General features: G+C 44.1%; 1 pseudogene across 1 annotated transcript; it reads left to right on the forward strand.

Annotated features, from left to right (window-relative positions):
* The first annotated feature begins 611 nt into the window (after nt 1-611).
* Nucleotides 612-71,701, forward strand: LOC143434678 (elongation factor 2-like; annotated as a pseudogene). The gene is made up of 2 exons (XR_013104368.1): nt 612-867; nt 67,943-71,701. The product of XR_013104368.1 is annotated as an elongation factor 2-like (transcript).
* The last annotated feature ends 53,790 nt before the right edge of the window (nt 71,702-125,491 follow it).

Consider the following 125,491-nt stretch of genomic DNA (forward strand, 5'->3'; position numbering starts at 1 on the left):
TCTAGTCCCTTATTTTATTTTTACCTATATAATTTCTTTTTTGGGCAAAAAAACTGAATTACAAAGTTTAAAAACAAGTCTTGGTAGGATTTCCAGTTGTCTGATTAGGAGCAATGCTTCAGTCAACCTCATGCTTGCATGTACTTAATTTATTAATATACTTAGTTTATTTATTTTTTTATCCACAACTTGAACTTAGTAGAGTAGAACCCAATTTATAAGAACATTTTAACCTTCAATTTAGCTCCAGCTCAAAATGTTTCTCACTACCCCAGATATAATCAACCGGCAGCATTATATACCAAAGGATTAATTCATTTTAATATTGAATATATGAGTGGCAGTCTACTGTTTGCATTGAAGTAGAGCTCAACCCCTCTCTCATCCCTTGTGGTTAAGCTCCCCAAACAGTTTCTGTGTTCTTCATAGGTACAGCAACTGTGTTTGGCAACAGGGAAAGCCTTTGGAAGCAGGGTTTAAGTTCTCAGTTTACTTGGTGCCAGGCTTTCTCTTAGCTTGAGCTCTCATGTCTTCCTGGATGGGTTGCTAGGGATGCCCTTTGCCTTGGTTACTATCTGGATCAAAGCTTGTCAACAAGCCAGAAGTAATTACTAGTTGAAAAATCCACATTCTGACCAGGTGTATGTGTGGCTTGCCCTGTTCCCCCATAGCAGCTGGGACTAGGGCAGATGTATTTTAACTTGGTGATCTATATGTGCCTTCCTCTGGTCTTCTTCATTGAAATCAAGTTGTTGCTCTTCACAGCAAATGGATGAGTCTATAAGTCTGTTCCCTGGAGAAGGTGGAGAACCACTGTCCATGGGTGTGCTGGCTCACAATGGCTCCTCCAAATGAATGCTGTACCAGGTACTGACAATGCTCTTTCTTTTATGGCTTAGCTTATGGACCAGTTGAGAACTTGACAGTAGGAAGAAGAGAAGGAGGATGGAGGAGAGGAAGCCCAGATGGATTAGAGGTTCAAGTTGATAAGCAGATGTATAGCTCAGGATTGAGTGAGTAGCTGCTAGACATAGTCTCTGGGTTCTGTATTGTAAAATTGAAATTTTCGATTGCTAAGTTCTTCTTGACTCAAGAAATGACAAGGAAAAGGAACAACTGGGTGACAAATGAGTCAAGGTTCTGGGATGAGCAGGACTCCACACCAGGCAGGCTGTAAACAGGGGTGGTGTGCTTTCAGAAAGATTCTGACTCCCAGGAAGGAATTAGAATCCACTAAGACCTAGGAACTTGATAGCTGTACTAGCGCCTACTGGAGAGGTTGGCGGACAAGCCGATGTACATAGAGACCTCCCTAGGGTTCCGATCAACAGAACTAAGATGTATGCCTGTGGATAGCTTGGCTTGAATGTCTTCGTTCCCTCCAAATTCATGTGTTAGAGCTCTCCCAACCCCACCCTGCCCCTTGTCATTCTGCTAGAGGAGAACACAGAATTATACTCCTACTGTGTAAAAACTCATGAGAAACAACCATCTCCAGACTCCAGATCTGCAGGGTGCTGGACAGCTTGGACTTTCTACTTCTAGAGTTGAGAAAATGCATGTCTACTCTTTGTAAGTGACACAGTTCTCAGGCACCTTTACTACAGCCGTTGGAATGGACTGCCTTGCTGCTCAACTTGTCTGTCTTGCTCACTTTCCTAGTTGGAGGTTTATAAGAAAGCCTTCAATTCTGAGACCGGGGAGAGTGTGTCCTCCATGTGTCGTGCAGAGGCCATGAGGCCTGCTCTTCTCAGACAGGATCACAAGCCCCTTCTATGAATTCCCATGAGAGTCTGCCGGTTATGAATGTTGCTTGCTTTGAATTTTTGTCATCATCATCATCATGGTCATCTGTATCACAGTCATTACCATCTAATCATTGTTATGACCATCATCATTACAATAATCATTGCTATCATAGCTATGATAAGCATCAGCACCACCACTTGCATCTTCATCATCATCACCATCTGTATCTTCATCACCATCACCATTGTCATTTTCCGTTTTCAAAACACTTCACTTACTGCTATACACAATAAAAGCAGAAAAACAGCACAACAAATTTCCATATATTTTGACATCTGCTTTTATCAAAAGTCAATATTTTTTTTATTAGGCTTTATGAAAAAAATGAAACATCACAGATATAGTTAAAAAATTTTCATCTTCTTATTGTTTCACCTTCTATTTTTTTCGTTTATGACAACAAGCACACAATGACCCATCATTCTGAGGAGACAAGCTCCTGGGGTATACATTCCTAGTCAAAGTACCACCATACATTTTGCATCCTGGATTTTTAGAAGACAGTATTGATGTGTTGCCCTTCACCTCCAGTGGAGGTTCTGCCTGTGTTTGATGTGCTGAGGACAAAGGCATTGGTCTCCTCACTGAGCGCATTTGTATTTCTCTGGTTTTGTTATTTCCCCCTCTTTATGTAGCCTAATGACACTTGTTTGCTTCTACTTACCTCCTATAAAGAGCCCATGCTTTGGCATCTACAGATTTTGTAGTTATGAAGTGTAGAAATAGGAGCTACCTTGAGTCTCGTACACACGCATGTAAAGACCAACTCAGTTGCTTTAGAATTTCAGATGCAAAAGTGAGGACAGAAATGAAGGCATGAGATAAAGACATCAGTTAAATGAATGTCACCAGAACAGTTAGTATTTGATACTAGTGGAAAATATTCCACATAAAATCTTGCCAGAAAATCTCAGTTCCAATCTCTTGACACATGGATGTGGGATAAACACACACACACACACACACACACACTTACACACACATACACATACATACACACGTGTATACACATACACACATGCACACACACACACAGATGCAAACACACACATACTCAAATGTATCCCCCTTATGTATACAGCCATATTGTTTACTTGGGTCTTGGCTCCATGAAATCTCTTGGGAGACTGTTAAAGACTAGATGGAAAGTGTCCAACCTTTTTACATTGTGTCATGTTGTTATCTAGCAGTGTGGTTTTCAGTTTTCATAGCTAGCCTTCATGAAGGAAATCAGGTGCCTTCAGGTTGAACATACCTGGTAAAACAATAGAATTTTTAGCTCCTAAGAGATGGAAGGTTGTCTTTGTGATGGAAGCTGTCTCTTCCAGGCTCCTGGCCCTCCTAACCACCTGTTTCTTTGGTGGAAGGATATTGATGTTTCCATACAGATTTGGACCAAAAAAAGACTTGGTTTTATTCATTTTTCCCCTCCGAATGAGCGAAGCTTTTCAAAATGAACATACTGAACATCAAATTATCATCCCATTAAGTGTGTAAAATTATAGACAGCTGAGCCAAACATGCTACCCTCCCCTTTCCCTCTCCCCTAGATCCAGTCTTATACACTGCTACACATTCCAGATGATCAATTTGCTTAGCTGCGATGGTAATTTACCACCCCCCATGTTTTGCTTTGCAATGGTTTCTCAAATATCATTCTCAAAAGATTGGCTCTGCTGAAGGCACTCTGGCTAGGAGTCTTCCACCTGGGCTCTCATATGGGTCAGGATTTGGATGTCCAACAATTCAGAAAGGATCTCTCTCTCTCTCTCTCTCTCTCTCTCTCTCTCTCTCTCTCTCTCCACTATATATATATGTATATGTAATATGTACATATTATACATATATTTTATATATAATATATAAATATACAATATATGAGTATTATATATAAATTATATATATATAAATATATAAATGTATACATATATATTTATGTATTATTGCCGTCACTACACAATGGTGGTCTTATGGTCTCCTGTTGCTCTCCTACCACAACCTTTGCTATGTCTGTAAATCCTCATATCTGGTACCCCATTAGTTATTTAATGAATCAATTCAACATTTACTGACCACCCACAGTGTTGTGCCAAGTGCGGTGCATTAAAAAATGGTAAGAAGCAAAAAAAAAAAAAAAATGGTAAGAAGCAATCACTCTCCTCATGGAGCTTGTGGTATGGCAGGCAACAGATAATAGACACAGATGGGGAGAGCGATGGGCTGTAATAGAATGAGGGACAGGGTACCACCTTAGCTCCACATTCACCGGATAGCTTCTGAGGAGCAAACACAAGGAACCTTCCCAGCAAGTGCGTTCTTCATCCTTAAAGTCATCAGGCAAGGCTGTTTGAAAAAGTTCAGTGGAAGTTCAGTGGATTGCACGTAGGATGGGCAGAGTCTCCAGGAATTCCAGCCACCCTTCAGCTCCTTACCCACACAGTCCACTCCATTCAAACCACTCTCAATTCTTCAGAGCCTGCATTCACCTGCCCTCCTTCAGGGCAAGAGACTTCATCCTAGGATTGCTTCTTGGCAGCTGATTTGCTTTTCTTGTCACCATTACATACCCTAAGGATTCCTGGGCAATAGCCCACCCTAGTGAGCAGATGTCCTGGAGATCAACAAAAAGATGAGCTTTCATAAACCAATGCTGTTTCGATGAATTAATGATTTTATAGAATTCCTGATTTGATTCAGATAATCTTAGGAAGAAGGTTTCAAGAGGTAGATTTAGTTGTTTTGCTAGAAAGATGTAATAAAGTTAGAATCAAGAATAGAATGTGCCCACTCCTTATAATAGTAAATAAAGGCCACATAATAAAAAACACAATGGGCTTTCATAATTACACTAAAAAGAGAAATACTTTTGGGACAAGTTTGTGTTCAAGAAAAACCAATCAGGTCCAAGGTTGAAGCCACAGGTGTACACTATGATAAGGCAAGGCCATGTAAAAACTGTCGCCTTGAACTTAATGAGTTTACAGAATGAAACACCGCTTTCAACTTGTTATTGTTATCTTTCTGTTACTTCCCTTTTATGTAACATTTCAGCTATGAGGTAATTCTTTCTTACATAGAGAACTTTTTGTCTAAAAGCTATAAAGGGGCTGAAAGCAATAAAGAAAAACGCTATTTTCTGTTTCACCCAGTACGTGTGCTGTCTGTGTGAGTGACTTCTTCCCTTTCCTTTCTTTTCTCTCTGGTTCAGAAAGAGTTAATGAGCTATGAGCCTTTGAGGAGCTCCTGGCTGACTGGCCAGAGAAAGGAGAACTAGCAATAAATCCTTTTAATCAGTTCCTGGCTCCTAAACAGCACAGGTTAAATAGCTAGAAACTAGTGCTTAGTCAGGCACAAAAAGTTAAGTTTCCCCAGCACTTATTTAAGCACAAAGAGTTAAATTCCCCCAGTGCTTATTTAAGCACAAAGAGTTAGTTTCACCAGTGCTTATTTAAGCACAGAGTTAAAGAGAAGAGAAGCCAGTAGTTTTTAGCCACAGAATAAGCAAGAGAGTGTTAAGGTCCCAGAAGCCATCAGCTTCTAGCCCCCAGTATACTTAGTTACAAAGCTGGAGATCATCAGTCTTTTGGCTTTCATCTAACTTTGCATTCCACCTCTGTTCTGAACCCCAAAAGGCTAGGGCAGACCCCCACCAATGTGTATGTATTTCAGCATATGTGTATCATGGAGTGTGCATGTGGAGGTCAGAGTTCAATGTGCAGGAGTGGGTTTTTGCCTTCTACCATGTGACCTCCCAGAGACTGAACTCAGATTGCTTGGCTTGGAGCTATCTACTGAGCTATCCTCCCAGCCCAATAGGAACCATTTGATATAAGGTGAGAGAAGTCAGTTCTGATTTTTTCTGAATGTGTTCTTAACAGGATTCTCATCATGTGTATAATGGAAAATATTGGAAAAGCTTCATACTTTTTCTCATTGATTGGAGACAAGGAATGTGTGCGTTGCGAGAGTGGGGGGAAAATAAAAAAGCTTTGCTTTTGAATTATTTTCTTCTAGTGTAGAAATAAGCTGAACAATTTTATCTGGATTGGGGGAGAAAAAAGGAGGCCTTGCTTCCCAACGGAAACATGGGCTCAAAGATCTGTAGTGACAATTACGGTTTCAGGATTTTGCTCTGGGATTTATTGATCTTCTGACTTCTCACCTCATATCAAGAGCACAAGAGAAGAATCAGAGTCCCACTGCCTGCTTTGTGGGCACATCCCCATGGCCTCTAGGCTCCCCACCATTATCTTTTGGGGTTTGCATAGTCTCCCAGTATGACCTCATTAGAAACCTAGGAATCTTTGTCACCAGCCTGACTTACACAGTGTTAGCAGGAAGACCATTGTACCAACCAAACAGAGCCTTTTACCTGGTGTTCAGCTGAAGAGGCTGGACAATGAAGGCAGGATCCAGGTGGTTAATAGATGTGATTTTGAGTGTTGAGATCATAAGGTACAGTTCATCCCAATGGGGTTTGGCAGCCTTTGCTTCAATTTATGTTGTGACTATGGAGTTATAGCATTTGATATGTCTTCCGGAGATGTTAATTCCATTATGGAATGATGCTATGGTTTGCATCTTAAATGTCTCTGACTTTTATAATATAAGGCCTGGTTTCTAATGAGGTCATAGTGGGAGACTGTGCAAACCTCAAAAGATGATGATGGGGAGCCTAGGGGTCATGGGGATGTGCCCACAAAGCAGGCAGTGGGACCCTCAGATTCTTCTCTTGTGCTCTTGATATGAGGTGAGAAGTCAGAAGATCAATAAATCATAGACCCAAATCCTGAAACTGTGAGTGTAGGAAGGATTTTCTCTTTCTGAGTTCATCCTCTCAAGAGTCTACTACACTGACAGCACTAATGTATGTATGTGTATGGTTTTTAACCTAAGAGTTTTAGGATTCATAGGAAAAGTGAGAAAACAAAAATCTCAAAGGAGTGAAAACAAAGAACAGAGACAGAGCCCACATATTCAACACTCAAGCTCTGGGCTGTATCAGATGGTCACTGGAGACAGTAGGTGTGCCCAGTCCCTGCACCCAGAATCGTCTCCATTTGGGCCTTTGGTGATGTTACACCCGTAGGGAGTACTGGAGAGAATACCGAAGTGATCAAAATAAGATCACTACTTCAAGTCTATTGTTATTTATTTTTTTTTAAAATTTTTATTTACTTATTTACTTTTATGTGTATGGGTATCTTGCCTGTATGTATGTTGGGCACCGTCTGTGTATCTGGTGCTTTTGAAGGCCAGAAGAGGGCACTGGATCCCTTGGAACTGGAGTTACAGATGTTGTGAACCACCATGAGGGTGCTGGTAACTGAACCTGCATGCTCTGGAAGAGCAGCCCCATGGAGCCATCTCTCCAGCCCTTTGAATTAAAAAAAAAAATCACGTGACTGGCTTTATTGGCAATTATAGGTACAGCCAAGAGTTTGGAGTAGATGTTGTTGAGATGGTACCTGGGATTTGGGAGGCTCAATGGGTAGCAATGATGGCTATCATCCTGGTTTCTCATCACTGTAATGAGTGGTCTTGGAGAACTTATGAAGAAGAAATTTATTTCAGCGTACAGAGTGTCAGTCCATTGTCAGTGAGCTTCATGGTTTCTGGGCTGTGGTGAGGTAGTCAGGGAGCATGTGGATCAGGAGGCTGCTCACCTCATGGTGTCCAGGAAGCTGAGAGAAGGGAAAGAGGCCGAGGATGAGATCTTCCTTCATGGGCATGCCCATAGTTACCTACATCCTCCAGGTCAACCATACTTCCTGGCTTCTACTACCCTCGGATACTGCCATCAAATTATGAACCCATAAATGAATTAATCCACTGCTGAGGATCAAACCTCATGTCCAGTTTCTTTCCAAAAGTCCATCTTCTAACAATCAAAGCTTTAAAACACGACCCTTTTAAGGGACCATAAATATGAAGTAAAGTGTCTGTGAGTATGGCATGTGTATGAGGAGGCCGGAAGTTGATACTGGCTACTTACTCCATTGCTTCTCATCTTATATTTTGACATAGGGTCACTCACTGAAACTTGAGCTTGCCAACTTAGGCTAGGCTGGCTGGCCAGTGAAGCCATGAGATTGTCCTGTCTTCACCTCCTCAGTGATGGGGTTTCAGTCATTCAGCACCATGTCTGGCTCTTTATGTGGGTGCTGGAGATGCAAACTCAAGTTATCTTGCATGGGCAGAAAGCATTTCACTAACTGAGCCATTTCTCCAGTCCCTGATTCCTGTCTAGTGATAAGTCTAGTCCCAGACAAAATGCTATCCTGGGAGAAACTTGAGATATTGGCCCTGGAGCCTCAAAGTCTGTGAGTGAGTAACACAGTCATGCAAAGAACTGAGCATGCATGTCTTCTTTCAAAACCATGGTCAGGATTATTCATTTGTATATATATATACAAATATATATATATATAATGTATATATATTCATATATTCATGATATATATACATATATATATATATATATCTATCTGCAAGAGTTTGCAACTCTTGGCATGGCATGGTCTTAGGGGAGTCTTGAAAATCTGTTGTATTTTTAAAACAATATTTAAAATTTGGAGATGTTTTAATCGGCTTAGAAGTGATCTACTTTGGAAAAGGGGGACACAAGTCTGGAAACCACACCATCACCGGTCTTTAATAACTGATTACATTGCAGGCAGGAAAATGATTAGGCGGTGATGGCCAGAATGAATAACAACATTAAGTGGAATACAAAACAAATCCATATAGTTTTATTGGATTGCGAGTCAGAGACAGAGAGAAGTTGAAAATTTGTCTGAATCTGATTAGACAAATAAAACTTCAGACAAAGGAGTGATGGATGATGTGGTTGATTAACTTTGGTCCCTTTGGGAACTAAATGTCTTTAGAGAATGCATTATGGAATTTCAGAGCTGGAGGGAGTTCAGGCGTTTAATCCAGATGTTCATCTGTACAGATGACAAAAGGAAGGCTTGAAGGAATAAAGAATCTGACAAAGGTCTCTGCAGCTAATAAGAGACTGGGTTTCAACTTGAATTCAGAAGTGATTATTGGAAAGCTTGAGGCAACTTGATATATCACAATGTGCACCTCACTGACAGGTCTGCCCCAAATAAGTGATTAATAAATATTTATCAAGCTATAGGAACGCATGGTCTTGTGTTACCTGAGTTACTCTGTTGGGCATTGCAAGACAGGTGGTGAGGCAAGACCCGTGGAGGACACGTGATGTTTGGAGGGAGTATAGATAGGACCCAACAGACTGGGAGAGGAGCTTGAGGCTTTGGCTTGGTGAGGCTTCGCTTGCTGTGCAGCTTCTGGGTTTGGCATCTCTCTGCTCTTTGCTTTGCTGAGAGACAAGGCAAAGAATTCCTGGTGTCTCACATGGTCCATCCTGCTGACTTGTACTGATTCAGCTGAGGCCTGGCTGGTCCTGTTACATTGTGCCACCACTACTGCTATCCTGACACTATCAAACTGCACTGCTGGTGTATCTGTGAAGTGTTTGAGGCTGGATCGAGCTGCCGATGCTGGCCTGTGAATGGAACTTCCTATTTCCTGACAATGCAGGTGGGATCTGCTCCAAAGAACCATTTCTAAACAGGTCCACTTCCCCCGTATCCTTTCTTTTCCACTACCTCTGGTGGGTGGTGGGCTAGAAGGGAGGTTAAAGTGTTTAAGAAGCATCCTTAAAAGTAGGCTTAGAAAAAAATAAAAGTTGCACTTCTCAGAGAGGCAACAGGGAGAAAAGAGCTCGTTTACCTCACTCCTGTCATCTGGGCCCAGGTTACCTACCCAGAGGTGAGAGATACCACTTCCTTAGAGCCAGAAGCCGGAGAACTTGCAGTGATGTTTCTGGTCCTGAAGCCATTGTCTTAGGCCAGGGACCCACTGTTTTTCCTTAAATCTTTCTGGACACTGAGAACATAACTTTTCCTGTTGCTCACCTGACCACTGCTCTTTTCCCATTAGGTTGGGATGAGGCTCTCTACTGTCTCTGGAGCAAGCCTAAAATGTTATCATGTTTTCTTTCAATCTTCCAGTCCTAGAGATAATTAATATATGGTCTCTCCTTGGACATATGGGGAATAAATGTGGTTTAGTACATAAGGAGGCCTAACTCACATGACTGGCTCATTTCTCCTCTGTTTGGGAACTAATTGTATTCTCTTAAGTGACACATCCTAACAGGGAACTTGAGGAAGTAAGAGGCAGGTTGCTTTTCTGTTTCTAACACTTCATCACCTTCTGATAAAAATGGCTTATTTACAAAGAAGCTTCATGTCAGTTTTTTTTGTGGTTCACAAGGATTTGTTATCTTTGGAAGCTTCCTGAGCTTCCAGAAATGCATGTCGGATCCCAAAAGAGCTACAGTTTTCCAAAAATGTAACATCTTTTGCTATAATAGTCCAACAAAAAAATTCTGAGGGTTTGGTATCTGCTTGGAGATGAAGAGCTGGGTGAGGAACTGTTAGAAAACCATCTGTGGAGCTGGTGAACAGTAACTGGCAGGGGGTGGGGGGGAAGGATATATCCAGGGAAGGTGTGTGATGGTAACACAGCTCTCCAAAATTTGCTTTTCCTTGCCTTAGCTCTCCTGTGCCATCTCATTGAGTAATTCTAACAATATTAAGAATGAATTGAACTTCAGATACTGGACCAGGTGAGAGGTATTCACAATGGATTAATATCCTACCTTCCATTGTAGGCACAAATTGATTTCAGATCTAACTCAATCTCATTTTAAAGGTAAATGAATGAAGCTTTGTGAATACAGTTGACCATTTCATGACCTTGGAGTAGACAAAGATTTTCTTTTTAAGTGCTTCTTAAAAAGGACAAGTAATGAACAAAAGAAAATGATTATACTGCATTAAGATTAGGACAAGTGTTCATCAAAAGACATTAGAAAGAGAGAAAAATGGGAGAGAATCACTATCTATCTATCTATCTATCTAATATCTATCTTTCTTTCTATCTATCTTATATCTTTCTATCTTTCTTATATCTATCTTTTATCTTCTATCTATCTATCTATCTATCTATCTATCCATCTATTATCTTTTTTATCATCTATCATTCTATTTTCTATCCATCTATCTATCTAACATCATCATGTATCAATTTATCAACCATATTTCATCTATCTACCTATCTATAAAATCTATTTATATCTATCTACCTATCAATCATCTAGATTCTGTAAAGAACTCAAATCTACAGTACTTGGAGAAATCAAACACCTTGTAAAAGATAGAACTTCAACAGACGAATGAGCAAATGTCTTTAATAGAAACTTCAGAAAGAAGACACCTAAGAGGAAATAAGGAAGTAAGTGTGAATTAGCCAACTCAGCCAATCATTAGAGGAGGGCCAATTGATACTGCAGTGTGATTCTAGAACATGTGACCAAAATGACCGAATGGAGATGCACAGGAAATACTAATGGCTGGTAAAGAGCGCTACAACTGGTTCCCTCATGTGCTGTCCATGCATTTAATGTGGAAAACACTAAAGAACAAACTACTGGGCTGAACTCCAGCCAGGAAATGCTAAAATCTAACTCAGAAGCTTCAGTGTTAGGTGACTATAGACCCCAGCATGAAGTGTACGCCTGAGCCATTGTAATGAGTTCAATGAATAAAACTAGGGAAGGAGGGAGGAGGGATGGGCAGATCTTTTGAGACCTTTGGATGGTCTGTGTTGGAGAGACGGGGCAGCAGAAGGGAAACTCAAGTCGAAGTGGGGCCTTGGTAAGGGGGATGGATATGATGGAATGAGGAAGTCAGTGATAGGAGAGAGACAGGACTTAGCTTATGACATAAATTCCCAGATGAGAAGAGAATTTACCAAACATCTGAGTAAGTCAGTAGATGATCTACCTTCCCACTCAGGAGGAAATGAGAACGGATGTATATGATAGTTCATCTTGTTCTTAGGTAGATGGAGGGTGTTGAGACAGAGTCTCCCTATGTAGTTCAGGCTGGCCCTGAATTCGAGAGGCTTTGAAATGAGAGGTGTATAACACCATGTATGGCCAGGTGCTGGAGACCAGTTGAAATCTTCCCACGATTTGCCTAAGCTTGAGGAAGTGCAGCTTCCACAAGGAAGTGCAGCTTGTCTGCTCCTTATATCAGAACAGCAGAGTACAGGAACAAGATAAAACCACAGGACGTCCATCCATCTTCGGTATGAGAAGATATGAGACTTCAATATGAGAAGGACCACAAGGATGTCCCATCAGGATGTCTCCTCAGATGGCTGACTTTGATATGGACTGCTCTTCTTCCTCGTATTGTAACTCCCTCCCCATTTTCTTGTATAAGTTGAGAGTTGCTTTCACAGTAAATGAGACCTTGACGAGTATGTATTCCCTTGGTCTCGTCCTTTCTCTCGTCCATGTTCCTTTTCAGGTGAGATTCCCCTTGATACCCACGAATAACTAGAACCCGCGGGACGGGTTAGCCAGGCAATAGTTAATCTTGCTTGACAACCTGGTTGGACTGAGGAACACCCATAGCAGCAGAGTAGACCCCTGTATATCAGAAGTAAAGGAGCTTTGAAGGTAGTTGGCAGAAGGAATCTACTAACACGGCACTCTCTGCTTCCTGCTGCCAGGATGGGGCAGATCTGTCCTGCCTACTCCGCTACCATGAACTAAAGCCTCAATGATTGAGCCAAATTAAGTCTTTCCTTTCATGTTGACTAATGTCAACAACTTTATACCTTTATTTTTGTTTTTTGTTTTTTTTTTGTTGTTGTTGTTTTTTTTGTTTTTCGAGACAGGGTTTCTTTGTGTAGCCCTGGCTGTCCTGTAGACCAGACTGGCCTTGAACTCAGAAATCTGCCTGCCTCTGCCTCCCAAGTGCTGGGATTAAAGGTGTATGCCTCCACTGCCCAGCTATACCTTTATTTTTATTTATGGGTATTTTCCCTACATGTATGTCTGTGTACCACATGCATGTATAGTCCATGGAGGCCAGAACAGAATGCCATATGCCCCAGAATTGGAGTTTCAGATAGTTGTGAGCCATTATAGAGGTGCTCGGAATTGAACCTGGGGCCTCTGGAAGAGCAGTCTGGGTTTTTTTGTTTGTTTTTGTTTTTTTTATATTTTATTTAATTTTTTAATATTTTATTTAAATTTCAGATGCCATCCCCTTTCCCCATTTCCCCTCCCTAGAAAAGAAGTCAGTGTTCTTAACCACTGAACCATCTCTCTAGCCCTTTCCCTTATATTCTTGATGTCAGGCATTTCCCCACAGTGTTGACAAACAATGAAGATAGGTGTTAGTTGTATGCTGACAAGTTTTGAAGGAGTTTTCTGGGGGTGCAGCTAGATGATAGTTGTCTTACAAAATGATATGGCGAAAGGGGGGTAGGTTGGGCCCTGAAAGAAGTGAGAGGTGAGGCTTTGGACCCTCTACTATAGCAGAATAGGTGACAGAATTGAGAAACAGGCTTTTCAGGGCAGGGCATATTCTAGAATACGAGGAAGATGGGTGGCCTTTTGAAAATCTGCAGGCTAAGAAAACAATAATGTACATACTCTAAGGCTGTGCTATGTAGAATGAAGGCTTTCAGAAGAAAGAGAAGGATGAATTTAAGGGATCATCGCCTACTAGAATTTCCAAGAAGAAATCCACAACATGCTGACACGTAGCACTCCTGAAGGCATTATGACTTCTGAGAGCCGGTGATAGCACCCAGTTCAAAGTGGTAGGCAAAAAAAAAAAAAAAAAAGAAGAAGAAAAAAAAAGGGGGGGGTTTCTATGAGTGGGATCGGGTTGGAGAGTGAAGTTTCAGGAGGAACACTGCATTCTCTGAGCTCTCTCTGCCTCCAGTAGTATTTGGAGAGAGGGGGTGGGAGGAAGGAGGGAGGAAGGAAAGGAGGGGGAAAGTAGGGAGAGGGAGGGAGGGAGGGAGAGACGCAGGGGGCATATATATATATATATATATATGACTTGTATTATATATATTATATATATATGCAAGTCTGTGTGTATGTGCATGTATACACACATACATATGGCCGTATTTGTATTTTATAATATATATTATAACACACATAAATGCATTTATGACCTCCCTTGAATTCCCAACTCTCATAAATCTCCTAAATAGTGTACCTACTTCAGAGACAAAGGACACTGGAGTCTTAATTAGGCTAAGTGTTTTATGTGATGGTGGGGGGAGTTGGTGGGGTCAGGGCCTGTATTGAAAAATGTGGAGTGTATATCTGAACCTGTTTCTCTATGTCTTTTCAGCATGATATATTTCATGGGGAGTAGGTTCTTTTAACCTGCTGGCTCTTTTGAGCATGTGCTGCAGACACTTTAAAGTAGTTAAAATGGAAAATCAAGCCATCTGCCCACACTCTCCCCTTCTATAGATGTCTATCTCTGTGGAGAGACGTACTTGTCTGGGAGGAAGTGAAGGCATCAGTTCTCCCTGACCTGTATGAGCTTACTGACCAGGGGATGTAATAAATGGCACTCATGCTTGCTCTGCACTCTTTATCACTGTGGATTCACGGGGATACTGCTGTATTCTGGCATGCCAAGACAGTTCAGTCTGAACGAATCCCATGGGTGTTAGTGAAAGGGAAGGTTCTGCCGGACAGCCTCTCAAAATGGCGGCCTCTCAAAATGGTGTTGAAATCTTCTGCTCCGTGGACCTGACCTCTAGGTTCTGAATGTTTGGGGGAAGTCAGTTTATGAGCTGATGGAGCAGGGAAGTCTGCAGCCACACTCAAAGCCCAGCTCAACCCTCTTCCTGAATCGAGGAGGCCATTTTTTACCACTTAGAAAAACCTGCTCTTCTGAAAATTGTCCGGTGAACCCTTAATGAGTTCTCAGACAAGAATGAGGTAATCTTCACAATAATTTAAAGTATTTCAGAGGTCAAGGGGGAAGCTTATAGTTTCCTCTATCACAGACAGAATTGACTTTACAGTCAATCATTTAAGCAACAAACTACATATATTATGCATATTATCACGAAGAAATCTTTTTTTTTTTCCATACGCACGTTTCTTCTTGTAGGTGCTTTGGGTGTTCATCAGGATGGCAGGAAAGAGACCAGATGGCTTGTTGTTGGAAGCAGATCATTAATTTAGACATGCTCTTCCCCCTCCCTTCCTCCACTCTCTGTCTTTGGGTCTATCAGGAAAAATGGTAATTGACTATCTGGGGAAAAGGGGGAAGTTGACTCTTTTCGAATGGCTGACTGAATAAAAGACAAGGGCTCCTCCTCCCTCGGATGAGCAGATGTAGGCTTTGTTAGAGGTTCATATTGGAAATATTAGCTTTAGGGCAAAGTGGGATGGGTTACCTTGAATCGACAAGGGAATTTCTTAGATGGGGATTTGGATGTATTCTGTTGGTTTAACATGTCTCTCCAAGAAGGAGGCATAGGTAGACTGGGGATCTGAAAAATAAAATCAGAAAAAAAAAATTCTTCTTGGAAAAAAAAATATATATATTACAAATATAAAAGTATATGTTGACCAGGTCACATTGAGGTTTGCCGATTGTTAAGTTCTCAAAGGCGGAAGTAAAAGGCCTGTTTGAAGAGACAGTTCCTCAGCACCTCTCTGAGATGAAGTCTTTCTAAATAATGATATTTATAAAAGAAATTACTGGATGTGCTTTGGGTCCACCTACACAGTCGTAAGAAGGACGTGGAGTTTTCAGACTATCAAGACCAAAAGTGGATGTGCGGGGGTGGGGGGGGGTGACGTGCCACACACCACCATCCCATCCGTAGCTAACTTTGGAGGTTCAGGGTTTCTGTGACTGCCATCCTTCCAAATCCCTTTCATTTACAAAGGCTGTAAATAGTGTTTGTGAGGCAGGTGTGGTTCAACAGAGTCCAACAGAGTCTGGAGTGTGTCTGCAGGCATGAAAGTCAGAGCTGTTGAATGAAGTACCCTTTGGCAAAGCTTTTTTTTTTTTTTTTTTTTTTTTTTTTTTCTTTTTTTTTTTTTTTTTGGTAGAGCTAGACAGGAGAGGTCTTGGTTAACTGTGCTAACCACTTCCCAAATACTTTCTCTGCTTTAATCACAACTGGCAGGCAAGTGAAACAAATTTTGAGAAAACATGCAAGAAGCCAAACTCCCAGTTCGCCAAGGGAGTGTGACTATCATTTGGATAGTTAGAGAAATCAGTTGGTCGAAGGCGGTGCCCATTTTTGCCTACTGCCCAGTGAACCAGTCTCTCAAAAGATGAGTTTTATGAAGGGGAGTCTGTTTACGTGGTGACCACCACAAGGAAGTGAGAATCTCAAATCCACCCCTGTGAGAACACCATTTAGGGGCATTTATGAGACAGAGAAACAGTTGCCTGAGGTGAAGGAGAAGGACAAGGAGAAGGAGAAGCAGAAGCAGAAGCAGAAACGGGAACTAAAGTCACTGAGCCAGGTGTGATGATATACGCTTGCATCCCAACACTCTGGAGACTGAGGCAAGAGGATCTCAGCTATTTGAAGAATAGACAGGTCTACATAGAAAGTTTCTAGGTGACAAGGCCCTGTCTCAAAACAACCAAAAAGTAACTAGAGTTGTGATGGATGATCTGAGCACACAGAGATGTCATGGCTTTGCCTGGGATACAGGTTCAGAAAATGGCGGTTTATTGCATGGAGTGTGATTTTGGCTATCCAGCTCTGACCACTTCTCATCTGACACCTACTCAGAGCCAAGTGAAGGGCCAGCATATCAGCTAGTCTGAGGTGGACAAAAGTGTTTCTAAGTTTCTGAAAAACATGTAAAGGGATGGCTTCCACAGAGACCATGCATCAGCGTGTACACATGGTAAGTGTACTAGGAATATACTGCTTGCCTATGTGGCCTCTAAAACCAGTGATAACAACAAGCTTCTAAAGGCCAGTGAAACCCAGGGCTTCAAATGTGGTAGGAGAGCATTGCAGAAAAATACCTCAGCAAGTCCCTTGTTCCTTCCCACTCAGCTTTCGGTGAAGAAGGGCAGCCTGGAAAGGCTTCTCTCCATCTCTCAAGACCTTCCTCTGCTACCCCTTGATTGGTGTCCTTTTTGAACTGTGAGCCATCTGTGTGTGTAGGAGCCAACCTGTCATCTCAGGATGTCGGTGACAAGCCAAACTTCCCCTGCCTGCATCTGAAGATACTTCCGATGCAAAAGGTTCTGCCCACCCAAGTGTGGCTCTCCTCCCTCGACAATTCCATTTGCTCCTGGGTGGTGGGGGTGGGGATGACGATGATAATTTTTATGGGTTACAGCCTAGTCATGGCCACCTATCTAGTTCCCTATATTGAAATGAGGGTTTGTTTTTGTTTTTGTTTTTAAATCTTGGGGAGTCTCTGCCTATGCGGGAGCAGCCATATGTGTGAGTTTGAACAGGCAAGACTGGAACCACTCAGTCACATTTGTCTGATCCGAGGGCAGGCCTCTGCGTAGGTGGTGGCTGAGGGGGAACTATTTGCATTTCTGACCTGCTGCATGCCTTTGCTGAATGAAATTCATATAATTACTACACACCATGACTTCCTCTAGAGTTGTATCCGTTCTGGTTGGCTTTTTTTTTTTTCTTCTTCCTCCTCCACTTCATGAGTATCCAATTAATTAACAGTTGTCATGGTGACTGTTGCCATGGCAGCATAAAATTTTCCCAAAGAGCTTCTCATTCATATTCTAATGAAATAACATGTACAGAGCTGGGTGGTTGGAAAAAGCGGCGAGGATTCCAGAAGAAGGGAGAGGAAATGAAAGGCTGTTCTGCCCATTGTCCAGTGATGACTTTTAGCCTGCTTGTCTTTAGTGAGACTGGCTTTATTGCTCTTTATTAGTTTTCCTATAGAAATGCCCAGTAATTCCTAGGACTAACAATGTTATTGGGCAAAGCAGCTTTACCTTGACTTATTTTGTCCTAGGTCAGAAGGCGGGGAACATACTGATTTTTCTTTTATTGTTTGGTCTGTTGACCTTGCTGGTAGGCAGTGGGTTCTCTTAAGGCCAAATAAAGAAAGCAGACCAGCCATTGGCAGCTTCTACCTCTCAAAGATAGCATCAGTCACCTGTCCACATGTAATTCAGCAAGAGATCCAAGATTTCTTGGCTTCCCTTGAAACACTATCCCTGGATTGTGTGTTCCTGTTTAATGTTTGTTATGGTTTACATATTCCATGTTCCCCACAGGTTCACTGTTTGACTGCTTGGTCCCATCTGCTGGTGTTATTTTAGAGGATTTGGGGGAATTTTAAGAGATAGAACTTAGCTAGGAAAAGTAGGTTCCTGAAGACTAGGGGTTTTACGGAGTAGCTTGTTTCCTGGTCCTTCCTGTTCCTCTCTTGTTTCCCATCTGCTAAGCTGTAAGGATATCTGCTATCACATAGTCCCAGGCACATGGGGCTAAGTGACCAGAGACTAACCAACTGAAAACTCTGAGCCAAATAGAACTTTCTTCCATTAAGTTGTTTCTGTTGGGTGCTTGATCATGGTGGTGCAACAGCAACCAGTGCATTGATTCTCTCTGTTCCTCCAGGAAGGATGAGAAATTTCTAGAACCCTTCTAACCACAAACCATTTACCTTTGTAGCCCAGTACCCTCTTCTTATTCTAATACTTCAAATATTGGCCAAACCTGTGCCTTACAGTCTGTCCCGTTTACCTCTTATCTACAGGCCCAGTCGGCTGTTGCATTTCTGACTCAGTTTTACTGTAATCTAAAACTGGTTACTGCCTTCAATGCCTGAGCATTGAATGCTCTATAGAGGTGGCTTCAAACTCTAGTGTGCATGGAAACCACTCAGGGAACTTGTGAAGTATCTATCTGTCAGGTTCCTCTCAAAGCTGTGTTTCAGTACGTCTGGGGTCCAGACCAGCCTCCTGCTTCTCTGTCCAATACTCTGGGTTATTGTGACACAGACAATTCATAGGCTGTCCATCGTGAATGACACTGGCCATGTATGAGGCCCAGATTCTTAGCCTAGTAGACAAAGCCTACTGTATTCTGTTTCTTCAACTTTTCTCCTCACCACGATTCTCCTATTCCAGTTGCTTGGAGTCTTTAGCATATCATTTTTTTAAACTTAACTTTTATTCACTTGTGTTTATTTTGTGTGTGTGCATGCATGGGAGGAGACAGGAGCACAGTTGGCAGGGACAGTTCTCTCCATCCATCCTATGGGTCTCGGGGATTGACTTGGGTTCTGAGTTAGGCTTGCTGGCAAATACATTTGTCTGCCGAGCCATTTCTCCAGTCTCATTTGTTACTGTTGTTGTTTCTAACACATGCTACATGCAGGTCTAGCTCCAAGGCTCTGCTCAATGGCTCCCTTTGTTTGGGCAGCTTATGTCTCAGATCTGCTTAGAGTTCTCCTCGATCTACTGCTGTCTCCTTGTTTACCCCTACCTTCTGTGTAAGGATCTGCACTCGTTGTTGGTGCTGTTCCTTGAAGATTCAGGGTTGTTGTGTGAACTAAAAATTCATCCTTGCTCCTTTGGGAGCTAAGATGGCTGAATGTCTCTCAGATGTGGTTCTACATCTGCAAAAACACTGTGGTTAGTTAATATTATATTATCTATGACCTGAAACCGTTCACAAAGGGTGGGAACATTCTCTAGAGGCACATCACACACACACATGACACACACACACACACACACACACACACACACACACACACACGATGTTTGCAAGGTCCAATATAGCTTGAAGAGTCCGTTATTTGTATGAATTATTTTCTCAACAGATCAGCGTTAGGTGCAACTGTGTGGGTAGGAGGCATCCTCTGTCATCCACAGCTGCTCTTGATGGGCCCTCCCGTTTCTTCATCCTAAAGCACTGTTGCTAGGATACTACACATCTCTCTGCTTCCAATGGGTTCCAGTCAGGCTTAAGCTGTGTGGCCAACCCAGGGCCAGAGGGAGCCAGGACGCACACCTGCCTGCTGAGTCTGCTGCACCTTCAGCCTGGGCTGTCTCCCAGGGTATGAGAGGCTCTAGGCCAGTGCTGCAGCTGGGCCTGCCACCTTTCTGTCAGCCATAGCTGAGAGGGCCCCAGGCTGGGTGAGCAATCTTCCACCTCCCAGTATACTTTCTTACAGAGAAGAAATGTGCCTTTGGGACATTTCTAAGCCTCGTACACCTGCATTGCCCTATCTTTTGTGCCATCAACGAACTTTACTCAGGCTTTGAAGTCTTCCCATAGCCCGCAGCACATGCCTTCTATCAGGCAGACTCGGCTTGATGGGAATTTTGCTTTCATGACCCAGACAGACTCTTTTGTCGGCTTATTTATGTTGTCTCTCTTACTCCTTTTAGCTGCCTTAGGCTTTATGAAAATGATTTATATGGCAGGCTCAATCCTTCCTAAAGCCTTTCCTGTCTCCTAAAGACAATGTAGCAGCATGGGCTTAATAAGGCCACTGAGGGACCCAACCAGTCCCTGAGAGTCACTCTATTTTAATTCTCTGTGACATAATCCTATGTTGCAACCTTGGGCATCAAACACACCCAGCTCCTTTGTCGCTTCTGTCTTTCCTCTATTGTCTCCCAGCCTCTGGTAATCCAATCCCATCTCTACTTTTTACTTTATTTTTTTACTTAATCACTTTACATCTCTTCATTACACCCCCCCCCTTGATAACCCCCTCCCACAACCCTTTTCCTCATCCACTTCTCCTCTCCTCTCAGTGGGTGGGGGTCCCCTGGGTATCCCTCCCAACTCTGGCACTTCAAGTTTTTGAGAGGCTAGGCACATCCTTCCCACTGAGGCTAGACAAGGCAGCCCAGCTGGAAGAACAAATCCCCACATCTGTAATTTGATCCGGTCCACCAGGAACTGATCCCCCTACCATTGCGATCCTTAAGAGGAGGTAGACAGTTCTATTACTCAGTTTTTCTGTTTCTATAGCACTCACACTGACTTTGTCTGCTCTGTCCCACAGCCTCTCAAACTGGACAAGAGACAGGTCTCATTGCTTGTGTAAAAGTGTTTTCTAATTTAAGCAGTTCAGTGGCACAGCATTTCCTGATGGTAGCTGCCGGGAGCCAAACCCAGGAAATTACCTGCTGTTCTGGAAAACCTAGTCAATACAAGGTTAAGAAAGGAAAGTCCCAGGAACTTAAAGAACATCTGGCATTTCTTGGGACTGTCGTGGGCAGTGGGATGGTCTAGGGCAATAAGGATATGACAGTGGGATGGTCTTAGACAATGAGGATTCAATAATGGAATAGCCCTAAGCAATGACCCTCGCCTAAACTTCCCATTTTGCTGTGTCTTTATAACCTGCCCCCCAAATTGAAGTTTCAGAGCTTGATCAGAACCCCAGACTATCTCTCAGTCTTTGTGTCTCTTGTCCCTTCATTCTTTCGCCCCCTTGCCCAGGGTCTCGTCGAATCCCCCGAGGGCCGGGGCAGATAACAGCCTGTTTAGGGCCATTGTTAAGGGTCTCACCTTCACACTGCCGTCCTCTGTCTTAAAGACGGGACCCAAAGGGTTGTCTTCCGACATGTCTACCCTACTCTTCCCTTCCTCACTACTTCTTTCCATGGACAACAAATTTTGGAGCCATTTTTTGCATGGATTTAGTTTGTACTCTATTTTCTATACATACCCCTACTGCAAGAAATGCTAAGTCCGTACCCCCATAAAGTCCTTTTTGTTTTTCTTTTCCTGCCAGTCCATAGGTTATTGCAGAGGATGGTACCCACAGGTCTTCCTGTAACTCCTCCCTTAAGTAGTCACGTTTATCCTGGGTAGAAAGCTCAGCCTCGGTCACATGAAGAACACACAAACTGTATCTAAGAGTTGGTGAGCCTTCTGCTGTTTCAATATAGAAATGTGTATGTTATGTAATTTAAGTAAGGTTAGTTACCCATCTTCTTAATGCTCTCTCATTTCTTCATGGCCAGCCTGTTGATAGACAAAGTTTGTAACTGTTATCTCTAGTCATCCTTCTGGGATAGATTTGCCCAAGAGGTCCCTAGCAAGGCACAACCAGACCGCAGACTCCAGAGCCTGGGAAAAGGGTACTTGGCACTTCATTTTCAAGCGCTGAGGAGATAGCTGTGTGCGCAGAAGTGCTCACCGCAAGGCTGAGGAGCCAGGTACTGAGTCAGAGTACCCCTGTAAGAATCTGGGCATAGCCATGTGCCCATTACTGAGGAGGCAGAGATAGTCGGATCCCCGAGGTTTGCCGGATTCTGAACACCGCATGCAGGGCTCTTTCAAGAGGGAATGTCTGTCTGCCTCGTAGTTGCTTGCTAGAGTGAATACTTTGAAATCGGCCCAAGTCAAGGAGTTTGAACTAAGCCAGTTCTCATGGAGCTGTGTGGTTGTGACCTCCACCCTCAACGTTTATATCCACATCCAGGAAGTTATCTGCAAAGCAGATATGGTTTCAGAGGGGAATTTCAGTCTAATACCTGGTAATTAGCTCAAAAGATAATGTTTGGAGTGGATTCAACGGCACCAGGCAGCTGGTGCAGGGAGATGCTTCTTTGCCTAATTTTTCTAAGTGGTTTCTAGGTAACCTCACCTCCAGACCCCTTGTCAAACACAGCTGAGTCCTGAAAGGAGCCGAAGGAAGGCATGCAGTTAACCCCGTATGTTCTGTTTAGAGGAGCATTTGGGTGGTAGCCGAGACCAGGCTGGGATATGCCAGACGTTCTCTGATGATTCGCTTTCCCCGGGAATGTATATAATGTAGATTCATCTGTCTTGGAAGCATCCGAAGTCAGTGGGGCCACTAACAGTTGATGTCAAGCGCCATCAACACCCCGCCCCCTCACTTCCCAGCTCTGGCTGCAAAGCTACCAGCCCCATCCTTGGCTAGTCAGGCTAGTCCCTGGTTGGTGCTTTGTTTTGTTAGCGCCTTCTGGGGGAGGGGAGATGGGCAGCTCTTAGCTCACTGGTCCCAGGAAATCCTGGGGTGCTGAGGAGAGAGAAGTCCCGTGTCCCCCCCCCCCCCGTGCATGTGATGGGGCTCCATGGATCCTCACCTAGGTTGCCTGTCTCTCTCAGGCGCACCAGCTGTCAACCTAGTGACATAACCTGCTCAGGCGTGAGGGGAGGATGCCGTGAAAGATTCATCTCCTGGATGATTCATCATCCCTGCTTCCTGATTCACTTCCAGTCCCCCACCCCCAGCCTATCAGCAGGACTATCAAGGCGTGGGGTTCTGAAGACATGCAAGTCAGACTTATAATAATTGCAGAATTATTAAACCCCACGTCGTCAATTCTAATTAATGCTGCAAGCCACCTGGATATTTAGTGACTGGAAACAAAATCAATTTGAGTTCTGAAATGTAATTTACATACAGCTGGCGTGATCAATCAGTAACACACTGCAAGGTAGCCCACTTTTCTGTCACCTCGGGGTTAGAATTCCTATTTGCATTGTTATCTGGATATTTTGTAAATTCTGAAATTAACCCAGAGCTGTTGGTCTCTCCAGAAAGGGCATGACGGTAGAGAGAATGCTTGAAAACCTCAATTCCCACTGTAGCTTGGGCATGAAAAGAAAACATAATTTCTGTATTTTTGTTTATAACTGTTTCAGTTTAATTCATGATTGGCTGTACTCCACCCCACCCCCAGTGAAATGAAAAAAAAAAACAAAACAAAACAAAAAAAAACCCAAAACACCTAAATGTCTAATTTGGCTTGAGTTGAATGTTTGATTTGATCCTTTAAACAGAGCCTTCAAAGAAGGCTCAGACTTCTAGGGAAAAAAAATGCCTTGAATCTCAGATGGTCTCCTCTGCTTGTGTCTCTTTGTCAGTGACATCTGGTATATGGAGGCATCTTAGGCCAGGGAGTGGGGACTGTGGCTCTGGACCTCATGGTACAAGGGCTGTGGCCTCAGGCTGATCTTTCATTCCCTACCTCAGGAGTTGGGTTACTATCCTGGGCCCAGTAGCATTTTGCCTCTCTTGCCTGACTTCTGGATCTCTGTGGCCATGGTTGTTGGACACTGTCCCTGCTGGTCTGGACAGGTTCCAGATTTTCACTGTCAGTTCTAGGTGAGGAGATGGCTTAGAAAAGAGAAAGCCCAGGGTATCTGTCCATCTCTTCTTTCTGCTTTGCCAAGCTGATTAACCTGGCTCTGGGTTGGCATATGGCAGCCATCTTTTTCCAGAAGTCTCCAAAGGTAGCAGAGATAATGTCTTCCTGTACTTGGCTAGGCCTATTGCAAAACTCAGGGGTGGAGATGGAGGCATGCCTCAATGCCTCAATGCCTCAATGCCTCAATGCCTCAATGCCTTTCTTTCCTTGTAGTTTTCTCACAGTCAGCCAAGGTGGGGAGAGAGGAGACTTTCTTTCACTCCCTATATAATGGGCTGCTTTTTCCATGGGACCTTCCTGCTTCAGTGGAAGGGGCATGTTGTATGGTTTAAAAGTCTCTCAAAGATCACGTGTTGCTAGCCTAGGGCACTGTTGGAAGGGGGGAGGGACCTTTAAAAGGTGAAGTTGGGTGAGAGGAAGTTAGGTCACTGGAGAGATGCACTTGAGGGGACGCTGAGGAAACAGTCCCTTTCTCTCTCTCTTTTCTTGTGAGGGGAGCAGTCTACTCTAATGTGTGCTATGTGCCATGGTGTTCTGCTTCATGGCAGCTGGATGTTAATGAGACCAACTGACCACAGTCTGAGCCATCTGGACCTGTGAGCTAACACAAACTTTTGAGCTACTTAGCTTAGGCATTTTGTCAGAGTAGTTGAAAGCTGTCTAGCAGGGCATGTAGTCTGAGTGTCGGCAGGATTTTCATGTATTAGTGCTGTCTACTTTCAGTCCTGAGTGGCTCAGGGACGTGCTCTATTGTTAACTCCTATTCAAGCAATCTTTGATGGCTTAAAGGGAAGAAGAAGAAGAAGAAGAAGAAGAAGAAGAAGAAGAAGAAGAAGAAGAAGAAGAAGAAGAAGAAGAAGAAGAAAGAGGTCAAGAGAGTGCTTATTTTGGACAAAGTCTCACTGCATAGCCCAGGATGGCCATGAACTTGTATGCATCCTGCCTCAGCTTTCAGAGTATTGGAGTACAGCAGGTGCCACCATACCTAGCTAGAATTGTGACTCCAGGACAATTGCCTGGCTTCAAGGGTAATGTTTTGTGGCATATGTCCAGGTTTCTTTTTTCTTTTTTCTTTTTTTAAAAATTTGACATTATCATTGAATTACAGCCTTTTCCCCCTTCCCTCCCTTCAACCTTCCCATGTACGCCTCTCTGCTCTCCCTTAAATTCATGGCCTCCTTTCTCACTAATTGTTATCACCCGTATCTATATCTACATCTCTCTCTCTCTCTCTCTCTCTCTCTCTCTCTCTCTCTCTCTCTCTCTCCCTCTCCCTCTCCCTCTCCCTCTCCCTCTCTCTCTCTCTCTCTCTCTCTCTCTCTCTCACACACACACACACACACACACACACACACACACACCACTGATGTTTTCTAAGTGCTGTTGGTGAGTGCATTCTGTGAACTATAATACAGTCTACGATCTATCTGGACAGAGACTGTCATTCATGTGTGCCTCTCCTGAGTGTCTGAATATGTTGATGTCACCTTAGGTTGCGCAAGGCACCCAGAGATGTCTGTGTGCCTGAAAACAGCAGACTTTTTTAGAACGAATGCAAAAAAGAATGGCAGAAGTAATAATTAGTCTGTGATAGTTGAAAATTAGACTATGGTGCCAGTCAGCCCTGAAAAACATATGGACGGAACACAATACAAAAAATAGCCTGGAATGGGATGTATAGGATATTAAAGATATAGAAACTTTGAGGTTATATTTACAGATACAATACAACATTTATATAGTTCAAAGGTTACAGAAAGACAAGTGGGTTTAGCCAGTTTTAACTGGCTAATATAGGCATTCTGAGAAAATATGAAGAAAAGAAGGATTATCATTAAACTCAGCCAGAAAATTGTCTCTAAAAGTGACAATGTGGGCATCAGATTTGAAGACAAAGTGCTTACTCCTACACAGACAAAGAAGAATGGAGATGTCTGGAGGCTCTGCTGGGAGGGAAGCAGGGTTGGTGAGATAGGATGGCATTGCGAGTGTTGGCGTGGCATCATGAAAATGGCTTCCGTTGAGAAATCCAAGCTCCCTCTGAACCATCACAGATGGGCTGTGTGGCCCCAGTTAAAGGCCTTTACCTCATATGCTTCAAGTGCCTTCTCATTTGAATGGAGCCAGTGGAGATTCTCCCAGGCTCCTTGCAGGTGAAGCTGGCTCTAACTCAATGGTAAAAGGGACCTTGGTATAGACTGTGAGAGTGGGGGATGGGATGAAAATGGTACTGATGGGATCCCTCCATCCACTGATACGAGTCACCTGGAACCCAGGAGAGCAGTGGTCCAGGCATGAAATGATGTTGAGAGGCTGCTGTATATAGTTGGCTGAATAATGGCCTCCAAGTCACTATGAGTCCCAGTTCTTGGAACCCACGTTGAAGCTTAAAGGAAGAAACCAGAGCTTTTGTCAAAGTGGTTTGGGTTAAGAACTTTGAGGTGGTGAGATTATCCTAGATTAAATGAGTAGACCCCAATTGCCATCTCCACTGCAGATATGATGTGATCTACCAACTCATGCTTCTGCCATGCCTTCGCTGCCATGATGGTCTGTCTCTCTTCTTACACCATGCTCCAGAACAACCCTTTCCTTCCTGAAGCTACTTCTCTATGATATTTTGCTGAGCAGCATGAAAAGTAAGGGCTATAGAACTTCATCACTGTGAAAACGATGAGTTCAAAGACCTTGATGTTCATGGAGGTTCAGACCCTTGACGAGGCTCATGCTTTGCCCTGTGTACACTCACATGGCATCCCTGTGAGCTACAAAGTTTTGATTCAATTAAAAAAATAATAATTTACCTTGAAGTCACAGACACACAGTGGGTACAGAGTCATGGAATTAAAAGACTTACGAGCAAAATAACCTCACTCTCCTTCCTTCAAACTTCCAGCTCTACTCTTTAGACAATGCTTTCAGCTCTGCAGGTCTTAGTTTATCGTCGCCTGGTCCTGTGCTCATGGATAGAGTACCATGGCAGGACTTTATGGCCCAGATTTAGGTTAGATTTTCCTGCTTCAAATAATTGATTATAAAAATACCCTCGCAGGAGTTCCCAGCAGCTTGGATTTAGTTGACTCCAGGGGCAGTCAAGTTGACAGCCAAGATTCAACTGCATATTTTATCTTTTAAGTTGCTGCATAGCTTTCCCAGGGTGGCTGCAGCATCTTTTTTCTCCCCACCAACAATGCATGAGCGTTTCCGTTTCTTTCTGCATCTATTTTAAAGTACAGTGTGACATAACTGTGAACTTACCTTTGTTGGCATACCCTAGGCGGTGCTGCTCTGATTCTGAAAATAGCAGTTGAGCTGTCTGAACCATCCAAAAGCAGCAGGATCCTGCTGGCTAGCCTGGTCTGCCCCCACCCCACCCCACCCCCCACAGTGGTGTGGTACTGGGAGCCAGCCAAAAGACACCCCTGGGAGTTGCAGCCAATCCACAAGCTGGGAGGTCTTTGGATGACCCAGGTCCCTCCCGGGAGGCCTTTTTGTCTATAAGTCAGGGCCGAGGAAGTGATTTTAGATTTGAGCTACTTTTACCAGTGTGGATGCAAGGGGCTCTATTTATTTATTTATTTATTTATTTATCCAAGCTCAGAAATTACTATTAAAAGCCCCAGCTGCATGGAAGGCTGGAAGTGGCGACACAGAGAAAATTTTGTCTTCTGATTCCCCAAAACGGAGCCAGATGGAGGAGCCAAGCTGGGAATGTGGGTGGGGTTGGGTGGCTAGGATCAAAGCCAGAAAAGAGGTGGCTTCCCAAAGAAAACCCCATGCCAGTTGCTGAGGGGGGGATGGGTGCCTTCCATCAGAGCTATAGAAAGCTCAGCTATAGGTCAAACTATGGGCTTTGTGTCTAAATGTCTCAATCCAACCTTGCTTTCCACCTTATGGCCATTACCAGTAATGGCTGCTGGTCTCAACTTGATTGATGAGAAGTGCCTAAGGCATTTGTAAAGCACAACCCTGAAAGTATCTGTGGGGATGTTTCCAGAAATAGTTAGGTCTTGATAGTTCTACCTGATGAAAGGTTTACTCTGTAGTGGATTAAAATTCTATAGAATGTTAGGAGTTGGTAGAAATGTGAGAGGTAAAGTCTGATTGGAGGAAATACACCACTGGGGGCTTACACTTGATGGCTACTTCTTGTTCTTTCTTCCTATGATGCCATTCTGTGTCTTGTCTACCATGATGTCAGCCATTATGACACACCATCTTGGCCATAATGAACTGAGATCTTAGTCACCAGGAGGCAAACTAATTCTCTTTTACTTGTTTTCTCAGGTGTTTGGTCACAGCTATGAGAAACTAACTAATAAACTAGCTATGCAAACTAGCCAAGTTTGTTTGACTTTTCCAGGTCTCAGAGCTCTTATCTCCAAAATAGGGTTGCTAATGGTGGGTTAAGAATTTACACTGAGGATGAATGGGGATAGTGCATCTAACGTCCTTTTGCAGAACGGTCCTCAAATTTGCCTACAAATAAGAATTATCTGTAGATCTCTAAGGAGCTCCAAAGGCTGGGGATTGAGGTTACTGATACTGGCCTAAGGGGTGAACCCTAAAATGCTCCCTAGGTAACATACTGTGTTGAGTTCTGTTCCCCCAACTAAAATTCATGGCCTTCACCAAACTTCAGAAAATAACTTATTTGGAAATATTAATAGTTTCATTGCAGGTCATAATTAGTTAAATAAAAGTCTAATGTAGCTTAAGCTAGACTAAGTAGTCACTATTAAAAAAAAAAGAGTTACAAAAGGCTTAGGCATAGACAAAACAACTCAAAGACACAAAGTGTTGTGAAGGAACCAGAGATGGAGGGATGCCTCTGCAAGCTGACAAATGCCTGGGATGTCTAGCAATTACCAGAAGCTGGGAGGGAGGCAGGGCTTACTCCTCCTCAGAGCCCTTCAGAAGGTGAGTTCAGACACCAGCACTCATGTTACAAGCCAAGTGTGATCACTCATGTGTCTATAACCTCAGTGCTGGTGAGGGGTTGAGAGTGGGGCAGTTAGGAAGATCTCTGGGGCTTGCTGGCTGCTAGCCTAACCAAAAACCATAGCTTCAGGTTCAGGGAGAAAGTTGCCTACACAGAATAAGGCAGTCATAGGAAAGGACACCTGGCTTCTAGCCTGAGCGTATTCCAACATCACACCGGCACCCATATTTGCATAAACATCTGTCTCTGATTCTCTCTAGAATCATGAATTAATGAATGTCTGTTGTTTTTAGACAGCAGACATTTGTGGTATTTTGGTATACCAGCCATTAAAAATAAACCCTCATGCAATTATTATGAGGTTGTAGACAAAGCTGTCAATCATAGTTGTAGACAAGGGTATGTCAATTACTCAATAGGTGTGACTTGTAGTCATCAACTTGCAGTGTATTTACTGCCTTAGTCAGTGCAAGCGTATCACCCTAAAACATCATTGTTATTGTTAGTGTGTGAGAGGAGTCTTAAAGAATCTACTCCATGAGACTAGAGAAATGGCTCAGTGGTTAAGAGCACTGGCTACTTTTCCAGAGGACCCGGGTTTGACTTCCAGCATCTACACGGTAGCTAACAACATCCTTTAATTCCAGTTTCTGGCCTCCATGGGCCACCCATGGGGTACATAAACATACATGCAGTCAAAACACCTATGTGTATGTGTATGTATATGTATAATGTGTGTATATATATTTACACATATATAATATATATATATAATAAAAATAAATAAATCTTTAAAAAGAAAATAACCTTATTCATCAAGTGTAGATCAACCTCACAAACCGAGAGGGTGGTTCAGAGACATTTACCATGTTCCAGTCAGCCCTAGTGACTCTATTACTATGCCAAGTTTGGCCATAGGAGCTTTTGGTTCACTGTTTCTGTTCTCGATGATCAAACCAATCTACAGAGTCACTTTCCCTCCGATGTCTTGACTCATCAAGAGCCAGGGTCAAAACTTGCTTTTCTTTTCCTTCAGGACATCAGCTTTTGGGAACCAAAACCAGGATGATAATTTTACTTCCCTGTGTTTGGCTCTGTTGTATCTTCTCTTTAAAGAAAAGAAACACAAGAACCAAGAGAGAAGACTAGGGGCCAAGGAGCCACAAGGCCTGAAGTACTACTGGTCTACTGGCAGGGAAAATCCCCACCACTTATTGATCCTGTGATAACATTCTGTCAGAGCTCTCTGCCATGGCAGTGGCCTCCAGGAGGCCTTTTCCTCTGATTCAGGGAGATGGACAGGTTTAGGGGCTGAGGTTCTGCATTGCCTACATGTTAGAGTGGATCTGGTTATCCACCTCTTTATCTTCCATTCCTGGTATTCAAGGGGAATCCCAAACTTTGGTGGCCAACTGTCCTGTTTGCTTTAGATTGAAGGATTTCTGGGATCTGGGCATTTCCTTGCCAAATCTGGTATAGTCTGAAGCAAGCTGGGTCAGTCTGTCAAACTCTCAGAATCTTTGTTTTCCTCTGGGGCTAACATTCTGAGTCTCTGTGTAGATTAATTTTGCCTGTTTCTAGTCTGCCATGTCTTTTCTTTGCTACTCTAAAGAGGTAGAAGCAGTCACCCAAGAGCAAGATGCTTCACTTCCCAGACTGACCTGACTCTACTCTCCTGGCTGGCCGGGAGCTTTGCCTTTGGGAAGAAGCATCCTGGCTCTGGAGCCTGTCTTCTGGGCTGCTTCCAGGTTTACCTGTTACCACAACCCACTATCACCAGACTGTGAGCCACATCTCCTCTGTTGTACTGAGATCATTATTAATTTATGTGTCTGCTTATACTTATGCCAGTGGGTGGATTATCCACGAACAACCTGAAGTGAAAAGTAGACAGATCTTTCTATCGGTGGATTAGCTGTCAGTGCTGGCAGAGTGAAGGACGCTCATGAAGTGTGTGTGTGTGTGTGTGTGTGTGTGTGTGTGTGTGTGTGTGTGTGTGTGTGTATGTGTTTGAACGGGTAGGTGGGAGAGTGTAGGAAAGAGAGAAAAGGAGGAGGGATACAGTAGAGAAGACCATCTGTTCTTTGAAGCCTCTTTTAACTCTTCCCTCCCCTCTTTCCAGTAGTCACGTCCTTGGTTACCATTGTCTGGAGCAGTTTCATTTTAGGATATTTCTGACATAGTTGTTGACCACAACAATGATTCCGATTTTTGGTTCTTTTCTCTTCGAGTTAGCTTTCCCATGGGCAGATGGAGGATGGAACCCTATCCCATAGTTGAAAGAGACAGCTTTTACTCACTTGGTTTAACTTCCTGGGCCCCATTCCTAGAGATGGTCCCTGTAGCTTTAAGGTTGGCCTTTCTCTTTGTTGCTTTATAATCACGGGAACCCAGGCCACATGGGCATATTTCCAAGCTGTGGTACTGGTGATGCTGACAGTAGGGTATTCTCTATATTATCCTCTGCTCAAAGACCTAGTTTATAGAAGAAAACCCACACTGCTTACTCTGGCAATCTTTGCCATACTCACTTAACTACCTCTGAAAGCCTCAACAGAGGCCAGAAGCAGACTTAGGCCTTCCTAAGCGGACTTAGGCCCTCCTGTATCATCCTTTACCTTATTCTCTGGAGACAGGTCTCTCAGCAGACCTGCAGCTGGCCTGGCAGCCCACAAGCTATAGGGATTCTTGTGTTTTCCCCTAAGACAGCACTGGGTGTCACAGGCATGTGTGCTGATACATGAAACGTTTTAATGTGGGTGTTGCAGATTCAAACTTGGCTTCTCATGTTTACTTACCAGGTATTCTTTCTCGACGAGCCATCTCCCCAGCCCACAAGTACTTTATGGTTATGTGTGGCATATGTGGCGTTTGTGTGTGTACCATGCATATGATCACACAGGTGTAGCCATTGTATACATGTGCACATGTGGAGGGCAGAGGAAGATGTCCACTGTCATTCCCTGTCACTCTCCACCATCTTCCCTCAGGCTCCCAATGACAGTGGCAGCTTCTCAAGTACCTCTTTGTCTACTATGTTTTTATTTAGTTGATTTTTGTTCTTTATTATTTCTTCTTATATTGAATTCAAGTCATTCTTAATTAATTTTTTTGAGCTTTCTTTGTTTTGTTTTGAGACAGGGTCTTACTATATAGCCCTGGTTAGTCTGGAATTCACTGTGTAGACCAGGCTGGCCTTGATCTCACAGAGCTCTGCTTGCCGGTGTGAACCAACACACCAATTCTTTTTTTGTTGTTCTTCTCAAAGTGGAAACACATGTACATAGTTTTTAAAATTTATTTTTCAATATAGACACATAAATCTCTAATTTCCCTTTGAATTCATTTTAAAAATGATTATCAATCAAATAGATTTTTTTCTAATATCGTGTGTGATATCTCCTTGGACCCATGATTATTTATGAGTGTTTTAATTGGAGGTCTAGCCCTGTTTCTGTTGTTTTCTATCTTAAAGCAGTCAGTACATAGTGTGAGCACACCCTTGGAACATTTTAAATGTTTCCCGGCTTGCTTTCTGATCTGGGATATGGTCTAGCTTGGTGAGCGTTCTCTGTATGCCTGAGAAGAATTTGTATGATGCAGTTGTTGGGTTAGTGTGCTACAAATGTCGGTAACACCAGAGTTTGATGTAGCTGTTCTGATCCTTTGAATTCTTGTTGAGTTTTGTCATGTGGTCCTACCAATCCACTGAGAGAGAAGACACTGAGTTTATGGATTGGTTACTTCTCCCATGAGTTCTGTTCATTATGTTTGTGTGTCTGAAGCTCTGTCATGAGGAACACGTGATTCATGGTATTTTGGCATTCTTGATGAACTGTCATTTAGAATGACGATGATTATCTTTGAGGACATTACTTGCTTTGGGTCCACTTTGTCTCATATTAGTATAGCCACGGTTTCTGGGATGAGATGTTTTTAGTTTCATTCAAGGTATGTCTCTTATGACTAATGTATAGTTGGGTCTTTTTGTATTTTTCCTTATAACTGTGAACTTGCAAATCTACCTCTACCCCAAATTTCTCCATTTTAAATACCTTGTATTAATGTGGTCTGTTTTCTGGACACATTCTTTTCTATGAAGGAACCAATATTCACACATTATTATTGGCTAAAGGCTATTTTTACATTAGGAATCACTCTTACTACTGTATGTGCTATCAAGCTTGATAAATGCCATGTAGCTACCAGTGTGGTGTCACTGTTTTATTGCCCCCCAATTCCCACACTTCACACATTCACCCTCCTTTTCTAAACTCCTTGCCAGGACTCATCTTTTGTCTCCATAGTTACCTTTCTCCAAAATGTTATATAGTTGAGTTAACATGGCATGTTGACTTCTCAGACTTAGCAATATGAAGTTAAGGTTTCTTTGCATCTTTTTTTGTGGTCTGACCATTTTTTATTACTGAGTAATATTCTTTATTATTGCATTAGGCAAATACAGTACATCTTCCCTATGGAGTCTTTAAGGACCACTTCTACTGATGTGGGAATTATACTCCAAGAGTTCTGTGAAATTAAAGGATTGCTATTAATAGCAGATTGTGCAGAGGGAGGTATTTCATGGTCCGGAGGAGGCATAGAGGAGGAACTTGTAATGAATAGGCTTACCCAGGCAGATGTGGAGGGAGAGAGGTTAGGAGAGGAGAGGGAGTTGGCGAGAGAGGGAGAGAAAGATGGAGGAAGGAAGGAAAAACAAAAGGAGGGGGAAGGAGAGAAGATGGAGGGGGGAGATATGAACACAGAGGGAAGAGTGAGAGAGGGGAGGGAGAAAGGAGAGAAGATGAAGAAAAGTCAGAGAGGGATGTTAGGGGGAGAGAGAGAGGGAGGGTAGAGATCTGCGTCATACACAAGCACTTTTCTTGGGGGCCAAGTGTGACATTGTGTCACAGATGGGGAAAAGACAAGGAATTTGTGTCAGGGGCTGACCTTATCAACCTGGTACACATGGCCACCTGGTACTTAGAGTCTGTTTGGGGCACCAAGAAAAGAAGTCCTTAAAATTCACATATTGTGTGGATGTGTCATGCTGTTGATTCAGCTGTTGAAGGATATCTTGGTTGCTTCTAAGTTTTGCCAATTACGAATAAAGATGCTATAAATATTTGTGTGTGGGTTTTAGTGTGGATATAGTTTCAGCTCACTTGAATGAATTCCAAAGTGCTTGACTGCTGGATTGCATAAGTTTTTTTTTTTAATTAATTACTTTTTTGACAATTTCATATCCATGTGTGTAGTGGCTATTCCTGGTTGTCAACCTGACTAATGCAATATGTAATGAATTTTGATAATATTCATCTCAATTACTTTCTCGTATCCCATCCCCCTCTTGATGAATCCCTTCTTCTTCTCAAGTAGTCTTGCTTATATTTCCATATCGTGTGTGTGTGTGTGTGTGTGTGCGCGCGCGTGTGTATGTGTGCATGTGTGTGCCCCACTCAGTTGAATCAGGATTGCTGCACGATATGGATATAGGGTATTTAATAGAGCATGGACATCTTAATACTGACTACACCACTCTCCCTTCCCGCACAACTATTAATGGTCAATAGTTCCTCAGGGAGGGGTGGGACCTCACAAGCCCCTCCCCCTTCCATGATGGACTGTTGGTGGGTCCAATGTTATGCAGGTAACCACAGCTGCTGTGAGTTCAAGGCTGTAACAGCCATGTCGTGCCTGGAAGACAGCTCTCTACAGTACTCCTCTCCATCTTCTGGTGCTTACGCTTTTTTTTTTTTTTTTTTTTTTTTAAATCTGTCTGCTATGGAGGAGTACATTTTGTAAAACATCCACAGACTACTGTTCTGCATTCTCCACAGCACTCAAAGAGTTCTCTGATGCCACATGCTCACCAGAACTTACTGCTATTTATGCTTTGGCTTTTGACTACTCTGTAGGTGTGTATTATTTTATAATAAGTCATATGGGATTTCTCTTTATGGGCTTTTTTTTGCTGCCTGGATGGTGTGTGTGTGTGTGTGTGTGTGTGTGTGTGTGTGTGTGTGTGTACTGTCCATTTAGATCTTTTGCTCATTTTTACATTAGATTGTTGAATTAGTCTGTGTTCTATTGCCGTGAAGAGACACCATGACCACAGTCACTCTTATAAAGGAAAACATTTAAGTGGGGCTGGCTTACAGTTCAAAGGTTTAGTTCCTTATCATCATGGTGAGGAGCATGGCCGCATGCAGACAGACATCATGGTGTGCTGGAGAAGAGTCCTATATTCAGATTTGCAGGCAGTAGGAAATGAGAGAGACACCAGGCCTGGCTTAAGCTTTTGAAATTCCCAAACCCATCCCCAGGGTCACTTTGACTCCAACAAGGTCACACCTCCAAATCCCTCTTAAATAGTGCAACTGCCCTGTGACCAGGTATTCAAATCTGTGAGCCTGTGGAGGCCACTCCTATTCAAACCACCACAGTTGTTATTCTCTTATTCTCATCTTTAAAGAAGTATCTATATATTTTTGATGACTCCTTAATCAAATATTTGTTTTGGAATAATTTTCTCAGTGTTTAGTTTCTCAGAGTGGTTTTCCTGGGAATGTGTCTATAGAACAGGTTTGAAGAGAGGTCAATTTACTTGTTTTTAAACAAAATTATATGGCACAACTAAATATTTATTAGGAAACCCAAGGTCACCTCCATCTTCTCTTATGCTTTTATGCAGTTTTAGATATAGGTGCACGGGTTGGGTCACTTTTATGAGTTATATAATGTCAGTATCTAGTTTTTGTATGTATGTTAGATTTCCAATTGATCCAGCAACATTTGTCATAAAAAAAAAAAAAAGAAAAAAAAAAAAAAGAAAATAATAGCTATGCTTTCTTCACTAAATGTTCCTTGGTTGAAGATAGTTGGTCATGGTTGTGTGGGTCTACTTCTGGCTTTTCCATTCTGCTCTGTTGATCTGTATGTTTGCCCCTTCATTGCCCCACACTGTTGATGGCTATAGCTTTGTAGCAAGTGTTAAGGCTGTTAATGCCAGTTCTGCTGTGTTCTTTACTTTCAACGCTATGCTGGCTATTCTGAGCCTTTGCCTCTCCACATAAATTTTAGAGTTTATATGTTGATTTGTGAAATAGCTTGGTAGTATTTTTACTGGTGTTGCAGCAACTATATACACACATTCGGGGAGAACTTACATCTCCAACCTTCTGTCTTTCTGGTTGTTAGATCCTAGAATTCTTGCATATTTGACTACATTCATCACCAATTCTCTTGCTTGCTTACTTGGTTCTTACAAACGTCACACTATGCTTGGTTTTGTTTGTCCACTGCTGGTACATAGGAAGGTGACCGACTTTTACATTATCCACTAGTGTGGCTGCCTAGCAATCTGCACTTCCATGATTTTACTCTCTGTTTGGGGAGTTGCTGCATAATCTATGCCATTTGCACACAGAGGTTTTTACTTATTACTTCTTAGTATATATTCTCTTGGCTTTCCTTCTAGTCTTTCTGCATTAGTGAGGACTTCCAGGGTGATGTTGAATGGTGGGCGTGAACAGCCTTCCATGTTCTTAATTTGAATGGGAAAGTTTCTAGTTTATTACTATTATTATCGTGTTAGATGTTGGCTTTAATTCTTAATAGTTTTTTTTTTAAAAACCAAGTTGAGAAACTTCCTGTTTATTCATAATTTTGTGAGAGCTTTTATTATGAATAGGTGTTATTTTGTATTGAATGCCTTTTCTGCATCTGTTAACACAATCATATGATTTCCTCTCCTTTAGTGTATTGATATAATGAACCACATTAATTGATATTTGAACAATGAGCCAGCCTTACATGCCTGGGCTCAATCCACTTGGACATGCTTCGCAATTCTTTTGACTCACGACTGAATTCAACTTGTGAATAGGTATAAATTTTATTATAGGGAAGAGCAAAAATGCAGTTGTGTTTCCAATATTTGGGGAAATCTCAGGAGTCAGCACACTCGGATGGCAATGGATAAGCTATGCCCTAGGAAAACCCATCTGATTCTGAAATTTCTGTTTTGGAAGACAAAGGATTGTTGATTCAGTTTAGTACAAATGCAACTGTTCAGATTCTTTGTCTTCATGTAAGCTTTCATGTCAGATCATATCCTTCAAGGTTCACCTAGGCTATCAAGTATGATAGATATATATCAAGATATATATCAAGTACTTGATATATATATATATATATGTGTATATATATATATATACTTATATATATATGTATATATATATAAGTATGTGTATGTGTATATATATATACACACATACACATGCTTACATTACACACATATGCATATACTCACACATACATATATATTGTACTTATTGGGGTGGGGACATAACTCATTGATAGAGTACTTGCTCACATGTGTAAAGGCTCTGGATTCAATTCAAAATTGTGCTTATCTGTGCTTAAGTTTTTATATATGTATGTATAATTTAGATATTATATGTAAATGTACATTAATATATTATAAATGTAATATATTTATCTATTTCAATTATCATGTGCTATAGCATGATGTCCCCTGTTTTAATTTTGATTTTAGAGTCTCTCTCTCATTTTGAAAAAGGTAATATGACAAGGACTTAAAGACTAGCATGGCCTATGTGTTCCTCAGAAGTGTGTTGCCCAGTTGCTAAGATGCTAAAGCAATTGTGGCCTGCTTTCATACTTTACGTGGTTTCTAGTCTATACTTTAAGGTATATTTGCAGCTCAAAATATGATTTCTCTTGATAAATGACCCATTTTGAGTGAGCTTGAGAAGAGCGTGTATTCTGTTGTTGGATGTAATAGTCTGAAGATGTCAGTTATACCCAGTTGATTGATGACGCTACTCACCTCAATTGTGTCCTTAATGATTTCCTGCCTACTGGACTTGCCAGTTACTGATCGTGGGGTCTTGAAGTCTCTGACTGTCAGAGTTGGCTCTTCTGGTATTCCAGCTTTGCCTTGGTCTCCACTCTACCATATTCTGACGCTCTTAGGTGCATAAATTAAGGATTTTTGTCTTTTTTGTAGAATCAACCCCTTCGTTATTAATGTAGTGCTTTCTTGTCTCTGATGGTTATTCTTGTTCTGAAGTCTCCTCTGTCTAAAGTTAAAAATAGCACTCTAGATGTATTTTAATTAACGTTAACAAGGCATAACTTTCTTTATTCCTTCCTATTATTTAAAACATTTTTTTTTTTCAGAGCTGAGGATGGAACCCAGGGCCTTGCGCTTGCTAGGCAAGCGCTCTACCACTGAGCTAAATCCCCAACCCCTATTTAAAACATTTTAATAACTTATTTATGCTTATTTTATGTGCATTGGTATTTTGCCTGCATGTCTGTCTGTGTGAGGGTGTCAGATCCCCTGGAACTAGAGTCACAGACAGTTGTGAGCTGCCAACTAGGTGCTGGGAACTGAACCTGGATCCTCTGGAAGAGCAGCCAATGTTCTTAACTGCTGAGCTGTCTCACCAGCCACCCACTAACATTTTTACAAATTAAATTCATCTTGATTGACTGATATATATATATATATACACATATATATGATGTATATGTATATATGTATATATACATTTATATATGATATATATTCACACACATATCTATATACTCACATACACACATATTGTGCATGTTGGGGTGAGGTTGTAGCTTAGTGATAAAGTACTTGCTTACCATGTGTGAAGACTCTGGATTCAATTCCCAGTAGTGCAAAACTGTGCTTAACTGTGGAGTGCCGTATGATGTTTTGATAGTTTTGCTGGACATAGAATTCTAGGTTGGTAATGTTTTCCTTTTCACATTACAAATATTTTGCTCCACTTTTATCTTTGTTTGTATAGTTTCTGAAGAGAAGTCTGAGTGTGTTCCTGCCACTTTTCCTTCATATATAACTATAGCCTTCCCACATAACTTCCTTCATAATGTTCTCAGTTTATCCCATTTTGCAGTTTGAATATGTTATGCCTAGACATAGGTATTTTTGGTATTTACACTGCCTGGGTGTTCCCTGAGCTTCTTGGACCTGTGGTTTGGTATACTCGTCAGCCATTATTGCTTGCCCTCTTCTCTTTTCCTCTGCGCCCCCTATCTTTTGCATTCTCCTTCTGTCTCCACAGACTTCAGATAGCTTGCTGTCACTTTTGTAATGTTTTTCTTTTGCCTTTCACGTTGGGCGTTTCCGTTGTCATTTCTTCAAGCTCAAGGATTCTTTCCTCAGCTGTCTTTGTTTCATAGGTAAGACCATTAAAAGTATTTATATGAATTACTAGTCATTTGCTGTGACAAAACACCATTGCCAAGGCAGTTTGTAGAAGAACCGTTTATTTGGGCTTATGGTTATGGAAGGATAAAAGCTCATATGGTGGAATGGAGGCATGGTAACAAGAGCAGGCATGGTGGCAGGGCAGGAAGTGGAGGGCTCGCATCTTTAGCAACAATGTGAGCAGAAAAAGAGAACTGCCAGTATGCTTGGCATTTTGCTTTCAAAGCCACCCCTAGTAGCATATTTTCTCAGCAGGTCCACACTCCCTAAGCCTCTCCAAACAGCATCACCTAGTAGGAACCAAGTCTTCAAATGCCTGAGACTATAGGGGTGTGTGTGTGTCTTATTTAAACTACGCCATATGCGTCATTCTTGTTCAAATATTTTTTTATTTCTTGCTTTTTCTTTATGTGATGGTTTCTATATGCTTGACCCAGAGAGTGGCACTATTTGGAGGTGTGGCCTTGTTGGTGTAGGTGTGTCACTGTGGACCCGGGCTTTAAGACCCTCATCCTAGCTGCCTGGAAGTGAGTATCCTGCTAGCAGCCTTCAGATGAAGATGTAGAACTCTCAGCTTCTCCTGCGCCATGCCTGCCTGGATGCTGCTGTGTTCCTGCCTTGATGATAATGGACTGAACCTCTGAACCTGTAAACCAGCTCTAATTAAATGTTGTCTTTTATAAGAGTTGCCTTAGTCATGGTGTCTGTTCACAGCAGTAAAACCCTAAGATTAACATTAAATAGTTAATTTTTTTTTTAACCAGGTGGTGGTGGCTTGTGCCTTTGATCCCAGCACTCAGGAGGCAGATGCAGGCAGATCCCTGAGTTCAAGGCTATCCTGCTCTATTGAGCAAGTTCCAGGACATCCAGAGCTACACAGTGAAATCCTGTATTGAAAAACAAATAATTCAGATTTTTTTCCCCATGTGCTTTTTTACTTAACCATTCCTGTATGCTGTTCATTTCCCCTTAGCATATTAATTAAAGTTTTTTTTTTTTTTTTAAAATTCACAGTCATAATCTGAATGCCTACCACACTGGGTCTGAATGTAAATGTTTGCTATGATTGTTCCATCTGTATTTTTTGTTTTCTTTTGTGCCGTGTTGTTTTTCTTGGTAGCTGCCTCTGATGCATTTGTGTTGGAAGGAACTGAGGTTGATAAATATGAGGATTTTTGTTTACCTGGCTAGGGGCCAGTCTGTCGGGTTTTTTTTTGCTAAAGCTTTGGGTATCAGAGCTCTGATGTCCTGTATTCCCCCACCCCTGTTTTTTGGTTTTCCCTAGAGATGTATTAAATAAAGCCTAAAGTAGGCAGTTCTTTCCCCTGTACATCCTGTCGTTCTAAGAGCTCCTGTTGATGTGGTAGGAGGGTGGGAGGATCAGAAGGGAAGCAGTTCATGTCCATATGATTATTAATAGATTCAGCCTTTTAATAAGTGTGTGTGTGTGTCCTCGGCTTTCCTCACTGAGGTGAGTTTATTAGTCAGTCTATGATACTAAGGTAAAATACTTGAGAAAACTAACTAAAAATGAAGAAAGGTTTCAGTGTAGGTCACTTGCACTGGCTGCTTTGGGGCCTGTGGCAGCAGTATATCCCATGGAAAGGGGAAGTGTGGTTGAGCATGCCTCTACCCCCAGATGATCAACTAAGAGACAAGGAACAGGAACTGATCACCCGGAAACCTCCCAAGTGCATGCCCCCAATTGTCTAACTTCCCTCCAGTGGGCCTCACCTCTTTAACATCCCATCACCTCCCAAGAGCACTTGTCATACGGACCTGGGTCTCCTAAACAGCCCTTTTCTACTGAACTTCTCACCTTGGTAGAAGTTAAGTGTGTAAGGAGCTTTGATGGCGCAGGCAGTGTTCATATACTCACCTGCTCTTTGGGTAAATCCTTCCTTCTTCCTCACCTCCACCTCCAAGAGATTGTCTTCAAATGTTCTTTGGCCAGGCTTCTCTAACCTTTCTTGGGCATTTCCTAGTCAAGATGTTGGAGGCTCACTTCAAGTTTCAAAGACCCTTCCATTCCAGCAGGTTACTGACCAGGAAGATGGGTTCCTATCTCAAGTTAATAATGTAGCCTCAGATGCTGGGAAGGTCAGCGACAGGCCAGCTGAGGAGGACCAGTTCACAGCTTTCTGAAGTAGATATAAATCATCCTGGCATCATGATTCATTTGACATTTTAAGGCTGAGTCAATTCTCTTTGTCTTTGCCTTGAAGCTGCTAGAACAGAGGCTAAGGCTGCTGGTTGATTTGTCATTTGTCCTAAAAGGTGGTAAAGGATGGGACAGGACTCTAGACCTGGCAATGTGAAAGCACAATACTCTTGCTGGGGTAGTTTATAATGTGCTGGGTAATTAAGCCAAAGATCAATTATAGGGTCAGAAATAAAGCCAACAGCAGCACCGGCTCACAATTTTATGCAGACTTATTAGGAAGCAGTCAGTCTATTTCTGTGTGTCTTCTTGATGGTGGGGGATGTCTTGCCACCAACTGAATTGCAGATTCTATTTCTCTAGTGAAAGGCATGCCTATATAATTTATACCTTTATTTCCTAAGTCCTAGCATATAGGCATGTATCACCATGCCCAGCTAATGCAGAAATTATTTATAAGATCTCTGGCATTCCTCTTTCCTCTAAGTCTTCTAAATCTGATGTGTATTTGTTATTTATAGCACAGTACAATTAGACTAATGTGATTTGAGGTGCTCAATAGCCATGTCTGGCTGTGGTTACCAACCTGGAAGGCACGGATCAAGGAGGTGTCTAGCATATTGATTTGATTACTTACAAATTGTCATTTGAAATGCATTCAGCGAAGTTTTATTTTAATGACTATTCTGAAAAACCATTGCTATTCTTCTTACCTATCTGGCTTGCGTCACAAGACTCTGATGAGCTCTGGTACCGATTTGCCATCTGTCAGCAGTATGACTGGTGACACCCTTGGGTAGTAGTGACAGACAGGTAGTGCGGATACACTGGACTAAGGGATTATTCACGTTTTGGATGTCATCCTTCCTGAGATGGAGCAAGGTGATGCAGGATTTCTTCCTGCTACTCAGAATGGCTTGCAATTTGCAATTCACGGATTGTTTATTTCTGGCAACTTCCACTTCATATTCTCCTACTGGAACTGAGCTGTGATTGATTTGGAAAGTTTGGTTATAGATAGGGGGGCAGTGGTTACTAGGAACACACAGATTGCACTTCAGAACTTCTGTCTTGTGAGAAAGGCGGAGACAAATGTGACGAACAGGTAGCATGTATCAGAGAGTGATAATAACACAAAGAAGACACAGCATGTGAGGGAGCAGCTGTAGGGCGGAGGGTGGTATTTTAGATGGCTTAGTCATGATAGACACCTCTGGAGTGGTGACATTTGGGGTTCCTGTATATAGAGGGAAGCAAATGCTGATGACTTTGCCATAGAACAAGTCGAGAAAACTTTCAAAGACTGACGCAGTTTGGAATTGTTAGCATGGATGGTAGCAGCAACCAGAGGGCAGGCTAGCTCTCGTTATTTCTAGGAAGAGCAAACGGGTGAGAAGGAGCAGGTACCATTCAGGATGATTACTCTTTTAAAGTTGAGTTAAACTGGAGGAACACTAAGAAAGCAGGAGGGGACAGATATGAAGGGCAGAATAGGATTTTGGTCTTTTTAAGTCTTAGGAAGAGCAGCCTTGATATAGTGTTTGGGGTGTTCAGAAAGTCTTTGGAGAACAAATGGGGAATGACTTCTTTAGAGACCATGGCCTGGTAGTTGGGACATCGAAATGGTTCACTGGGAAAAGGAGCTTGCAGTATAAACCTAGTGATAAGAGTTCAAACCCTGGACTCTTCGTAAAGGTGGATGGAGAGAAGGGATTGTGCAGTGCTTTCCATAACCTCTTCAGGTATTCTATGGCACCAAGACCTCTACACAAGAGATGTGGCTTTTGGGGGACTTGTGGGGAGGTGGGCCAGGTGTGTCTAAAGCCTGAGGTCTCAGATACTTCATCTCTACCTTCGACGACATCAGTGGTCCACATCTCACAGTATGGAGTCTAACATACATCGGAAAAGCACTGGAATTGGACTTTCATTACATTCATGTTGTGGTTTTGCCGAAGTAATTGCTGCAAGCTCCCTGGCTTAGAACATCAAAATGTGCCTTCTCACAGTCCTGGAAGACAGAAGTCTGTCTTTGATGTGAGCAGGACCCTGCCCTATCTCAAGCTGGTGGGCATTGTAATCTAGCTAATGATGGCTTCCAGTATTCCGTGACCTGTGACCATTTCACTCCAGTTTCTGTCTCTTCCTTTCGTGGCTTTCTCTTGTCTGTATCCTCTCCTTTTGTCCTACGTCTGTAAGGAAGTGCTGATGAGTGTACAGCCAACCTGGATAGCATGATGATTTCACCTTGGGTTTCTTAATTACATCCACAAGGTCTTTTCCAGAAAGGACCCAGGCTCCCAGATGTGATCGCCCTCCCAGCTGTGTACATACACTATATGCAGTCTGGCTTTTCTCCCTATGGTAAACTCGCACCCTTAGACCCAGTTTTGGAGCTCCCAATCCCGTTGATGGCTAATTGCTCATCTCCCAGATTTGTGTGACTGGAAAACAGATGGTAAGGAAAGGTGGACAAAGGATGGCTCTGGTTGAGTCCTGGGAAAGGCAGAGAAGAAGGTAGGATGAACTCAGCCCCATCAAGGAAAGGACAGCTTTAAATTAAACAGCTGAGGAAGGGATTGAAGGCTGTTCCCTTGATGTGTGCACTTTCCTAGCTCTTGACAGGAGTTCCAAAACTATGAAAAGAAGGGATGGGAAGGGAAAATAAATCAGAAGGCAAGAGCTAAGTTCTCCCTCTGGCTATCTGTGAAGACAAAATGGGATACCTCTGATCTTCCTAGAGTTAGTTGCTGTCTTGTTTTCAGTTTTGCTTCTTTTTCTAAAAGTGGGAAAAAGAGTCAGCAACTCATGGATGGAGGTGATCTATTTGAGAGCAAAATACCCAGACATACTGTATACCTCTGGCAAAAAATCAAATCAAATCAAATCAAATCAAATCAAATCAAATCAAATCAGGCAAAAGGCAAGAGTTCTTGTCTAGTGCCCTCTGTGGGTGAGTGTGAACAGCAGACCTCAGCAGAAACAGCTCAGTGGAATGCCTAGTTACACACACACACACACACACACACACACACACACACACACCAGGTTCCATGTGACTACTAAGAAAGGCAAAGCAATGTTTGTTGGTTGTTCTTCAGTCCTATCATTGAGGGTAGGGCCAAGAACCCAGATGTTTCTTTCTTCAGTTGGGTGTTTGGTATCTCTGGGAGGCCAGACTAACCCCATGGAGAGGCCAAGAACCATTCCATCCATAGCCAAGGTTTCTACTCCAGGAACACATTTTAAGAAAGTGGTTTGTCGGCCAGAGGGAAGGATGAGATGGATTCTTCCTGCAGGTCCAAAAATATCAGTTGGCTGAGTCAGGGCCTCCCATGTTTTCACAGTTTAATCCTTTTGTTGGAATTTCAGTTTACAAGGAAACCTCCCAGAACCCCATCGTGAGGGAAGGCTAAGTTTAGCCTTGATTCTTTTAAAACCTCTGTCAGAGAAAAGAGGATTCCTGCTATTCTGGACAACAGTGACTCTGATGTTTGACTTCATGGCCATGTGTGTGTATAGCTGTGATTCCAGCATGTAACATGTCTGAAATGAGCTAAGGAGGCAAGATACGCTTGAGGTCAGGTTCTGGACCTTCCTTCTACACACACCAAACCAGACAAGAAAGCTGGCAGCCTAAGCTATACCCCACAGGCTTTAGAGTAACCTAGTCCACCCCTCCAGGTAATGCAGAACATGAAGGGGTTAAGATGTCTCCTGGAGACAAGCTGTAGAACTCATGCTCCACCTTGAAGGAAGGGTTTGTGGGGCAGATAATAAGGCTCCCTTGGGTTTTGTGAATTAAATGAGCCAACTTACAGGATACCCTGCATGGTGTCAGCTGTGTTTTATGTCCCAAAGAGTACTGACAGCTTCTGCTTTATTACCTCACTTCCGGTTTCTGCACTAGTGAAACTTTACATTTTTAAAGTCTTGCCAATTTTAAAGGCTGAGAGCACGCAGGGGCTTTCCCACAAGGCCTCGACTCTCTTCCCATAGTTTCTATAGTTTCACAGGTATTTGTAGCAAACCAGAGAAGAGTGGTTTGGGGAAAACAGATTTGTTGGTTAGTCAATGACCTGGGATGGGAAGGTCATTTATTCTGGCTTCTAACTCATCAGAGTGGGTCTTTCCGGCTCCCAGGCTTCCCCAGATACACCATCTGTCAGGTGTTCATACAGCAAATGGCAAGTGAGTTTCCTACCCCGAGCTGCCCTCTGGGCTCAGATATTTCTCTGGCCATGGAAGCCACATGATCTTGACCAAGTCATCGCTTCTCCCCAAGTCTCTTCAGTAACTCTATGTTGATGCTCGGTGCTCTGAGATATGCCTCTATTCTAACACCAAGGAGCAGCTGGGTTGACTTGGGGATTCTCCTCATCTCTGATATTGTGATTTCTGCCTGAACTCTGAGGTTCTGCCTTACTGGTGAGCACAAGAGAGACACGAACCTTGTAACTGATGTGGTGGCAGTGAGGTTCTGAGGACTCTGTGCTGAGTAGGTGGTGTTATTGGCCAGAGGCTAACTGCAGCCTTCATTAAAACCAAAACTGTAGAGCAAGTGTTGGTAACAGATCAGGAGGGTGCATGTGGATCAATGAGAAATGAGCCAGTTCATTGATTCGTGGATAACCTGAGGAATGCTGGGCAGTCAGGCTATTTCATCTCTTAAGCATGAATTAGTTGGCACTTGCGACTAGTATCAAGAATTTTATAGGCAAGAAAAGAACTATCACATTGTATATCTTGATGAGATTCAAATAGGCCAACGTGAGCATGAACTTACTGAACAAAACAAAACAATACCCTTAGGATTCTGCGTTGAATTTTGTACAGGGATCAAGAACACAGAAAATAGTAGTCCTAGATGTTTTTAAAGCAATGATAGTCATCTAGAGACACACATGGATGCAGTCCTGGACTCTGCAGCATCGCAAAATGCTCTCCAGACCTTGCTCTGCATCTGTGACATACACTGTGATGAGCAAGATACAGGGTTAGCTATAATCTGGGCTTTAAAAAATAATGTATTATTATTATTCTAAATGATCTCTGTGTATGTGTGTCTGCAGAGGCTAAATGATTTGTGTTCTGGAAACTGAACTCTCGTCCTCTGAAAAGGCAGTAAATGTTCTTAATGGTTGAGCCATCTCTGGTCCTGTGAGCAGTTGTTTTATTTGATGTTATTCTTGGATTTTATTTCAAAGTCCTTGATAAGTTTGAAAGCACAAGTTGTTGTGTATTGCCCTTGTTTCCAACAGTGAGCAGATCCTACACCTAGGAACTTTGGTTTGTTGCTCTACAGCAGTGGCTCTCCAGTCTCCTAATGCTGAGACCCTTTAACACAGTTCTTCACGTTATGGTGACCCCAACCATAAAATTATTTTGTTGCTACTTCATAACTGTAATTTTGCTACCGTTAGGAATTTTAATGTAAATATCTGCTTTCTGATATTCTTTGGTAATCCCTGTGAAAGGGTCATTCACACAAGTCTCAACCCACAGGTTGAGACCCTACCAGCAAAGAGTTCTTCGTAGGTAGCACTCGAAAGAAAGGCTCAGAGTTGGATTTGGGGGCAGAAAGACTGGAATCGTGGGACAAAGGCTTCAAGAGCCTTGAACGGAAAACTGGACAGAAATCAAATATTCAAACTAGATTAAAAATGTTTCCTATGGTGTATCTGATAAAATGTTCTCCTGGATTCCCTGTGAGGTCTTTACAAAACTGTAAATTACACTCTTGTGGAGTAGTTTTTCTTGGAGTGTGGGAAGGTTTCTGAGCTTTGTAGTAAGCTAGGAACTGTAGGTGGACCACTAAAGAAATAATTGATTTTCTGGAAGGTCTTGTTTAATGTGTTTACACGTGGATGCACACATAGAGTTCCACAAACCCTTATAACGTGGGGTATCTTTGATACACTCATCTTTTATAACTGTGTGCCATCCAGTTTCAGCCATGAAAGTGTGACAGCCAATGTCATAGTTGACAGTTACCCTGTCAACATTGTAACCCAGACTAAGAACACACCTTTCTGTCCCATTATTATTACCAGGGAAAGAGTATGATTAAAAACACACCAATCAAACGACCATGATCCCTAATGTCCTGGCTGTACCCTTATTTGATGTCTTTTAAAGTCTGTACCCTTCTAATGCTGCAAGGGGTGTCCCAAACTGAGATGTCCTGTGTATCCCAGGTATCCTGAGGTTGAGCCCTGTGGACTTGCTGTAAAGTAGAACTCAGGCACCTGGACCAGAGGAGAAGCTATTTTTGCTCCATCTCTGCTGAGCCAGATCCCATCTCCGATTGTGTTAAAAGAACTGCCTCCTTCCTTTTCCCTTTGCTGCTAAGGAATAGCTTTTCCTCTCAGATTGATTTTCTTTCCTTGATGAAGTCCCAACCTACACGCTGCTTGGTAGTAATTTAAAATAAGCCAAAGAGCCGTAGGTCCTATTAGAGGCACAAAGCGACCCACTAGGTATTATTAAGGGTCACAGGTCTATCTTTTAACTAAACACGGAGTGCTATTTTAGAACAAAGGAGACTTCTGCTCCTTGGCAAACATGGCTTTACTGTTCGTTTTTCCCAATTATGGGCCACATTGCCCCCTGCTCTTAGGCCTGCTGATCAGTCTTTTATTAGTCTCGGTACCTTTTGCCCAGAGCTCTGGCTGAGTGCAGGCATTGCTGTGGTGGGGGCGGAAGGGGATGGGCATGCTTTCATAGAAGCCTACTTCCTACCTCGATCTATGTGTTCAGGATTAGATTGGCTTGCTTACTTGCTGTGGAACAAAATGAATTAAGTTGCTGGCCCCTCCAGATCTGGTCTCTGTGTGTGTGTGCACTTGTTCACATGTGGTGTTTCCATTGTGGATGGGAGGATGCTGGGCTGCAGAAGCAGAGGTGGGCAGTGAGCCAGAGGGCAGGCGCTGCTCCCACACTGGCTCTCAGTGGCTGGTTCCTGCCTAGCTTCTCCCAGAATGCTCAAATCTACACGTTGGGTCATTGTCTGCTCACACGTCCATAGATATCACAGTCGGGGGTAGTTTTGTTACCAATCTGGTTTGCAAAATTCTATTGTTCAAAGCGCTTGCTGGATGGGAGCTGGGTTTGGGGAAGGGGCATGTAGGCAGGAGCCAGTGAGAGAACGTTGGCGACTCTGGCTTACCCTGTCCATTCTCTCAGTGGGCTCACAGCACCCTCTTTGCCCTGGGTGGGCAATGCCCTTTACCTGATCTCTGTGTACTGCCAGTAACTCAAGCTGGTCCCTCTTACTGCTCTCACAAGCAGCCACTAGCATTCCAGGATTCCAGGATTCCAGGATTCCAGGATTCCAGGATTCCAGGATTCCAGGATTCCAGGAGCTCTGGAATTCTCCCTCCCATTCCCCACTCTAGTCCTGAGGGCTCTGTGTGCTCCTGGGAAAACACTGTCTTCCTTCATCAGAGAACACCAAAGCCCTACAGGCAGAGAGAGGGATAGGCCATGCTAAGATAGGTGTCATCACAGCTAGTCCACAGACTAGAGTGAACTCTAGGGAGCTACCTGGGAGTGATGTTTGGCCTGCTTCATGAGCAGCTTCTGGGACAGAACACCTTTGTAGATGAACTGGAGAGATGGCAAAGTACTTGTTGTTCAGACCTGAGAGCCTGTGGTTGGATCTCCAGCACCCACATAAAAACTGGGCATGACAACACATGTTTGTAAAACCAGCCTTGAGGTGAGATAAAGGCAGATCCCAGGGGCTCACTGCTCACCCAGCCTGGCCGACTTGGTGAGCTTCAAGTTCCGTGAGAGACCTTGTCTCAAGAAAATAAGGTGGGGAGGGAGAGAGGAAGATCCCCAATGCTGACCTTGAACAACACACACACACACACACACACACACACACACACATCTATAGCTACATTTTCTCCATCAGTTTTTTTCATATACTCGTTGATAACTGTGTTCCTTACTAACAGGGTTGAAACACAGGAAACATTTAGGCTCTAGGTTCTAGAGCGAGCTTGAAACTGCAGAAAGCACTCATACATTCCAGTTCCTTTCTAAGGTTAAGGTAAAATAAAAAATAACAATAAAATGAAAGCTTCTTCTCTCTGATGTCCCAAACATTATAGTGTCACATTATATTGACTAACTTCAGCTGACGCAAGAAAAGAAGGGAAAGAAGACGGTGGGGCCGACTGAGTCATCGGCTCTCAGAGGCAATTATGCAGGGCACAAAGCATCTGAGAGAACAGAACAGCTCCGCCATGGAGGGCGGGGGTGGGGGGGTCTAGAAACAAAGAATAGGGCACTCTGGCGTGGGGTTTGTGCCTGCGAGGATGACTGCCCTGCGTAGGATGGCAATCACGAGCTTGCTGTTGGAGATCTGCGTCTTTTGAAGTTCTTTTTTTTTCTTTTTAAAGTGAGTCCAATTATTGAGCAATCTCTCTCTCTCTCTCTCTCTCTCTCTCTCTCTCTCTCTCTCTCTCTCTCTCTTCCTCCCTCCCTCCCTGTCTCTTTCTTTTTAAAACTGTCCAGCGCAAAGCTAGGCTCCAAGACTTTGAAATCTTGATGAGCAGAAACTTGGGGAGAATGTTTTAAAAGATGCTAGCCATTTTCTTTTTCCCTGTGAAAGCATCAGTTTCTTTGTGATGGGCATGCAATTGCTTCTGAAGCCTCAGATAGGCCTCAAGTTAATCATCTGCTCTGGCGGGTAGCTACTGCTGAGGGCTGACCTGGAGGCAGTCTCAACGGGGTAGTTGTCTTCTCTTGAGGTGTGGCTGGGGCAAATCTGGACTTTTCTGTGTGGAGTTTTGGCAGGAGATTGTTAACATTTGAATATGGAATGCCCCCACCAAGAGACTTGTCAAAGCGTATTTTTCTCTCATAGCAGCAGGACTGGGAAGTATGGCTTTAATGGGAAACGTTTAGGTCTTTAGGGGTAATATTGGAGCCATCTGGCAGGAGTGAGCCTCCTCCCATGTAATGTCTTTTGATTTTCCACAACAAGCAAATTTATCAGAAGGTCCTTCTTGGACCTTCAGAACTGTGAACCTATATAACTTATTTCCTTATTAATTACCCAGACTGGGGTTTTATGCTATATAGCAAAAGGAAATGGAGGGAGATGCAGAAAAGGGAAGAACACCCTTATCTTCTTGGAGGATCATATCAGCCTAGTAATTCATCAGGGAGGAATCCCACAGAAGGCTCCTGATTGTGGTTGTGTCTCCGGTATCTCTTTTATCTTCAACACTGTCAATCAAGTCTTATCTAAGAAACCCTATTTCCGGTTTCACGGATCCCCTCTGGGGAGTTGGAAGTCTATGTGTATCTACAGGGTCATGGGTAGGGGTGGGGCGTGTAGAGAAGAGGGACACCAGTTGGCACGGTGAGGCTATTCCACCATGAAGAGAAGGGTGCAGTCTACAGTCACAGGGGTGAGCTACATGAAAACTGAACTTCAGAGTACCTGTGCATTTTTGGGGAGATGGGAGGTATCCCAGAAACACCCGGGAAGGGAAACTCAGGGTAAAACTCAGGATTCTATGCACTGAGATAGGTTGGATGTCTAGAGCTAGCTAAATCTGTGGTACCACAGCTGCCTGACATTTCAGAACTCCTGAAGGCTTTTAACAGACCATTTCCAAGGTTTCTGGCAGCTTGGCTTGCTTGCCTGAGACCATCATTGCCACTGGGCAGGGTGACCCCATTCTTTTTCTTAGTTTTAAAACCTGCTCCACTGTTGATTGCCACAAGCTTTGCTGTGTCTCGTCTGTTTTGGTTTGTTGGGAATCATTCCAATGTAACGGTTAGCTTCCGTTGTACGCTTGATACACCTGTGAAGAGGGAGCCTCACTTGAGGAATTGCCTCCATCGGACTGGCCTGTGGATATGTTTGTGGGGCTATTTTCCTGGTCACTACTCTGTAGGAGGGACTAACCCACTGTGAGCAGTGCCTTCCCTAGGCCAGTAGGCCTGGGCTATATAAGAAAGGCAGCTGAATGTGAGGCTGAAGGCAAGCCAGTAAGCCGTGCTCCTCCATGGTCTCTGCTTCAGTTTCTACTCCAGGTTCACGCTTCAAACTCCTGCTCTGGCTTCTCTTGATGATGGACTATAACCTATAAACCAAATATACCTGCTCCTCCCCAACTTAATTTTGGTGAGTGTTTTAGCATCTGAACACAAAGCATACTAGAACACCCAGATCTTATTTTCTGAGGCCAGTTCAACTATAGCTGTGTTCAACTATTTTCTATTTATTATTCTCTATAGAATGTACATTGGCTTCTTTCACCCACCTTAAAATGATGCTTCTTGCCTTTTCCATTTGGAAGTGGCTTGTGCAGCCAGGACGACTTGGTGCTTGAGTCAGCCAGCCAAGCAGAGTTCTAAAGCACAGTTGTAGGAGGCACAGAGGTGCTTGTGCTCACCGGGGGAACCAGGGATGCTAAGCATGCAGAGTTGACTCCTTCAAGGGAGAAGACATATTACCTGTTTTCTGCCCAGAAGGCTGGGAGCAGATGTGGCTTATAGCCTGTTGACCTTTGTGCCAGCTCTGTGACTGAGACCACTCCAGATCATCCCTTAGCCCCCTCAAGACGTTTATGTATGAATCTATAGAACCCATCTGTCTTAATTTGGGTTCTATTCTTGTGAAGAGACACTATGACCATAGCAACTCTTATAAAGGAAAACATTGAACTGGGCTGACCCACAGTTTCAGAGGTTCATTCCATTAACATCATGGCGGGAAGCATGACAAACATGGTTCTGGAGGAGCCAAGAGTTCTACATCTTGATCTTCAGGCAGCGGAAGGAGACTGTGTGCCACACTGGGCGTAGCTTGAGCATAAGAGATCTCAAAACCCACCCCAAAGTGACACACTTCCTCCAATAATATCATACTTGCTCCAACAAGACCACACCTCCTACTAGTGCCTCTCCCTATGGGCCAAGCATTCATGAGTCTATGGGGGCCATACTACCACACCATCTTTATGGAAGATATGCGTACTTTACAAAGAGTTTTAGTGTAATCATTACATAAGCTTGATTGTGTACATGGGGTTGAGTTAATTATCATCAGGAAATGTTTTTCCAAAGTGTTCTGTGCTTAAATATGCCTATAATAAACTACCTGCTGACCAATTCTTGAAGTCTGACCTAAAGTAGCTGGTGGGCTGCTGAATCGTGTTGAACAGGACTTCCTTCTTGCCCCATGGTCACCACCATTGTCTTGGCCATGGTGTTTTTAGAGGTCCCCATTCAACATGGTCAGTTTTCAGTTGTTGCCTCTGCCAAACCACCAGAGCCAAGCAGGAAAAGTTCATCATTATAGATGAAGTACTGCAAAACAATAGTGGAAATGCTAGCTCACACTCATCAAACTGCTTTATGCTGGTTCTTGGGCTAAGCCATTTGGAAAGAAAAGTCTCACTGTCCTTATGAAGCCCTGACTTAACAGGTATTATGAATGGTGAAGAAAACATGGATAAAATACAAGTGCTTTACCCAAGCTCCCATAGATCATGGGCACAGAACTGAAGCTCTGGTTGGGATTATTGAACCTTGGACTTGAGAATGCCTACAGGATCTTGCAGCTTGCCCGTGCCAAATTATACGGATGTGGAGCAAATGCCGGAGAGAGTGGAGAGTGTTAGAAGTCCTCCAGTGGATCAAGATGTGGGAGAGGTAGGCCATGGCAGTGGTAGCTTAAAGAGACAATAGGAAGATAAAAGTGCTAAAACATAAGACTGAGTCACTGTCTTCATGACACATTAAGATAAAATTAGTGTCTGGTCCACACCTTGGACACACAGGATGTGACAGAGTTGTCATGTGGCACTCGGTTATGAGATTGACTGTTTTGTGTTGTTAGCTTCTTATCCATTAATTCTTCATCTTCTTCTGACCCAGAAATCAAGAATGATATCTTGGATCTCAGTACCCCTTTTCCATCCATCACCATCTCTACCCTAGTCTCTGTGTGTGCCTGAACCCACCATCCAAGGCAGCCTTCACCCTTTCACAAGTTCAAGGGTCTGAACTGAAATTCAACTACCATCGTTTTCCATTTGCTTGGAGTGGGTAGGAGAGAAGTGTTTTATTTCTACCATGTGGGAGGATAAAAATAACTCTAGAATATGTTGCTTGTTAAAAAATCATGAACATTTAGTATGTGAATACTTACCAAAGGAGCCCCAGGGCAGAAATGAACAGAGAAGTGTAACATAAGTGCAGGCAATGACTATGCTAGCATCTTGGTATCCTGGAAGCATATTTAACACTAGAGTTTTTTTTTTTTAAAGGCCCTCAGTGGGGTGGAAGAATTAAATATGAAAAACAGACCCAGAATGGCTTATACACACACACATGCACACACACACACATGCATACACACACACACACATATACTCACATGAACAAACACACACATGCACACACACATACATGCACACACATGTACAAACACACACATACACACAAACACAACATGCACAAACACACATATACACATATACATACATACACACACATATATACACATATATGCACACATACATGCACACATACACACAGGTGTGCACACACACATACACACACATGCACAAACACACACATACAAACATACACATACATACACACATATGTACATACACATACATGCATACATACACACCTGCGTGTACACACACATGCACACACATGGACACACACATGCACAAACACACACACACACACACACACACACACACACCCCTACCTCAGTTTAATTTGGAGGCAATTCATTGCTAATGCATGCCACCTGAAGCTATCCCTTCAGCACTGATACTCACCACCTGAATAGATTTCACCGGCCGCTAGTTCCACCAAATTCTCTGTGATCGTCTCACACGATTTTAAGAATTGATAATTTGGTATTTTCCAGTGCCAGAATCCTACAGGTCACCATAGAAAGTCATTCTCATGTGTACGTGATCTCAGGGATGTAAAGCATGGCTCATTTTTACCCCACCCTCTCCTTCAGGATAGCAGAGCTATCGGCTAAAAGGGCTGAGAGAAGAGGCTCTCCTGATACAGACAGCTCATTCTCTGAATCGAACAAAACCAAAAACACAAAAGCAAAATCCCCGCTCCATCTACACAAAGGATGGAAACCAGCCAAGAGCTACAATGTAAGTAGATAAGTTAATTTATCAGCCAGAGAATTCAAATGAACGGGACAGTCATATATCAAAGGCTGACCTGGTGAAATAGAATAGTGAATGATGGTTTTGGTTTTATCAGAGCTCCAGGCTTATCCTGCCCCAGGCACCTGTGCATGTATTATTCTCGATTGTGCTGGTCCTCTTTGCTGACAATGCGGGGTGTGCAGCCTGAAGCCCTGGTTCATGCTATACGAGCCCTCTACCACTGAGCTATATCCACAGCCCTTCCTTTTTTTCCTTTAATGAATTTGAAGGAATTAAAATGTATGGTGTAAGATGCATCATATTAATATATGGATTATTTCAAGCTGAAATCATGCTGTTGCCCCATGAATCCCCCCCCCTTTTGTCTAAATAGAACAGAGACATTATGATTTGATTATTTCCTCACACTTTGCCCTTCATTTGCTTGTGAAGATCCCTGCATACGTGGGCATTTTATAAACGTTTATGCTTTTCTATCATTAATCACCTCTCTTATTAATTGGCTTCTCTCATCTATCCAAAGAGCCCCCATAAAGCTGTGAAAGGGAAAGGGGGAGTCTCGCTGTCTCCTTTATGATGTCTACTCTTATTTCAGTAAAATAAATTGTCTTCCATAGCAAGCTTCACTCCACACTTCCTGTGAGGTCATCTGGCAATTACTGACTGACAGATGCTGCCTCGTATTGTGTAAAACTAATTCAGCGTCTCCTTGACTCCTTCCTGGATTCTGGATGTTTGAGAGAAGACTGAATTTTACTCTGCTTATCCAGCATGGGAGATTCTTCCTGGATTGCATGCGCCCCTCTGTAGATACTTGTTGAACAAATAATGAAAAACAATGACTGACTTTTACCCCTCTGTGTTATTTATATAATGGTGATGGAAAATCTTCTTTTACCCTATATATCTATGTTATCAATCTAAAGGTACTCCAGACATTGAACAAGTATGCCCTATTACAGTCACTGCCTGAAGTTAGCCATGAGCCCTGCCACTTAGAGTGGATGTGACCTTCTTAGGAGACAGAAACAACAGACTTCATTTTGCCAGTGGGATTTGGAAGAAGACTGAACCACGCAGTGCAAACTAACTAGTTGAAGTAAAAGACGGATTCGCACCTACACTTAGAGCCTCCACAAGAAAGTGTCAGTGCATTTAGATGCCTCTTAGCATTATTTTGAAGGGTGCTTGAGCCCACTCACCTCAGCTCAAGTTACCTCCTCATCTTTGTCATCATCAACCGGCCCATCTCCTGGTTCTGTTGTTGTAGACTTCATTGTACCGACACCCGATGTCAGTTCGAAACTCCCCTCCTAAAGATCAAAGCTTTGGACTCCTGAATTAAAATTTCACTTGGTAAGAACAAAAGCCAAGGGAGACAGAGGATTTTCAGTGAGCAAGAAACACGGGAGCTAGAGTTTCCAATTGGCAGAGAGTATAAATACCTCAAATGTCATTTCCCAACTCAACACACTGTTGGGATCCAGTTAAGAGTTCAGAAATAATCCCAGCTTCCTGTTCTGCTTTTTTTTTTCTGACTCACAGAGGAGATGGAGGTGCGTGTATTCACACTGTAAGGTTTATGTTTTTGGGCCAGATCCTGCATGGGAATGGAGCCCTGCTGCATTAGGCAGGGTTCTCTAGGGGAACAGAGTGGATAGGATGTGCATGTGTTGGAAAGGGGTGTGCTAGACTGGCTTACATGGCAGATCTAAATAGTCCAACAATAGCTGCCTGTACATTGGAGAGGCTGAGAAATGCTGCTCGGTTCACAAAACTAAATGTTTCACTCAAAAGCCCAGTCTGGCATTGAAGATCTGGAAGATTCCTGGAAGTCACTGAGCCCATGCTAGAAGCCAAAGAAGATGGCATCTGATGCCAGTAAAGAATGATGGTAGTAGCAGCAGGACTGCCACCCTCCTATCACCACCAATATCACCACCCCACCCGTCATCACCACCACCACCATCAATATCACTGCCCCATCCACCACTACCACCAATATCACTACCAACACCCACCACTACCATCACCACTACCACCACCAATATTACCATGACCAATATTACTACTTTCACCCACCACCTTCACCTGCTACCACCACCACTACCACCACCAACAGGGATAGATAATACCATTAGCAAGAGGCAAAGGTAGACAAGCAAAAATGCTCTTTCCTTGGACCTTTCTGTTTATGAGTCACCTGTTGGAGGGTACCACCCACTCTGAGGGCAAGCTCCTCCATTGATCCTTTCTGGAAATACCCTCAAAGATACATGCAGAGATGTGTCTCTTAGTTGAGTCATCAAGACTGACCACATTTCAGTGGCCTATTTTGTCCCTGAATTGCATGCTGGCAGGTCCAATCCCTTTAGGTAGACAGAGTTAAAAGCAGTATGTCATCCCTAAGTTTTGAGGTCTGGAGTAGTAGTAAGCTCTTGGTACCTTATGTCCTGTTGGCTTTCTGCTTGGATTCCAGTCTCTCAATCTTGCCTTGATTATGGAAACAATCCAAAGGCACTCGGCAGGTCCACCCTGACCCTCTTACTAGGATTTTAGCATTCTTGTTTTAGAAATCTAGACGTGACCTTGTCTCTTTCTCCACTGCCGGAACTCCTGTTTCAAAGAGAGTGGACTTCCTTTGGGCCAAGCTGTCACCACCCTCCTGGTTCCTCACTGTCTAGAAGTTTCTACTGTATAGAGACCTGTTAGTGGTCTGAAGGGTGTTCAAATTGCCACATCACTGTGACACTGTGATTGGGTTTGGGGACAACTTTCTCAGGGCTGAGATGCCACAGTGACTTGGAACTTAGAGCAGCCTATGCTTTTCTATTTTCTGCTTTTGCCATACCAGCACACCTCAATTGTGTCTGAGGGAGCTCAGGCAGTAGTTCTCAGAGCTGAGAGAAATTGCTCGAATGAACTCTGACCATTTGCTTTTCTCCTGTCTCGGTGGGTTATAGCTCCCCGTCACACCCCGCCCCATCCTTTTCTCTGGTCACCATGGAGAAGTTACTCCTGCCCCTCCCCCATCCCATTTTTCTCTCCTGCTTTCCTCCCTTTTCATCCTTTTGCTTCCTGATTCTCATTTTGCTCAAGTTGTTACAAAGGAAGGACAAAGGGATCTGCTGCTCAACCCTAAAATTGTCCAGACATGACATCAAAACCCAGCTGGACAGCCCTCTCTCTGCAAAGCTCAATTCTTCTGCTTCCGTCATCATCCCAAACAAACAATCCACCTGAACAAAGACTGAAAGTCCAGTGCGCTGGAGGGAACTAGGAGACCGAGTCCTACCACGTCACCAAGGCCAGGCACAATTTGCCAATGGAATGACTGTGGCAGACAGCATAGGCTGTGTGATCGTAAAAAAAAGCAAGCAGACAAATGGGACCACCCGATTCAGGAGACTGATTTGGCTTTGTTTGGTTTGTGTGTGAGATGAGCTGATGGAGGAAGCACAGACGTTATCTTTGGACAATGATAAGGTGATTTATGATGCTCCCCTGTCATGTGCATTCTGGGAGTTCAGTGTACAGTTGCATCCCACTGAGTTATAGTTGATAAACGGCTAGTCTCTATAAAGATGGATCCCCGGAGAAATTTCAAAACCCAAACTGATGAAGATGTAATTCACAATGTACTGCCTTTCATGAGAACCTCACACTGGATCTATGTATTTCACAGTTGTTTGTTGTTGTTGTTGTTTGTTTGTTTGCTTGCTTGCTTTTTTTAAGTTTGACCAAGGAAAGGACAAGGCACATTTTTTTTCTTGCAAGATTATAAAACTGATATACATAAGTAGAAAAGATAAGGTCAAACTTCCTAGACTTGATAGCAAACATCAACCACGTGCACCAGTTTTCTCATGAAAAAAAAAAAAATAATGCTAGGGACGTCATCCACCATCTTCAGGTTCAGGTCTTACCTCTCTAAAGTTGTAGGGTTTACTTATTTTTCTTTTTCCTCAGAAGTGACTGCTAAATGGAGAAGGAAGTTCACACAGGGCCTTCCTTCAGAGCACTCCTCCTTTGGAAGAAAGCTGCAAATGGCTTCCATCAGTTTCTGACTGATCCACTTCCCCTCGAGGTGCTATGGAGATAAGACGGGAGGATGGGGTACCACATAAGGAAGGCTGGGCTTAGCAGAGGATTCCCTGCTGGCAGCAGCCAGAAGCAAAGAATAGAATCAGAGAGGAGCACATGTGGTCATGTGCTGAGAAGCTGAGGTCAGATGCAGGTGTCAACAGAACCAAGCACTCCTAAAGAATGTGATTGAGAACAGGAGGATCAGGTCAGCTGGCAAGAACTGGAAGCTCTCATAAGAGGAAGCTGGCTGGGTACCAAGGACCAGGCTAAGACACTGATGTGATGATAGGCAAAGTGCTGGCCACTATAGTTGCCCCATTTCTTTGGGAGACAGCCCACATCACCAGGAGGGGGTCTTCTCTATAAGTTGGCAGGAGATATATGGAGCACAGCCAAAAGTGGAGTGGAGAGGGCAGTAAATCCTTTCTCCCGGCCCAGCTTATTTTCTGTTATAGGAAGAAACATGTCTGATGTCTCGAGGTTGACCCTGAGCTGCCTAATTTGGTGACCCATGGGCAGGTGGCATTTGTTGCTCTCCCTCTCAGCCACCCCTGTTTCCTAACAAATCTACCACATCCCCTCCACCATTCAGAGTATTTGCACCCTTTAAAGGCCCCACGCATTCCAACTTTTGAGTTCTGTCCAACATACTATAGTAATTCATAATTTGCCCGTGAAATTAGCTACTCACTTGCTTTATAATCAGCCATAGTTTCTCTGTCATCAGCTGGTTAACTTGGGGATTCTTGCACAGTGAGAAAATCAAATGTGCAAATTGCTTGCAGGGGTCATAACATGTTATGGATCATGACCTGGCAACGGAGAAAGCCAGCACTGTTGATTTACTTAATATTTACCAAGTTGTTTTCTGTGTGTGCCTAGGACAAACCGATTACCAGTACCATCAGCTGAAACTTGCCAGGAACACACCTATAAACCAATTGGGTTTATGAGAAACACACACCAGAGAAGGTCTTAGAAGGGACCAGGATCTGGGCTTGACTTTAACCACTGAGCGAAGTTGAGAAAGTTTGCTCTGGAGAGGCAGTCGAGAAGTGACGATTATCTATTTTTCTAAAGAGGGTATGCTGGGGGAGATGAGAATGTAAAGTGGTGGAGCAGCCACAGGCACTTACAGGAACCAGACCAGGATACAGGGTGAGAACGTTTTCATCTTGAACAAGGCTTGGGTCTTACCTGTGGTTTGATAAGAGCACAGAACGCTCTGGTTTTAGTTTTGATCCAACATGGCAGTACAGTGGTGTATGCTTGCGTTTGGTGAGATGGTCCATGTTCACCAGTGTCTTGTAATAGTAGTAATGGACTACTGAGTGTCAGGGCACTTCCTTTCTTTTCAGAGTCAAGTATACGTGTGCCCTGGGTAGGTCTCTAGGCTGAAGCATCACGCTCAAAAATCAAGCAGCTTTGTCTCAGCACTGGCTCTCGGAAGGCCTATTTGATTGGTTTTTTTTTTTTTTTCAAACCTGTCCTCCTGTGTGGCTCTCCACTAGTGAGGTGGGACCGAATCTTGTGGGACAAATAAGTGGGTGGCCAGGGATGTCTTGCTTTGGATGTCACCAGGAGGGTTTTCTGAGTGTGGTGGATGAGCCGCAGGCCTGGCTGAGGCCCAGCGCTTCTATGGGAGTAGGAGGAGGTTTAACAAAACACAGGAGCTTACAAAGCTAAGCTTTATGTAACATCAGGACAGACGTTTTCCTGTGCTGCTGGTTGGAACGCACATGATACTGGAAATTGTCACATGCTGCTTGACCTTACCATGAAGCTGGCTCTGAAAGCCAAGTTGTCTCTCATTTTTTTCCCCACCCTTTGTCTGGGATGATCCCCGAGTAACTCTGTAACATGGAGCGAAGAGAACAGCAAAGCAACCCAAGGGTGAAGTATTGTGCTTTTGAGAACAGCTAGATCTCCTGACGGAAAAGTACCTGAGTGAGAGAGAAAGCAGAAATTCAGCCCTGGGGAGCCCAGCTCCAGAGAGAAAGCTCAACGGGGGGTCCTCCCACTGCCTGCCTCAACTTCCCCTGACAGTTTCTGTTGGGTGTTTGCAAGCCCCCATCTGTTGCTGTTTGTCCCTTTACTTGGAAACCTGCCTAAGATGACACTGTTCTTTGCCTCAGACTCCTTATATTGGGAACTCAGCTGACTGTGTCAGCAGGGCTTCCACAGTAGATTTCTACTGCATGTTTTAAGTACTGGATTTAATGGTCTGTCTTTTCTCTCTCTCTCTCTCTCTCTCTCTCTCTCTCTCTCTCTCTCTCTCTCCCTCTAACATTTATTATCTGTCTATCATGTATCTGTCAATCATCTATCATCACCTATCAGTCATCTATCATCTATCAATCATCTATCTATCTATCTATCTATCTATCATCTACCAGTCATCTCTATCATTATATCTATCTATTATTTTATCTATCATCTATCTATCATCTATTTATCTACCTACCTATAATCTATCTCTTAGTATTATTCCTTCACTTAGGGTTGGTATATACTTAATAAACTCACTCATTCCAAGCTAAAAAGCATGGCTAAATTAGCCCATTCTCCAGATTGTACAGACACCAGTTGTTGTTTTGAAAGGGTGGCATCTGACATATCTTTCTATGTCACAGGCAAGGCAGAAACGTCATCAAAATTGTGACCCCCACGTTATAATTTCTCTTGTTTTTCTTTCTTTTTCCTCATGTGTACACACATGTATGTTTGTGTGTATGCAAGTGTGTATGCATGTATATATGTATATATATATATATATATGTGTGTGTGTGTGTGTGTGTGTGTGTGTGTGTGAAAGTCAGAAGATAGCTTTGGGTGTTACTCCTTAGGGTGACTAGCCAGTCAGCTCTAGAAACCCTCCTGTCTCCATCTCCTCAATGCTGGGCTTACCATCTCCTCAATGCTAGGCTTATAAGAAGATGACACTACTCTGGATTTTTTTAAAATGTAGATTCTTGAAATTAGACTTGAGCCTTCTTTCTTGCAAGGAAAGCATTTTACTGATTGAGCTATCTCCAAATTCCAACTTTTTTCCATTAGCAAATACTATAAATTTTATTGTTTATATTTTCTGCCATTTGTTTATTTGGGAATGGTTTTAAACCCTAAAGGAGTTTTAAACTGGGGGATAGGGGAGAAAAGAGAGAGTTAGGGGAGGAGAGAGAGAGTTGGGGGGGGGGGGAGACAGCTCAATGTTTTCTTCACCCTCACTTTTCCCAATGTATTTACTCCAAAACACTTCAGTAAGTATCTCCTATGAACAGAGACGTATTGTCCTACAGAAATATACATATACATATATGTATATACATATACAGAAATATACATGTGTATATACATGTGTAGCTGTGAATGTATTTGTGCACCTGTGTGTAGTAAAAAGACATGGCCTCTGAACTGTTTGAAGTAAGTTGTCAACACAAGGTCCCAGAATTCCTGAATATTTTGGCATAGGTTTTCTACAAATGAGGGTATTATCTGTAGACGAACACTATAGTTGCATCATGAGGTAATTGAGCCTGATATGCAAACACTGTACAATGATAATGATACACAAACACTGCTCAGGCTTCAGTTGTCCCCACTCTGTGCTTTGAGGCAAAGAGGTGTATCCCTAACCTGAGCTGTGCTTCTAGATTCAGTCAGTACCCCACTCCTTTGACCTTCATGATATTGACCCAGAGATTAGTTAGAGTCATTCTGGAGAGCATTCCTGGTGGTATTGTCTGACCATCACGGTGAGCTTCACAAAAACATTAAAGAGATGATTCTGGACTCTCCTTGGGTTCTGTCTGGGAAGTAGTTTATCACATTGGAGAACATTTATTATGGTTATCTGATTAGCTAGGTATCTGCAGTCTTTTCCAGTAAATAATAGTTAACTAGCTATTAATTAATTGGGGCTGAGGTTATCTGCATGCTATGCTAGGTGAATGACATCTCAAGTCTTGACTTCTCAGGTTTATTTATTTAAAAATTTTTACTCTTATTTTACGTGTATAACCTTTTGCTTGCATAACTGTATGCACTATGTGTCTTCCTGCTGTCTGTGGAATCCAGAAGAGGGTTTTGGATCCACTTGAACTGGAGTTTCAGCATAAGACTGAAATCCTGTAACTTCTAGGAAGAAAATAGTGAGTGTACTTCAAGATACGAGCACAGGATATTCTCAAGTGGCTTGTGGTCTCAGGAAATAAGGCCAGCAAACAACACATAAGGTCTTATGAAATTTAAAATGCTGTACAGCAAGGAAACAGTCAATTGAATGAAAAGACAGCCTACAGAATGGGAGAGAACTCTTTGCCAGTGGATTAGTATCTAGAATATACAAAGAACTTAAAAAACAAAGTATCAATGAAACAAACAACTTAATCAAATACACACAGAGACAGACACACATATAGAGCACACACACACACACACACACACACACACTGTGGATCTAAACAGAGTTCTCAAAACAGAAAATGCAAATGGCTAATGAATATTTTTATAAACTAGCCACCAGGGAAATGCAAATGCAAATGACTTTGAGATTCCATCTCTCTCCATTCAGAATGGTCATCATCATGAGAACAAATGACAAGGTTTCCCCTGTGGATGTGAGGGAAAGGGATCCCTATGTACTATGGGTAAGAGTGCAAACTGGTACAACCATTGTGGAGATTAGTCTGGATGTTCCTCAAAAATACAACAATCAATCTCCCATCTGACACCCTATACTACTCGTAGGCATATCCCCTAATGGACTCCGCCTCCAACTACAGAGATACTCATCCATGTCCATTGCTGTTTTATTTATAAGAGCCAGGGAATGGAATCAGCCTGAATTTACATTACTGATTAATGGATAATAAAACTGCGGTATGCATAGATGATAGAATTTTATTCAGCTATAAACAAAAATGAAATTTAAAGCAATGGAAAATATTATTTCAAGATAACCCAGAGAGACAAACACCATATAATTTTTTCCCTCACATTTGGATCCTAGTTTTCAAATTTTCGACCTGTATCTTTAACTGACAGCATGTGTAGAAGTCAGAAAGCCAGAAAGGGCCCATGAGGTCAGAGAGGAAGAGACCTTCATGGGAGAATCGAACAGATGTGATATAAAAGAAGAAGGGAGGAATAGTATGGGTTAAAGGTTTAAGCAAGGAAGAAGGTAAGGGCATGAGGCTGGGCAAACCAAAAATAAGAATGAATGAAAAAATTAAGGGTTCTAATGGAAGTTCTTGGCATGGATGGATAATGCTGTTGTCAGAAGATATGAGTTATTAGCTGAAAATCTCAGTATCAAGCATAAAGATTTCTCCCTATGAGGGCCCCCAAATAGTACAGGCTGTTTCTCATCATACATAGATGGTAAGACCTTATTGTTGAAGACTCCACATATTTTGGTTGATTTTGAACTGACTGGGAGACTTAATCCCCGACTTCTAGTTTTTATACTGCTGTGCAGGCTGCTTGGGAAAGAAAATAAATACCTCAGTGGACTTACCCAGCACCGTGCTCATCAGTAGCAGTACTGTGCACGGAGTGCAGTAGTGGCATCCTAGTCTGGGTAGTAAACAATCACTTTCTGATTGGATTTGAGGCCTGATTTATAGGACACACACAATTCATGCCTGGTGGCAGAAACTTGGTTAAAAGACCATGGGGGGGGGGGTTAGTCATAAACACTTGTGCGGAGGACTAATATTGTTCTGTTAAATGATATTGTTATAAAACTGCTTTCTAGGTATTTACATTTATATCTATAGAACTGTGTTGCTCTCAGAGAAACTTCTTTTTTGTAGTAGAGAGTGGTTGGTGTGGAGAGTCATAACTGGTCCTGATTCAGCATTCAGGTGCTGAAAATAAGTGTCCCTAAGTGGGACATCTTTATCAGATCCCACCCACCCCCCAACAAGGTTCACAGGGCCTGCAGAAGAAAGGGTACAAAGAATGTGAGGTCTGGAAGACAGGGAGGGATTCGGTGACATGGCTTCTGCACTCGTCAAGACCTGTCTACACAAGATCAAACCTGTAAAACTTCCAAACTAGAGGAGAGAGACTCACTGGGCCTCAATCCTGGCTGAAGAGACATCCTGGTAGATGATGGCTTCCGGGGGAGAGAGTGAATTCCTTTGAGTGTGTGGCTACTGATCGGTTGTTCATGCTACAGTAGATGGTGCCACACCTGTTACATGACCATCACTAATTAGACTCAATGGCTTATGGAAGGGGAGGAGGAGGAGGAGGATGAGGAAGAGGAGGAGGAGGAGGAGGATGCGTTGGGGCTAGAGGAGTTTAAGTGGGGAAGTCAGGGATAAATATGATCAATACATATTGTATACATACATGAAATTCTCAAAACTAAGTACAATATTACACACATATAAACCATTCCCTCACGTAAAACAAATACAGTGAGTTAGGTGTTAATCTCATCCACCTAATTTAATTACGAGCAACTTCCAGAATAATGTTTGAGCAACTATCTGGACACCCCGTGGCCCAGGCCAGGTTGACAAACAAATTGCCTCATCCTGTCCCCCAACTCTCCTAGATGTGTTCGAGTTGGAAGTTGAGTTGTGAGTCTTCACTTGTGACTTCTCCCTCTTTGCCAGCTACACTCTCGCTTCCTGGTTATCAACAATGAGGTAGGAAATCTTTCTTCTCCTCAGACACTTTAACAGCCTATTCAGAGCATCTGCATGCTTGTGGCAGGATTCATAGATGTTGGGAGGAAAGGCAAATTGGACAGGATAGGGAAGGATACCCCCTTCCCTTCGCCTGCCTTTGCCTGTCTTCCCCTTTCCTCCTGGCATCTCTCTAAAATGGTCTGAGCAGGTCCTGGGGACACTGGTGAGGTGGGTTCTTCTTGAAATACTGTCGGCATCCTTCAGAAGCCTTTGGCTAGGGAAGTCTTATTGCTCCCCTGGGGTAGGGGATCAGAGCGGTAAGCAGCCAGGCCATTTTCTTTCTACCTAGATTCACTAAAACTAGCAGGGAGAAGACACCACCTTAAAGCAGGCAGGCAGCTGGGCCAGCAAGCAGCTTATTGTCTGCAACAAGATCACTCCATTCAAAACCCATTTTTGAGTCTCTTAGCAAGTCTTTTGTGGTTTCCTTGTCAATCACATGTGTAGAGCCTTATCAATAGTATTCAAGGAAGATTAAAAATGTTAATTGCTCTTTGCTCTCTCCCGGTACAAGCCAGCCTGTATCACATGGTTTCCACAATTATCTTGCTAAGCCAAAACCTAAGCCCTCCCTGTTTCTTTGCTTTCTCCCTCCCCTCCCCTTTCCATTTTTCCTTCTCCCTTTGGTCCCTCGCCGCTCCTTATTTATACAGAAAGTATTCATTAAGCTCTCTGTGGATAACAGCAGGTAGAAAGATGGGCGAGAACCTATTACTTCTGAGATGGTCACAGCGTAGCGGAAGGAATGGAAATAGAAGCAAACTTCATAATGCCTTTGTGATTAAAACCTATGACTCAGACTGAATGATGCTGGGGAAATTGAGTCAGGAAGCCCGAGAAAGGTATGCTTTGCAGGTTAATGAGAGACGGGCTGGAGATATGCAGGGCTGGGAGTGGAGAGCATCTGAGGAGAGCAACAACTGGATAACGGGAGAAACAGAAAGCTTAAGTTAGCCCAAGACAGTGTGGCTGTGGTGTTCTGCTGCCATGTCACAAGCCTGCTTTGTCAAACAAGGATTTTTAGCGTCTTTTCTACATCCTTGGAACCCCCCCCCCCATCATCTGACTCCCACACGTTCTACTGCTTTGCCAACATGAGGGCTGATGTCAGCTTTCAGAAACACCTTTTTGATGCTTGGCAGTCTTTATGCGCACAGCTAATCTTGCTCTTCGTCTTCAGCACAGGGCTTGGGGCTGTGCGATCCTCTGATGGATTTAGATGACACCCCCCCCCCCCAAAAAAAAAGCAACAACAGGAGCCAGCTCCCTGTCTGAGGCCTAGGTAAAACATCCAACAGTGATTCACCCTTACTCAGTGGATTACCAGTTCATACATTCAAAGCAACTCCATTTCGAACAAACCAAATTGGGCATGCACGCACGCAGGTACGCACGCACGCACGCACGCAACAGCTCAGGTGGGCTAGGAAGTTCAGACATGTGCTGATTCATTTCCCAGTAGCTTGGAGGGAAGGCTCATGCTTTTGTATTGCTATGTGAGATAGCGTGCCCACGTCCTTTGGGAGGAGGAGTGTGAAACTGTGACCACAGCGCCAATAACATGGGAGGAGGATGAAAATAGCAAATGGAAGTTGCGATTTTGGCCGACAGAAATAGGAAGCTGGTGCTAGGTCATCTGCCTAGCCCCCCGGGCACCGGCCGATTAGCTGTCATTAGCCCTTAGCCAGGAAACAATTTGCATCCGTTGAAATCTTTGTAACGTTGGATTTCTGCCCACAGACTCATCATCCTGCCTTTTTCTTGTGGATTAAAGAGAATGTGGCCTGTAAATCACGTTTCTTTGTGGGCAGAAAGTGCTATTCTGTGGCTCAGGAGACAATGGGCAGCCTTCCGAGCAACAGTATCGCTGGGGTGGGGGGCGGTGGGAGCACACAGTCTAATAGAGGAGAGGATACATGAAAGAGGATCCTGTCCCACCTCCTGCTGAGCAGGCTTCAGGATCCCCCAGAACAGGAAGATTTCTTGTGGAATCTAGCAGCCCCCGATAGAAATCTTTTCCCTGGACTATGATTGGCCATACTCTAAGCTGGCTCTGAAAGCTTTCCCTCTTAGGTATGCTGGTAGGTAGGGGAGACATCCTGGCCTAACAGCTTAGCCCTTTGAAGCAGGTCACACACTAGATGTCCCTCTTCCCGAATTCGCTTTGACATTTGTTCTGCATCTCCTGGGGGGTTAGTATGAGTCCTCTTCTGCTCAGCTAACAATCATTCCATTTTCAAGTCAGTGTGGCCAGCTTCGAGGAGCAGCGGACTCCACCAGGGCCTGAGCTTTTGGTTATGGTTTTGAAGTGATAGGTTCTCGCTCATGCTGAGAAAGCACACTGGCACGGAGTCATGCACTCCACAACCCCTCTTTACTTTATATTTGAGGGAATTTATTTTTTATTTTTTATTTTTTATTTTTTTTTTGCTAAATTGCCCAGGATGGTTCTATATTTACTTAGGAGGCTGGCCTTGAGTTTTCAATCCTCCAGTCTCAGCTTCTTGAGTAGGTCAGTTTAGAACTGTATGCCACCAGGCCAAGTGACCTTGCCCTCCCAGGAAATGGGCTTGTAGCCCACTTACCTAAAGCCTCTGAGCTCCAGACTCTTCTTTCCCCCCACCTTCCCTCCTCTCCACTCCTCTCCACTCCCCTCCTCTTCCTATCAGTTCCCTGCTTGCGGAGTTATTATTGATCTATAAAAATGCTATGCTGTGCTCTTCCCCTGCAGCTGCCGCCATCGTCGGTGCCCCTCCCTGTTCACCTCTGACTCTGAGAACCTGTCACCATCCGCCACCGTAGTGAACATCACAATAGATCAGATCCGTGCCATCATGGACAAGAAAGCCAACATCCGGAACACATCAGTCATTACTCATGTGGACCATGGCGAGCCTATGCTGACCGACTCCCTTGTGTGCAAGGCGGGCATCCTCGCCTCTGCTCGAGCCGGGGAGACACGCTTCACTGACATCCGTAAGGATGAGCAGGAGCACTGCATCACAATCAAGTCCACTGCCGTCTGTCTCCCTCTTCTACGAGCTCTCTGAGAACGACCTGAACTTCATTGAGCAGAGCAAGGATGGCTCGGGCTTCCTCATCAAGCTCATTGGCTCTCCACGCCACGTGGACTTCTCCTCAGAGGTCACCGCTGCCTTGCGTGTCACAGATGGGGCTCTGGTGGTGCTGGATGTGTGTCTGGCGGTGTCTGGCGTGTGTGTGCTGACAGAAACAGTGCTGAGACGGGCCATTGCTGAAAGCATCAAGCCTGTGCTGACGATGAGTAAGGTGGACCGGGCCCTGCTGGAGCTGCCGCCGAAGCCTGAGGAGCTCTACCAGACCTTCCAGAGCATTGTGGGCATTGTGGAGAATGTCAACGTCATCATCTCTACCTATGGCGTGGGCGAGAGCGGGCCCATGGGTAATATCAGGATTGACCCTGTCCTGGGAACCGTAGGCTTTGGTTCTGGCCTACATGGCTGGGCCTTCACGCTGAAGCAGTTTGCAGAGATACACGTGGTTAAGTTTGCAGCCAAGGGTGAGGGCCAGCTGGGGGCAGCTGAGCGTGCCAAGCAAGTCGAGGACTTGATGAAGCTATGGGGAGACCGGTACTTTGACCCAGCCAATGACAAGTTCAGCAAGTCAGCCAATAGCCCAGATGGGAAGAAACGTTCTCGAACCTTCTACTGGCTCATCTTGGACTCCATTTTCAAGGTGTTTGATGCCATCATGAACTTCAGGAAGGAGGAGACAGCCAAGCTGATTGAAAAGCTGGATATCAAGCTGGTCAGCGAGGATAAGGACAAGGAGCAAGCAAACCGCTGCTCAAGGCTGGGATGTGCTGCTGGCTGCCCACACGGGGATACCCTGCTCCAGATGATCAGCATCCCTTTTCCATCCCCTGTCACTGCACAGAAGTACCGTTGTGAGTTGCTGTACAAGGGGCCACCTGATGATGAGGCCACCATGGGTATTAAGAGTTGTGACCCCAAAGGCCCCCTTATGATGTACATTTTCAAGATGGTGCCAACCTCTGACAAAGGCTGCTTCTATGCCTTTGGTAGAATGCTCTCTGGGGTGGTGTCCACGGGCCTGTAGTTCTGGATCATGGGCCCCAACTACATGCCTGAGAAGAAAGAGGACCTGTACCTGAAGCCTATCCAAAGAACCATTCTGATAATGGGCCACTACGTGCAGACAACTGAGGATGCACCCTGTGGAAACATTGTGGGGCTGGTCGGAGTGGACCAGTTCCTTGTGAAGACCGGGACCATCACCACCTTTGAGCACGCTCACAATATGCGTGTGATGAAGTTCAGTGTCAGCCCTGTCGTCAGGGTGGCAATGGAGACCAAGAACCCAGCTGACCAGCCCAAGCTGGTGGAGGAGCTGAAGTGGTTGGCTAAGTCTGACCCTGTGGTGCAGTGCATCCTTGAGGAGTCTGGAGAGCACATTATTGCTGGCACCTGGAGATCTGCCTTAAGGGCCTGGAAGAGGACCATGCCTGCATCCCCATCAAGAAATCTGACCCTGTCGTGTCATACTGGGAGACAGTAAGGAGTCCAATGTGCTATGTCTGTCTAAGTCCCCAAATAAGCACAACCGGCTACACAAGAAGGCCAGGCCCTTCCCTGATGGCCTGACAGAGGGCATCCATAAGGGTGAGGTGTCTGCGCCCGCCAGGAGCTCAAAGCATGTGCCCACTACATGGCTGAAAAGTATGAGAGGGATGTTGCTGAAGCCCACAAGATCTGGTGCTTCGGCCCTGATGGCACTGGCCCCAACATTCTCACCAACATCACCAAGGGTGTGCAGTACCTGAATGAGATCAAGGACAGTGTGGTGGCCGGCTTCCAGTGGGCTATGAAGGAGGGCGCTCTTTGTGAGGAGAACATTCATGGTGTGCGATTTGATGTCCATGATGTGACCCTGTATGCGGATGCCATCCACCAGGGAGGTGGCCAGATCATCCCCACGGCATGTTGCTCTATGCCAGTGTGCTGACCGCACAGCCCCGCCTCATGGAGACCATCTATCTGGTGGAGATCCAGTGTCCTGAGCAAGTGGTGGGTGGCATCTACGGTGTCCTGAACAGGAAGTGTGGCCATGAATTTGAGGAGTCCCAGTTGGCTGGTACCCCCATGTTCATGGTCAAGGCATATCTGCCTGATCTTCCATCTAACGTTGGTGGCCTGGCCTTCCCCCAGTGCATGTTTGACCACTGGCAGATCCTGCCTGGGGACCTCTTTGACAACAGCAGCTGCCCCAGCCAAGTGGTAGCTGAGACCCGCTAGCACAAAGGCCTGAAGGAAGGCATCCCAGAGCTGGACAACTTCCTAGACAAACTGTAGGCAGCCTGGTACTGCTACACGCTGCACAGTGCCGCCCATCAGAAGACATCTTGAGACTGTCCCCACGGTGCCCTTCTGGAGGCTGCTGGGGCCACCTGGACATCACTCAGCACTCACGCTTGCCACCAATTGTATTTATTTCAGAATTACAAGGCAGCGGGAATAACCCTCTGCAGGCTGGACTGGCAGGCCTCGGGATGGGCGGGACATGGCTCTTAACATTTTCCGAGGGAAACTCACAGATGTCCAAAAGTCTAAATAAATGCATTCAGAGGCTTGTGGGGGTCTGTGGCCAAGTGGAGTTCCCCCAGAAGAGGAGGTGGTTTAAGTCCCTCCAGGAAGGCAGCCAGCCTTAGACTTGCAACTCTGCTGTGCGGATCATTGGAGTAATAAACTCTACTATGGTTGATCCACAAAAAGAAAAATAAAATAAAACTATGCTGCGAAGAATATTAAAATCATTTATGAATTTATAAATGTGAGAGACATTTAAATAGTTCAACTTGGCCTTCACACCAGGTTCCGGGACTCCTCAGCTGTGTTTAGCACAGAGGCTCTTTGTCACTGTTTGAGACAAGAGTCTTTATGAGAACTCCCGGCCACCACCTTATTTCTAATCATGGTTTAAGGGACACTTTCAAATAAGGCCTTTAATTGATATTCCCCTCAACCATCTCCATCCTTAATCAATACCTATAACATGCCTCTGCCCTTGACACAGGTTTTTAGTGTCTGGTTGTATTACTGGGTCTGTATTACTTAACAGTTTGGGACTTTTTGCTTCCAGATGTAACATGTGTTTCGGCTTTCCTATTTGGGATCTCTTTTTCCACTTGCTGATAGGTAGGTGCCTTCCGACAAAGTGTAGTAGGTCACCTTCATTTTCATTGCTGTGGTGCCTAGAACACAGTAGATGCTTCTAGGAGGAGCTAAGGTGGGAGGAGTAAGGAGAGGAAGAGGAAAAGGAAGAGGAGGAGCTAGGGAGAGCAGAGATAGGAGGATGAGAGCCACGCAGGTATGGAGAGCAGTCCTGGGTAACAACTTATATTTAGGTTAGCTAATTGGGAAACAACTCTAATTGTATGGGCATATTGTTATTGAGCATTACCAAACATATAAAACCTTTGATTAATATTTAAGCATTAGAGTCTCATTTCTTTTTTTTTTTTTTTTTTTTTTTTTTTTTTTTTCCGGGCCAAAGTGGATGGCGGGACGGTCTGGGCACTGCCCAGCCTTGCAGAGACAGCATGGAAGATTGGCAGAGCCTTACTCCTCCCACCTTAGCTCCTCCTACAGATGCTGACACGTTGTCATTGACATAATCTAGTAAGCCTCATTGTGATTGCATATCCACATAGCATGGAGTAGGGATGGAAGCTGCATGCGGGTACCATGTAAAATAGAATTACATTATTTTTGAACTCAATCTAGCACACACAAGTGCAGCCATGGCGGTTGCTGGCCTTGGAGACTCCTGAGATGTATCCCTTCACAGTGACTCTTATATTCCCCTCTCTTCCCATTTGGCCTTCTAGACCCACATGGCATAGCTGGATCCATCTGTGACCACTACTTCTAGGGGACAATAATGTTGTTTTCTTACTAGATAATTGAATTACTAGCAGGTTACATCTTCTCTAAGACACCCTGACGCACAGTCAAGTGTCTAGGTTCTGAAGCACAGATTTATTTCTTTAAAATATAGAGTGTGTCTGTCACTTCTCCTTTGCCCATTCCTGTGGATGAGACTTTCAGTCCTCTGGGAGAGCTGATTAATAAAACAGGCACCAGGTACTTGAGGCATGGAGGCATCACGGAGCAGAGCCACTGGGCCCAGCTTCAACTTTCACAGTCATAGTGCATTGCCATTGCTATCTTGGAACCAGACTTTTTCTTACCTAAGGAAGGACCAGTGGGGATGGTTTGATTTCCTGTTGTTGTTGTTGTTTTGATAATGAGGAAACTGAGATCCAAAGTGGACCTAGCCAGGGTCCATTTCTGCTCAAATGCAACCTTTCTGGTTGTTCCTCCAGGTCAGGGTGAGAAGTGTACCATCCCCATGACAGGCATAAATGGGGATGAATTTGCACAATATACAGCAACATTCATAGTGTGAAAACAGGCCAGAGTGAGCAACGTGAAGTCCAGAAATGGGCAGAGCCATAGCTAGCACATCCCTAATGCCATCTATTTTAATAGCATTGGGATTAGAAGCCTGGCAGCTGACAGTTTAAGAACACACAGCACATAGGAAAACTCAGCCTACATACAGGGCTGCCCAGGCAAGTGGTTAGGGAGATGAACTGGGCCAGAGTTCCTGCTGTTATGGAGAAAGCAAGTGGTGGGGGTGGGGAGTGTTGGGGGGGTGGGGTGGGGGTGCTAGAGGAAAAGGGATCTGTTGCTGCTGATTCTGAGCCTGGGGTGAGGTGTGCCCACCAGCAGCCTCCATCCCTGCCAGTTAACTATCTCATTATGCAATGCAGACAGGCTCCTCGTGTTTTCTCCAGATTACGTCTCAATGGGATTTGTTGTAATTAAGTTCTTTTGAAAACCTTGGATTCTGTATACAAATAGAGTGATGCCCCAGCACAAAATTATGTAAGGATAGCAAGCTACGTATGGACTAAAACTCTGAGGTTGGCCAACCGGCTGCCTAGAAGTGCAGTGATGCTCTGAATGGGGAGCTGTGACGTCTTGAGGATTCTGGGGGTGCCAGCTCAGCCTCTTGTCCTTGAATTTTTCGCTGTGGTTGTTGCCTCACCCTGAGACTACTTCTTGATTCAGTTGGGCCCTTTCCCTGTCCAAACAATGAAGACAGAGCTTCAGCTACACCAGGGCCATGTATATGGTACATATCTCTCCTCCCATCGTCTCTTACTGTTCAGTTTGAGATAGGCTTTTGTAAACTTGTAGCCTCAACATGGAAGCCTTCTTGTCTTCCACCTCCCATGGTTTCTAATGCTCTACACCTTGATAGGGTTAGGAGATTAGAAACCAGGCAGCTGTGAGGGTGGGGATGCAATACTTTTATTATTATTATTTTTTAATGTGCAAAGCTGAGGCGTAGAGACTTGACATTTTCAAGGTCACAAAATAGGTGAGTAGAAAAGGAAGTCAAGCCCCTGATCCCTAGGCTGGCTTTCACACTGTCCTGATGCAGAGAAAGATTTGGATATTATTTTTATTGTCATCTAACATATAGGGTAGGGTTCATTCATCCTTTAGGAAAGCAAAACCCTATCATAATCTAAATTAAAATTAAAATAGAGGTGTAGACTTAATTCCTATACCAGGAGAATACGGTCCTTAAGGAGTTATGATTTAATACATTGGGTGGTAATTCCTGTAGAATTGAAACCAGGGTGCATTAGAGAATTGACCATGGGCAAAGCATTATAGTGAACAATCTTTGAGTGTATCTTGGGGAGCTCAGAAGCTGGCCAGACAATTCTAGAAGTAGCTAAAAAAGAAGGACAGTGAGAAGGGAGCAAAGAAAAGAGATTCAGTGGAGTAAAACAAGCAGGGAAGGATGCCAGTGACAGCCATTTGACTTGTGCCTTGAAGGAGAACCAGAACAAGGATTTTCTTGTGTGAATGCCGTTTTATATGTGTCTTTGTGTGTGCGATATGCGTCATGTGGTGTGCTTGGTACATCTGTGGTGTGTATGTGTGGTCTGTGAAATGGGTATGTTATATTTGTGGTATATGTGTTTTGTGTGGCATGGGTGTGTGGGGTGTGTGGTACATGTCTCCCCATGTGCTTGTGTTTTGTATACATAGATGTGCACGTATGGGGTATGTATAGGTATAGGTGACATGGAAGGATTCTTAGGGCTTGGATTCCCTTAGGAATCAATGATTTAGTTTCCCAAAGAGACTGAGGTCAGTGTGGAATTATAAGACCTGCAAAGCTAGGAGTGGGGTGGACCTCAGGACTGGAGAGATGGGCAGAAAACTCCACACATCTCTCTATATAAATGTATATAGAAAACTATATACATTTGTCTGACAAGAATGATCAGATCTGGAATTTTCCATCAACCTTTGCACAATTAACACAGGCCACTGGTTGGGGCAGGGGGAAGGAAGAACAGCAGTTCAGGAAGAGTGTGTGAGGAGAGAGCCATGAGGGCTTGGAAGTGGGGTCCTTAGAGAGCTGCCTCCACAGCTGGGGTCAGAGTGAGAAGATGCTGACTAGGCGGTTGCCGATGATGGAACACACTGACATTGGCCTTGCTGACTTTCTAGGACCCTGATGAGGCTTTGGGGATGGAAAGTGTGGGGCAGTCTCTGTCGTGTTGGATCTTCCAGCGTGCAGCATACACCACAGGGTAGGCTGTGTAGGAGAGACAGACAGCAGAACGATTAATGACCACAGCAGCTGTGTACCCAGCAGGACTGCATGAATTCTTGCTCTCTGGGGTATGCCAGATTTCAGTGAAGCTTAGACAGAGAATATTCCAGAAGGGGCTACTTTTGCCCTTTAAAGGAAGATGAGGGTAGGAAAGATTCAGCCTCCTTCCAGGTGACAGGAGAACCTTTGCTTAGCTACTGATGTTAGGGGAAATAGCTGCTGTTTCTGACTCTGGACCTTAATACAATGTGATTCCACTCTGTATAGACTGAGAAAGGAGTATGTGCATGTGCGTGTGCGTGTGCGTGTGTGTATGTGGAGGGGGGGATGCTTGCACACGTGCCAATGTGTGTGTATGCACATATCTTAAGAGCAGCAAACGTCTGTGTAAAGTCAAGCTTTTGTATCTGCGGATCTCTTCCTGCCATTCTATTTTTTTTAAAAAGAATTTTGAATTGGCATCTAATAATTATGCATATTTATAGGATACAGGGTGATGATTTCATGCGTGTATATAATGATCAAGTCAGCATAATTAAACAAGTATCATTTTAGAGCCTGGTGAGTGGGTGATAAATGAAGACATGGTTGTGTTAGGAGTTGGTTGACTTTTAGAAGAAAAGAAAGCAAAGCCAAGTGTGCACAATGAAGCTGGTCCTGAGCAGATGCTGAACAACTTAACTTGAAGCATCCTCCCAGAGCATCTTCACTATTGGGAGAAGGTACAGGTGCATCTGATGCAGCAGTGACTAAGGGGTGAATTCTCATCCTTGTCACTATGAGATGTAGGATGCAGGTGAAACCAGAGCCATGGAGGAAAGGCTGACTCTCAGCCAATCTCTTTCCCAGCCCCTGTACTGCCTGCTATGTGGGTGGACTACCCTACCCCTCTTGGGCTCACCTGGCTAAGGACACAGACCTCCTCCTCCTAAAGACAAAGAGCTAAGCAGCATCTCGAGTCTTCTACAAGCTCTGAGAAATCAGAGTTCACAGATTACACTCATTTTTTTTTTTGACTCTTGTTTCATTTTGATTAGGATGGCAAGGATTGTTCATAACTGTATGATTCATTGCCCTCTCTCTGTGGAAAAATGGAAGCCTTTTTTCAGCACCCACATGCCTGCTTCCCAGGCTGTTATAACAAAATACTATCAACTGAGTGGCTCATAAACTGTAGAAAGTCATTCCTCACCATTGGACCCAGGGAACCAAAATCAAGGGCTTAGTTTCTGGTGTATAGGTACCTTTTGGTATATCTTCATATGTAAGGAAGAGATCTTAGTCAGCAGTTTTGTTTGTTTGTTTGTTTTTGCTGTTGTTTTTTGCCCTGTGGAGAAACACTTTGACCACAGCAGCTCTTATTAAAGAGAGCATTTATTGGGACTTTCCTACTATTTCAGAGTTTCAGTCTATTATCATTATGGCAGGGAGCCTGCAACACACAGGCAGACATGCTGCTGGAGAAGTTGAGAGTTCTAGGTCAGGATCCATAGGCAGCAAGAAGACAGAGACACTGAGTCTGGCTTGGGCTTTTGAAACCTCAAAGCCCACCCACAGTGGTACACTTTCTTCCACAAGGCCACACCTCCTAATCCCTCTCAAGTAGTGTCACTTTCTGATGACTAAGTATTCAAATATGTGAGTTTATGGGGGCCATTCTTATTCAAACTACCACAAGCTCCCTCTTGGGACCTTTTATAAGGATGCTAATCCCCTTTCTGAGGGTTCTGCCCTTATGACCTAATCAGTGCCTCAAGATACTTCCTAATACCATTTCCCTGTGAGTGGGAGTCTCAATGTAGGAGTTTTGAAGAGAGACAAATATTCAGATCATGGAAGAGTTCAAGGATTTGGCAAGTGAGAGAAGCAGGGGAGAAGGAAGGTGGCAAGAGAGGAAAAGATGAAAAGAGGGGTGAGGGAAGGAGGGGATGAGAGGAGATGCAGAGGAAGAAAGAGCATCCAGAATTCTGAATGAGATTTGTCTGGGTTGGGTGGGCAGTTTGATTGATTGTTTGATTGATTGATATTGCTGTCTTATTCATCTCCATCAATTGCTTATTTGAAAAAAAAAATGATGTGTAGGTAAGCGCTAAGAATCCCAGGGAGACAGGGGATGGCAGTGGGTGGGAAGGAGGAAGGGAGAGAGGAAGGGAGAAAGAACGTTCTCATTCTCAGCATCAGAGAAGCAGATCAAAGTTTACTACTGCAGAGGGTCAGTCTCCACAGCTTCCAATAGCTGGCAGGCAAGTGGAAGACACCATTGTTAGCTCCTTGGTGGCCATTACTTCATGTCTCCCTGACAACAGTTCTATAAGGTAGGTAGGACCATTCTCACTTTAAACCTAGCTTCACACGTAATTTAAGGGAAATCACTTAGCTGATATGGGCATGCTTGTCTAACTCTGGAGCCCAGACTTTAATATGTTCCAGCATCCCCAAACAGGAATCTTTGCCTCCCTGGCCCAAGCCTGATGTAGCAAGGATGCTCACTGGATAAATGGATGAATTATGGAAGGGCGCTGAGGTCAGGTATTGTAAGAATTGTCAGGAAACCTGTATCCTGTCCTGAGAATCAAATTCCTTTAGCAGATTTCCAAGGCAAGCATTAAAATCCAAACAGTCTGGTTTCTGGGGAGTGTGTGTGTGTGTGTGTGTGTGTGTGTGTGTGCTCAATTTCTGTGCATAGATACGAGTTTTATTTTTAGTTTTGCAACCACAAAGGGCCCTGGGTTCACCTTTGGGAATGATCTCAGCTTTCTGTTAGCTCCAAAAGGAGATATCTCCCAGTACCTCATGGTCCCTGGTGGCTTTCGTCCTAGCCCACCCTCATTGTGAACAGCACCCCTGAGTTTTCCTCAAAGACATGGTAAGGAAATACATTTTAGGAGGAAGGAGGTAACAGGGCCATGGGTCCAATTCTGCACTTGGCACAGTTCCAAGGACACTGGGCATACAGACAGAAATATGAGTTCCAGTTGGCTACATGGGGTGCTGGTTTCAAAGGAGCTGTCAATCTTGCCTGTTTACCACATCACTCTTTGTAAAAGGCCCTTCTTTTCTAGGAGTTTTATATTTTTTTCCCTGACATTTTCTGCTTTGGTAATTGACTACAAGAATAGTTCTATAACATAAATCAATGATGAAAAACAAATTACTCCTGCCCCCAGCCTTTCATTCCCTCCTCATCTCTAACGATATTTTTCTGTATGATGACTAACCCAGACTGACGTAATTTATCAATTCATCTCGACGATGTACATTGGGAAATGCATTCCTCGGGCCCCAGCAGGCAGCCTTCCGTGTGCCACATCACCTTCGAGAAGCCATTAGTGCTACAGAGACATCTGAAGCCCAGCCTTTGTGAGGAGAGCATCAGGCCCACTGCTGCTAATGGCTTTATTAATCAGAAGGTGAACTGGCAGCGCACGTGTCACAGCCACGTAAAATAAGAGGTTTTATGGCAAATGTAGTTAAAAAGAAATGACAAGTTGGATTTACAGTGCTCTGGAGTAAAAGAAAAAAATAATAAGAGAGAAAAAGGAAATCAGGCATAGCAGCAATTTTCTATCTTTGGTTAAATTCATTAAATGTATGCTACTAAAATTCATTTGTAACTAGTTCCCCAGTGAGTCCATGTTCTAGAAGAATTTATTTGAAAATACAGAGGAAAGCTTAAATTTTCCTTTTTTATTAAAAATATATATAATGAGCCAACATTTCATTTCCAGAGGAAAAGAGAGGGTTAGATATGCTGGAAAGAGATGCCAGAGCTGGAGTTTGGGGTTTGGGCTATGCCTGCAGCCGCTGGTTATCTGCAAGGGCAGCAGGGTATAGTGGGGATGGTCCAGACTTCAGCCTCAAGGGCAGCTACAGGCAAGGGCACCATAAAATCTAATAGGTATGACTATTGTCAAGTGGAGACTGTTTTTCTTACATCAGTAGTCTATGAGTAAATTAAAAATAGTCTACAGATTATTCTTTCTACAAGTACTTTGGCTTTCACGCAGTTTAAAATGTCAGGATCTATCAGAATTTTACTTTCTGTTACTTGAAAGTCAGTGTTTGAAAGTCAGGGGTTTTTTTAACCCCTTTATGGATACAACAGGCTCCATAGCCTCTGGTACAACTGAGGCAGATCCCTATGTGTATTTCATAGGGTGCAGTACAAAAGGAGACTGCAGACTCCTAATTTAAGAACTAGAAGACTCTGTAATATAAAACATTATCTTTTCCCTGACTTCTGTCTTCTACCTATAATGAAGACCTTTAATCTGCTATTTAATGCTGTGCCCCCTCAGGCATGAGATGTCTGTGAGGGCTGTCTTGAGGCCTCAGTTGTTGTTTGGTGGGTGACCTTTGACCTATCAGCTCCTAGTATGTCTCCCGTCAGCCACCAGACCCATGTGGTGTGCCTGGCTAGGCTTGTTCTACCAGTCTCTTTTCTGCTGCCACTCTAACAAGATACCTGAGGCTGGGCACTTGATAAAGAGAAGATGTTTATGTAGATTACAATTTTGGATATTGAGAATCTAAGATGGGCCAGCCTGTCCCCTCAACTCTGCTGAGGTCACCCTAGACTGTGTCACAACCTGGTTGATGACAACATAGCAGAAGTATGTGAATGGAAGAAATCACAACCGTAAGCCAGAGAAGTGAGAACCAACTCACTTTTGAAACCAGCGTTAGGGTCTTCTGGGCATGGTGCCTACGGTGACCTCATTACCATGTGGAATGTAACATCTCTTAAGGTCCCACAGATGGGCCCAACCTTTAGACATGGCTACATGATGTCATCTGAAAAGAATAATGCTCAAGAAACATGCAATTAATTGAGTTTAAAAATAAGATCATCCCCAAAGCCCCTCAAGTTCTAAGTGAGTTTATGATTTTGTGTTTAGCTCTGTTCACAGCTACCCTGTAGTGTGCATGACCTAGGGTCCCTGGATTGGCCATACCTATAACATTTCAGGGTCTTAACAATACCACACTTCAGACCAAGTCTCCAGCAAATGAGTCCTTGGGGGCGGGTGGGGGGGGGCATATCCAATCCATAACAACAATTGTAGACCACTGTGGCTCGTGGAGGATAATTACTCCAAACAAATTACAACCTCTAATGCTGCTGTTTGGGACCCGGGTCAGCATAGATGCTGAGATGTCTATCCAACAGTTCTGGTGCTGGCAGCCCAGGGTGGAGCAGCTGTCCTCATGTCCTGCGGTTAATCTTTTACTGTCTCTGTATAGGTACTGACTCCTCTTCACTCCATCCTGTCTCGAACTAGCCTAAGTAACCCCATTACTGCTGAGGCAGGGGGCTGCGTGAACTGTAGAGTCGGGAGAAGAGGATGGTCCGCCAGGGATGCAAGATAAAGAGGCAGCTGATTGATGGCAGAGAGAAGAGATGGTAGAGGTGGGACCACGTGATGTCAGAGGCTACAAGGTTCCTCTTTCCACCCTGCCGCGGGAGGCAAAACGCTGCGAGTGCTCGACTGCATGTCCCCAGCATCATCATTGGGTCATCGGGTTGTGGTTCAGGGAAGCACCGAGACACCTCTCAGAGCGTGGGAGAATGCAGTCTAAGATGGGGAAGGCCGAAGTTGAGTTCCCTGACTCCCGGACATCCATTCATGGCTGGGGTGTCGCACAGAGGAATGGGGAACGAAGGATGGGGATCCACAGCCCGTGATGAGGCCTGGAATATTCTGGGCCTGAGAGCTGAGGAATGTGACCAGCCAGAGGCCAGGGAAATGGGAGCTTCGTCTCAACTCACTGGTGATTGTCCTTAGCGTGCCAGTGGTTGTCTGGAAGCGTAGACAGGCCTTCTACTGGAGACTTAGGCTATGGCTCTGTAGAAGAAGGCCTTCTCCACGTTCCCAGGTGGTTTCGATGGAACAGACAGTCCATCTTTATCCATACTGTTTATTGACTGTTCATCGTGGAAAATGGATGCCTACCAACTCCTTAGGGTGAACCAGAGAGTGAGTATCTTTTGCAGAGTGGAATGTCCTGGGAAGGGAAGCTTATTGGCTAAACCCTCTGGGCCTCTAGATACCTCATTGGGATGGAGAACTCTGTCCTGGGGCTTCATGACCACAGGTCACGTTTCCTATTGTGGGAAGTGTGGCACGTGCTCCAGGCCAGGAATCTGGCAGGGAGCAGGGAGGCGGCTACTGTCTCAGGTGGGTACCGGGGTATTGGGTCTCAGACCTGCTCTACCTTACCAAGTTTCCTGGCACGGTCCACTGTCGCATAGTCATGCTCCTCAGTCCCTGGAACTGTACAGCACAGAGAGAGAGTGACATCGAAGGGCTCGAACTCCAGGCAGGCCACAGAAGTATGAACTTCTAAGATTGGTGACACTTCTTTAGGGTGTGTGTGTGTGTGTGTGTGTGTGCTGGGAGTCACTTCTGTCTTGTGTTTTAATGAGGGCTACCAGTGTTGTAACTACCCAATCACTGTATATGAAGCTGTTTTTAAATTAAATTGAATTAATGCTGATTTTATTTGTGTGTGTGCTGGGGATGAAGCCCAAGGCTCCGGCACGCTAGGCAAGCCCTTTACCACTGAGCTACATCCCCAGCCCTCAACCTGCTTTTTTAGATTTTTTTTTTTTCAGGAAAATTGATGTTCCAATGTCTTTGAAAAATGATTATTGGGCCCCATACTTCGATTAATAAAGAAAAGTAACAATTGGCTTTGCCTCACCCTTATTACAGATTCACACACTTGTCCAGTAAAGCAGCCTTGCGCCTTCACGGAGCTCTGAGAGATCTCTTCTGCTATGGAGATCCGAGGCCCAGGAGGTGTGGCCATCCAAGTGTGTTTCCCAGAGGCCCCTGGGGGAGAACACCTGAGAGTTTTATCTCCACTCTCTGTGTGATCTCAGGCTTGTCACTTGCCCTCTCTGAGCTCTCATTTCCCATTTTAAAAGTAGAGTGAATTACTCATCGCTAGGGCTCCTTTTAGTTGAAAAGTATATGATTTGTGACAAAGTCTACAGTCTCCCCTCGACCTCTTTTTTTTTTTTTTAGTGGCATCCAGGTCTGGAGGTAGAGTCTTACCCAAATCCCCAAGGTTTGTTACTCAGTGGAACTTAGATATTTCTCGGAGAGAGGAGGCATCTAGTCTCAGCGAGGCCCTGGGTGGGCACTCTTCCTGGGCTCTAGAGGGCAGGGATGTGGGGATCCTGAGTGGCTAGTGATGATGACCTCCGCTTGACTAGTGCTTGCTGTAAGAAATCCCTGTAATGCCACCGCCACTGTCTCATCAGAATGTGACAAAGTGGGGACTCTCTCCTGGTGACAGGGACACAGAACCCGCCCAGGACCCCAACCCCAGCAACCTTCTAGATGACCTATGCAGGCTTCGCTTGCCCCTGCCTCTGGCTAGCTTGCTCTGTAGTTCTTTGCCAAGTTCATTACTGAAGCAGCCCAGAGGAGCCAGCAGTTAATTACACACTTAAGGCGTTCCTTCACACAAGCCTCTCCTTGGCTCTCTTTCACCCTTTGAAAAGACGCAATCATCCATTACTGTCATCATCAGCTTGGTGACTTTTGTGTCTGTAATTGGCACTTTCTTTTAGACAATGAGGTAGAGCAGAAAATCTGCTCATTGAGGAGCCAACAGCCCATTCCCTTAGCTCTGGCTCTCATAATATATCAGTATGTGACTCAACTGGGTCCTTTGTCCGGCTCCGTTGTCCAATCAGATGGCAGGGTTGGAGTGGCTCTGGGACAAGCATTCCAGCCCCACATTCTGCAGTTCTCTCCTGCATGGATGTGCCCTGCAGCAGGCCAATTCCCATGGAGAGACTGAGAAGTAAGCATCTGGGCTCCCCCAGGACCCCCCAGAGAGCTCCCAGAACAGTGCAAACAGGGACACTTATCCTTGTGCAACCTCCATACTCTTGCCAGTGCCAAGGGGACCAGGAAAAAGAGTCCTCAGACGGGAGAGTATCGTGTCACCAGGAACAGGGGGTGACTGCTGAAGGGACAAGGATGCCAACCAATGCAAGAGAGTCTCCATGTCACCAGGGACAGGAGAGCGACTAAGGCTCTGGGTTAGTGGAGCTGTAGGATCCTTGGGAAATGTAGGTTGGAAGGCATTTGGCTGGCCACCCACAGTGCTCTGAGCACATGAGGCACGCTTGTTGTTAGGAAGACTTCAGAATATGGTAACAGGTTCTGGGATTGGCTTAGCAGTTGGGTGATGTCAGTTATTTCTATAATTCCTGGTGTTTTACTCAGAGTTGCAAAGCAGATGATGTCTGCACATCAGGGAGGAATTGAATAGAGGGTTACAACAGTTGAGTCCATTCCTTTGTAGCAGTGTATATACATATATACACACACATGTACATACACACATTCATATATACACATATGTACATATACACATGCAGAATACATATATATGTACATATACATACATATGTACACACACATACAAACATACATGCATGAACATGAAGATAGCATATATATACATACATATACACATATGTACATACACACATGCATGTGCATACACATAGCATGCACACAATACATATATACATACATATGCACATACACACATACCTACATACATACATGCATATACATATAGCATGCACACAATACATATATACATGGATATGCACATACACACATACCTACATACGTGCATACACATACATATAGCATACACACATACATGCATACATACATATATAACACACACACTGACAGAACTTTTAAATAAGTCTTTCAGCCTAGATCTCCTATAAGGTAATAAAACTGTGGTCTGTTTCTGTCGTAAGAATTCCAGCTTGGCTTCCTTGTCCCAAAGAGACTGTTGGATCTTTGTGAAGTCATTTCTGCCCGTCTCTCATTGATTTTGCTAGTTTGTTTAGTTTGACTTTTTGGTAGCAAACTCTGAGTGACTTAAATCTCTCATCTTTTTTTCTTTAAAATGTTTAAAATCCCACTTCTTCTTCTTCTTATTATTATTAATTATTATTATTACTTGCATGCTTATGTGTGTGTGTGAGTGTGCAAGCATGCCTCCATGTAGTTGGAGAGGTCAGAGGAAAACGTTTAGGAGTCAGTGCTCTCTGACCTTAGATCACTAGGCCTGAGCAGCAAGCTGTTTTGCCCACTGAGCCATCTTGCTGACCTCAAACCTCCCACCTTTGTACGCGAAGGGTCGGGCTGGTGTTGATTTCACTGATTTGAAATCTGTTCATGGTGGCGCGTGTGGATCGAAGTAAGCTGGTGTGTCTGCTGGCTCTCCGTAACCAAAAGCTGATGGGCCGGCCAGGTTTCTGTTTTATTGCTCTGGTCTCAATCCAGCACATTTCACACCAGCCATTAAAAAGATATTCTTAGGTTTGCACTTATAAAATTTTATTGTCTCAATCATTTATTATCCTCTATTTGAAGTTTGAAGTCCTGCAGTACTGCGCAAGCTGTGCAGATATACCTATCTATTGTTACAAACCATAAAATGTAAAATGGCGACCTTCTGGTGATGGATTCAGTTACTTCCCTGGGCCATACATCCTCCATCAAAGGCTGTCTGTAGTGGGCTTTCCTCTTTCCTGAATGACTATAACAAATTCTTTGCTTAGATAAGTAACTTGCCCGTTAAAGAACTGCCCACCCCTGGATTTATATTTGGGAACAAATTTCCTTGTTTCCCCACCTTGATTTATCTCTCCCTCACTATTCCTCTCAAATAGTATCACCAGAGACTGAATTCTTCCTCATGAACCCTGACTGTCTCCTGGGCACCACACACATGGCTACTGTGTTTCTTACTCTCCTGCTTAGTCTGAGAGAGTGGTCTTTCTTGCTGCAGATGTCTGGTAAGGTCTTGTCTTGAATATTGCGGACGCTCCACCACCATAGTGGACCACTTTGCAGCCTTGTAGTTTACCCATTTCTCAGTGATTTTAGTATTTTCTCCCTTTTGTGGTCTAGATTGTCACTTGGGCTTTCTGTTGGCAAAGTCCTGGCATCTGTTTAATGTCTGGTGCCTTATGGGTCCTCGCTACTGCCTGGAAAGAGGGAAGTTTCGCACGTTCTAATCTGCATATTAATTTCGCTGTGATACTGAACTGGTCCCTGCAGGATTGTGCCTCATTAAAGGACATTGTCACCCCATATGCTTTGTAAATTCATTGTCCAAATATGGCGAATGCCGTGCCAGTGCTGACGGCTCTGTGCTGGAAGGGGCTGCAGACTCTGTACGGTTGGAATTCTGAGAGAGAATAGAAAAGAAGAGAGCAGAAGAGGAAGCAGACTCGTAGACATGCTTGTATGTGTAAGCATGTATGTGTGTGTGCATGTGTGTGTGCAGATGCATGTGCGCATGTATGGTCCATGGCATGTGTGTGTGCATGTGGAAGCCTGAAAAGTACAACCTTGGCTGTTGTTCTTAAAGTGTCATTGCATTTATTTACTTGTGTGTGTGTGTATGCATGTGCATATATATATATATATACACATATATGTATATATATGTATGCATTTATATATATATATATATATATATATATATATATATATATATATATGGAGGCCAGCTGACAATTTGCAGGAGTTGGTTCTCTCCCTCCGTTATGTTTGTCCCAGGGATCAAACCCAACTTGCCAGGCTTGGCAGCAAATACCATTTTCCACAGAGCCTGAACACTTTGTTTTGTTGTTTTGTTTGTTTGTTTTGAGACAGGTTCTCTCATTGGCCTGGAACTCATCAAGTAGGCTAGGCTTGCTGGCCAGAAACTCCCAGGGATCCACCTGTTTCTTCCCCACACTTTTCTAGGATTGCCAAGTAGGTACTAACAAGCCTGGTTGGTTTTAAAATGTGGGTTCTGGGAAACAAACTCAGGTTCTTCTGCTTACAAGGCAAGTACTAAGCTTCACCCCAGCCCACCCCACCTTCTAGTCATGGTTCTGATATGTCACCACGGTTGGCTTAGGACTCACTATTTACTTCAGCTTCTTTAATAAGTTATTATGTATTCCAATAGTTTTGAGTGCTCTACTCTCCTGGCTGTGTCTCCCAATGCTGAGGTTATAGGTGATGTAACACCAAGCCTGGATTATGTTTATTCCTTGCTCCTTCTTCAAGATGGAGTCTCAGTATGTATCCCAGGCTAGCCTGGAACTTGCTGTGTATCTCAAGCCTGCCTTAAACTCATGATCCTCCTGCCTTAGCCTCCTGAGTCCTGGAATTACAGGCACAGCCAACCACAACACACTGGAATTTAGTCATTTATAAAGGAGATTTTTGTGGTCCAATCCACCATGGATTTGGGTGGCTGAAATTGGTTGCAGTGGAGGCTTCCCGAAGTTGAGTGAGAAAATTGGAGATGGTGGAGTGGGGGAGGGAGCAGACAGAGAAGAAGCTTCCCTGGCCTTGACAGAGATTCCTTCTGCATCTGAGGCTGGTAATTATTATTTTGTCTAGCAAGGAAGCCATCCTGACACACAACCCCAGCAGAGTTGCAGACATTCTTGGAACAGTGATTCACATTGAAACTCTCTCATATAGATTTGTTCTCTATCTCCCAATGAACTCATGATTCCCATAGTTCCATGCGTGGGGTTCCGATGTCCAGTCCCTGGAGCTGAGAGAGCACTGGAAGGCAGAATGAGACCCCCTGCCTGGAGGTCCCCCCACATATTCCCTGAGTTCGCTGTCCAGAAGGACTCTTGCAGAGGGCTGTGACTGAGATGTTTCCCTTTTGCCACCCTGCTCACAGACCACACAGGCCTTGCCTGATGGAACCAGCTTATAATTCTGGAAACATGCTTCTTCAACAAGCACAAAGCATGCATGCTGTAAGTCCTGAGGGACAGTACCTTGTTTTGACAGTTGGAACTAGATGTCCATGTATGTGTAAAATAGCACTCACTGGACAATGAGCAGTGTGCATGAAATCACAGACAGGATATAAACAATCTCCATGGTCTCTGTCTAGAATTGTTATGCCTCCCTGTTCCTGTCCCTCTCCCTCTTTCTTTCTTCTCCCCGCCTTCCTTCCTACCTTTCTCTTTTTCTTCTTCTTTTTTTCTTCCAAGAATGGGTGGGAAGGAGAGCCATGCATCTAACACAATTGGCATTTTGTTAACCGGCTGACATTTGAAAACCGGCCGTTCTCCATTTAGATAGGTGTCAGTGCTTGTTGATCTTAATTTCCCTACAATTCCATGTCAGTTTTCTGGGTGGGCCTCAACCCATGTCCTTCAGGGAGACTATCTCTTCATGGGCTCTTTCTGCGATGTGTAACTCTTTCCATTATGACTAGGGCAGTACGGATACCAATGATGCCCACCGTTCCAATGATGGCCACCGTTTAGGGAGAAGGAAGAGAAACGAGAGAATCGGCATTTACTCAGCGCCTGGGATAGGCAAGAAGCACAAGTGTCACTGCCCTCCATCTGCCCACAGTGGAGAATGTGGTGACATGTCTCTACTCTCCAGCTGTGGGCATAGCTCCCATCAGAGACAGAACTGGGTCTGCATGGACTCGAACCCCAAGTGCTATCCAGAACCTTGTGTGGTCTAAGAAAGAAAGCTTCAATGGAACATTAATGTGGGTTTTTTCATTTGCATATACTAATCATGGATAGTTGAAAGGCATTTTCTTGGGACTGTTTATGTGTCATACCCCGAAAATACTGAAAGAAGCACATAACACTCGAGCAAGCTTTGAAGACCTACTCATCCATTCTTAGCTCTATCTGGGAATCTACCTTATTCTCTTTTCATTGTTACTTTTTGCTTTTGTAATGCTGGGGGGGTCTTTCTAGTACCTTGCACATGCTAAGGAAACAAGGCAATCTACCCCTGGGCCACATTCTTTGTCCCTCATCCCATTTCTTCATGTTGGCTAAGATTTCTGACAGCTAGGTAGAAATAGAGTTACCTCAGGCCTACCATGGTCAGGACATGCAGACTCTTACCTCCTTCCTCAGAGCTCAGACAGAAGAGCAAAACTTGGATGCAGCAGAGCTTTCTACAGGAGTAAGGAAAATGGGGGATGAGATCAAGGCACCCAGGGACACGACTCTCTTCTAGTATGGGGACGACTAAGGGTAGATGCTGTTTTCCCCAAGTCCCTCCCAGGACTTGCTACTCTGTGAGGCTGGCTCTCTTTGTCCCATTCATTCCTCCTCTACCCATCCTACTACAGCACACATCTAGGTCACAACTAGATCAAACCACACACTTGACTCCCAGCCCCCATTAGTTGGTGCATACAGTGATTAATTCGGCCCCAACACTGCAGTCAATAACATTTGGGACAGATCATCTCTGTTTTAATTGCTTCATTGGGCTAATTTAGAGGGACTAGCGCCTTGGCTTTCAAAGGTGACACATCTAGATCCATCTTCCACACTCATGAAGCACCATGAATGGCCACAGGAATAGGGAGATCACTCTGGGTGCAGCCAAGTTTGATTGTCAGAGGAAGGAAGAGTGGGCTGAATAGTCTATGTGGATGGGCCCGATGCTACCTGGTGGGGCTGGGTGACGGGTGCCATATGGCCAAGCTGCCATCATTAATAACAGCAGCTGCGTTTGGAATAAAAAGGTGTCTCGTTATACCTCAAAGTCAGGGAGCAGATTTGAAATTCATTACAGACTCCTTTGTGGGGGTAGGGAAAGAAAGAGAGTCAAAACATGGCTTAACCCCTTCTTGCCTGCACTCTCCTGCTGAGGTCAGAAGGTGGGTTCTCACAGCTGTTTGTTCTTTCCTTTGTGTATCTGGCCACACTGCCATGCAACTAAAGACATGGACTCAGTTCTCATGCCTCGCACAGCAGTGTTACTGACTGATACATAGGCTGTTGAGAGAAACATTCTCAGCCCTGTATTTGTTGGATGAGCCAGGAAGAGCTGAATCGGTGATAAGGGCTCAGTGTGAACTGCATTGTAGTTCCTGTATTGAATTGTGGACATCTGAGTTTCTACCCACACGAGGCTCCTCTCTGCTGAGCATCTCCGGCCTCAGGGGAAATAGCATTTTGGGCCCTTTGCAGCCCCCAGAGCACGTCGGTCCAGCTGACATTTGGATAAATGAACCACATTATCCAGGAAAAGGAGTGGATCTCTGGTCATCAGGCTGGGAAGGAGGGATGTCATAAGAAGCCGTGTGCCTCATGAACAGTGTGTGTGTGAGGAGGTGGGAGTTTCCTGCCAGAGAGCCAGCTCCAGGCCCACCTGCATCGCCTTGGCAACAGTGATGGGGTAGAATTTATCGGCTTGCTCCTACGTGAGTGCCTTGGGTCTTTTAAATACCTGCTGGCTTTTCTGTACACCCACTGCGTCTCTGAATCACTGTGCCGAGCTCTGGGCGTCTCTCCCTCCCACTCCAAGTCCTGGCAAGGCTCAGGGAATACAGAGGAACAGCCTTTCAACATTTTGCTTGGCTTCCTGGATTGTCAATTTTAGAGTCTAGATGTGACTTTGAAGGCTTACTTCTGAACAGCCCAGCGAGGTGTAGAGGAGTCAGGACGTCAGCACTTTGACTCTCAACTGTTTAATGGGGCCATCTTGGCTCAGATGGTTCCCTGCTCTGTGTCCCTAGTCTCTCTAAAGAGGAACACTAGGGTACCTGGCCTCAGAGGGCCCTTCTATTGCCAGCATTTTGTGTGCCATTATCGGGCTTCTCCTTGGCTCTGCACACCCGGTTTAAGAACACAGCACCTGTCCTGCTTCATGGTGCCAGCGCCTGCAAAGGCAAGCCAAGCAAGCTGCATTGTCAGCGTCAGCCAACGGGAGTCCAGAGCCAGGACTCAACCGGAATTAAGTGCCAAGAGCCCAAATAAGCTGAACCAGGCGCTCAACTCCCAAGTTACATTAAAAAAAAAAAAAAAAAGCAAAAAGAAAACCAAACTTAGAAACCAAGATCCAAATGTGTGCACTTCAAAAATAAAACAAACCACTTTTTGGACTAGTTAGAACCAGAATTGGTTCCCTGTATTTTTTTCTGAAAGCGAACTCAGAGCACCAAAATATCCTCTGGACCGAATCAAACAGATATTCCTAACAGTTTTAGTCTCCAGTTAGAAACAGACAAGCAAGCAGGCAAGCGGAGAGAGGGGAGGGAAAAAACCTTCCTGACATTTAGAATGAGATTCTGTTTAGGACTGAATCAGAAGAGAGAATTTTTAGTTCCGTTTAGTCAGGTAAATCTTCTGCAACCAATAGGGAAATGGTGGTGATGTCCGCTGTTCCAGTGATCATGGATTGGCCACGATTCACTGCTCAGTCGCTGGGCCATAACTTCCACAGTTCCACTGGATTCCACAGCTCCCCCATCCCCTCTCTAGATCTTATTTGAAAGGAATATTGTACAGGAGCGGAGTTCTTATTTCCTGTTTGGATACACATCCAAGGCACCTACATCCCAGTGTCCCCATCCCCCGTTCCTCTGCTCCCCTTTCTTCTTGTCCTGTTTTCCTGTGGGCACCTTGTCTCTTCCTAAAGAGCCTGCCTTTTGCTTTCATGCCTGATGTGCTTCTTAAATGTCGATTCTGCATGGAAGAAAAATGGAGTGTTTTTCTCTGAGTCAGACTGATTTTATTTAACACCATCATTTCTGGTTTCACTCATTTTCCTGCAAATAACATGGTTTTGTTTTTCTTTATGGCTGAATACACTCCCGTGTGTGTACGGTGTTTTTATTTCTCATTCTGTTGATGGGAGCCTAGGCTGGTTTCATAACTTAGCTATCATGCACAGTACCACAGTGAATGTGGATGATGGGCTGTCTCTACTGTACTGTGATGTAGATTCTGTTGAGTCTGTACCCAGGAGCATCACACTGTCTCCGTTTTCTGTTGTATCATTATTTTTGAAGAGTTTGGATGACTGTATGATGACATCACTGATGTGTAAGGACTGGGACTTTTTGAAAGACTTGTTTTATCTGAAGCTCATAGATGACCTTTGTCCTAGGTGGCTGGTGAGTGGGATTTGTCAGGCAATGGGGAAAGATGGCCCAAGGGCTATGGGTTTGTACCTTTGTGGTCTAGGAGAGATGATATATGAGAAGCTAGCTGTCACTGCTTCTTCCACCCCTTACCATCTCCCTCACCCTCCTCCTCCTCCTCTGTAATGACTGAGGGACTAAACAGTCATGTCTTAGAAGGGAAGTCACAGATGCTCAGAGCCCAGCGGCTGGGCTGCCTTTGTAATGTCTGAGTGTCAGGAAGACTTGGTGTCCAGGCTTCCTCTGAGCATCTGTCCTATTTGTACCTTCCTCAGATGGTGGTCTGTCCCCAGTATGGGACACTTGATCTTCCATAACTGGAAGAGATGTCATATGAGAGTAGAGATCTATTTCGGTTCTGTCACGGTGTCTGGCTTAGAAGCTGGCATGTGAACTAAGGTGGGTATAACTACCAAGCTTGGTCTCCAAAGTAACACCTTTTCTGTCGGAAGCAGCTCTGGGCCAAGCACTTTCTTCCTGGACTTTCTCCCACCGGCTCTTTCCTTAGCATCTTGTTCTGAACAGCTGCCTTGTGTCTTCCTGTGTCACAATCCTGTGTCAGAGGAGCAGGGTCTGACTCTGATGTGCCTCAGGATCTGGTATGGGGTGCTGTAGATGGATGATGGGGTGCATCTCATTTTGGGATGTTCACATCTCCATGGTTTACCCATGGGTGACCTTTGAACTTAGTTTTTCTTCTCTTGAAATTATACAGAGAATTTATGAAGTCGCATTGGAAGCAAGAAGATGACTCAGTGTGAAAGAGCGCTTGCTCTACAAACACAAGGGCCTCATTTGAATCCCCAGTGTAGAAAGCTGGCCATGGGATGTGAGTCTGTAACCTGAGCATTGAGAGGGTGGAGACAGGTGGATCGAAAGCGTGCTGGCCAGCCAGCCTAACTGTGACAAGCTTCCAGTTTAGTGAGAGATCCTGCACCAAAACAACACAGTGCAATGTGATTAAAACACCAGTGTCCTTTGGCCTCTGTTTATACATTTATATACTCAGATGTGTGCAACACACACACACACACACACACACTCACAAGTTATGTTCTGAGACTTGCTAGGAAAAATATCACTTCCCACTCCGTTTAAGGACCCTGTCTTAGGGTTTCTACTGCAGTGATAAAACACTATAGCCAAAAGTGACTTAGGAAGGAAAGGGTTTATTTCATCTTATATTTCCTGGTAACAGTCCATCACTGACAGAAGTCAGGGCAGGAACCTGGAGGGAGGAAGTGAAGCAGAGATCATGGGGGAATACTGACATCTAGCTTGTCCTCATAACTCCCTCAGTCTGCTTTACCTTGAACCCAGAACCACCAGACCCAGGGTCATACCATCCATAGTGTAGTGGGCTCTCCTACATTCCATCATCAGTCAAGAAAATGCACCATAGACGTATTCACAGGTCATTCTGATGGGGACATCTTTTCCATTGAGGTTGGTGCTTAGTGTGCTTATATTGTTAGTAATTTATCATTACTTCTTAGCCTATAAAGTGGAGGTGAACTTTCCTTTCCTTTGCTTCTACGACATACACATACACACATCATACAACCCCCTCCCCACACTTCTTTTGACCTTCTACCCTTGTAGTTTAGTTACATTGTAATTTTGATTTATACACTGGCCACTGTTCACACTAAATAGATACATGAGCGCTTTATGAGTCATACTGTAAGCTTTGATTGACATGGAAGTTCTCCCTATGCAGGGATTGTGTGCCCATAGATTCAGCCACCTATGGATACAAAGTATTCAGGAAAAAGTTACTTGTGTATTTGAATGTGCCTACACTATGTGGTCCCTTGCCTCTGTTCTCTGAGCAATATAGCACACCAACTCTTTACATTGTATCAGTTGTACCCATAACCTAGAAATGAGTTTTGAAGATTTTAGCAGGCTGTATGCATATGCTGTACCATTTTTATAGGGAAAGAAATATTTTCAGATCCGATCGATGCTGGCATCAATCACCTGATGCCAGCATTGAAAAGGATTGAAAGGCATGGCAGTACTGTCCTTCTGTATCATTTTTCCCTGTAGTAAATAATTGCCTTGGGTATTACAGGTGTGTATGCCTGTGTACCCAACATTCGACAGCCTAACACTAAGTCAACCTCAGACTTTCAAACAAATTGAATAGTTCATTAATTTAACCTTTAAAAAAGGTAACTCTTCTCTCATGGAAGAGTTAGGGAAAAATTATATTATAAGCTACCCCACCAAAGGTTTCATGAGTCCAAACCAGTTTATAAGCTTCATAAATCTGACTGGAAGTTGGCCTAAATTCATATATTATTCTGTTTAATGTTGAAATTATTATTTGTTTTCCTCCATGATCCTCTAACAGCTCCTAAAAATTCCCAGAGTAAGACTTATCTGTGAAAATACTTGCAGAAAAATCAATCTCATCCAAGTACAGAAGCAGATGACCCGACACACCCCCTCTCCTGCACTCAATTCATCTTTTCATTCACTGCCAGAGCTAACCTGAAAATTAAGCTCTTTTATACGCTGCAGCTGAAGGACCTGCTGCCATTGTTGAGGGCTGTCAGGCTCTGGTTCTGAGAGGGAAATAGCTTGTGCCCCTACCTTAACCTCTGTGTTCTGTCTGCAGTATACAAGAGCATCTTCAGAACAGGAGCATTTGGTGCCTTCCCCAAAATCCTTTCCAATCAAGGCTTAGAACTGGAGGAAGCAGCATCCTGGAGAAATTTATCAGAATCCTGAAAACAGGAACCCAAGTCATAGACAAGAAAAAAATACAGGAAATCTAAACCTTCGAGGTCCCTGCTTTTGCTATGAGGGTCTTTCTTCTCACATCCAAACCACTCATGTCTATAGGGAGACAGAGATTCTCTTCCTCCTCTTCTTTTTTGAAAATTAAAACAAAACAACAAAAAGGGAGAAGATATATTATAGATGGGTATTTTGCCTACTCATATATCTGTGCACTATATTGCATGTAGTGCCCACAGAGTCCAGAAGAGGGCGCTGTATCTTCCTGGAACTGAAATTGAAGATGGTTGTGAGCTGACCTGTGGGTGCTGGGGTTTGAACCATGATCTCTGCCAGAGTAGCCAGAGCTCTTTAACTGTTGAGCCATCATCTCCCCAGACCTAGAAATGTCCTTGTTTTAAATTAGCTTGATCATTTTTTTCCCTGCTAAGACAAGCAGCACAGATGTCAAAACTGGCTTCGGACTATGCTTTCACTCCGCCCCTAAGGACTCTCCTTCCTCCCCCTATGAGTCTGGTGTGTGTGTGTGTGCATATGTGTGTGTGTATATGTGTGTGTGTGTCTATGTGTGTGTGTTTCCCCCCCTCTGAGTCTGGTGTGTGTGTGCATATGTGTGTGTGTGTGTGCATATGTGTGTGTGTGTGTGTGTGTGCATATGTGTGTGTGTATATGTGTGTGTGTATATGTGTGTGTCTATGGGTGTGTGTGTGTGCCCCTGATGAGACTCCTAGCCTTCTACTAGAGCCCCAAATGGAACATCCAAAGCAAATCATATAAGAATATGGATGAGAACAGAACATTCAAGAACTTCTAAAAAACAGCTTTCTACCTCCTCCATGACTCTTCCTAGGGTAACTGGCGTAGGAAGGATTTGATAAACCTGCCTTCTCCTTGAGCAATGTCATGGTTATCTGGGAAAGAGAAGGTTCACAAGCTCATTGTCAAAGAGCCTCTTAATATCCTTTGTCCTTTGCAGAACTGCACCTCGTGTTCCTTTGCTAGCATGAATGACTGTGGTTACAGGAGAAAGCGGGGAGGTGGTGTTTCCCTGGCTCCCCGTGGCTCCGCTCCCCCGAGCCTGTCAGCCTCTGTGCACTGTGAGAGGGCTTGACTCTGCACGTGCTGAGGGCTTTTATCTCCAGAAGCCACTTGAGGCTGTTCAGGAGGCTTGATTAGAGAAAGGTGAACGGTTACCAAGGCAACCTCCCTTTGATTCATTCATAGAATGGAAATTGAATATTTAAGAGAGAGCTGAAAATGATGGCCGCACGAGAACAACCCACACATATCCTGCTCAGGAAATGGGGGCAGTTGAGACAAAGAAAAAAAAGAGATTTGAATGTGTACAATCAGGCTTACCTGGTGCCTGCATTTTCCGCACAAAACCCCAACCCCCCACACTCCATTTCATACACACACACACACACACACACACACACACACACACACACACGCATGCACCAGTTTGGTGTGGGAATATTTTAGTGTGTCAACTTACTCTTTAGTACCACAAGTCACGGCTGTGCTATGACAGTTGGCATGAAAAAAAAAAATATGTTTCTTTTCTGTGAATATGTCAACTGGCTTTCTACCAGATCTTTAAAATTTAAGATTTATTTATTTTTATTTGATGCATATGTGTAAATGCCCGCGTGTGTATATGTGTGTAGCACATGTGTGCAGGTGCCTGTGGAAGCTCAGACACGGTCAGATCTCCTGGAACTGGAACTAATGGCCATTGTGAGCCGCCTGGTGGAATGCTGGGAACTGGACTCAGGTCCTCTGCAGAAGCGGCAGCTGCCCCGACCCACTGAGCTGTCTCCTCAACCCTATTTTGCTAGACTTTAATTGCCTCCGGTTGGTACAGGCCTACCTGTGCTCTCGCACCTTACTTCTTGCTTATTTATGCATTTAACCATTCACTCAACAAGCACGGATCTCCTGTGCGCCAGGTTAATGCACACGTACAGCTTGTGTTTGACTTTTGTTTATTGTTGGACGCAGTTCTGGTATCACGTGCTTCCTGCACAGGCAGGATAAATGGGTCCCTGGGGGAGGGGGGAAACCCCTCCCAAGCAACCTTTACCCAGGCAGATCAATAGAGCTCAGACTTTTTTTCTTCTCACATGCAACGTCCCTCCCACCATCTTTGCTTCAGGCCAGGGCTTCTTTCTCAAGCAGAGCCTTTGCCAGCTAGGTACTGACCCTTGAAAGAGCCTTCCTAGTGCACCACTGGCTTCCACCATTAACCCAGCTCATCTACCTTTGAAGTCCTGATCCACACACTGTTCTTAGACACAGAAGCTTAGCTCTAAGCCATTCAGCTTGACTTGCAGAGTCTATAAAATCATATGGAAAGCTCCAGTGAAAACCCCTGATGTTATTCTTGTATTTCAGCGGCCATTCCCAACAGCTTAATTTCCTCAGAATGTGAAAGCTGGCCCTGGACGTAACACCTGACTCAGAGTCACATAAACCACCCTGCTTATCATAGCTGTTTTCCCCCTTTGCTGGCCCAGAACCATAATTCATCCCTCAAGACACCCGTCCCCGCCGGCCCAAGCAAACTTCACACTAATTATTTTCCAGTATTTAGCGTCCCCTTCTCCATAGCCATAGTATTTTATCTGGAAATGTGGCTTCCAAGACAAAGACCACACATCCTTGTTGTTCATTCCCTGCTCCTTTCTGTGGCTGGGATGCGAATGGAGCGTGCACTTTCTGAGCTCTGTGGAGGTGTAATTATACACAGATGGCAGGCCGCAAAGAGGGAAGGAGTCTTGCTTGCCAACAGCATGGGGCTGGAAGTTTATAGGTAGGGATTAGAGAAATCACTTGCTGGCTTGCCTAAGCTTCGTGAACTTGTGCTTCTGTTGTGACAGATTTGTAGATGAATCTACACATCTGCAAGAAGACATTCTGGGGGATTTTCTCCCTTAAACAATCATCATGGCCATGAAAGTCTGGGGTGTATTGATTGCTTTCCCCTTAGCTATAGCCTTATTCATTTTCTCTTACCAGCAAGGTTGTGTTCAGGAAGACAGAGACCTTATACTAGATCTTAGGGCACGTGTTCTCAACCTGTGGGTCATGCAGGCCCCTTCCGGAAGTTTGAAGAACCCTTTTACAGCGGGTTGCATATCAGATATTTACATTACAATTCCTAGCAGAAGAAAAATTACATTGTGAAGCAGCAACAAAAATAGTTTTGTGGTTGAGCAGAGTGTTATGCGACAACATGAAGAATTGTGTTAGGAAGTCCCAGCATTAGGAAGGTTGAGAACCTCTGCCTTAGGGTAGAATTTTTTTAAACCCCAGTAATATATTCTTGCAGAGCAGAAACACCCTAGTGAGTTACAAGTGAGAAGACCTGGGTTCCACTGTTTCTTCCTATTGCTGAGCATGCCTGAGAGCACCTCTGAGGCTTTCTAGGACTCAGGTTTTTTAACCGATTGTAGGGAATGTAAATTGTATCTCTAATGAGACAGGTGGTGTGTGAATATTTTTAGTCAACTGTGGAGTAAAATATATATTGATTTTTTGAGACAGGGTTTCTCTGTATAGCCTTGACTGTCCTGGAACTCACTCTGTAGACCAGGCTGGCCTCGAACTCAGAAATCCGCCTGCCTCTGCCTCCCAAGTGCTGGGATTAAAGGCGTGTGCCACCACTGTCCGGCTCGGAGTAATATATATTGCTAACACAGTATTGTTCCACTTCAACCTCCATGATCATACTATGTATATTGTCATATACAAGTGACCAGTTCCACCAATGATATCCGAAGGTGGCTAACTGTCCCCTCTAGTCACTGACTAAATGACCCAGTGGTGAGTTACTAATTATTCAAATGAATGGAACACTTTTTATATATGTGTGTATGGCAGGGTGAGGTCCAGTCCATGCTTGCTTGCTCTTTGGTTGGTGGTTGAGGCCCCAAGAGCCCCCAAGGCTCCAGGTTAGTTGACTCTGTGGTTCTTCCTGTGGAGTCCCTGTTCTCTTCAGTTCCCTCAGTCCTTCCCCCAACTCTTCCGTAAGACTCCTGAGCTCCATCTAATGTGTGGCTGTGGGTCTCTGTATCTGTTTTGGTCAGCTGCTGGGTGGAGCCTCTCAGGGGACAGTGATGCTAGGCTCCTGTCTGCAAGCATAGCAGAGCATCACCAATAGTGTCAGCCACTGATTCTCGGTCATGGGATGGGTCTCAGTTTGGGCCAGACATTGATTGGCCATTCCCTCTGTCTCTGCTCTATCTTTGTCCCTGTACATCTTGGAGGCAAGGATACATTTTAAATGGAAGGTTTTGTGGGTGGGTGGCTGTCCTTATCCTTCTTCTGGGAATTTTGACTGGTTACAAGAAAGTAACCACTTCAGGCTCCATATTCCTTACTGCTAGGAGTTTCAGCTAGAGCCACCCCCATAGACACCCTGCTGTCCCTCCAGCCCCCCACCCCTGCCATCCCAGGTCACTGACATATACTAGAGATGGCCCTCACTCGCTGCTGATTTCCACTCTCTCCTGCTCTCCCTACACCTGATCTTCCTCCTGTCCCCACCATACTGCTCTCCTTCCCCATACCCTCTCCCACCCAGATCCCTCCCTCCCTCCACCTCTAATAGCTATTTTATTTCCCCTTCTGAGAAAGCCCTCCCAACATATGTAGCAGATGTACAACTTGGTTTTCATGTGGGTCCCCCAACAACTGGAGCAGGGGCTGTCCCTGAGTTTGTTGCCCCTTGGGGATCTTGTTCCTCTAACTGTTTTGTCTGGCCTCAGTGAGAGGAGATGTTGCCTAGTCCTGCAATGGCTGATGTGCTGGTGTGTGTGTGTGTGTGTGTGTGTGTGTGTGTGTGTGTGTGTGTGGTTGTGATGGGGGGACTCTCCCTTCTCAGAGGAGAAGGGGAGGGTGGACTTGGGGGAAGGAGCTTTGAGGAGGGGAATTGGAAGGAGGGGGGCTGATATTGAGATACAAAGTGCGTAAATAAAGTTTTTAAAAAGGAATACTTTTTAACCGTAGGAGACCTTAGCAGCATAGAGAGCGCTAACTTTTCTCAGCACCTGGCCTGTGGAAAAAGGAACAAAATTAGAGACTCAGTACTGGCTGTGGGAATAGTCTTTGGAGACTCACTGCATCATGTCAAAGTGTATCCAGGTTAGTCCCATGGACATTTGGAGCCTGGGCTGTGACCTTGTAGAGAACACACATACTTGCAAGTCAAGCTACCACTGATTTATTAAGTACCTTAAACCTTTTCTCTCTCCACTGAAATAAGCAGGCACCTACCTCGGTTGACCCTATCCAAGGTTAGGATGAATGTTCTGCCTTCTAGGCCTTCTCCAGTAGTTATCTCCGGTGAACTGGGCTTCTAACGGTCTTTCTCAGTAATTAGAAATTTAATTAACATCTCTGCTTTGATCAGAGTTCTCTTTCTCATTACCTTGTGCTCAGCCTGTTCCTGTGTCAAGAGCTATTTCTGGGCCTTCCCATTCCAGCTATTAAGTACTGTTTATGCTTAATTTAGTCTGGCACAGCTGTACCGACAGCCACCAATGGCTCCCCATTGACCACTGAATTAAGTGCAAACTCTTTAGCTTGGTGTCAAGGGCTTCCTCAAAGAGCCCAGACTCATTTATTTCTGGTCTCTCCTCAGCTCTTCTCAATCTCAGCTCAGAACAACAGTTTCTTCTGTAGCAGCTTTTTCTTTTTCTGCCTTGTGATCTTGGCTTCTGCCTCCTTCTGCTTGAACATCTGGGCCCATAGTGTATCTCTACACCTCTTTAACCGCCCCCTGCCAGGAAGCCTTTCTGGGGGGCTTCTTTTCTGCCTGACGCAGGGCTTATCCCCAATCACCAGGGCTGTATTTAGTGAGATTTCCCTTAAAGTTGCATGGAAACGGACATCTCTTTGTAGTCTTATTTTGTATGATGCTCATATAGTCACCCTAATCTTTCTCTCTCTCTCCAGATTACAGGCTTTGAAGATTTGTATTATTTTACTTGTGGGTCTTACGTCCACATGTGTGCCTACAGAGTCTAGAAGTGGCATGCATCAGATGTCCTGGACATGGAGATGTAGGTAGTTATGAGTTGTCCTATGTGTGTGTCAAGAACTGAACTTGCGTCCTTTGCAAGAGCAGTAGGTGCTCTTAACTGGCCATCTCTCCAGTCCATGGATTAGAGACTTTAAAGGAAGGAACCATCTTGCCTATCTTTGGATCCTTCCGTTCTTAGTCGTCTCAAAACAAACACCACCACTGCTTGCCATAGCCACCTCTGTGTTCCTTCTTTGGTCTAAACACCATGCCAGACACTTTAAATCATAATTTTCATATTCACTAGGCCAGATGAGGAAGTGGATTTACATACAAGTTAAGAGACTTCTCCATATTTAACAGCCCGGAGGCTCATGTTGGGGTCTACTGTGCACTTAGCTGGAATCCACTTGACTACACTTGGTAAACCCAGGTTGCTGTCCTTATGCTGCACTGTGCCTTTGAGAATGGGGCCAAGGTAGCCAGTGAGAATTATGACAGGTATGTCCGGACCTCTGGCTGGGCACAGAGACTGACCTTCAGTGGCAACCCATAACCCGTGAGGTTTTCCCAGGCTCCCTGTTGGTGACAGCGTTCAGTGTCCCATTGCCTTGGAGTTGAGATGAACTTACCTACTAAAATGTCTGATATGTCACTTTCATTTCCTCTGGGATGGATTCTTTACCACATGATGAAGTTTCTAGAAACTTCCATCTGGAATGTTGAGGCCTCCTTTTGGAGCTCCTTCACTTCTTTACCTTCTACCCTGGAACCGTCACACATCCTAAGCTAGATAGTTTATAAACTATACAAATTTACTTGCCTCATGGTTCTCCAGTCTGGGAAGCTCAGGAGCATAGTATGGTTATCCACTGAGGGACTTCATGCTGTATCCTAAGCAGGTGTGAGGGCAAGTGAGTCCTCACAAGGCAGGGTGGAAGTGCAAGACCATGCTTCCTCCGTCTATCAGGAACCTGTTCTGGTTTCGTCATTCCCATGATAATGACATTAATTAGTTTCTAAAGGCAAAGACCCCATGATCTAATCACCACTGAAAGTCTGAATCTCTCAAAACTGTCCCATTGACAATCAAATTTCAACCTGAGGGCAGGTGAGAAGTCAGAAAGGGTAAAATGTACTTACCTCCTAACCTGACCATCTGAGTTCAGTTCTCAGAGCCCTCACGGTGGGAGCAGAGAACCAACTCCCACAAGCTGTCTTCTGATCTCCATATATGAGCTGTGGTGTGCACACACATGCATGCATGTATGCACACACACATGTGTACACACACACACCATACATAGACACACCACACATACACCCACACACCCACACACCCCACACATACACATACCACACACATACACACCACACACCACACAAATACACCCCCCACACATACACACCACACACCACACAAATACACCCCCCACACACATACACACCACACACATACACACCACACACCACACAAATACACCCCCCACACACATACACACCACACACATACACACCACACACACACACACATACACCCCACACACATACACACCAAACACACACCCCAGACACCACACACACCACACACACACACACGCACACACACACACACACACACACACGCACACACACACACACAGGCACACATGCATGCATGCACAGACCTGCAGCAACAGTGGGAATACATGTGTTTGCAAGAAAATCTTTGACAACATAGCTGCCATGATTCTTTAAGACATTTGTTAATTTAAGAGGAGGAAGAGTTAAGTGCCTATCATATTAATACTTAATATTAATATTAATGACTAATACTTTCATTACAACGAAGGGAACTTGTATTAGCTTCTTTTAACCATCTGGATTATTTTTATTTTAAATAAAATGTCATTTGAGGAGTTTAGGCTGTTAAACAAAATGTAAATTTTTTTTATTAAAATGAAATGGCTTCTTGTACAGGTTTGTATTTTGAGATTTGAATTAATTTATAACCATTTGTTTCCTTATGAATAATTAGTGAGAGCCTGCCACCCACCAGTCACTGTTCCACCTGACTGGCTCTAGTGTAGCATGTAGCAAATAAATTAAAGTGCCCACACTCTGGTGCAGGGATGACAATAGGTGGATATGTGACAATGGCAGGTGCTAAGTCTAAAAGGACATCTAAGAAGGGGCTAGGAGGCACTGGGGCAGCCATTTAAAGCTAGACAGCTGAGTATGTCTTTATTCAGAGGACTCCCTTAAACATCTAAGGGAAATTAACAAATGTGGCCACCCAGGACCATGGAGGCACTGTCCCAGGTGAGGTGAGTGGCGCATGTAAAGCCCTGAGGTAGAGACACAGCTGGCATGTCCACAGAGGCCCAGAGAGGCTGGCACACTGATGGCAGGTGACTAACCAAAAGAGCAGTAGAAGATGATGTCAGAGCAAAAAAGGAGCCAGAAAGTGAGGTCCCTTTTCAGTTGCTCTGGGATTTTGTCTTTAATACACAGACGTAGCTGGAAAACCACAGGGGAGACTGTTAGTCAGCCTTGACCTGAACGACAAATGCTGCACTAGAATAACCTCCACCTTTTAATGATTGTGAGTGTGTACACCCACTGTGGACATTCTCCTTTGAGCGGAAGATTGGGTTTTTGACTGCACATTTCTTCCTCCCTCCATAACAGCGGCCAGTGCACACTCCTAGAGCTAATCACAGAGAAGGAAAACCAAGCCAGCAAGCATGCCGGGGATACTCACTAATAGTAGGTCAGAGCATCTCCATCTAAAGCAAGCATGTTGCTTGACCAAGCCTGGAGTGGCTGAGGCAAGGAAGCAGCTCAACTTGCCACAGATTTTTAAGTGGGGAACTGAACTGACTTTCCTTGAACACTGCACTCTAGAGCCCAAGGCCACTGTACTGGCTGGTTTTATGTGTCAACTTGACACAAGCTGGAGCTATCACCGAGAAAGAAGCCTCCCTTGAGGAAATGCCTCCATGAGATCCAGTTGTAAGGCATTTTCTCAACTAGTGGGTAAGTGGGGAGGGCCCATTGTGGGTGGTGCCATCCCTAGGCTGCTAGTCCTGGGTTCTATAAGAAAGTAAGCTGAGCAAGCCAGTAACATCCTTCCATAGCCTCTGCATCAGCTCCTGCTTCCTGACCTGCTTGAGTTTCAGTCCTGACTTCCTTTGTGGCAATGGGAGCTGGGCAGATGGAGAAATTTAGAAAGAATGATTATTTTGTTCTTGACTCTTTCTTGTGTTGATTTGTTAGACAGCAGGTCCTGTTTCTTCTTTAATGCCTTCGACAGCCATCCTCTCTGTCCCTCTCCCTTCTTGCCCCTCCCCCTCTCCCTCTCCACTACCAGTTCCCCTCATACACAATGGAAAGAGATGAGAAAGCTAAACAAAGACTGCTCTTGCTTGTTAGAAAAGGATCACTGGAATATCCAGGCAAGTGAAGGATGTCGCACTTGGTTCATCCTGGTCTGCGACATTCCATCACCCACACAAGGCTTCCTCTAGATGGCTTTTTGTGAAGCTGGCGGGTATCTTGCAGTCATAGTTCCAGATGTTGAGAATTATCCTATTGTTAGTGGACATCTGGAACGTGCCTCTGTAATAGCGGCTCTGTCGATTGTTCTGACACGGAAAATGAAAGCTGTCCTCCTGAGTGGAAGACTAAGACGACTAAGCCTGTGCCTGTGAGCCTCTCTGGGGATTTTTGCAGCTGTCATGGTTGAGCTGGCGTCTTTTGTAGATCCTTCCCATGCAGGGCAGAGGGACTGTTTTTAAAGGACTTCTCCCTTCATTTTCACCCCTCTGCCTGTGCTGCCTTCCCCCCTCCCCCCTCCATCCCATCCCCAACTTGCTCAGAATGCTAATTAAGTTCCACTTTGCTCTTTGCTGGCTGAGCTGGACAGTGGCTGCAGGCTGAGGTGGCACCTCATTTATCCAGAGATGGGGTGGGGGTTGGGTGGGGGCTGGAGCTTGCTATCCTTATTTGCTATTCCAAGAAGTATTTGAAAGGGGAAAAAAAAGAAGTGGCTGCTGAGAAGCTTAGATTGATGAGTGTGAGCGAGGGCTGCAGGCGCAGAGGGAAAGCCAGGAGCTAGCCCTTCCCCATGAGTTCACCTTCCCTTTCTGAGTTTGAAGATCCATAAGTAAATGGAACACACCCGTTATCTGTGACAGATGACAGATGACAGTGTCCTATCATATCAAGATCACCCTTCTACACTAAATTTATCATCTTAACAATTTCACCTATGGAACAGAGGCACTAAGTGTGTTCACAATTCTACACACTCATTGTTATCCTTGTCCACCAGGAGAGCTACTAACATCCCAAACACAGACTCTGCACCGTTACATATTAGCTTCTCTCCTCATCGCAAAATATTAACTCCATGTTCTTTTCTCCTTCCAGCTTCCCAGACCCTTGGCTCTACTTTCTGTTTCTATAATCTGTTTCCATAAATTATAGAAGTAGATTATCTCACACTTATCCTTTTGGTGTCTGGCTTATTTCTCTTAGCATAGTATCTTCAAGGTTTGTCCATGTGAGAGAATGTCATGACAGTACTCCAAAATATACATCTGGTCTATGATGTTTATCTGGTCCTCTGATGGACATTTGGGTTGTTTCTATCTTTTGATTACTCACTATGGACACCAGTGTCTGTTGAGTCTTTCTTTTCACTTTTTGGTGTGGAGACCATCAAGTAGAATGGTTAGATCATAGAGTGCTTCTATGTTTAAGTTTCTGGGGCATTGCCAAGGTCCTTTCCATTTTGGCTCTCTGTTAGCAAGGTACACAAATTTGGGCGTCTTCACATCTTTACCAACACATTGTACCCTGTTCCATTTTTTGTTTGTTTGTTTGTTTTTCATAATTATGGTCTAACATGCATGAAATGTCTGTCTCTGTGGTTTTGATTTGTGTTCTGCTAATGGCCTGTGAGAGTAAATATCCTTTCATGGCTTCCTGGCCATTCATATTTGGAGATATGTCTATTCAAGTCTCATGCTTGCTTTTGAATTGGAACGTTTGGCTTGCTTGAGTTATGAGAGATCTTCTTATACACTGGATATTAATCCCTTGTCACAAATGCAACTTCTGCATATTTTTCATCCTACAGACTGACTTCATTTTTTAGATTTGGCCCTTTGGTGCAGAGGACTTATTAATTTTGATAACATGAATTACTTTTTCTCTTTTGCCAGAATCTCTGGGTGAAAACGAGAAATTATTGGTGAATGCTTTACCCTATGTTTTCTTTTTTTTTGGAAGTGGGCAATGTTAAGAAAGAGTCTTGCCAAATCACCCAGGCTGGTCTTAAATTCCAACCTTAACCTTTCCAGGGTTGGCACTAGGGGAATGTACTCTGATGCCCTGCTTTCTTTCAGGAGGTTTTCATTTTCAGTTCTATGATCCATGTTCCTTTTTGGGTTAATTTTTGCCCATAGTCATAAAGAAAATGCCAGTCTCATCTGTTTTTATGTAGATACCTGGTTTCCCCCACATCATTTATTGGAGACACTGTCCTTTCTCCTGCTGAATGGTTTCGGCACCCTTATTTAAAAAATTGACTCACCATATAGGTAGGATTTTAAACTCATGTTTTGAGCTCCATTTGGATTGGAGGAATGACGGGTCTCTGATAGTGTGACTACAGCTCCTGAACCAGAGCAGGCAACAGGTCTTCTTGGGTAAACATTGCCTTTTTAATCTACCCAATACTCTGGATTAGAACATCTCTAACACACTCTTGCCCATTTGCTCTTGATATCTGTACTGGCAGTGCTTATTATGTGGGTTTAAGTCCTTTCTTGCCTTGCAGGGTAGGCAATAGCTTTTTTTTTTCTTTCTAAGTAATCATTGAATCACCAAATGAACAGTTAGGTGTGGAACTATGGACGAGAAAGAGAGAGTGTGCACTTGAGATCTTAATCACCTGGGATTTGTCACTAAAAGGTTGCTAGGAGACTTAATACCTATAATTGGCACCATGATGCTCGTGGTTGTCATTGTTCCTTGGAGCATCTTTCAAGAATTTGAAATGCATATTTATTGCATCTTTTGTATTTCCAGTTATTTTTCTTGAATGCTATCCTATGACAACCACATGGCCCTTCTATGGGAGTTGAGCCAGCTAAACAAATATTTACTAAATTAAAGACCCAAGGCTCAGTACAGTTGATTGATTGTATCCAAAGCTGGTAAATGACCACGGACTTGGAGGCTTTTATCTTATAAAAGCTGCCATTCTGACTTATTTCTAGAAATAGGGTATGGGCAGTCTTCTTGTTCCTGATCAGGGAAAATGTGTGTCAGGGGATTCGATAAGGGTGCACCCTACAAAGACTGACATTTTTCCTGGTATATTTCATTATAAGTAACAGCTTAAAATGACAAGAAAAAAATATAGCCATTAAGAAGGAAAAGCTTTTAGTTCTAAAAGAACTGCCTTGTAGGAGAACTATAGGTTTACAGGGAGACAGTGGTGGGTGGCCATGCTTTTGACACATTGCCACTTGTTCAAGGCAGAAGAGTTGCCATTTAGAGCATCCCTTACATCTCTCAGAGAAGCAAGCATGGCTCCAGGGAAGAGAGCATCTTCTTTATGACCAAACTGCTGGATAAAGCCAGCCCTACCTGTAGTACCTGGTCTTTCTGGCTCTAACCCAAAGATTTTACCAGAGCTCTATCCTCTTTTACAGCTACATTCTCTACTATCCTCATTTCTACAACACTGCCATATAGTCAGACACTCTGTCATCCTGAATAAAGACAGCATAGGCTGGCTCATCATTTTCCTGGAATTCATCTCATAAAATGAATCAAAGTAAATTAGTGGAATAGAAAGGAAAACTTCTCCACTTGACAGGCCATCTAATGTGATGAATTTCTGTAATAGCATCTCAAAACAGGAAGGAACACAAGAAAATATATCAGCGGTGATTAATTACTTTATTGATAATTTGACTTTTTGATAATTATTCACTGGGAATTTTTAAATTAAGTGTTAACATGTGCCCATCATAGTGATCGTGACTATCAACATGGGTAAAATTAAACATGGTCCCCTTCCTCATTAAGCCTGTAGTTTGGTGGGAAATGCTGTTATCAGCCAGGGAAGATCGTAAGTCAATGTAAAATTGCTCTGGTAGGTTGACAAGGAAGAAGTACTAAGTTCCATGAGAGGATTTGGCAGGGGAAGTCTTGCTGGGTTCACAGGCAGGCAGAGTCTTTCCTGTAGCATGACCTTGGAATTGTCAAAGAGAGAAGAATACGTGGCTAGTTGAATCCTAATCAGAGGCTACGTAGGGGGAAGACAGGAAACCATCCATTGGAAACCATCCAGTGAAGCATACACATCATTGAAAGAATCAGATCAACTAGTTAACAGATGGAATGAATGAAGAAAAGCAAGCTATGTTAAGGCCCATGGCCCTGGCATGTGCCTCGGTTCATGGAGCATGCCTTGTGATCTGCCTTGTGATCATTACCAAACACCTTTACCCTTCTCCATCTTCCTCATCTGATCTGTGGCTTAATATCCAGGGTGTATGAGAAATATAAAGGCTTTGGAAATCCAAGCTTAAATTATTCTTTAGATTCACCAGGTCCTTAAGTCTCACTTCATTTATCATGGGGTTGTATACATATATACATACATCATAAGTTAGTTAAACAATACCCTGAAGGTAAATAAACATTTTAAGCTACTTGTGTGAAGAACATAGCTTAGCAGCAGAGGACCCTGGGACTGCAGGCTTTGTGTGTGTGTGTGTGTGTGTGTGTGTGTGTGTGTGTGTGTGTTTGGGGTTTCCTGGGAGCTGTGGTTCACTACCACTGCCCAGCATACTGCTAACTCAGGTGATCAATTCAATTGCAGGGGCTCAGTATAGTAAGAGGCTCTGGGCTTACAGTCCAGTGTAAGCAGCAGTGCTCACACACTTACACACACACACACACACACACACACACACACACACACACACACACACATAGATACTCATACATACACACTATGCAAAGTTGAATGTTCAATGACTAGATATCACTTTTGTATTTGCCTGTTATTCCAAACTAATAAACCATAAGCTAAGATTCTATCTTAAAGCAGTTTTTTCCTGTTAGAGATGAGCCTTCCTATGTCACAAAGTTTTTTGTTTTGTTTTTGTTTTATTTCATAAGAGAAAAGGACTTGTACCGTCTGTACATATCTGGTCAAAATTAGAATCCCTATCTTATATTCTCTCATGTTCTTGATTTCAGAGAACTATCAAATGACGTATGTTTCTGGGAACTTAATGTTTTTAATTTACAGTTAGGAGCTGTATTATTTTAATCATTCTAAGGCTGATGGGGAGAAAAGGAAAAACTAGTTTTTTGTGTGTGTGTGTGTGTGTTTGTGTGTGTGTGTTTGTGTGTATATGTGTTTGTGTGTGTGTGTTTGTGTGTGTGTGTATACTGAGGAGCAAACCTGGGGCCCCATAGGTGTTCTGCCTGTACTCTACCCATGAGCTATATCCCAGAACCATTTGCTCTGTAACCATTACTAGTGTCTCAGAGACATTTTCTCTTCAACAGTGTGCTACAGAGTTGAGGGAAATAATTTTTAAAATTCCTAAGAAATTAATCATCTCATTTATTTAATAACAAATATGACAGGTCCTTTCGATTTCTCTATTATTTAATTTCCTAGGTTGCCATAATAATGATTGATTGAATATTAAGACTGAAGTCCTATGAGGAGTACAAATCAGTAAATATGATGACATACCTGTCTCGGAGTGAGGGCTAGAGATTTGGCTGGGCTTGGAGCCTCAACCCCCCCTGCTCTATGTCCCATGCTCACTTTCACTGTTGGTCTGGGATGGAGCAATGAACACTGAAGTTTTAGGCCCAACAAAGGTATGAAGGAGAGCTGGTCTTCATCCTTTTGTCACCATGAGGAGGAGAGTCCCTGGCAATGGCTCACACTTAAGCAAGAATAGATGTTTGTTGTTGAGTCACAGACATGTTTTTTTTTTAGTTGTTTGTCATCACAGTACCATGTGTGACGCATCGCAATTGTAAAGTACAATGTGGACTGTATTATAAATGAAGTTTAAAGAAAGCGATCTAAGGAGAGAGGAAAACCTAATTAACTTGACGTTAGCAAAGACAGAAAGATGAAATGACATTTAAGCCCAAACCCACTGAACAAAAAAGACTTTGCTAATGAGAAGGATGGTGTGTATCGGGGGAGGGGTCAGGAGAGACTTTGAAGGTGGCTCAGGGTAGGCAAGATCTACTGGATATGGAAACACATTCTGAGCTATGGGTAGCTCCAGAGGACTCAGCCAATGGTTTCTTGGTCTCATGTGCTTGGTAGAGTATCATGATCACAAGAGAGCACTTCTTCACATCACTGTGGACAGAAAACAGAGACAGAGGGCAGCGTACTGAGGTTCTGATTTGCTTGAAAGGCATGTCCCTAGTGACCAACTTCCTCCAAGCTTGTTGGTGGCAGACAGAGGTTAGAGAAGATGCTGGACAAGTTCCATCTGCAGGCTACTGACATGACCTACCAACCCTCGGCCTTCCCATAAGGATCGAGCCATGTTGTCCAATGAGGAACACGAGTTAGAAAGATATGCTGGCCTGTGTGTGGTGTATGGGTAAAAATGACAGAGAGTAGAGGCCGGGGCTAGCTTCCAAGCAGAATGCCAGTCACAAAGTAGTGTTCTTGCCGTTTGGTTCCCTCTCCTTGGATAAGGGAAATGACCATGGGAACAAACAGAAGGAGAACAGCTGAAAGACATGTACCTTCTAGGGATGCACACATTCTTCTGCAAAGAAACTCTGACCTGTCAAGGTGATAATGAGGGTGACACTTCCTAAATGGCTTTGTCCTGCGTCCCCTCCTCTCACGAAAAATCTTTTTCAAATTCAAACATCTTACAAGGAGGAGTGTGTTCCATGAGTAGGTCTAAGACCAAGCTGCATGGGCGTTGATCATTACTGGACTGGGAGACCTGGGTGGTTTCTCTACTGCTCAGCTGGCTGTGCCATTTAGTAGTTGGGAACTGCCCTTGGGTGAATGGAGGTCAAGGAAGAGTGACTGATGCTCAGGAAGCCTCTGTGGGGCATCTAACGGGATAGATTTTAGGATCCATCAACACTGCAGGGAGGTTAGGTGACACGGACGCCTTGGTGAGGACTGTGGAAATGCTCGTGTCTGGTGATGGGTTTAACAGCAGTTCAGACAGCAGAAAGGATTCATCTTCCTGCTCGTTGTGTGTAGTCTCGATGTTAGGATTTCTCTCGTAAGCGAGGATATGGATTACTGGTGAAATGAGTTGGTAGTGAGGGCTGGGTGGGAAAGAGTGAAGTTAGAGTTGCCTAAAAAGTGGGCCTTGGGGCTGGAGAGATGGTTCGGTGGTTAAGAGCACTGGTTGCTGTTCCAGAGGACCCACTTCAACTTCTAAGACCCACATGACAGCTCACAACTGTCTGTGACTAAAGTCCTTGGAGTTCAATCACTCAGTTCTGGCTCTCAAGGGCACTATGTTTGAAAGTGGTGCATAGACATACACACAGGCAAAACACCCATGTGCATAAAGTAATAAGATAATATTTTAATGTGTGGACCTTGTCAGGATTTATAGAAGAGCAAGAGTTGTTGAAGTTGGTATAATGGAGGCAGAGGGACCTTCTAATGGAGACCCTGTCACTGTCCTAGGAATTGGAGGGACACTGAAATGTCATCCAATCTATTCCCGAGCCTATAAGCAGGGTTGTATTTCCAATAGTACCCAAGAGGAAGCTGTCTGCTCATTCTAAAAATATCAAGATTTTGTTAACACATTGTCCCTTGTAGCCTGCACTCCTGCCTTGCCACCCTAGGGATGACTTTCTGTTGTTGTTTTGCTGTGGTTTTGGTCTGATCCAATTCCTTCCAGCTGCAGTATATTCGGTTTCTTTCCTGTGTCTCAGTGGCTATAAGGAGATACCACCGGGCCACCCATACAGCATTCCTCTGTGGCAGACACAATGGCATTTGCGAAATGCCACACACATTAGAGGCAGGCATAGGTTTTCTGAGGATGTCTGTACCATGGAAAACTCCAGTTGGAAACTGTAACAATCATGAACATTATGGAGCGACTAATGCTAGCCATTAGCCAGCCCTAGCATGGAAAACATGGCTCTGGCAGTCCTGGCGCTTATCCCCCATTCCCACTGCCTTGGCAAAACCATTAGACTACATTCCTAAAGCTAGCCACCAAGGTCTATGCCTATTTGGTCACTTGCTCCTCCTCAGGCTGACTACCAAGGTCCGGCTATCAAAGTACTGAAGTCCAGCAATCAAAAGCCCCCTTTGGCTCACTTAACACACCCAATTAAAAGTAAACACTTCATCCTAACACGGGGTTTCCTCTGTTATTTTTATAAACTACCATTTTCCTATGGGCTGTGTCTGTCTCCTCTCTATCCAGAGACAGTCCTTTGTCATCGTCATCCCATCACCCACCATCTCTTCCCCAGAAAGTACCCCTTTCCCCTCTCCCTTGTCTATTTTCTCCCATCTCCCTTGTTCCCTTCCCCTTCCTCTTCTTCCTCTATCTCCTGTCTTTGTCCCTTTTCTCTGCCCTATGTCCCTCTGGGGTAAATAAATCTCCTTTGGGCTGAGAACTTGGTCTCAGGGTGTCTTGAGTTGACTTTTACGTCACTTCATGTTCTACCTACACCAAGGAGCCAAAAGAGAGAATGAAACAAACACTCAGAGGCTATGGTAGTATTGAAATTCCAGCTTCCAGTTCTGACAAGCCTGTTAGAGCTAGAAACACACACTTGGTCCCAGTGACAGTGCAGGTAGACAAGAGCCATGTGGGTGTGATCTCATGTCCTGCCTCCCTTTGGCAGTTCTGAGTGCAGGCCAGATGGATGAGAACAGGAAGTCCATTTTCCAGGCTGTACACTGATTGGTTTCTGAAAGACACAGTCGTCTCCACTAAGACAACAGCTAGTGACGCTGTTGACACTGACTGGCATGACTTGGTATGGTCTAAATCTGGTTACCTGGGAAAAAGGAAGGGACTCACTGTAACTTAAACCCACTTTGTTTTGTAGAAGCCTTTTATGCAATCAGAATACCAGGAAAGAAATGAAGGAATACATGTACATGTTTGTTACTTCGTTGCTGACAAACAACAAAAGGGCGGACCATTTGGCTCATGGGTACAGAGGGTTCAGCCCATTGTTTCTTGGCCTCTGTGCTTGGTACAGAATCAGGATGGTAAGAGAATGTGAGGGAAACGCTTCTTCACACCATTGTGGACAGGAAACATAGAGGGGTGCAACAAAGTTCTGACCTGCTTTAAAGGTACATCTGTACTAGCAAACTTCCTCCAGCTAGGCTCCTCCTTCCAGAGTTTCCACATCTTCTCAAAATAATGTCACCTCCTGGGGAGCAAGCCTTCAAAGCATGACTCCCCGAGAGACCATTCATATTCAGACCATAGGAGTAGATAAGCTGGCCACTCAAGTTTACAAACGAGAATGCAAAGTCTCCAACAAGGTGGAGTCACAGGAAGCCACAGTGGGTGAGGGTTGCCAGAGATTGCTTGGCTTCCATTGAGAGAAACTGACTTGGGAAAGGGGAGGGTTGGGTCAAGCCCAAGGTCTCAGGCCAGGAAGACTGAAGGGATTTCAAAAGGAAATGGAATCAGGGTCTTAAAGCTTGTAGAAAATGATGTCTCTCCCCACCATTCTATCATGGGTACATGCCTGGGGAGGTATAGTATGTGGGCATGTGTATTTACATGTGTGTGCCGACACGTGTGGGCGTGGCCTGAAGTTCGTGCTGGTTGACTTTGATCATTCTTCACTTTATTTATTGGCACATCGATTTTGCCAGTGTTAGCTAGTCTGGCTAACCACCTTGCCCTAGGGATTCCGTCTGAGTTACAAGGGGCTGGCTTGACTATTGGCTTTTGTGGGGTTTGAGGATCTGAACTCAGGTCCTCATGCATATGAGGTAAGCACTCTATGCATTGAGCCGTCTCCCCAGTACCAGAGAGTGAGGGTTTTTTTCTTCCTCTCTTTGACACTGGGGTCTCTGATATCTATTCATTCACTTCTGTCTTTTCTCAGTAATTTGATCCTCTACTAGCTGACCCTGGGCTCAGCATGTCCTCTCAGTTACTGATGACATAGAGAATGAGGTTCTGACATGCCAATGGCTATATTCTGAGAAAGCATCTAGCTATGAGGTCTGAATGGCCTGGATTGGTTTGGGTTTCCCTTCCATCTCTGTTCCCACCCCCATTCTCACAAACCCCATAAGGCTTATGGACCAGACACTCTGAGAAACGTTTGTGACAGAGGTAACCAAAGAGATGAAGTAGCCAGCTTGTTTAGCAGATGACAGAGATAGAATGAAGTCTCTGCCTATGCTTCTGTACCGATGTACATATAACCTAAGTCAAGCATAAATCAAAATAGAGACTTGGAGCCAACACATCGTGCCTGGCAGGTTGGTGCTGAAGTTATTACATTCACAGCTGGGTGAGACAGTCCAAGACTTTCTTCACCAACGCCTTGCAAAGCATCTCCCAGCACATCAGCCAGGAGGAAGCTTCCAGCTTGGTTCTCTAAACCTTTTAACCAAGGTATATGGTGTCTTCAGCAATAGAGTCTAATGGTCTGACTCGGATGGGCAACCGAGGGGAATGGCAAGAGCCTGTGTTCGTTTTGGGGGGGGGTCCCTTGGGATCTCCATGACAAACACCTTGGCTGGAAGTAGCCCACACCTGGTGTGAGAACTTTTAGATGGGCAGTGAATTTGTCTTCTCACTCTTTCTAAATTATATTTTTAATTAGATTACCGGACAGCAGGGTTTGCATACGGATTTCTATACTCTATTATGGCTGACCCTTCTCCTGCCCCACTGTCTCCCTTGTCCCCAACTCTCCCTGCTTAAATCTCCGGCAGGCATGTCTCCTCTCTGCAAAAATTTTATCTGTGTTTTACTGTCCCCACTCCCGTAATAACACCTGTCACAACATCCCTTTCCTAGTCTCCCAGCTCCCACAGTTACTCCAAGTTAAACACAGGCAGCTGAGGCTGCAAAGCTAGGATCCACACACGAGAGAAAACATGTGATGTTTGTCCTCCGGGGCCTGGCTGATTCATGCTATGTTTTTTCCAGGTCCATTCATTTGCCTGAAGTTGTTATAATTTCATTTCCATCACAGATTAATAAAATGCCATTGTGCCTATATACCACATTTTTACTGTCCATTCTTCAGCTGATGGACATCCAAGCTAATTTCACACCCAGGTATTGAACAGAGCACTGATGAGCAAGATGTGTGAGTGTCTCTGTAGGGGACAGAGAGTCCTTTGGGGACTTGCCTAGAGAGGTATGGCTGGGCTACATGGTAGATCTATTTGTAATTTTTTTTTTGGACACCGGAATTGGCTGTGCGAGCTTCCACTTTGGCCAGCAGTGAATAAGGGACTCTGCTTCCCCACGTCTATGGCAGCATTTGTGTCATTTGTATTCTGGAGGATGTCTTTTTAACTGGGATGAGATAGAATTTCAAAATAGTTTGAATCTGCCTTTCTCTGAGGCGAAGGCTCTTTCAGGAGTGACTGACTCGTTGTGTGATTGGATTTGAGGCACATTCCACAGGAGGGAGACCCAGGCTTAGTGCTGCAAAATCATTGACATGAACAGGGGTGGGAAAGTCATAGGCGCTAGTGGGGAGCTTGCTGTTGTTCGGTGAAACTGACACAGCACTAAATCGTTTTCCAAATATCCATATAACCACAGACAAATGACAAATGCCATACTCTCAGCTTTAATCAAGAGTCTGTTTTTTTTTTTTTTTTTTTTTTTTTTTTTTTTTTTTTTTTTTTTTTTTTTTTTTTGTACAAATTCATGGCTACTCAAGGTGCTGAGAGTCAGTTCTGGTTGAGGGCTCAGCCCTAAACAGGATGCCAATACCCTCCCTCTTAGGTATGGAGAACATAATGAAGAGTGGAGAGAAGGAAGGTAAGATCCAGATGCTAGCAAGAAGGGCTGCAGACAACATCCGAGTATGACAATCATTGCAATCATGATGGTATACCTCTGGCCACGTGCGCTGGGCCCGCACAAGAGTGGCCCTGTCAACAGTTTGTTGTGGATGGGGGAGGGGCTCACAGAGCCCTATCTGTCCCCACTGATCTATTTGTTACTGGTAGATAATCATTGTTTTTAGTTATGTCCCTACAGGGAACCCACCAGGCTCTGGTAGATAGTTCCAAACCCATGGTCACCCAGATGGACCTGATTAAACCCAGTGGGTCACAAAATGAAGGAAATCCCATGGATGTGGGGAAGAAATTTATAGGGAGGATGGGGGTGGGGGAGACAAGGGAGGGTAGGCTATGAAAATAGTGAGAACGTATTATCTACCTGCTTGAAGTTATCAAAGCAAAAAGCTCAGTGTTAAAGTAAGAAAATTGAGTTCGTCTGCAGACAAGAAAGGATGAATCTTCGTTTCTTTCTTTTTTAAAAAATTTATTTATTTATTTATTTATTTATTTATTTATTTTGGTTTTTCGAGACAGGGTTTCTCTGTATAGCCTTGGCTGTTCTGGAACTCACTCTGTAGACCAGGCTGGCCTAGAACTCAGAAATCTGCCTGCCTCTGCCTCCCAAGTGCTGGGATTAAAGGAGTGCGCCACCGATCTAAAATGGGGAACCGGGATCCAGGAGTGGGGTGAGGGAGGAGTCACGAAGCTGGGAAACAGACTCGAGAGATCAGCTTCGAAGTGCAGATCTACTGTCTTGCGCAGCAGTAAGCATTTTGATACAGCTTTTGGGCCAATGGGGAATCGATGATGTGAGCTCCGAAGTAGGAAGGACCTCACTGTCAGTATGGGGAGGAGCCTGGCTGCCAGCACAGGACAGGACTTCTATAAAGACCACAAGCAGCCTCCGCCCTGTTCCAGGCCCATTCTGAGGTCCCACTCATTGGGTAGGATCCTCTACTTTGTGTCACAGGCCTTGCCAGTGGACACGGGCACTCGTACTATTAGGGCGCTATGGAAGCCTTTCTCAATGTCCACGGGGCCCCACCCAGGGGCCGCAGCACCCATACTAAAACCTCAGATTTCACCTTCTGCCACACTTGGATTTTGTTTTGCAGTTGTTTGGAGGGATGTGAGTGGTCCGTTTATTGACTTCCCCTAAAGTTATGATCTTGATGTTATCCAAGAACCCGAGTCATCGGAATAAATAATGAAAACGGCTTTGCTGTGATTCTGTCTCAGGGAATCCTGGGATTGAAGGATAAGATAGGGAAAGCCTAATTAGTCCCATTTTATAGAGGGAGAAACTGAGACCCTGATATGTGAAAAGATCAACAGCCCTCTTCAAAGCTATGGACAGGCCTGGCATTTGTGAAGGTGGTCCTTGTTTCTGACTTGCTACTACTGAGGTTACTTTTCATACCAAACCTTTTCTTGAGTCTGGAAAACAGGCATGCAGCCACGTGGGAGACGAGAGAGACTCCACTTGAGAGGGTTGCTAGCTATCAGGCTTTTTCTGTATTTTTCTGAGAGCTCAGAGAGTCAGGTTTTGGTTTGTTTGTTTGTTTTCCCAGAGACAAAGCAAAGCCAGCCTAGCCTGCAGAGCTACAGGCCGGAGCCAGATCCCGAGACTCCCTGCATTGGCTCATCCAATCCCTAAAAGTGGCAGAAAACAATCCCCACAGTGGCTCTGAAGCACTTGAGAAATCTTTTTGCTAACTTCATGCTCACCCCAGGCTAGAGCACACAACCGTTCTCTCTGCCCACAGCCAAGCGCTGCCAGAGCAGTCACAAACAGCCATGTTCCTGCGCACAGCTAAACCCTGAAAGCGCAGCATGGCACGGCTCCGTGTCCACAGCCAGCCCTGGTTCACCGAGTCACCAGAGGTTGTGCTTACAGTCCACAGCCCATCCTGACCCAGAGAGTCAGGTTGATGACTCCATCGTGAGGTACAAATCCAGATGTTTACCAATTTCGTTTTCCTAACGGGAAAATGCCTGGGCCTCCGCAGCGCTCATAAATTACCTCTACAATGTCACTGGCTTCAAAATATTTCCCCTGTCATTTGCTTTGGGGAGTTCAGGCACTAGAAGTGCCTCATCTACGCCAAGCTCAGCCCTTCTAGGGCATGCCATATTTTTCTAAAGCATGCTTTCCTCTTACTTTCTATCTTTTCAAGTTCCTGTGCACACGGTCTGTGGCTTGATTAGCTGTGAGTGGAGCCTGCACACAGGACCTGACTTCTCTGTGCAGCTTCAGGAAGAGTCACTGGCTTTTCCCCAAGTCCTAGGGTGGCTTGCCTGTGAAGCTGAAGAGTCGAAGTGGTGGGGTCATAGTTAAAGCCGGCAGCTGGCCTAGCATGTAACTTTGAGTACGGGTGACAGTCCTGCGAATTATAATATCAACCCCCACAGCCACCAGCAGCCATATTCACTGCCCATAGTTATCCCGACTCACTCTGGAATTGGGGAAAAAAAACCACATCAGACAACCATACAAAATGGTCCTGACAGTGGGTCACTTGGTACCAGAATTCAAACCTTAGCCAAGATGTTCTCACTCTTCCCAAGGAAGCCAAGGCTAGTGGGGTGAAGACCGCTGAGAAAGTGGCTCCAGACTACACTTCTCTGTGTTGGACTCATAACTCTGCTACTGTAGCAATGGGGCTTTGGGCGGTACAGTAGGCCGTGCCCTGTTTGCCAAGTCACCATTACTCTTACCACTGAAACAACCTTGTCTTCATCAGAGGCTGGCCCAACTGGGTGGCTCTGGTTCTCCTGGCTGCGATGGCACACTTCCCACTCCAAAGTGACTATCTGAATTTGAGGGCCCCTTCTTTGGTCATTTGAGTCAGGAACCTGCTCCATCCTCTTGTATGTTTTAAGACAGAGTCTTGTATAACTCAGACCAGCCTGGGCTCACTGAACCACTGAAGGTGACCTTGAAATCCCAACCTTATGTCCTCATCTTCTAAGCACTGGAATTACAGGTTTGTATCACCAAAAGTGATGTGAGCCCCTTCCCTTCAGCCTCATCACAGCCTTCCCTGTTGCTGCTTAGCGTCTTGCCATGGAAGAGTGTTCGTGTACCATTTTGAATGATGGACCAGTCATTAACAACTCAGAACAAATCTGCGACATCTCTCAAGGAACATGCGTATATGTATCACAGTAATTGACCAAGGTATCTGAATCCTACATTGGGCCAAGATCTACTAGGAGAAATTTTCTTGCTTGTTTGGTAAGATTTACAGACACGGTCTAGCCAAGACACTGCTCTGTCTCTTGTTTGATGCTATTTTGAGTTTTTGCACATGTGGAATCTATTCCTATATTTAGCTTTTATTTCGACAGCCAGGGGTATTTGGGAATGTTTTCAATTGACCAACTGTGGTGTTAACAAATCCTTGCATGTGCTCTGCAAAACATTAAAAACCCAGCCAACTCCCTTTCCCAACAGCATCTACAGCCTGAGCTACCCTGACCACACCTTTTGCAAAACTTGGTTTAATGAATGATTCTAGGTTAGGACTGGGAGATCTCACAGACAGCAGTGGGCCTCTATTAATGAGGGAGCCATGAAATGAGAAATAATAAATGCTGCTGATTGCAAAGAGCAGGCTCTCAAATGATTCTAATTGGAGGATGACAGCAGAATAATCAGGAACATTGCTGAGAATGCCCAAGCATTAGAATCTTGTTGCTTTAGCTCAGACTGGCCTCAAACCCTCTATGTATAACCCTCTATATATGTGCGTGTGCGTGTGCGTGTGCGTGTGCGTGTGCGTGTGCGTGTGCGTGTGCGTGTGCGTGTGCGTGTGCGTGTGCGTGTGCGTGTGCGTGTGCGTGTGCGTGTGCGTGTGTGTGTGTGTGTAAGCTGACCTTGAATCTGCTATCTTCCTGCTTCTGCTTCATGAGCTTTGGGCTTACAGGCTTCTGTTATCATGGCTAGTTAAGTATTTAGAAATTTCTGTCAAACCCCATCTGGCTTTCTGTTGCCTAAGCCCCGTTCTTCAGCCTCCTATTACTGTAACAAAATACTGGAGGTAACCAACTGTAAAAGAAGAAAGACTCATGGTTTCGGAGGTTTATTCCACGGCCAGTTGGTCCTGCTGCTTTTGGACTCGAGGTGAGATTGAATATTGTGTGGAGGAAGCCTGTTCACCTAGGGGCTGAGATGCTAGGAGAGAAAGAGGAGGAGATGGATCCAGCATCATCTTCAAGAATATATCCCTGGTGAGCAAAGGATTTCCCATAGGCTTTGCCTCTTATAGTTTGTATCCTCTCCAAAAAGCAGTAAGCTGGGCACCATGGTTTTAATACATGGAGTGTGAACATGAATTCCTGGAAAGCAGCTATGTGTCGAAGACAGATTGACTGATTAGAACTTCAGTGTTGTGGAGAGGTCCTGGGCCTGAGTACCTGTCTCTGGCTGGCTTTAGCTCCCTAAATAGTCCTTGCTTACCCACCTCTCTGTCAGAACTAACATCCTATGACTAGTAGATTAAAAAAATAAACCTTTTGGAATCTATTAACTTAGCAGATCCCTTGCTTCCACCAGCCCCGAAGCTAAGACTGTTACCAGGCAGCATAGAAGAGATTTCTTCATCTTGCTCTAACTGCTCCTCTGATGTGCCCGCACTAATGTATTTTAAAATTGCCCTGATTTATGGCTTTCTTTGTTCTGTCACTATAAAACTCCACAAAACTGCTTTCATGTGGGAACATAAATGTATGTTCCAAGGCCACGGTCATTCATGTTTGCTCCAGAATAAACTATTTATTTTATTCCTTTGAGATCGCAGCTGTTTCTTTCAATGGCAGTTCTTTGGGGACATTGAGGATCCGAATGTGGCAGGATTTAGAAGCCAACTAATGGCACTGAGAATGCACAACATCCCAAATCTCAGACCTCTACTTACCCTTCATTTATTAATTAAAAAAAATGTTTATTTATTTGTGTCTGTATGGGTGTTTTGCCTACATGAATGTCAATGTACCATATGCATTCCCTGATGCCTGAGGAAGAAGCTAGAAGAGGGGGTCGGATCTCCCCAGAACTGGAATTACAGAGGGTTGTGAGCCATCATCTGGGTGCTGGGAATTGAAGGCAGGTCCTCTGGAAGAGCACCCAGCGCTTTTTTTTTGTTTGTTTTGTTTTGTTTTGTTTTGTTTTGTTTTTTGAGACAGGGTTTTTCTGTGTAGCCCTGGCTGTCCTGGAACTCACTCTGTAGACCAGGCTGGCCTCGAACTCAGAAATCCGCCTGCCTCTGCCTCCCAAGTGCTGGGATTAAAGGCATGCACCACCACCGCCAGGCCATCACGGAGTCATCTCTTTAGCCTCTCCCCCTTCATTTCTATGAGAGCCAAGTGTTCTGAGCCAATATTATTTCAGATATCGAAGCGAATAAGCAGCAGCGCACTTAGGGAACAAGGAGAGTGTCGCCTGGGAAGGGCACTTCCTGTTGTGCAAGAACATCACCTGAAGACCCCGATGTATCAAAGATTCAGTTCAAATGAGAGACTAAGAGCAGCAGATCGCCAAGCTTCTTTATTCCCTTCGTCAACCTGTAGCAAGCGACACAAAAAAGGAAACAGCTTCTCCTGCCCGCAGACTCCTTCCTCTGAGTCTGACCAATTCTGTCCCTGCCGGAAGTGCGTTTATTCTCCATCCTGTGAACTCTTCTAGGATTTCTTTTCAATTTTAGTTTTTATTTATCTTCCACACGAAGTTAAACACGTGGTTTGAAATATGTGGGTGACTCTACCACTGACGTAAGGGACACCACCATCTTGGTTTCATGTCTAAGTCAAATGGGTTCTGGGCTCAGTTTTTTGTTCCCGTTCTTGGCAGAAGAAAATACACATGTGCTGAGTTAACAGGCCGATCACCGATGATCACCATACGGGGTGATAAATCACCCCTTACTTAGCTGTGAAAGAGAATGAGAGAGGAGAACTGAATTTGTACGTTGCTGAAAGACCAAATTAGACATTAGCCAGTGACGCGTGGGCTGGTTAGACGTGTGTTATGTATGTCTGTGGTGTACTTGCGTGGAGTGGGTACCTGTGGTAAAATTAAGTCAAGAAAATACTGCAGTGCCTGTAACTGTGCTAAGAACATTCTAATTATTAGCTTCTTTTACAAACAACCCGGCAAAAGAGGACCTTTTGTGTTTTCTTTAAAGCATTTATACATTTGAAATACCACCCAGAAGGGTTTGACATGAAGTACTAGGCTGTCCTTCCATGTCCAGGCCCTTTTGGGGGCCATATTATCACATTCTGGTAATAAGTATATCTCCTGTCACTTGTCAAAGAAGCATCTTTTTGCAGTAGATGGAGGCTATTACAGAGATCTGCCAAAATGCCGAGAGTGACTGTGGAGTGCCAGCCCCAAGTAAGACATCTGTAACTCAGCGTCAGCACTTCAGAGTGACAGAACACCAGGGAAGAGAGCACAGAAACAGGACTTCTGTGCAAGAGTATCTCTTGGATGGGGCAGGGGTGCTGCTTCCATGAACTCTCAACAGTATGGCTGCCTGCAGAAGACTGCAGCACTTGGCATGCCAACGTGGCTGGGGGAAAGGTTCACCTCATAGATAGAACACTCTAGGCATATTGGGAAGTAGCTGCACATATTCAAAAGACATGTGCACCTATTTCCCAAGTAGCCAATAAATCTGTGAACAGGTTATCAAGGACATAAATGCAAATAAATCTCATTTAACCACTTAGTTAATGTATATATTTGGTCTTTTGCTATTATAATTAATAACCCAACAACAACATTGCACATGAGCTAAGTAGATCAGCTCGACAGACTCCTTGAAGGGAGACTACTGGGCCAAAGTACATAACTCTGTGATATTGAGAACTATATAAACAAGAAAAGCACCATGATACAGCCCATGAAGACTGCCCCTCCCCCTGCAATGACTTCTTCACAATTTAAGAGGAGGGCTGGCTTCGCCTGCAATGTCTCCCATCAAAAAGGGCAGATGGACCAATTGTAATGAACTCCCTGATGCTTTCAAGTTGGCTCATTTGCATTCCTAGAGGATGGAGAATACGTTGGTCTAGATGCCAACCCAGAGGTAAAGGAGGAGAGAAGGAACGTGGACGGAGGTTTCAAGTCTTCCCATTCTGGTCTCTGGGAGGAGCATGTATGCACACATTTGCTTAGAAAATAACCAAAACACCAAGTAGTCAAACAAACAACCCAAACAAATAAAAACAACAACAATAACAACAGCAAACCCCGGTATGCATCAGGCACATTATTTCTCTTCCTGGTTTCTTTCTAGCAAGCCATTCTAGACACTTCTACAGAATGCAGGGTCCACATTTAACTGCTATCAGATCTAACAGAATCTGCCTCTCATGAAGTCTTTGTTTTTTTTTTGACTCTTCCTACTCACGTCAACGACTATGACATCTGACACTGTTGCCTTCAACCCATTCTTGCTCTAATGCAAGAGAACTTTCTGGACTAGGGAGCGACATGCTATTTTTCTACTTCTAAACCTTCAATGAGTTTGTTTGTTTATGGTAAAGCATTTGGCACCCTGTCTCTTCCATGCAAGGCTGGCGAAATCCCCAGAGAACATTGGTAGGAGAGGCTACCAGAAGCCATTGAGAAGTCTAAGCAGGTAAGGAAAGGGCAAATGCCTCAGTGTCTAAGTAGCTATACATGCAGAATGGTAGAAGAGAGACGAGAACCCTGGATTTCTAGCTCTGGACCAGGGTTGGTGAATGGGAGCTCAAACCTGTTAGGACAGTCCTGGAAGAGCATGCCCAAGAAAGAGGTCCTGTCATTGCCGACTTCCCCAGACCTCTCTTGATTTGATGAGAGAGATGTCCTATTCCTAACTCTGCATTCATTTTTTAAGTCATCATTAATAAAAATAAGCAAGCTATTGCTTAATTTCAAAACAGTTGAGCATTGTTCATCACTCCAAATGATTTCTTGTACAGCCTCTCTTTGGAAAGGGAGTCTACTTTGTGAATGTAAAACAGGAAGGAAAAAGGCAGGCAGGAAGGATCTAGTGTAAGTTGCATGTGAACTGGATCAACTGCGATCTGCATATGCATGGTCCTGGCTGTGATTGTCATCAGGGCTTTCTAAGAAATTAGCAAGAATTTGAGTGCCAGTGAGTAGTAAGAAAAGATTTATAAAACATTCGGTGTGGGATGCTTTTGATCATCGCAAGGAAGAATGTTGCCTACCACCTAGGGTAGCCATATACGCTATGGACTTTTCTGTAGCAGGTACCATAATCCTAACCTTGACATTTGATTACACCTGGGTTAGTGCCACCTGATTTAAGGGAATATCTCAGACAGACTATATATGGGGGCAAGTGTTTCATACAAACCAGAGAACACCTTCAAGAAAGACCCTTGGAAATAGTTAGAAAGAAATAGTTTGAGATTCAAGATGCATAGAATGTGGCCTGGGGACCTTAGACTAATATATTTGACTCTCTATGGACAGAGTGACCTCAGCTCCTACCTGCTTCTTTTGTTTGTTTGCTTTGGGGGTGTTTTTGTTTGTTTGTTTGTTTGTTTTGTTTTGTTTCCTGTTGCTCTTGGAAGCAGGATCCAGTATTTTGTATTCCAAACCAGCTTAATGGCCTATAGTACAGAAGTCCCCCCCCTTCCCTCCCTCTCTCTAATGATGTTTGGCATCAAATATCCTACTACAAATACTTGTGTGAAATAATGTTTGCATAAGGTGATTAGGTATACCTCATGAATCTGTTTCTCTTTTTGGTTTTATTGCTTAATGTGGTTATAAAAATGTATAGAAATTCCACTTTAAGAATAAATGTAACTGAACCTTCTCTCTGCTTACTCCTGCCCTAAGAAACTAGGGATTGGATCCCAGAGGGGTCCACAGTGTTTCTCAGCTTCCAACTGAATCCAGCCCATTAGCTGTGTCTTTTGCAGCCTGTTTTTATGAATTGCAGTTTATCAGACCTCCCCTGTCTGCTTTGTGAGTTATTTCTATTTAGTAAATACATTTTACTCACCCATGAAGACACTAATTTCTTATTTCAGAGGTTTTTAGAGGAAGTGGGTCCTCTTGCCTACAGGCTTAAGGGCAAGGGACATGGGGCAGAATGAGACTACAATTCTGTCTTGCTTCAGAGACTCCATCCTACAGGCAAGGGACAGACTTTGCTGGTGACAAATGAGCTGACATATCAGTGGGGAGCTGTATCATATGGGCTCCTCCTTCAGTGACTGAACATGCGTGGAGCCAAACATACAAATGTCAAATCAATCTTTTGGGTTCTTTCCAACATTTGAATATGTTGTCAGTGTCAGTGATAGAGGCTCTGCTTCCTAAGACAGCCTGATGACTACTCCAGCCAGCATCGGAGGGTGATCCTTCACCGTACCACCCCCCTTCTGCAGTGATCCATTAAAGCCTGCTGGGTCAGAAGTTTTATTCTGGTCATGTCACAGGGCACTGCTCTTTATGTGCTTTCTCTTGCTTTTTGTGTTAGCCAGCTTTTCATGACTGTGGCAAAAATGCCTGAGAAAAGGTGCTTACAGGAGTAAAGACTTATTTCTGTTCAAGGTTTCAGTCCATGGTTTGTGGGCTCCATTACTTTTTGTCTTGTGGAGAGACAAAGCATCATGGTGAAGAGCTGCTCACCTCATGGTGGCCGTGAAGGAGGAAGGAAGCATAGAAGTAGAATTTTAAAAAATGTATTGTCTAATGTATATGGATCTTTTGCCTACATGTATGTCTTTACATCATGTGCATGCACTGGCTGAGAAGACCAGAAGAGGACATCACTTCCTTACAACTGGAGTTAAATATGGTTATGAGCTGTGCTGTGTGGGTTCTGGGAGCCAAATTCAAGTCATCTGCAAAAGCAGCCAGTGCTCTTAACCTCTGTGCCATCTCTCCAGCCCCAGAGGAAAGAGAGAGAAAGAAGAGAGAGAGAGACAGAGAGACAGAAAGACAGAGAGACAGAGAGACAGAGAGGCAGAGACAGACAGATAGACAGGAATAGGCAGACAGAGACAGGGAGAGACAGAAAGAAAGAAAGAAAGAAAGAAAGAAAGAAAGAAAGAAAGATGGATGATAGATAGAATGAGAATTTGTTTGTAACAAAGCCTCTTCCCCAAACCCATCAGTCTACCAATCCACAAATGGGCTACTCCCTTGATGATGTCAAGGCTCTTGTGATCCAAACACCTTCGAACAGTCTGAGTATCGCTTCTTTGAGGACCAGTCCCTTAATGCATGAGCTTCGGGGGCTATTTCATACATAGCATTGTCTTCTGTAAATCATTTTGTTAGCTCTAAGCTCTTCTGCCTGCTCTTTCTCTTTCCCCTATATATTCTATCTTGGATGTATCTGCCAGTGCCATCGAGGCCCTGGGGTCCACCTTGCTTATCCTTGTTTACCCACCAACTCACTTGCCCATTTTCTAAACACTGAAAAATTGATTCCTGTCATGTGGTCCACAAACTATGAGAGAATCAAGAAGTCCCCTTTATGATTGAAGTCAACAGTGTGCAGATTCTTCAATGATAAAAACAGTGAACTGACAGGTATTTGGGGCACTTATTATGTCTCATTGTAAGAGGCTCATCTGTTAAGAGCACGTGCTCTTGCAGAGGACCTGGGCTTGGTTCCCAGCACCAACATGATGATTAACAATCATCTGTAGCTTCAGTTCCAGGGAATCCCATGTCCCTTTATGACCTCTGAAAGTAAACACAT

Source organism: Arvicanthis niloticus, chromosome 16, assembly GCF_011762505.2.
Source record: "Arvicanthis niloticus isolate mArvNil1 chromosome 16, mArvNil1.pat.X, whole genome shotgun sequence".
NCBI lineage: Eukaryota > Metazoa > Chordata > Mammalia > Rodentia > Muridae > Arvicanthis > Arvicanthis niloticus.